The sequence below is a fragment of the Pyrgilauda ruficollis genome, unplaced genomic scaffold (assembly GCF_017590135.1).
Source record: "Pyrgilauda ruficollis isolate IOZ18807 unplaced genomic scaffold, ASM1759013v1 scaffold124, whole genome shotgun sequence".
Classification (NCBI taxonomy): domain Eukaryota; kingdom Metazoa; phylum Chordata; class Aves; order Passeriformes; family Passeridae; genus Pyrgilauda; species Pyrgilauda ruficollis.
The window spans coordinates 1,241,083-1,364,158 of NW_024510766.1; the positions used below are offsets into that span (position 1 = coordinate 1,241,083).

The 123,076-nt window shown below is 39.0% G+C and overlaps 5 protein-coding genes across 11 annotated transcripts; 3 read left to right on the plus strand and 2 right to left on the minus strand.

Annotated features, from left to right (window-relative positions):
* Positions 1-4,767: 4,767 nt before the first annotated feature.
* GPATCH1 (G-patch domain containing 1) lies at positions 4,768-20,330 on the minus strand. 2 transcript variants are annotated; one of them, XM_041490573.1, is made up of 20 exons: positions 19,432-20,330; positions 18,354-18,488; positions 18,068-18,153; positions 17,530-17,690; positions 17,065-17,162; positions 16,873-16,931; positions 16,299-16,544; positions 15,376-15,523; positions 14,562-14,641; positions 13,363-13,567; positions 12,521-12,808; positions 10,542-10,723; positions 10,059-10,186; positions 9,658-9,791; positions 9,166-9,335; positions 8,263-8,470; positions 7,444-7,554; positions 6,860-6,984; positions 6,204-6,349; positions 4,768-5,060 (listed from the first exon to the last, which is right to left on the minus strand). In XM_041490573.1, exons 1-20 carry the CDS (start codon positions 19,688-19,690, stop codon positions 5,039-5,041), a joined length of 2,991 nt encoding a protein of 996 aa, XP_041346507.1. In that variant the 5' UTR covers positions 19,691-20,330; the 3' UTR covers positions 4,768-5,038. The 2 variants fall into 2 exon arrangements, with proteins under 2 accessions (XP_041346507.1, XP_041346506.1); XM_041490572.1 differs by having other exon boundaries at positions 8,263-8,473; positions 19,432-20,327.
* Positions 20,331-26,329: 5,999 nt separating this feature from the next.
* Positions 26,330-57,238, plus strand: RHPN2 (rhophilin Rho GTPase binding protein 2). 2 transcript variants are annotated; one of them, XM_041490546.1, is made up of 15 exons: positions 26,331-26,870; positions 37,461-37,576; positions 40,711-40,839; positions 43,585-43,660; positions 44,385-44,462; positions 45,126-45,250; positions 46,179-46,345; positions 48,603-48,790; positions 50,173-50,329; positions 50,807-50,926; positions 51,016-51,210; positions 52,305-52,381; positions 53,130-53,276; positions 54,081-54,236; positions 55,517-57,238. In XM_041490546.1, the coding sequence occupies exons 1-15, from the start codon at positions 26,808-26,810 to the stop codon at positions 55,766-55,768; spliced, it is 2,046 nt and encodes a 681-aa protein (XP_041346480.1). In that variant the 5' UTR covers positions 26,331-26,807; the 3' UTR covers positions 55,769-57,238. The 2 variants fall into 2 exon arrangements, with proteins under 2 accessions (XP_041346481.1, XP_041346480.1); XM_041490547.1 differs by lacking the exon at positions 55,517-57,238 and having other exon boundaries at positions 26,330-26,870; positions 54,085-54,161.
* A 1,692-nt stretch (positions 57,239-58,930) lies between these two features.
* FAAP24 (FA core complex associated protein 24) lies at positions 58,931-62,006 on the minus strand. Its single transcript, XM_041490548.1, has 5 exons — positions 61,637-62,006; positions 61,173-61,324; positions 60,423-60,562; positions 59,973-60,125; positions 58,931-59,414 (listed from the first exon to the last, which is right to left on the minus strand). The coding sequence occupies exons 2-5, from the start codon at positions 61,282-61,284 to the stop codon at positions 59,172-59,174; spliced, it is 648 nt and encodes a 215-aa protein (XP_041346482.1). The 5' UTR covers positions 61,285-61,324; positions 61,637-62,006; the 3' UTR covers positions 58,931-59,171.
* Positions 62,007-62,135: 129 nt separating this feature from the next.
* On the plus strand, positions 62,136-96,464 carry CEP89 (centrosomal protein 89). 4 transcript variants are annotated; one of them, XM_041490542.1, is made up of 19 exons: positions 62,142-62,266; positions 64,012-64,118; positions 65,296-65,451; positions 67,344-67,545; positions 68,794-68,899; positions 70,847-70,875; positions 72,039-72,093; positions 72,738-72,956; positions 73,344-73,486; positions 73,843-73,893; positions 74,960-75,043; positions 75,908-76,005; positions 77,157-77,272; positions 77,902-78,082; positions 78,969-79,136; positions 79,829-79,970; positions 81,262-81,351; positions 88,313-88,482; positions 93,380-96,464. In XM_041490542.1, the coding sequence occupies exons 1-19, from the start codon at positions 62,228-62,230 to the stop codon at positions 93,603-93,605; spliced, it is 2,382 nt and encodes a 793-aa protein (XP_041346476.1). In that variant the 5' UTR covers positions 62,142-62,227; the 3' UTR covers positions 93,606-96,464. The 4 variants fall into 4 exon arrangements, with proteins under 4 accessions (XP_041346477.1, XP_041346476.1, XP_041346479.1 ...); XM_041490543.1 differs by lacking the exon at positions 64,012-64,118 and having other exon boundaries at positions 62,136-62,266; XM_041490544.1 differs by lacking the exon at positions 62,142-62,266 and having other exon boundaries at positions 64,046-64,118; positions 65,360-65,451.
* Positions 96,465-107,570: 11,106 nt separating this feature from the next.
* Positions 107,571-120,337, plus strand: SLC7A9 (solute carrier family 7 member 9). 2 transcript variants are annotated; one of them, XM_041490571.1, is made up of 13 exons: positions 107,571-107,677; positions 108,844-108,969; positions 110,151-110,298; positions 111,235-111,477; positions 112,020-112,145; positions 112,479-112,578; positions 113,953-113,997; positions 114,335-114,458; positions 116,199-116,302; positions 117,100-117,196; positions 118,454-118,603; positions 119,178-119,352; positions 120,262-120,337. In XM_041490571.1, the coding sequence occupies exons 2-13, from the start codon at positions 108,865-108,867 to the stop codon at positions 120,324-120,326; spliced, it is 1,482 nt and encodes a 493-aa protein (XP_041346505.1). In that variant the 5' UTR covers positions 107,571-107,677; positions 108,844-108,864; the 3' UTR covers positions 120,327-120,337. The 2 variants fall into 2 exon arrangements, with proteins under 2 accessions (XP_041346505.1, XP_041346504.1); XM_041490570.1 differs by lacking the exon at positions 107,571-107,677 and adding an exon at positions 108,606-108,626.
* Positions 120,338-123,076: the final 2,739 nt, after the last annotated feature.

Genomic DNA, 123,076 nt, shown 5'->3' on the forward strand with positions numbered 1-123,076 from the left:
CCCCTTTGGCTGAGGTACTTGACAAAGGTACATATTTGTCTTTTCCTTGTGTCAATTAGTGGAATTCCTTATGGAATTTATGGTTCTTCCCATTGTTTGTTTGTAAAGACAAATCTCTCTCATTCCATAACTCATCCAATTTTCAATCAGTGGAACCCTTCCCACTGTTTATCTCTCGGTATCTAGCTCTATTTACCAGCAGACCCATGGTTTGTTTGTAAAGACAAGTCCCTCATTCCTTTCACCTTCCACAGACACACCTTGGGCAGTGCAAAAGCCTTGCAGACTACACCCAACATGGACCACGTCATGAGTTTCTCAGACAGGTATAAGTTTGGTCTGTTTACATATCAGAGGTTAAGTGTCCAGTTATAGCTTCAGATAATGAAGTCACATTCCCCTGGTTTGCTTCCCCCCCACTTCACTTACATTTATACTTTTCAGGCCTGAGGCTGTGTTGACCTTGGTTCTGAGGATTGTTTAGTCTGACCAAAATGTGAATGGAGCTTACCAACACTTTATATGCAGCTCAGAGTTATACACTAATGCATTGCAGGATCTGAGAAAATACAAAAGCTAAAACTTAAGGCATCACCACTTAAATGTCATTTTGTTTTGATTCAGCAGCAATCCACAGACTGCTGAAGTGCTGACATGATGACCCACACTGAATTACTGGCTCATTTATCATAGAATCATTTTGGTTGGAAAAGACCTCTAAGGTGATGAAGTTCAACCAATAACCCACTGCTGCCAGGTCCACCACTAAACCTCATCCCTTAGTGCCACATTTATAATCCCTCCCTTTATACCCCTCTGGGGATGATGACACCACCACTGCCCTGGGTAGCCTGTGACAAACAAGTCTTTGTATGAAGAATTTTTTTCAAATATCCAAATTAAGCCTCCCACGGGGAAACCTGAGGCCATGGTACTTCCTTCTATCTACTTACCCTGTTAAACACAAATTATTAATTTATTTCAGGAAAAGGGCTGTCTTCCTGTTGTATCTGTGGGACACTCAAAACATAACCAGTCCTAACCCATAAATAAAGCTTTGAAGTAAAGCATCAAAAGAAGCGTGGCCAGCAGGTCAAAGAAGGTGATCCCTTCTACTCAGCTCTGGTGAGATCCCAGCTGGAGTACTCCTCCAGCTCTGGGCTCCTCAGCACAGGAAAGGCAGGAAGGTGTTGGATCGGGTTTCAAATATCCAAATTAAGCCTCCCACGGGGAAACCTGAGGCCATGGTACTTCCTTCTATCTACTTACCCTGTTAAACACAAATTATTAATTTAAGTGATTTCAGGAAAAGGGCTGTCTTCCTGTTGTATCTGTGGGACACTCAAAACATAACCAGTCCTAACCCATAAATAAAGCTTTGAAGTAAAGCATCAAAAGAAGCGTGGCCAGCAGGTCAAAGAAGGTGATCCCTTCTACTCAGCTCTGGTGAGATCCCAGCTGGAGTACTCCTCCAGCTCTGGGCTCCTCAGCACATGAAAGGCAGGAAGGTGTTGGATCGGGTCCAGAGGAGGCCACCAAGATGATGAGAGGGCTGGAGCAGCTCTGTTTTGTGGAAGGACTGAGATAATTGAGGTTGTTCAGCCTGGAGAAGCTTTGGGGTGACCTGACTGGGCCTTTCCAGTACCTGGAGGGAGCTGGCAAGAAAGATGGAGAGAGACTATTGACAAGGGCCTGAAGTGACAGGAAAATGGGAAATGGCTTCAAACTACAAGAGGGTAGGTTTAGATTGGTATTAGGAGGAGGTGCTCTGCTGTGAGGCTGGTGAGGTGGCCCAGAGAAGCTGTGGCTGCTCCATCCCTGGAAGTGTCCAGGGTCAGGCTGGACTGGGCTTGGAGCAGCCTGGAACAGTGGAAGGTGTCCCTGCCCATGGCAGGGATTGGAACTGGATGATCTTTAAGGCTCCTTCCAACCCAAACAATTCTGTTTCTATCAAGTTTTCTAGTAAAACAAATAAAGATACAAATCAGGATTTACAAATGGATTATGGTGCCCACCTGACTGTAAGCATTCACCATGAGGACTGCTGACATGCAGAGTAAGATTTCAGAGTATCACAGAGTCATCATACCTTCACCTAGATAAACCATCTTCCATTTCCATGATTAACCTAATTTCTACAATCAGATTTTTGTTTGTGTAAGTACAAAGAAATTTTACAATCAGTCAGAAAGTAGGCAACATAAACTCCACGATGTGTTCTTCCATTTGTCTTCAATATGGGAATAAAATCTTGTATGTCTGACTGTAACTGCCCTTTTTGACACCAAGTGTCAAATCTAGAGCTGCTCCCTCACAAGGGTTTTCACTGGAAGGAACTATCCTGCTAACTTGGCAGCCCTTGATAACAGGCAAAACTTGAAAGTAATTAATTTTTCATTTTTTCACTTATTTTCTCAGTGTGTGTCAATGTACTGACACAGAATGATTAGGAATGTCTCTAAGATCAAAGAAAAAAAAGATCAAAGCTACTGTGTGTTCTTATTCTATCGAGTCAAAAAAGTCTTGCAGTCAGAACTGCCCTTCCAGACGTACCCAGTTTTTGTCTGCTGTATGCACAATTAATCTTTGTTTTCCAAAAGATATGTGCACTGCCAGTTCACGGAGATACTGTTTGTTGTCAAGAAGAACTTCAAATGCTTTCTCAGTACAGCCAGTCATTTGGTATCTACTCTTGCAAAGGGAAAAAAAGAGAATGCCAGAGTGAAAATTGTCAGGGCTGGCCTAGTCCACCATGATCCAAATCCACCATACTCTCCTGAATTGTAATTGCTTCAGCTGTTCCTGCAGGGGAAAAAATTAGGCTTGTCTTAATATCACATAATCTTGCCTATACATTGCTGTCAGAAAGTTCCCAATACTCAGGGAAATATTTTTAGATAGATTCTGAAAAATAAGTGTTACTCAACAAGTGTTAAAGAAAACTTCCTTAACTAAAAATTAAGATAAAATTTCTTAAACAGTAGTTAGACACTTCAGACAAGTGGCACATTATAGCCTTTTCAGCAAAAAGAACATTCAAGGATCTATTATACTTTTAAAAAATTAATGGATTATCTTCTTATTTTCTGGGTTAGAGTGCTGGGTTGATTTCAGTTTTCTTACACGTAAGAGAGCTGAATAGCATTTTGCTGAAGACAGAAAAATAAAAGCTCCAGTTCTGAGTTCAGACAAAGCAGGAAAGTTATTAAACTGTACATGTGTGTACACTAACACACTGAGACACTTATTTGTAAATCTCCAATCTACAATATCTGCTTACAGTTGCCATGTGTTTATTTACTCATCATTAAAAGATGTGACTTTTTCCTTCTACGTTTCCTGGTTTCTCTGAGCTAGCCATCCACACAGCTCTTGGCTAACATAATGCTGCTAAGCTGAACCTTGTCTGGGCTTTTTGTGCTTTTGGGCTTCTTGGGCCTTTTCAGTATGCCTGAAAAAGCTTCTGGTTATGACAGAAACCTAGCACTGCACAGCAGGAAATCAACATTTTAGATACTTCATTAAATTATTTCATCTCAATTAATATGACATTAATGCACTACTACTCATTACCCATGCTAAGATTAAGTCATGGCTCCTTAAAGTACGCAGACCTCAATGCCTGCAATCTGCTTAGCACAGGGTCGCTTGCCCAGCACTCGGGGGTTCACACAACCCGAGTTTAGCCCACGAGGGGGAGTGTGAAAGCACCAACCACAGGAGAATGGATCCCGAGTTCCACTTGACAGCAAAGTTCACATCCTTGATACTGCCTTGGAGCAGATCTACTCAATCTGGTTGAGAAGAAAAAAACGCTGATGGATGGGGACTGTGTTTTTATTTTTCTGGATATTTGTTTTCAAACTCTTGTCTCAAAAAAAACAAATAAACAAACAAAAAAAAAAACACTAAAAACTCAGCACCTTTAAATCTCATGAAGTCTCTCAAGTCTTTCAAACACTTGTTTCCTTGATTCTGGCCCATCAAAACGCAGCACGTCGAGCTCTTAGGCCACGTATTCCAGCCAAGCCACATTTTGGCGAAGATATTTTGAGAAGTCTCTTCTTCACTCATTTGGGAGCTTGCTCATGACTGTCAGGCATGTGTTTGTGTGGACAGAACTAGCAAACACCAGCTGCCACAAGCATTAACCCCGCACAAGGTGCCACTCTCCATCCCTGGGCTGCAGCAGTCCCCTGAGTGCCCACGGGCAGGGCCCGGCCCCCCCAGCCTGCTGCCCTTCCCCAGCTCCTGCCAGGGCTCCAAGCTGCCCCAGAGCTGCTCCCCACCACCTCACTATTATTTCATGGCTCATATTTAAATTATTCTACAACATGACAACTGCAGACAAGAAGCAGCATGAACAGTTTTCTTTGTAACTACATAAAATGAGGCAGTTTATAATCATACATCATTTTTTAGCTCATCAGCTGTATAATTTATGTGAAATGAACTGTACAGGGCCAGCACTTGGGCTTGATGATCCTGACAGGTCCCTTCCAACTCAGCACATTCTGTGATTCTGTCAAAGGTTATTGGTTTAGAGCTGCTGTTGTAAATGTTAGACAATTTGGAGAGGTAAAAATAACAGCTGGATACTCAAAAACTGCAATGTGAAATTCTACATTAGATTCAATAAAAATAATTGCACCCAATAAAAATTTTACATTGCTTTAGTTTTAACTTCCTAAATTAACTCAGACTGAAATTTACTCTCCAGTTTTAGAGGTCCTAGGCATAACAAATTATCACTATACAAAACTTGTTTGTAATAATAAAATTTATTAAAATGCTTTGTTTTATTAAATAAAACAGTCTGCAGTATTTCAGATTATTATGCACAGAAAGGGATCTTTTCAATGTTCTACATGTTGAACTCATGAAACATCATAAACATACGCACATTTACTTTCAAAGAAATTCAATATGAATACTGTCTCTATAGTGCTTCACATTATACACCACTGATCTACCATCACAGAGGAGATCAAAAATTTGAGATCAAGTCACACAATACTGAAGAATGCAAGAGAGCTCTTCAATACTGAAGTTGTTTTAATCTGAAAGGGAGGAAAAAAAGGAAAAAGGTCACTCAACAGTCACATACCACATTAGGAACATTTCACTACCTGAGCAGTTTCTTAAACCTTATTTGCAGAGAGAGAGATCTGAGTTGTATCAGATAAAAACATTTTCTCAGTGATAACAGACATGCAAATGTGAAGATTCCAGAACAACTGCTTGTACAAAGAAATGTGTTTTGTGCAAAATGCATAAAAACATATTTCAGCTATTCAGAAACCCAAGTAGTAGCTTGTTTTTTGATATGAAAACACCAATTCATAACTGACACAGTTCCAAAGGAATGCAGGCAGAGTCCTTTCAAATGCCAGTTGATACCTGCCCATTCCACTCCACACCTTGACCCCAATCACTCTGCCCTGAGAGCAGATGGATTTGGTATCCACAACACCTTGAGACCTCTCCTTCAGCTAGCCAGAGACACTGGACAGAAGCCAATGCAGTGACTGTCCCACATGGGACATTTCTGAAGCTGACTGTCATCTGCACTAGAGACAGTCAGGCTTGTTCTACTTTACTTCAAGTGTGTGCAAAATACTGTGAAATGTGCTTTTCTGATTTTCACATTTATGTCAGCACTATCTTCAAGTGTCTAGTTTATAAAAATGTAATAGCACAGTCTGCATTTAGAAGACATGTCCACGGCTCAAGTGTTGTTCTGCTTGCTTCACTGTCCCTTGCTGAGGCATTGGTGCCACACAACAGATCTGTCTGAATGGAATCTTGGCAGACAATGTTTCTTCCAATGTTCCCAGGTCAAGAGAAGTAGATAAATGAAAATATGAATTTCCACTTGCACTAGTTCAGTTTTTAATTCCAATTCAAAATACCTTCCAAAAACATCAGTCATCTTGAATTATAATGTCCATTAGCTCTGCTAGGCCTGTGTGTTTAGTGGTCTTTACCTTAACAGGCTTCTATCCTAAAATTAATTACCCTCTAGATTAAAATGTCTAATATTTGTACTTTTTCCTCACCAAAGTGAGCAATATTTTATCACCATAAAGAAACTGGCCTATTCACATTTGCTGCAAATAGGTTCACTAGAATGACAATGCATAAATTGATGTTTTAGTTATTCACTGTAAAATTTGCAGTGTTTAGGTAACCTTTCTGCTTACCTTCTAAGAAGTTCTTTAGGTGACAAGCCTGTAGTATCCATATCACTAAGGCTGTCACTGCTATCTGTAGTGTCAGAGCTGCTGTCTTTTTCTGATTTTTTATTCTTGTGTTTTCCTTTGTTTTTCTGCTTCTTATGCTTCTTTTTCTGTAAAAAGAACAGAAATAATTCTTTATCTCCTTTGAAAGACTTGGATTTTTCTGAATGTCAACAAAAGAGAAAAGTTAATTTCAGTATGGACTCAAAGCTTAACTGAAACAGAACACCCATCAATGACTCTTTTCCAGTACTCAGACTAAGGTTAAAAAAAAATTATTAGCCAAAATTCATTTAATCCAAGCACTCAACTCTCCCTAAAGCAGATGTTTCATTACAATTATTTGAATACAGGGCATGAATGCAATTCCCAGAATGTGTCTGGCATCTTCCACACAGAACATGGAACTACCCACAGTATTGTCCCTGTAGTCACATATGTGCATATGGAAAAAGCATCGTAGCAGGATAATTTTTTGGTTTCAAAACATCAACAAAATTCTGTTGCTTAAATTCTAGTCTCAGTATATATTTTTTCTACAACCAAGCATGAATAATAAAACATTTTGAAAGGCAGATCGAAGAATCAATAAATCAAAAATCCGTATTTAAATTTATTACCTTTTCCTTTTTGCGTTTGCGTTCTTTCTTAGTCTTGTGCCTCTCTCTGATTTTCCTATGCTTTTCTTTCCTACTAGGCCCAGGAAAAGTTGCTGGCACCTCTGTTTGTTGTTGCCAAGTAGTGCCTAAAGTACAAAGCAAATGCATAAAGAATAAAAGAAAGCCCAACAAAAAGAGGGTCATTTGGTTATTACATTCTGCATTACATTTAACCTAATATGATGGTAAACAAACACAACTTTAAAAAGGAAATTATGTGTCTAAAACTCCTACCTGCAACATCCCTATTGTAGTTACATGCCTTTGCAATCTATTAAAAAATGAAATTGCAAGGCTGTCCTCAATTTTCACATCCACTTTTTATCATTACCTCTATAGTCAAAACAAACCTGGTACACAAGCAAAGAGGTTCCTGTTGGTGGATCACAGCACGGCAACAAAACATTTGGTGATGCCTGTTTACATAACACACATTTCAGAGATAGATGCCTATTCACAAATGTTTTTTTAAAAGAGAGATACCATGTATTTTATATACAATTTCAATGTGCAGGATTTATACTCTATATGCTTACAGAACCTACCAGAAGAAAAAGCTGGTGGCAACTTTGGTCCAAATTCCTCTGTTGCATCCAGTTGCTGCTTTGAAGTAGGCAATGAAGAAATGCCAGAATCAGTTGCAGAAGTCGCACTCTCTACGAAAAAAACCAAGACTGGCTATATTTAAAAGGAAAATAAGAAAATAGTTTTTCCAAGAAGTGTTGAAGACAGTTCAAGGAGGCTTTCTAAAAAGCTTTAAGAAAGCAAACTGATCAGCATCCTCTATCTCTATGAACTGCTTTGGCCAACTGGGTAGCTGACATTCTGAAACATGTCAACATACTGTAAGTTTTTTCTTTTAAATCAAAATTTACCTTTAAAACTATAAATTATTAATTAAATTGCTATTAGTGTATTTGTTTGCTTCCTTTTGTAACAGTACTATTTTTCCATTACTCAGAATGAATAAAAAACTCCATGAGATGTGCAAGGTTAATAAACACTACAAGTTAAATATTAATAGAACCAACTGTGACAGTAAGTGAACAAAGTATTTTCATTTTAAGTATGTTCTTACACTAGATGTTTTGCTCCCCCTCACTGTATAGCAGGCATATTCCATACAGCAGTTTGCTTGTAAACTCCACACAAAAGGTACATGGCAATGCTAGTAACACTGTAACATGCAAGGCCTTATTCAGTGCTGTATTGTTTGCATTTTCTACACAACCAGCTCTGCTGATCTCTGATGATCTGCACTGGTTAGCACTGTCCTAACAGTCCAAGAACATGTGATTCAAAAATGGAACTTTTACAAGGTATTTATTTTATGTTCATAAAAATGAACTTCCAGTAAGTACTACCTTGTAAATTAGAGGAAGAACTGTCTGCTACATCAACTTGCTTGGTGGTTTCTGACTGTCTTTCTGAAGTAGTTGGTTGCTGTTCTTCATCACTCTCTTCTTCAGAGGAAGATGATTTTTCATCTGAGGAGCTCACAAAGATGGCCTTAAATAAATCCATGGGTGGTCGTCTGCTTTCTTCCTCCTGATTCTTATCTTCATCAGCTACCTGCTAAACAGCATCACAACAAACTGCATTTAAGCACTACAGAAACCAGCAATCTCTCTCTGATAAGAAATAACTTCAGGCATGCTGACAGGTATTTACAAAACATTTGGATGGCACAATAGCTGTGAAATAAACAATCTTAGTCCCAAATAGTAAAGCTCTGAAATGCTGAGGAACTAAGCCAGTGTCCTATAAAGTGTAGTGCTGTTTGTGAAAATAGATCCCCAGGTATTATAAATTCTAATTCATTAATTCAAACTTTAATTATATAATACTAAATTTAAGCAAAAGGAAACATCATCTGTCTCCCCAAAATATGCACTCTCTTCTACGGAAAGGAGAAAGAAACACATTCTCTGCCTGTGAGCAGTGGTGGTAAAGCTACTGAATTTAGTTCCCAGACTACTGGGCTACATTTCTTCTTCTCTTAAGCCCTACTTCAAGTATAGTCAGAGGTAAGCTGCAAAGATCTTGCATCCCAGAGTTATAACCTCAAAGTTCTTCAAAATGCCATCTCATGCCTTTGCTCATCCTGAGTTGGGCAAACTGATCTGTATTCCTATATTAACAATTTATATTAACATATATAAACAATATTAACATATATAAACAACTCATGTATTAACCCATCTTATTTCTGGGTTGTCAAGGCTTACAACTATTCCCTTTAAGTTCAAACCCTGTTGTAAACTCACCACAGTGGGAGGAGTTTCAGTTGTCCCAGTTCCACATTCTTCTTTTGCTGGCACAGGTGGCTGCTGCTGAGCATCAGCTTTTGATCTAGCTAGACTAATGAATTCACTGATAGAATCCTTCTTCTCCTTCTCTTTATCTGACACATCCCACCTTGAAGATTTCTTTGGTTCTAAAACATGCAAAATATTCAAATCACCTGCATGCCAAATTGTTCTGCATTTCATGGCATTTTAAATTACTGTGCTTCTTCAGTTTGACATTTTTAAACCTTTCTAATGAATACTTGACCTATAAATGTCTTTTAGGTAGAAGAAATTAGCTTTGTATCATTAGCTTCAGTTTTTATGTCACTGAATTTTTATTTTCAATTCCTTTGTTTGGGTTTTTTTAATGAAAAAAAAATCATGTGGCTAGGTTCTCAAAGAAAAAGATGCCTTTTCTGTACTACTATCTTGTGTATAGCTAAATTAATAAAGTAACAACAAACTTACTGTTGAGACTGTTACTCTCTTGGATCTTTTCATTTGTTGCTTGAGTTACAGATGTGGTGGGCTCAGGCACAGTTAAGAAATTGAAAACAGAATACTTGTCTCGTTTCACTTTTGGCAAACCCACTACAGAAGAACTAGAGGGAAATAAAATTGTTTGCTGATTATTGTTTTCAACACAGAAAATTTCTCAAATTAGCTACAAAAACCTGAACTCCTACAGTAGTCCTTCAAATGCATGCTATTCTATCAGAGGTCAAAATATTTTGTGACACAAATAAAAACTTTGGGCAGTTCTGTATTACCTTATGACACAAGAAATCATCAACCCAGATTTTCCACAAGCAAATGAAAGACTCAGAAATTATAAAAAGTTTTAAAAATACAAGTGTCAATTATCTTACTCAGGATATGGATCACGAACATTAAATCTTTTACACAGCAACTTATCAGGATGCCATTCAAAGTTGTCTCTTGTGAGTTTGCCAAACATCTTCATCTTCACAGCTGTTTCCTTATCATCAATATCATTCTGAAACAGTCAAAACATTTATAGCTGATAAATAAATTTTTTTAAAGAGAGATATAATGTATTTTAGATACAGTTTCAATGTGCAGAATTTACACTCTTTAATTTACAGAATAAATTGCAGAATTTACACTCAACCTTACTGAACTGTTGTAAGATTTATGAACAGGATAAATCCATCAATATTTAAATGCTGTTTAAGGAATCACTGCTCTGTATGCACCAAGTGTTTTCAAAAGCTGCTAAACAAAAGGGCAACAAAATAGGGACATATCTTCCTAAGAGCTTAAAAGAAAAAGAAAGGGCTAAGGCAACAACTGCAGCTCCAATGCATTAAAAGACTGCAGGCAGCAAATACCTCTTGGTCTCGAGGAACTTCAACTTTGTCAACATCATCTTCATACTTGGCCCGGGTGAATCTGGATGACAGTGTGGAATTGGAGGATCTGTAGAAAAGTGCTGCACGGAAGAACTCCTCCTGCTCTCTGCCTCGCTCCCACTCTGTCATGTTCTGGTCAAAAAAGCGCTCCAATCTTTCTCCTGTAAGATGAGGAGAGAAACGCTTAGCACAGATGGCAGCTTACTTGGGGTCAACACTTTTCAAACAAAAAAATAAGGCAATAAGCAAGTGTTCTTGTAAGTATTTCATGAATATTTATCTTAAGGGTAGTATTAATCTCAACTGTGTTAATCCCATGGAGGTAGTTTTTCAAGACAGCAAGAATGACAGCATTTGCCAAATGCAAAATTGATATTTTAAGTAATTTTACTTGTAAAACTGATTCCTTACTCATTGCCCTTTAAGGAATGTTCAAAATACTTAATGGATTTAACGGGTGATTAAAACAAAAAGTATAACCCAAAGCTTTATCAAATAACTAAAACACAGAACAAAAGAATTTAAGCCTGGCTGTGCTATGGTAACTTGCTTTCAGGTCTATGAAGTGCCCACTGATAAATACAGAGTTTGCATACAGGTTTACTGCAACAGGTTGAGTTTGTCTCCCAAAAGGAAAAGGAAATAGCACCAGCCAAGCAAATACACTTAAACAGACCTTTAACCATTCCAGTTATTTATACATTTCTACATTTTCATCATAATGACTAGGGAGGCACTTACAGTCATAATACAGTCATAATTGGGAATACTCCACCCAGGGAAAACCCCAGTCCTGAGCAGAGGAACTATGGATTCAAAGCTCAAGTAGTCTGTCCCAAGGCAGTAACCAGAAGAGGATACTGACCAGAAAATATTTTATATAATGAAAAGGACTTAAAAAAAGACAAAAACCAAAAAAATCCCAAATCACAACTAAAACAACAAACCCAGGTTTTCTACCTGTCACCATATGCTTTCCTCTGTCAAATTTCCCTGGAGTCCATTTTCTTCTTCCCCAATAGCCCCTGTCTACTTCAAAATTTGGGAAAAACCAAACCCTTTTTTATTAAGTTCATTTCAAGGCAATTTAAAGGCAAGTTCAAGGCAATTTCAAGGCAAGTTCATCATCATCATGGGCTGATGATGAACTCCCTAGATCAATTTCAGCTTCTCATGCCTTACAGAAAAATCACAGAACTGGAGAACTCATCACAAGGCATCACAAGTACCTGGTTTAATCCAAGATACACCACATTTAATTAGTATCATTTAGTACCATTTAATAGGAAAAACCTAAACAAAATGGAAGGAGACTGAAACAGCAGGAAAAGAGATATGAAGGAGGTTGGATGTTCTTTGGTTTTGAGTACGAGCTCTGAAGGATGCTGTGTTTATACAGTCATAAATCTTTCTGAGCAGAACGTAAGTGACAGCAGAAGTTTGAGTATCTGAAGGACATACAATACAAGCTTTGACAAGTGTGGAATACTTCATTCACTTTAGGGTTCTTATCTTCCCCTGGTGCAGAGGGTATGGGGTTTCTTCTGATTCTGCTGTTACCCAATCACCTTTCTGCCTTTATATGATCCATCAGTCTATCTCCTCAAAGAGAAACAAACTAAATTAAAAGGCTTGTTCCACTGACCAAAGCTGAAGTGTACCGTGGCAAATGAAATAATGGAAATCCAGGAAATTAAGTAGAACTTAACTTCTGCTACATCACAGAAGTATCAAATGTAATGCCTAAAATCAAGACTTGCTGACAACTGAATGACTGAGCAGTTCTCTTGAAATCAACAGGACTAAGTATCAGTAAAGATTTCTGTTAACATTGGTCCTGAAAAGAAGTAAAAGGAGAAATGCTGTGGAATTCAGGAAGAGAACTCAAAGCCAATATAAAATGCATTGGGGAAAAAAAGGGGGGGGTTGGGGAAGGAAAAAATTAAGAAACATTTTACCTTTTTCTCCTTGTTTAAGACTTTTCACAAAATTTTCGTATCTTTTTTGTTTTTCTGGATTTTTTGCAAATGGTTTGAAGTCACTAGAACCAGCATTTGCTAACTGTCCCCCCAGCAGCATCTGCCATTTGTGAGCAGCATCTTCTGGGGAGGCCAACTGGAATCTGCTACTTGGTGACTGCTGAGACACTGGTTTTGCTTTCATTTGTTGCTCAGATGCTTGTTTCACTTGTTTGAGTCTTTCTCTGTCCTTCTCAGACAGATATTCCAAAACAGAAGGAGCTGGACCTAAAGCAGAAGAAAAGCAGTAAAAGACAAAGAGAAATGAAAAATCACTAGAACTATTTCTTCCACTTTAGTAGAAGGAAAATCCCTACCACATGTGTATAAATTCAGATAAAATGCTCTTAAGCAGAAATTAACAATAAAGTGGCATACATGGCAAATAAAAATTTGGCCACTACTACATCTTTTATGCTATTTACATACAACTTGATAAAGTTTACTATCATAGATACAAATGTGAGCCATAGTTACAAATTATCTTCTTAGTATATCTAAATGTATTTCAGTAAAACATTTCACAGAAAAAAATATCACAGCCTACTATATTCATAAAAGGCCACAATCCTCCCAAACAAAACACAATCCAACACACACTTTTTGTCTTTAAAACATTTAAGTAAATGAACATACAGACAGTTATATCAACAATTCATCTGCTGAGATGAAACTGAACAATGTAACTAGCTACAGTAACTAGACTGGATATATTTATGTTACAAAATAAGCACCCAAGGCCAGACCAAATTCTTACTGGACACGGTCACATATCTAAATACCTTTCAGCTCAGCCTCTCCCAGCTGTTCCCTCCTCTGAGCTGCATTCAAAGTGTGCCTGCTTTGGTGTGCTGGATCACTCTCCAGTTTCCCAGTTGACTCCTCCAATGCCTTCTGTAAGTGGCAGCTTTCATTCCCAGCTGCTAGCACAGGTCGAAAGTAATGGACTGGTCTGTAGTTTCGTGGCAGGCTAGGTGGGGGATAAATCTGGGGGCAAAAGGGGCGACACAACAAAAACCCACTGAGAGAGAGAGAGAACTTTGTATGCAACACTTACAAATGTGTTTCAGAGAAATTCAGCCCAACCTCAGAATTCCTCAATTTACATCTTAGCAGTAGAAACAGATAGTACAAGCTACCAATTCCTATAGACCAGTCAGTGGCATTCTAATACAAACTCTGGGAACAAATATATTGACAATATATTTCCAACTATGAAAAAATATAAAAACGTGCACATTAAGTGACAGAAAAATTAACAAGATTCTTAGGATGCACTGCTTTTATTTGAGAAAACACCTTTTAATATTGTTTACTATTTTTTTAAACAGAAGTCAAATGATTTAATCAATTCAACGACTGACTACTTCCATGCTTACTATATTTTAACATCTTTCCCCACATTCTTCACTCAAGCTGTTACTTAAAGGGTTATCTCTGTGCTCCCTATAGGATGGGATTTTATATACCACACAATTATTCTTCCTCAGAAGAAGGACCCTATCATAAAATTGTTTATCATTCTAATTCATGCAAATATTTATGGTATAAATTATGTAAACCTGAAGACAGGACTAAGAAATTGTCACCAAAATAGCAAAGTGGACAAAGCATGAGGCCTGCTTTTTACAGAAAAGTGAATGTTACACATGAAAGATCTAGAACCAAAATATGTAATTTTTTTTTTCAAGTTAAATTAAACCATTCCTCCAACTTTATGGAAAGTAGCAGTGAATAGTGTGGAAAGCATTTGTTCAAAGCCAGTACCCAGGCAAAATTTAAATACCTTCAGGAGTCTGATAAATTTTAGGTTTGCATTGAACAGCCCCCAGTGCTATCATTTTGTTCCTTCAGCAATTTTTACTGCTGACCAAAACATTTATTTCTAAGAACAGAAAAACACCGAGAAGCAGTAGAGTCTGCACAATTCACATGATGAATGATGTTATTCTTAATACAAAAAATATCACTATCTGCTTACCTTGACTGAAGCTGATGGTTTTGATGCCAAGGAAAAACCAGCCAGGACTTTGCCTATATATTTAAAATCTCTTTCAGGCCCTACAAAATGATTGCAGATATAATATTTAAAACATGCACATTAGGCAATTTTTTTCCTGAATGTTTTCCATATGTCACTGTCTACTGTGAGTCATAATTGTAGTTCATCTTCACCACCTTTCATTTAAAATTAAGGTTTCTGATTCTGGATTAGTATTATACAACTAAAAACTACTCCCAGAGTGACTGCTGAAGGTTGAACATGGCTTACAGTGAAGCAGCAGTATCCATACCGTGCACAGCTAACACCATCAGTGCCATTAATGTGTACAAGCAACAGGAACAGGTACTCCAGAAATTACAACAGTATTTCATGCCCTTACACAGCGCAGTAAAAATAAAGTGGCACCAAAAAACAATTTACAAAAATTATCTGAAAATACAGAAATTTATCTAAAAATAAGTTCTCTTTTTAAATGCTGGGCCATATTTTGCAACTGTGATTCACAATCACTTGTTTTCTTCAGTGAAACTGAGCACTGTATCTCACAAAGCAGCATATATTGTCCTTTTGAAAATATGCTTTGAGCGTTTAATCCACACTGGGATTGTTAGTGGAAGACTTTGGAAATTATTTCTGTAATTGAACACTTCAATATAGAAGTAAGACTAGTTGAATTTTCAGATATCAAGGCTGAAAATTATAATATATGGCAAATACAGACTACAGTTCTTTCTTTTTTTGTTTTTTTCCCATATTACACTCACTCTTTAAAGAGAATCACAGTTCTTACTTTTTTTGGATTTATACTGTTTCGGTGCTGTCCAGCCATACAAGCCATCCCCAGGCTCCTCATCCTTTAGAACTGTATCATATTTTGACAGTGTGTCAGTTGCATAAATATCATCATCTTCTTCCTCTAAAGCTCCTACACCAAAAGCCTAAAATGCATATTTTAAATGAGAACTCAGAAGTGGAAAAACTTGTAAGCCACACATCAGAACACATCTATGTGGATATCGATTCATCTATATAAAGTCTACAGTTCAAATATAGATACACTGGGAAAAATGTACAGCACACCACAGAAACTGAGGTGGAAAAAACCCCACACCTTAGTGAACACAAAAGCAAAAAAGCAAACACATTCCACTCCCTTGGCCGGGAGGGACAGCAAGTTTGGTGGGTACAAGACAAGGACAGCAGACTAGCTCCACCAAAATAACATGTGCAATCTGACTAAGAGCAGGTTAAGGTCTCAAAAGGAAATAAATATGTCAGTTAACAGAGAAATTAAACAAGTAGAATTCCCAGAAAATATAAACTGACAGTGCTTCTAGATAAGAACTACAAATACCCTGGAGCAACACAAAACCTCTCTAGCTGACAGATACAGCATTACTGAAAGTACAATAGACAAAAAACAAACTAAAAACATACTGAATATTAACTTCACCTAATCAAAGTAACACAGAATATTTTTCCCTCCAGCTACTCAGAGTCAGGTAATTTTATAGCTGTCTTTTACAGTTTCAGTAACTGAAGGCATTTGAGAGTTCTAAGGATTTTTCCACATCTTCAACATAAGTTTTTAAAAAATCCTATTCTCAAACCACACTTAACATTTCTTACAATGACTTAGGAGCTATTAACTTAAAACAAAATTTATATGGGTTTTACTACACTAATCATAAAATGCATTAAAAACGTCCTTACCTGACCTGTAATACCTAGTTTTCTCCCTTTACTGTGTCTCAGATCACCAAGTAAATTGCTTGTTTCTTCAGAGCCACCTGTGAAAAGATTCAGGTGTTCTCTTCCAGATGCACCAAACAAGGCTTGTGAGGGGTCCAAACCCTTATAGCCAAGTCCATGGACATTCTCTTTTGGAGTCAAGTCTACAGGCATTACATCCTTCGGTGCAAAGGTCACATTCTCTGGCTGGTATTCATCCTCTTCATCCTTGTAAAAAATAAAAGTTTATGAGAGCAAATAGGACTAGAAGTTCTGTACGTTGAGCTTTTGCAACATTAGTTAACATGAGCCTAGGCAAGTTTGCAGTTCCTGAATTGTCTACGAACTAAGCCTTCTTATGTAGCAAAAGAAGAAACTTAGATATTAAAACCTTCCTTCACATTAAGCATAGAAAGTATTTATAAACACTTTTTTAAATACTTGAAAATGCATTTCAAAATACTGTTCAAGGACATTAAAGAAGTTGCTTTGTTTTTTTAATCTGTTATGACATATTCTTACATAAGTCAACAGACCACTTTTCCCTGTTCAATACCTCAGAACCCTCAGACAGTCCAGGTGGTAATGCACAACCATAAATCTTCACAGTAGGATCTGTAAGAGACAGCATAACATCGTATTACATTAATAAAAATAAAAAGAGGGTTTAAAATCAACTTTCTAATCAGCCTATGAAAGTTAACTTTCTACTAACAAGAAAGTTAATTAGGAACTTCCCTGAACTTACCAGGTTTCTGTCTGCGTGGCTTTCTTTTGACTCGTGGTCCAATTCCTTGTCCTTCTTTCCAGCCCATTTTTCGTAACAGTTCAACCCCTACTGTTATTCTAAAAAGCAAAAAAAAAAGGAAACAAACCCCAAAATTACTTCAGACCACACCTTTATTATTTGTTGATAAATAATATACATATATAATATTTGAACTTCTAGTTTTATATCCTGCTTTAAAATCAAATCTCAAAGTGTTACTATTTGCATACACACTACCTGTCACTTTATAAATGTTTACTTGGTGCAAGTCTGCACATTCAAAACAAAAATCCAGGTGGAGGCCACTTAGGAAATCCACTTAGGAAGATCCACTGCAGGATCTTTCAGTCTCACAATTGCAGTGGTCAAACATTACTTTTCTATGCAATACTACAGTTCTAAGTGAAACGAATGGTTTGCAAACTTTCAGGTAAATTTACTTACTTAGATGGTCCAATTAAATCATCAAATGCAGTGGTTCCTGGAATGGGAGCAACTACTCCTGCAATCTGTCTAGCTTTCTCCTTTATTCTGTCTTTAGCTTTAGATGCAAAATCATCTGTAGTTGTAATATCTTTTGGTGCTATCCCAAATTCACTAAGATCCTAGAAATACACACAAAAATGAGAACATTTAGATTAAACATTCTTCAAATTCATACTGTAATAGTAATGAAAATGGCATATAACCTTCATATTTACTAATTTTCTCAAACCACTTATGCAGTTGCTTTTGCAGTAACTTTAGTGGAAGTATCTTAAACAGTTTCAAAAGTATTTGCATTTTCTGATAAAGTGAAAAGGTTGAGTTCTGGTTCTATTTTTTAATACTGACATCACTGAAGCTTCTTAAATGAACCCATGAAATAGTCTGTATAACCTAGTAAGATAACACTGTATACAAGAAGTAATTTCAGGGTTACTTCAATTTTAGCTGTCATGGCAACTATTTACACAAGTTTTCAATTCCTTTCTAAATTTACCTCTTCATCCATGAAGTCTTCTGGTCCAAGAACCGTTCTACCTGCTCTCTTCTGCCGCGATGATACAAAAGCTGATGGTGTCCATCCTTTAAAGCAGGTAAATATTTAAGTAAGGTACTTTAGTCAACATAGTATTCAAAAACAATTCAAACATTTCAATTTTACATCTTAAGGATACATCAAAAAAAATTTGTAAAATTACAGTCCAAAAATTCAAGGAGAAATAACTTCAGCAATACTATTTCAACTACTCACTGTATAAGGAATAGCAGGAACAAAAACATACCTTCCTTTGTACCAACAGTGTTAAAGTAGCCAGCAGAAAAGCCACCAGTAAATGCACCATGGAAACGCTGGTATCGTCCCTTGGCATCTTTAACAGTCTGCTCTTGAAGAGGAACTGGCTTTTTAATTCGTTCACCTACAATCAAATAAATCAGAAAGTAAGACACGACTTTACACGAAGGAATTATTTCCCACTTCCTCCACGAGCCATTTCTTCCTTTCAAGTAAGAACAGGATGAAACACTAGCCACCCTGACATGGAAATCACGTTTTATTTACTTCCACTCCATTGTAACTATTCATATATACCACTGATAAAGGAAAAGCATGAAGTGTTCACATCAAAATCCTTAATTCTGCTGACTTCTGAGAACATGACAGGATTTTTTCTTGTGAAAGTAAACTTTTAAAGTATGCAAGATCTCTGGCAGGATTTCTTCACATCAGTAGTTGCTTGAGAAATTACACATCAAAAGTTTATAAACTGAAACAAAACACAAAAGCCATAGACTTTAACACAAACATTTACCTCTTTTTAACAATATTTTTTTAATAAAATGGCCCAGTCTCAGGAGTCACAACTGCACATTTGTCCTGGCGCTGTCCCTCTCAACCACATAAGCATCAGACTGTCAGGTTAGCATAACTACGTACACTTGACTGCACTGGGTTTTTCTGGGGGGTGGGGAGGACAGAAGCAAAGACCAGCACGCAGCTCCACCCGGAGCAGCCGGCACAAGCCGCGGGGTAGCGCAGCCACAGCCGCAAGGCCCTGGGGTGCCGAGCGAGGCCTTTCATTCCCCGCTCCGCTCGCAGGCGGCTCGCCCTGTGCTGGGCCAGACCCTCCCGCAGGACAGCACGGCTGCCGGGAAAGGCCCCACGCAGCAGCAGGCAGGGGAGGCAGGTCTGCGCTGGGCCCGCACCCCACAGCGCCTCAGACCGCCAACCGGACCGGACCGCGCAGGCCCTTCGGGACAGCCCGGCCCCAGCGCCTCACGCTGGGCCGCTCTCCAGCGCTCGCACAAGGCATTGACAGAGGAAGGGAGGAGGAGCAGACGAACCGCCCGGGGGTCCCTTACCCTCCTGCAGGGGCTGCAGCGCGCTTCCATAGCTCACCAAGTCCTCCTCCTCGCTGTCGCTGCTCTCCGCCGCCGCCATCTTACACGACGGTGGCCGCGCGGGACACGGCGGCGTCACAAGGGGGAGGCGGAGCCCGCAGCGCCCGGCACCGGCACGGCTCGGTGGGGGAGTGACACCCTGCACGGCCGGGACCCCGCCGGGAGTGGAGCGACACCCTGCACGGCCGGGACCCCGCCGGCGGGGCTGGAGCGGCGGCATCGCCGAGCGCCCCAGAAGCCCTCAGCGCCTCTCGGCCTCACGGCGGCGCTGGGGTTGCCCGCCGGGCACAGCGCGGCCCTCTCGGTCCCCTCTGCGGCGGCGCACGGCGGGGGCCGCAGCCCGGCCGGGCGCACGGGGCCCTCCAGCGCAGCCCTGTTTGGCTGGAAAAGCCCCAGCGGTCCAGGAGCTCTGCGGGGCTGCCGTGTGTGGGTCCAGTTCATCGGTCCCAAACGCTGACTGGTGTCTTTACAAATTACCCAGCTACATAATGTCAAACTCCCGGTCGTCAGCAGCCGTGCGGTAACCCTCGAATCATCGAGTGCACCAGATCAGCCCCCTCAGACTCAGGGCTAGGAAAAGGGCAGCAACGACTCTGACCAACAGATTTCATCTAAACCAAGGTGTAAAGCGGACTCCACCTTGAATCAAAACCAACGGAGTTGCGGATTTCGTTGTACACTTAAGCAAATACATGGCAAAACTTGCCTAACCGCGTTGTCTTGTTCAAAAAGAATTTGCACAGAAATCGGGGCAGAAGTCTGGGCGTTCAAACCTCCCCTCCAAGAGCTTCATCCCTGAAGGCTTTCAGGAATCTGAACCTCCTTGGGAAGTCCTGCATCGAGAGAGAAACGTTTACTGAATGTATTTTGTACAAAGACCGGTATTCACCAGTAGGACCAAAGTGTTCAAAAGCAGTTCACCAGTAGGACCCAAGTGTTCAAAATTTAATTTGATTTCCACTGTTACCCCCTTCCCCCCACAAAAAAAAAAAAAAAAAAAAAACGCTTCGATTTGTCCTGAATATTGTATCAGTCCACACCAGTTTCTTTTAAATCCTTGAAAATAAAACATAATCTTCAGCGATTCCTTCCCTTAACAGGTACTTCTGTGTACTGTCCGTCCCAGTATTCCTCCTCATTTGTTTACATGGAACTGGTTTCTTTGGCAGTGAAACTGCCGGAGTTTCACGTGACTTCAGGTTTCCATGGGAAATATTTCCGCGGTTCCATGCAAATAGCGAGTTCTCCGTTTCATCCAGGTCTCTAATTCGCTTAGAAACAATACAGGAGAAGCCAAAGACACGATCTGCATTTTTTTCTCATCATTACTAAGCACTTAGCTAGAACATACAGTGGCAAACGAGTTGTTAGCATACTTGCCGTTTCTCTTTGTTTAGGAAAGAATTATTCCTGAATAGTCGATGCTGTGTGACTTTGACTTAACACGCCGGCTTAAATAAACCTTTTTCGCACCATGCTAACAGAAAATCTTTTGAGTGTTTTGTCTGATCAGTTCAAAGAGTTGAGGTAATCAAATACTGAAGCTTTTTTTCCGTTAAGGCTTTTCTCAGATTAGAATCACTTTTGCATCCCAGCGGTATTTCCTTTTCCATGGTAAACTCTCTCGTTTGCAATTATTAAACCAGGTGCTATTGTAGCTGTTATATAAGACAATAATGCCAATGTCTTTTTTTTTTTATTGCAATGAAACTAAAATATTTGTAGAACTGAATAGTTTACGTTCCAAATAAAGTTTTTTACAGAAATATGTCTGGTAAAAAAAAAAAAAAAACAAACAAAACAACAACAACAACAACAACAACAACAAAACCCTGCGTTTTTGAATGAAAGTTCACATATTTGCCAGTGGATGTAAGTCTGAAATTGAGCCCTGAAGCCATAGGTGGACTTCAGGCTTTTGCTTTCCAATATATAGTTTTCAACATCTGGTTCTGTATTGGTTCATAGAGAAGATCAGGCATAGAAGTGTCTTGTTATGTCTTTTGTTGTATTATTTAAAACTACCTCTTCAAATATATTTGTTAATTACTTTTAAGTCATGCAAGTCACGGGAACTTCAGACTAAACTTTGTATAGTCGATATGTAAAAGAAAAAAGCAAAAACACGATTCATTTAAAGGGTTTCAAAAATCACAATAAAGGGGAAAAAAAAAACCCAAAAAATCATAAACATAGGAAGTATAAAAATCCCACATTTTAACAAACAATAAGACAAATCTCTGCCTTAACTTGCGTTCCATGGGACTGTTCCCTGAATATTCATCCTGCTAACTCAGGGCTGCTGTATCAGTTGACAAAACAGTCACCTGAAGGTCAGCCCCTGAGGCATTGCCTTAGCTTCTCCAAAGCTCATTTTCTTTTTTTAAAAGACTGGAAAACAAAGAGATAATACCTATTGTTCTCAAATACCCAGATTTTATCTGTCGATCTCGGTTGAAGGCAAGGCATTAGCTGGGAAAAGTGGTGATGATTTTGCCCGTGTTTGGTCTTAGTTTCCACATAAACTGCAATGTCGGTTTCCAATGTGATTTCACAATAGAACAGGCAGAGCATATTAGTTATTTAATAGTAAATGGGATTTCAGTGAACATAATGCTGCAGTTATACGTGCAGTTAATACGTCTAAGGTGAAGAAGCAGCAGTGGAGCACTGCACATACAGCAAATCGTATCGTGCTTATACAAAGTCGTGACACTGAGTTTTTATACCATTTTCAGATTATTGTATTGTTCCTCAGTAAATTTCTTGGTAAGGAAATCTTCTACTCCATCTAGTAAATTTGTAACCGTCTCAAAATAGATTCACATCTCTGCTGCTACTGTGTCTCAGGCCCTATTTTTGCAATTTGCAATATTTTTTCTCCTCCTCACAAATACTATTTGGAGAGTGGAAAAAAAAAATCTACCTATGATCATGTTTCCTCACTCCTCACCTAGTACTTGCTTACAGTAGGCAGATATTTGCTCATTAAGAACTCCAATCTTCAGAAATAAAGGATGATACTAACTCAACTAAATCTCTGCAGTGAAATTTATTGACATAAAGCTACAGGCTGTCAAGATTACTGACAAAATCTCTCTGTCTTTCTGATCAGAATCTAAGTTTAATATTCAAAGCCAACAATAGGAACAGAAATGTGTAGCCATGAGTCAGGTTCAGAATTCAAAGACCTACCTTGAGAAGCAGCAGGAGTTGATGCGTACTTCTCCCTTCACACAGTATAATTCTAACATGCTTTTACTGGTAAGCCTGGGGGTCTCTCTGGGACAAAAGATGTCTTGTGACCCGCTGCCACCATATAGCCAAAAGGTCTGTAAAATCGGAGATAAGAAACATTGTCTCTCCAGAGAGCAGCCAGATTCCTATCTTGGGTATGGAATGATACATAACCGGTACCCCGGCAGGAAATTAATCTCCCAAACTGGGACTACTTCCTAGTGGCCAAAGAGAAGACTATTGATGGGGTTTGTTATATTCACATATTTTTTCTTATGATGGAGCAGGGGAAGAAGGAGAGGATTAACAGGAGGAGTGGAGTGATACAAACATGAGAAATATATACATATATATGTGTCTGCGGTAAGGGTGTTCAGATTCTGGTCCCAGTTCTCATCCCTCTCACCTTTCCTATCGTGGGACAAAACATGGCACAACTCAAGGTCTGCCATTACGTGCCTGTTTCCAGCATGGTAATTGTCTACATCACCCGGCTGCTTTATCTGTGAAAATGCACAAAGCCAGTTAGCACCTAGTTCTGCAAAGAGCGAGGAGGTGATGAGGTCCTCTGGAAAGAACTAAGAGAGATGATGCAGAGATAAGAATCAATTCTTTCAGATTCAACACTTCATGCAGAGCCGTTTTGCCAATTGACAGGGCAACTTAAAGGACACAGACAGCAATGGAGAGAATGGTCTCATTTTACTATGAATAGTAAGGCAACACAAAAGTAAAACTATACATTTAATAAGACAATAAGCTTACAACTCAACTTTAACAACAAATGAAAATAAGCAAGTAATGCACCTAATCATTACTATACAAGAAAGAGAACAGTAATTGAGAAAGCTAAGTCACCAAGTGACTAAATATCATCATCCAGAATCCACAATTGCAATTGCTGGTGAGCCCCATTTCGTGGAGAGGACCTGGAGAACTCTTCCTGTTAACTGGGAAAATCCTACATGGTGCATCCACCCATGGGTGAGGCTTCCGAATTCGCCCTGAAAGGGAGTCCAGTTTTTATCAGCCCAAATCAGCCAGTCAAAGAGATCTGTTTATATTTTTAGCACAGAAACACCTGGGTCTGATGGCACCCTGGGCCAGAGCCCAGGCCTCGGCTGGGTGGTTTTTCCCTAAAATATCATACAAACATACCTCTATTAGTGTCAGTTGGGAAAGTTTCTTAAAATTATACATTTCTTGCAAATAACTACACAAGATTATGGGAAAGTTTCTAAAGCAGCCCGTTTGATGGTGAACAGCTGGCATAAGTGTCTTGGTCATCTGTTTTTAGGTGAGTAATACTGATGGTGTTGGTCACACAGTGCCCAGGATTGCAAGTCAGCCCTGGCTTAGGCCTGCTGCTCAGGCCTCAGCACATACTGATGTTCTTCAGATGCAAATTCTTAAGCATTTGATGATTTCTTACAGATAGTGCATGTCCAGTGCATCAGATCACAGAATTCACTCTCTTCTAATATTAAAAATAAATGTCAAGCAAACATCTCTATCTATACAACCCATTTTCTGAATGTATTAGTCTGTATTTGTAGCATATTTTTCTCAGTCTTTACAATGCAGTAACCAAGCCTTCTGACTCAGGCAGTAATCATGAGGAAGTTTGTGGTATGAACCCAACTCTATTTAGGAATTCTAACAGCAACCAAAAAGCTACTGGAGACAAGATGGAGAGAAGAGCAGGGACATGGTTTTGAACATAAATCAGGTTTTGGAATGTTCTAAGCTGCAATTTACATTCCAGGGTCAGAGAACACTCCTACTCAGTCATTACACAGCTGAGCACTTCTGAGATCATACAATCAATATGTGCCTTTTGCAAAAACATGTTCACTATATGCACACAAAACCTACAGTGACTTAGTGAAGAAACACTTTATCAGTCCTAAGGCAGTCACGATGAAATACCTTTGTTGGAGTGAGGGGAAGGAAGGCACAGTCTGATCTGGCAGTTGTGAGGGTGCGGGGTGATGCACCCCAGACACCAACAACGGGGAGGGAGCCTGCTCTCTTGGACTCCTGCTTTTACTGTAGAAACTTACTAGATGTGCTCACTTTGCTTTATTCAAAGAATCCACCAGCAACGAAGAAAGGCTGCATTCTGTCACCAGCAAATGTTAGAAAGTGTCTTTGGTGTTGTATCGTGCAGAAATCTCTGCAAATTTGTGTTTTACACGTAACGATGATAGTAATCATTGTTGTTAACTGAATCTTTGGCCTGACTGCAGGCTCTCAGGACTTTATTTGGAGCTGCAGCCTTTCAGTGAGTTCAGTTCTCAATAAAGCCAGTGACAGCAGCAAAGGTTACATTAATGTTTTTTTAATTGGCAGATTGTATCAGCACAGCCTGAGCTGGCAAATTACTCACCTTAAACTAGCTTCTATGTATTACATTGGAGTTTTATACCGATTTGCAAGATTTGAATTTTAAAACCCTTTTTGTCAGATAAGTACCTTTTCTAATAGCATAAAATTTAAAACATTTTTACACACTCAGATCAGAAATTGAAGCAAGTTTCCTACATTCACCTATTCATATTTAATACATATTTTGATCCATTCATCCCTTATCTTTAGAATTATTGGGGAAAAATAGTGAGATGAGAGCGAGCAAAATCACAACAAGCAAAATTCAGCTGCTTTCAAGTCAGCAAATCTTTGGATCCCAATTTCTGAGTTGCTGACTCTAGTATTTTTCCTTAAAAACATGTGGTAGACACACAGTTTAACCAGCCTGCCTTGCAGAACCCTTTGGAGACCCCAGTATTTTCAAAGAACTGTTTCCACTAAGAATATAGTACTAAGGATATTTTTTCCTTTGATAAAAAAAAAAGTTCTCTCTTAAATATTTTTTTTTTCATTACACAACTACACCGAAATTTAGAGAAAGCTAAAAAAAAGAAAAAATAAGGCCGGGGGAGGTGGGGAGGAAGGTAGGTTTGGCAATACCAATAGAAGCATTGCATCTTTCAATGCTAAACGTGCAGGAAGCTCTGTAGGTAAGGCACGGCTAGGACTAGAAACCAGTATGGGCAAATTCCAACATTTGGAATTGGCAAGCTCTGTAGGTTAGGCACGGCTAGGAACAGGAACCAATACTGGCAATTTCCAATATTTGTGTCCAGTAACATTTGTGAAACCAGTTACACGAGGGAGTGTTTCAGACAGGTGGTCTCTGCAGCACGAACACTGCAGACCTCCGCAGTGTGGAGGGTGGTCCTACAGCAGTTTCCTGAGCAGAGCCAGCCCTGTCTTTCACTGAGGTACCGCTGCTCTTTTTAGGGCCCGGGCTCCGGCCCCTCTCCCAGCCATTACACAGACCAGGGTGCGGGCGGCCGGGCCCCCAGAGGGGCCAGGGACAGACCAGGGCTGCGAACCGTGGCTCGATACCCGCCCCAAAGCGGTCAGTGCCGAGTGCCCGCGTGGGCCCGGGCTCGCCACGGCGATCCCCCTCGCTGCGGGCGGCACCCCCGGGGCTGGGAGCGCCCCTCTCGGAGGAACGAGCCGCTCTGAGGGGCAGCCACCCGCGGGGAACCTCGCCCACCGAGGCGGTCTCCGCGGGCGGTGGCGGCCCCAGGGTGCCGGGAGTGGCCGCTCCGGGTGGCCACCCGCAGGGGCCGTGGCCAAGCTGGGCGGCGCGGGAGGCCGCGGGGAAGCGCCAGGAGGCGAGCAGTGCCTTCCAGGCGGCCAGGCAGACTCCGCACGCTCCAGCGGAGAGCGGCCGAGGGCGAGCGAGCTGAGCCGCCACCGCGCAGTGGCCACCGGGCTCCGCTCTCAGTCAGCCACAGCCACCGCCCGTCTCCGCACGAGGGGCGCCTCAGCCACCCCAGCGGGAACCTCTTCTAGGGGAAGAGGCCCGGGGGTCGCTGCAAGGACCAGGACAGGACCACTGGGCGGCGGAGGAGCAGCGCCGTGGGGCGGGGCAGCTCCTCCCCGCCACCACCGGAGGTGGGGCCGGGCGGTGCCGTGGGGCAGCGGTGGCATTTCCGCAGGGTCGTGGTTTCGCCGAGAGCAGCTCGTCTCGTAGCAGTGGCGGACAGACGGACGGTCGGACGGACGGCTGGTCGGCCCGCCCGAAGATGACAGACGCCTTGCTGCCCCGCCAGGCGGCGGAGCCGACCGGGGACGGCTACTTTCGGAAGGTGGGAGGCTCGGTGGGCAGCCCGGGGCGGGTGGGTTGCGTGCACAGTGGGCTGCGTGCCTGGGGCAGCGCCTCCCGAGGGCAGCTCGGGGCTGGCGGTCCCCTCTCCGTCGCTCACGGTCTGTTTTGTCCCGGCGGAGCGTTGTGGGCTCCGTCCTATGGCAGCCCCCGGGCGTGGGGAGCAGCCTGGGGGGCGGCGGGGCAGGGAGGCGGGATGGGGACCTGGCCCTGAGGGAGCGCGGCCGCTCGGACTGCCCGGCGCCGGGACCCCGGCGGCCCTCCCCTGCTGCTGAGCTGGGCGTCACCCTGAAGGCAGGAGCCCTCGTAACTTCCCAAAATCAGTCAAATTGCACTTGTCCGTCGTCTTTTTGCTGTCTTTATTTATTTCTTACCCCCCTGTTCTCTTCCCCGGCTGCTGCTCGCTGCGTCTCCCCGCGCGCTTTCTAGTAAATTGCCTTATATACCTGTAAGAAAGTTTACTGGAGTAAGGTAACGAAGTTAACAGATTCATTAGGAAGTTCCTAATGAACATCTGCCCTAATTACTTTTCAGACTGACTGGGCGGCTTATGCCATAACCTGCACCTGAGTTCTTTTTGCACAACAGTAATTAGAGTTAAGTATTGCCTGTAATGCAGCCCTGTGGGGTTCTGTGAACTTCACTGGAGGTAAAGGGCAGTCAGCAAGTGCCGTTTCCAGAGAGCTTTGATTCGGCTTTCCCTCGCTGTTTTTAAGTTCTCAGCACCTGTAACTCCCGTCCATGGGTTTCAAGTGGCGGTGTAGGTACATGGGGGTTTTTGTGTAGATTCCGGATCCAAGGCCATGAGCTGTCTAGTCTGTGGAGGGGGTAAAAAAAGCTGCATACATCAGGTTGTTGCTGCTCGCCTTTGCGCAAAAATAGCCCCATTGCGCACTTCAGCAACCACCTGGATTACGAGGTAGGGAGGCACATAGGCTTTGCTTTGTTGCCGTCTTTACAGGCTGTTAGATTTTTTTTGCCACAGTATTTATCAAATTCATAAGCCTGCAGGAACTTAAACAACATTGCCCTTTAGCAGAGGAACTGTTTCTAGGTGAAAAGAGCCAAGCTTTACCTGTGCCAGCCGTGCTGCAAGGAATCACTACCACCTTGTAAATAGCTAGAGAGACTGAAACAAAACTTGGACCAAATCTTGTCTGGCTTCCTCATTTGAGTAATCCTACTATAATATTTGGTCAGTAAATCACTTTTGCTTAGTAGTCTTTTGCAGGACTTTCAGTCTTTAGCAGTCTTTCCCAGTCATACAATGTGGCCAAGGTGTAATTACTGAGTTTTCATAGCTATGTTTTCTACACTGTAGGAAGCTCATAGGCTGCCTTCAGGCATGTTAGTAAAAAAGCTGACTTTTCATGAACTAAGTTACTGATAAGGACTAACTGAAGTTTAGTAGCCAAGTTGTGCCTCAGGTCATAAGAGTCGTAGATCTTTTACACTCAGACTTGCTAAAAGGCTTAGTTTATTTTAAATTAAGTTGTTGTATATTGCAGTTAGGGTCACTGAAACAGTATTAGATCAGTGTAAAGCCTATTGGACAGGAAATAAGTTTTTCTCATATATGAAAACACTGTAAGATCAATTTAATACCTAATCAGGAGCATCTTTCCTATTACTTTAAGACATAAGTAATGAAAAAGTGGGGATGTGATAAACTCTGAATGAGCCACATGCTGCAGTGAAACATTCTTACCTCTGTTCCTTCAGATCTTGGAATGGTTCAGCCAGCTCTTAAGTGTCTTTATAGAAGTTATGAACGGCAGCTTAAGCTAGATGCTCAAAGCCTTTAGTCCCTAAAAGTAAGAAGGAAAATAGTATACCTTGTTATATGTTAGTTGAATGGTCTCAAAAGTCAGAGCTTTAATTCTGATTTAGAAGTTCTAGGTGAAGGGGGAGGAAAAACAAAACACTAAAAAAAATGGACCAAAACAATCCCACTCCTGGAATCTTTAACAGGTACAAGCTGTGAACCCAAGGAGACACTTTAAATGAGGTATCTGTGTGTCCCTGTGAACGGTATACTTGGTGATTCCATGTGACTGAAATCAGAGCTTTTGATGTGTGTCCATGGGTCTTCCCCTCTGAGCTACCTTGGTATTGTTTTCTCCTTCCTTTCTAAATCAAACTGTTTGTTTTCCTGAAAATATTTGAGGGTTGGTTCACCACTTTTGTTGGTGCAGAATCACGTCAATTTCCAAGGACAGCCTTTGTGTTTTTAGGCCAAAAGATACTTAATTGATTTTATTTTTTTATTCTGTAAGCTATGTAGCAAGTGAAAACACCTGCTTTGCATCAGTCCTGCTCAAACGTGGCTTCCAAGCACGACTTACACAGTGAGGTTCTCCCATACTTTCCAAGAATATTGTGCACAGTGAAATTTTATAATTGAGAAAAATTGGGCTTTTGATGAATGGATTGCTGTGGGAAGCGTGCTCAAAGTCCCTCTTGCTCTTTTATACATTACGTTTTTTGAAGTTTTAAATACAGCATACCAGAAAGCAGCCCTCACTATCCCCAAGATGCAGTATGTAAAACAACTTAATTAATTAATTTTTGTTTAGTGCCTTTTTTTTTTTTTTTTTAATGCAGGGAGGGGGCCCTATAAAACTATGACTGGCCAGAAATGGGGACACAGATGCACAGTCGTGTATCCTGCTTTGACTTCTGTTGTCACACTAAAAAGTGACTCTGCCATGAGTCTGAGATGTGATGGGTGCCAGGAACTGAAGTCCACTTGCACCCTTTCTCAGATTTACCCTCCCCATTCCCTTCCAGTGATGTCAGAGCTGCTCCAGATAGACCTTTTCCCTTACCCTGTCTTTTTCCACTATCTCCTTTTTTCCTGTGGCAAAGATTTATCATTTATATGTGCAAAATCAAATTTTTCCTTAAACCTGTAAGATGCTTTGAGCTGGCTCAATGCTGGTGTATCTTTTGTTGGTGTTTTTTCTTTTTTTAATCACCTAATTTTAAGGAAATTACCTGTGCAGCCACACAGGGTACAAATAACTATCACTGTTGCTCCATTCACTTCCTCTTATATTGCCCTTCCAAAACAACCCTCTTGAACTGTTTGATGAGCTGCAACCAAACTTGTGAGAAGAATTTGACTTTTAAAAGCAAAACAGACAACAACAAAAAATATCCTTTGTGGTGTCCTGAAAAGGGTATGGTGAAAAGGAAGAAGCACCTTACTTTCCATCAAAAAGAAGATAGAGCTTCTGCCTGGAACTTTTTAATTTCTGGGATGATAATGTACTAGGAACTGGTTTTGCTACTGTTCTGTTTATCTTGGCTTAGTCCAGTGTACATTGCCAGGGCACACTGTACCTGTTCTCCTAGGTGGTGTGAGTGCTCTTGGACCATGAGCCTCATATCTTGACCTATTCTATATGGAGTTTCACATTCCTTCCCTGTTACTGACAGCAGTCTGTGAATCAGCAGTGCATATCCCACACATCCATCCAAATTCTGCCCCCAGTCTTCCTTGTCTATGAAAATAATGACAAAACTAATGATAAGAGCAAAGAACAATTTGTTTCAAAAGTAGAGCAAAGCATTTAGATGGGACGTATTTTTCAACAGAGCAATAGTAATTAAAGCTGGTCTGTTGTCATGTGCTGCTTTGCTTACATGAGATGCTTCTCCCAGCCATGGTTATTTTTTACACCTGCCACAGTTCTGTGGCTTGCTTGGCCTCTCAAATGTCTTCCTGGGTTTTTTTAGTTAGCTTTGAATTCTTATGAGAGAAACAGCTTTCTTTTTCAAGCTGTTCTCCTTTTTTTTTTTTTTTTTTTTTTTTTAAACAGTTTACCACTCCACTTAACTAGTAAGCTTTTGCAAAGTAAATATCCCTGAGACTCATCAACATACAGAAATCAGGATATTTATAATACAGTGCTCATCCAGTCATGGGATCCAGTGCTTGCGTGATGACCTGTTAGTAGGGCTATGCCTGCCTTATTTTTTGTTTGTTTGGGGGTGGTTTTTGTTTTTCTTGGGTCGGTTTTGTTTTTTTGTTTTTTTTTTTTTTTTGGTGGGTAGGAGCAGAGCAAGGAAGAGATACCTAGCAAGTTCTTTCTGCTCTGTTTTTCCCACCTTGACTTACTGCTTTGTAAAACCTTACACTGGCCATATTTTCAAAGTTGTCTCACCAGTCAGAAAGTTGCAATAAATGGTAAGAAACAGCCACAGTTAATTTTCCAAGGTTAACATTTCTACAGCTCTCTGCAGCTGTTGGCTGGCTCAACATGAAACATCCCAGTTTGGTTGTTCTGGATAGCAGTCCACTGTGCTACACAGAGGCAGAGCAGTAGGACAGCTAGCTTAATAAACCTTTAGATTCTGATCAGTTAAACAAAGGTGCATAATTTTTTCTCTTCCTAAAGCTTTGCTTTCATCTCTGAGGCTAGATACCTATCATATAGACCCAGGTGATTCAGAAAGAATGACTGTATTTTAGTCCCCTGTGTCAGGGAAGAAGGCTAAAAGCAGAAGTAAGCAGCTCTGTAAGTGAAGCACCAGACTGAAAATGATGATAGGTATGGTAACTAGCTCATGAATCAGCACTTCCCTAATTAACTCTGTGGCTTTCCCCTCTTTTTGAGCTTTTTTCTGCAGGGCTTCCCCCCACCTGTTGTTAATGTATCAGTTTACCAACCTGCCACACCTGTCCTTCCACTGGGGTTTAGCTCCTGGGGTTCTTTTCAAGTCATTAGTAGCCAGGCAACCATCAACATTAGCATTGACACAGGAATATTTATTTGGCTATTTGTTCTCTTTCCACTTGTCTGGCAGGACAGAAACAACATAGCAATGATTCATAACCCTTGTCATCCAAAGTCCACTCATTATATACAAATTCATAAAACCTAAACCAGAAAGTAGGCCTTCATGTGAAACTAAGAATCATCTGAAACTTGATTAGTCAAGAGACAGACATCTCTGACGAAATATGAATGTTAAATTTTTCTTAGTGAGTGCTGTGACAAGATGTAGGAAATACATATTTGGAGTCTAATACAGTAATTACTTCTTTAACTTTATACTAATCTTTGAGCTGGGCACTTAGAACTATAAAATACTTCATTCATGGCACAAGTAGATCAGGCTCTGGAAGACCAGATCTTCCCAACCTCTTTATTAAAGCAAAAAACAACAACAACAAAACACAGATAAAACTTCTTGTGCTTCTGAAAGATCTGCAGTATGTAGCTAAAATTTCAAAACTGAACTAGTGGTAATATGCAAAAAGAAACATTAATAATAGTACTGCAAGAAGGTAAGGAAATAACAATTTAGCAGGACTTGGGATCAGTTCTAGAAATACTGTGTGAAATATGCTGTTTGCTACGATTGCTGTTAGAACCAAGGAAGTTGTGTGCATGAGTTCCATCCATACTAGTTATTTAAACATGCATGTTTAAGTACCTGGAGGATATGGCCATTTGTGTACACTGCTGGGCTTGACAAGGCTGCCCTGGCTGGGAAGGACTGATTTCCTTTAAGCAAGGAGGCACACCCAGTTTCAACTCTGTGTCACCTTCAGACAGTGTGGCTCATCTTAAAAGTTCAAACCACTACTTCATAAAGCATATTTATGTTAATTTTGAATACTTACTGCCATTACTCATTGTTTGGCAAACAGTCATAATTTTTGCATTCATCATGACTGGACTTCTGATATGAACTATGTGGAAATGCTGCTTGGGAAAGGGATCTTCTACAGGGAGGAAGACAAAACTAAGCACTTGCTAGGACCTGTTTGCTAAATAACTTTTTACTACACAGAATTTGTGCTTTACACAAGGCGGTATCTTTCCCAGACACAATTTCTTGAGGGTTTTTTTTTCAGATACTGGTTATTTTCACTGTTGTCTATGCAGACTTCTACCTTTGTCAGATGAAGCTATTTTTGGATTTAGAGATGGGGTAGCTGAGAGGCATTTTAAAAACTTTTATTATATTTTTAGTTTCATGTGAAGGGTGAGATAATACAGGTGTTGTAATTCACACCATCACAATCAGAAGTTAACTATTTCTTAATTACAATACATTATAAGTGTTTCTTGGCTTATTAGTTTTTGCTACACCATGCTGTAAATGCTTTAAAGCAAATAATCGAAAATTACTTCCCATGGGTCTTACTATAATGCATTTTTCATAGTTCTGTTTCTCTAAAGTGTCCAGCCTTATTTGTAAGGTTATCTTTTGACACTTGTTTCTAGTTCCATTTCTCCCTCAACAAAGTCTGTCCTATTCCACGGCATTTCTGAGTCAGCATTCCTTATCTCAAAGTTTGCATACAGATGCACAGTATGTGAGCTTTCTGTCAGGCTTGGAGATTGTCTATAAATCCATTTCCCACACTATCCATCAGTTTTATGGCAGCTTGATTACATTTAAGAGTTTAAACCTGCAAATGAACACAAACTAGCTGAGTGTCTTCATCCCTTGTGCAGGAGATGTAAAGAGCCACATTTTCCAAAAAGTGAAATATTAATTCCTTGTAGGCTTTAGGTGAAGTTAATGGGAGCCATATGCTTGAACAGGTGGGCATGTCCTGAAAACAGGCTGCTCTATCCATAAGAATCCTCTTATCAAAACTGTCACACTTGCAGGCACACTGGAGGTTATGCAGATACCTTGGTCTGTCAGTGCCTTGTCCTGTCAGGGCCCAGGGCTGGTTTTCCTCCCTACAGACAATAGTGCCTGGGGACCTGAAATGGAGGGAGACATCTCTTACGCTTTTTCTCTTTGCAGAGAGTTTCAGATCACTGCAGTTTTGTACTCATTGTTCAGTGGGAGCTTGATCAAAAGTTCATTATAATGAAGAGATCACATCTACGAACTTCATGGGATTGGGAATCAGGCACTTGATCTTCCTGAAAAATTTCTCAAGTGAAGCTATAAAAAAGTATTTGAATGATGTCATCAAATCTGTTTGGCACACAGAAAGGACCAGGGAGTTCTGGAAGGAAGCTGCAACTTTACAGAAAGAATGAAGGGCAAGGCAAGGATACATTTTAGAAGGATGATTGAACTAAGTGGTCAAGAAAGAAGTTGGAAGGAAATATCTGTGCACAAATATGGAGATAACAGGCCTGAGATGAGAATTAAATAGCCAAAATGAATGCAAGAGCAAATAATTTGTGAGGTTCAAATGAAAAATGGCATGGATAGAATGGAAGGAGATAAAACTTTGAATAGCAGTAGCAGAAAAGGCTATACAACACAAAATAAAGGAAAAACAAAGTGGGAAAGAACAGCTTCATCCCAGAAAAAGAGACTAAGACCAGACAGCAACTTGTGGCTACAAGACCATGTTATGCACTAAAGTGTGCATTGCTTATGTCTTTGTGCATAATTGTGTGTAAAGGAGCATAAAGTATTTGGTAGTTAAAGGACTGCTTCTAATCTGAGGTGAATGAATGAGTTTGCTGCATGTGTGTATTCTCTCCAGTAAAAAGCTCATCTTCTATGTGTGTCAGGGTTTGACACTGGCCAAACACCCACGAAAGTCTCATTTGCTCATCTTCTTTTGCTCTCAGCTGGGCAGAGGAGAGGGAGGAAAAGAAAAGGAAATTAACTAAGGGTTCATGAGTTGAGATGAGGACTGGGAGAAGACACTCTAAGGGCACAACAGGTTAAAATTTAAAGGTATAAAGTAAATTTATTATTAACAGAATCCGAGCAGCATAATGAGAAGTAAAATAAGCCTTTAAAACACCTTTTTTCCCCACAGCACCTCCCTGCTTCCCACCGACAGTGCAGGGAGACAGGGCATGGTGGTTTTGCTCAGTTCATTACTCGAGATCTTTTTCTGTTCACTCAGGGAGAGTCTTTCTTCTGCTGTGCCATGGGGTCCCTCCCACGGGCAAACAGTCTTCCCAGACCTGTTGTGATGTGGGTCATTCATCCACAGGGTGCAGTTCTCTAAAGACAGGCTGCTCTAGTTTGGGAGCAAGGGCTCTCTATCTCTGGCAGCAGGGCCCTCTCTCTATTTTGGTCTCCCACTGGATCTCAGCTTTCTGTGGTGCCCACCCACTCTGGCGTGAGCACTTTTCCCACGGGCTGCCAGTGGATCTCTGCATCCCCTGTGCACTTCATGCATTGCAGGGGGACAGTTTGTATCACCATGGTCCTCACCACGGCTGGCAGAGGAATCTCGGCTCTGACACTTGAAACTCTCCCTCTCTTTCCCACCGACCTTGGTGCTGCCATGTTATTTTCCCTCACATGCCCTCACTTCCTCCTCTTCTCTGACTAGAAGAAAAACTGCTGCTCATAGGTGCCATTGCCAACAAGTTCCACCAACTCAAAGATTCCTGCAGGATCTCGGAGCACCAAGAGGTTGATTTTGTCCAGGTTCTGCGTCAAAGAATTGCTCTCTATGTTTCTTCTGCTGGCCAGGCGGCCCTGCTGGCCCTGCACGGGCAGTGGGGCATGCCGTGGCACTGGCATTGTTTAACCCTGTCCTCAAACAGGGAGAAGCCTCCACTGCCCTGCCCTCCCTCCCGCAGCACGGCTGGCCAGGGCCGGCCGGGCGGGCAGGGCTCGACTCAGGCCGCACCGAGGTGGCGGCAGCCACGGCACCTCACTACCCCGGGAAAAAGCTGTGAACTGTTTTGATTTTCTTCTTAAATGTGGCATCACAGAGGCATTGCCAGACTCTCTGTCTGAGCCAGCCGCGTGTCCGTCTCCAGAGCCATCAGAGATTGGCACTGTCAGACATGGTGGAAGCTTCCAGCAGCTTGTCACAGAAGCCATTTCTGCGGCCCTCCCCACTGCTAAAAAACTAGGCTGTGCCAACCCAACACAGTGTGTCCAGCTTGCTGTGAGAGCTTTCTCAATGAAGAGAGCTGTGGGCTCCTGCTGCGAGTGGTGTTTCAATGCAGAAACATGTCAATGCAGTAATTCAGTGTGGTGTGTTTTTTGAAGTTATGTGGCAAATGGTGCTTCTGAGGATGTTTGCACAAGCTTCCTGTCATTTTACCTATATATTACAAGCTTTTCAAACTAGATATGTAAAATTAATATTATTTGGATTAATTTAATTGAGCTAAATGAATATTATTGCCTTATCAGTTGTACTAGAGTAATCTGCTCTAGTTTGATCAGCTCATTTCTCTGTTGTCAAGTCAATTTGCTTTCACTTGACAACAAGTACATGATTTGAACTTCAAATACCTGATCAGAATTTCATGTTCTGTTTAAATACTCACTTTTGTTTTGCTGGTATGTCATTGCTTGACCACTCATAATTAGAGCTTGTTAATAAACTTTCAAATGCTCTTACAACAAAATCAAATTTTTCTAGTCAAAACTAAGAGGGAGAGGTCCAAAATAGTGCATGATTTAGTGGCTAGAGTAGTTGAAAGAAGACTTAGAGAGGTCTGAGCCTCCTTCTTGTGTAGCAGACAATACAGCAGGACTCTGATAAGCTTTGTAATCATACCCAGTGAGGCCACTCAAAAGGAAATTTTTCATTTAAGGGTAAGCCTTAAAACAGTGATTCTATTTGCTTCAGAATTATTAGATGAGTCTGCAGGGATGTGCTGGCAGACTCTTGAATACTGAGATTCAAAGGCATTTGATACTTTTTTAAAAGGGGTGGCAGGGGCAAAGAATAAATTGTGGAAGGGAAATTTTTAACATACTTTAAAAAGGTGTTAAAATTGTGTTTCCCTTACACAAAAAAAGGACAAACATGCAGTCCTATTCATCTGTAGCAGTTTTAGCTTATCAGTGCTCAGAATACAATGGCTCAGTCCTGCTCAAACACAGGTTTCAGCAGTTTGAGTCTTGTGTAAGGTATGCACATACAAGGGAGCATTCTTGTGAATTCTGGATTTCACACTTTACTCTTTAAGAGCCTAATTTGATAAGAGTCTGACAGTATAATCACTTCACCCTGTTAAGCTCTCTTTTGGTAAGTTTGAGATGTGAAGAGAGGAGCCTGGGGAAGGAGGAGGGGGAATTGTACTGAAGGTCTGAGCCACCAGAAGGCAAGATCAGAGATCCTAAAACTGAGAGCAAGCTTTTGAGCCCCAAAATTTGAGCACCACAGCCTGTTTTGGACAGAGTTGTATTTCAAGGATGCATATATCCCAGTATGGAACTCTGATCCACAAGGGTTAAGCAGAATCTTTGATGGGAGTTGCTGTCTTGCCAGATACTGTTTTCATAAAATCCTAGCGACTTAATAACATTCTGTCAAATTTGGTTGCATTTGCAAAATATCTTGAAAATATTTTTAGGGGAGACGAGATGGCTCACATGTGTACTTAAGATTTAAAACAGGTATTTTTTGTTTGAATTTTGATGTTAAAATGTACTGTGGTCATGGTCTCTTTTTGGTTTTCATTACCAACTTTGAGACAAGAAATACTGTTGATGTCAGATCATCACTGATGTCAAGGTAGCTAATTTGTATTCCTACAGAACCTATGCCTTTACCATTGAATTTAAATGAACCTTTAAAGTTCATTTAAATTCCATGTTAGTCCCTCTGAAGTTTCTTCCAACGCCAACAAAAAACTTGTTTTCTTAATTCTAGGGATGCAATCCTCTTGCCGAGACTGGACGAAGCAAACTGCAAAATCAAAGAGCTGTTCTAAACCAACAGATCTTAAGAGCAGTGAGAATGAGAGCTGGTGCTGAAAATCTTTTAAGGTATATGTCATGGTTTCTTAGTTTTCTTGCCCAAGCAAAAATTGTTTAATTTACTTTTAATTTTGTAGAAGTCTCTTAGCTATTGTATTTTCTCCTTTTTTTCCCCAGACATGCTGCATCTCTTACTGTAGAATGATTTGTGAATCTCCCTGATTTTTTTTCAAGTTATAGCTCTACAGAGTCATTATGTGCTTTCAAGTGCCCTTTCAGTACTATGTTGTAGTAAATGAGCCAAATGTTAGACTTTCTTAGGTTGCTGTCTTTGTTCTGCTTTATTGCTAGTGATAATAAGTGAACCTTGCTGAATATTGTAATGAGTCCCTTTTATTCCTCAAATCAAATAAAGGTATTGCCACTATACTGTTGGCTTTGTCCAAGATTCTTCAGCTCTGTACTGCATCATAGAAAGGACCATCCATTGCCTACTTTACTCTCTGTAATAATGATGCAGGAGTAGCAGGGTAGCACACATCTAATTTGAGCTGTGTTACCACCAGCTGCCACCAAATTCTCCTACAGTTTGAGGTAACTTCATCTGTTACATTTTGTTAGGGTATGTTTTCATATGGCTGTCCCCATAGGAATGGCCTTATGTTGACCCTGCCTTAAGGCTGTTACATCCTGTGATCAGCTCTGAGGCAAACAGTCTGTAGATTAGAAATCTACACAGAAGAACTGAAAATTATCCAAATTCTCATCTGCAGTAGTTTCCTGTAGTGTCTTTTTCTCTGCTAACTGGAGCAACAATGGGTCTTCAAAAAGTAAAACTAGTAAATATACTTAAAGAAGTGAAAATGCATGGATAAATTAGAATTTCTAAGCTTGTCATTAATCAGTGGGTTGCCTGTTGTCTGTTACCTGCTTTTATCTCCACTCTTGCAAGAGATCTGACAGGTTGGAAACTGAGGTAATTTTAGCCTCTGAAGTGTGCTATGTTTTCTGGTAATTGACTTAAGGAGTGAGACTTACAATTTTATTGCTTTTTGTATGGTTAGCAAAATTATTATACCTGCTTTTGAAGTGGAATACTTCATCCAGTTAATGTTTCTGCTTGTTGATTCAGGATGTTTTGGAAGGGCTAAAGAGATGAGTCATATCTAATATGAAAACTGGTAACCTTTAACCTAGATATCCTAAAGTGCAGTTTCTGATGCCAATATTAACTGCTGAAATACTGAAGTTGCTATTTACAGGAGTGGGAACTAAATCTACTTAAGAGTAGAAGAACAGATTCACTTTTAAGATTTTAGAAATCTAAAATGAATTTACATCTGTTGAACTATTAAAACTTGCTACTTCTTTCAAAGAAGCAATTTTAAAAATAACCTGACCATCAGACAGTTCACATGATTAGTTGTATCTACAGTCTCCTAAGGAAAAATGTAAACAAGCTTTATGTTTGCAGATTCTATTTGAATTTCATCAAGTTCTAAAAGAAACAAACCAATTGCTGTCCACAAGAAGCCTCCTGGAGTAGAATTTGAGAAAAAACTGGAAATGCAGGTTCCTTTACTTTTGGCTGAAAGTAAGCACTAGGCTTGAAGCACAAGATCCACATAGTGGAAAAACTTTTGTTCTTAGACTTTCTAAAAGTCACCCTCTCCTTTTTATTGTGTTCTGCTCTGGAAGTTGAGCTAAAATTAAATTCAGTGCAGAGTTATGTGAATGTCGACAATATCACATTGCCCCACTAGCTGTCTTTCACTGGTTGTTACTCAAAAGTATGTCTACAGTGTAAAAAACATGAAAAGCTAATCAGATTAAATTGACATGGATGTTCATAGCCATAGAGCTAATAGAGAAGTCAATTTGGATGGAGCTTTGGGGTTTCTGAGAAAGATGTTAGAATCCCTCCTGTGGAGGATGATAAGCTAGACCAAGTGTGGAGCCTTAACACATCACAATTAAAGTGCTTGTAGCATCAAAACTTGCCCATTTATCTGTGTGGTGCTGTCTTTATCAAGGAAGATCCACCCCACCATATGTTTGTCTCTAGCAACAGATGTTAACATTGCTTAATTTAAGCAATCCAAGGTATTCAATAAAGTACAGCATAGAAAAATCACAGATAACTCCTTTATAATATGAAAAATAAACTTAGAATTTTAGTTTTGGAATAATTAGTTTTTCATCAAGGTGCACCATAAAACTGGAGAACTGCTCCAAGTGGAGCCTAGATTTATGAGATGGTTGTTAATAAATATTTATGAAAGTGAATTAAAATAAAGGTAAATGCAAAATGCTGCAAATTTAAGTTTGTTATTGTCTTCTGATTCAGACTCTAACATAAGGGTACAGTTTCTTAAGCATGGATACCTTTTACCTTAACCTCATACCTGTGGATTTATAGATACAGGTGAATTAAGTATCTTGAAAAGAATAATATTCTAATGAAATTGTCAGTATGGAGACTCAGGTTAGAAATTGTGATACAAATACACAAATAAGTAATCACACAGAAATGCTCAGGGGGGGTTAAATGCTAGCATCCATTGTGCTTCCACTTCAAAGTGTTGCCATTTAAATACATAAGTGGCAAAGGAAACAAACAAACAAAATTATATTTACATCCAACAAAATCAAATTGTAGAGAAAATTGTCTTGTATTAAAAAGATCTGGTTGAAAGATATTTCTTTCTGTAATAACTTTTGGGGACAGTTATTTTCTTTTATTCTTAAGATCAGAAATCTTAACAGAGCTTTTTTCAATTTATAAGGTGGGGAAGTCTCTGCTGAAGAATGTCTCCTGACTCCTCCCACCTCCACCCACCTATCTTCTACATAGGAAAAGAAAAAGCACATAATCTGAAAACAGACAGTGATTCTGATTAAGATGTGCTTTAGTTTTGTTGATTAATGTATCTGAAAATAAGCTTCACCCTTAATCATACATGGAAAATCTGGCATATAGGAAATCTTCTGTGGCTGCATGCTATTATCTGGAAACTATCCCAGGCACTCTCTTGACAGAAAAACCTAATAAATTCTGAAACATGAGGTCTTGTATCATCTCTTAAGGAGATAAAAAGAAATCTTAAAAATGCTGGGAATGCTTGCATTGGAGGTCGAAGGGGGTCAACAAAGCTTGCAGAAAACCTTTTCCTGAGCAATAAAAAATTGATATGTCTCTGCAGAGCAACCACCAACAACAAAGTACGAGAGCAAGTACTACTGGAACTCAGTTTTGTAAACTCAGACCTGCAGATCTTAAAGGAAGAATTGGAAGGACTTAATATCTCAGTAGAAGTTTATCAAAATGCAGAGTAAGTATAAAGCTAAGTTATTCAATTATTAACAGATCTTCTGTTTACCCTTGAAAACAAAATTGTTTCTAGGTGAGTGTGAATGTTGGACACTAATCATGTGAAAGAGCAGAGAGCTTGATAGGAAGAGAACATACTTGATGGTAGATTTGTTGACTAAGGGTTAGTCTGCATATTTGTCCTTCTCTTGGGAAATGTGTGTGCCACTAATCCTTGGATGTGAAGTTCCTTTGAAGAGAGGAGAGAAATTGAAAGCTCTTGGGGCTATACTGCAAGCAGTTGGCACTTAGCAGAATTTCCAGTACTGGAATGGCTCAGTGGCTCTGCATTCTGGAGTGAGCAAACTTAGCCATATGGTAATATCTCTTCTCAAATGTGGTGCATTCAACAGTCCTCTCTTTAGCTGGAGAACAGAAACACAATGCTGATCTGATGTTTAGAGCAGACTAGGTAATCTTGAATGTGTGCCCTTCAGTGACAGAAAAACACAAATGCCTTGGCTAAAGCAGAGGAATTTTTAGTAGATGAAGTTGGATTTTTTCCAAGATATTTTTCTCCACATTGAAGAGCACACTAATTTTTAAATTGCAATGGATTTTCCTCAAAGATAAAACTTCAAAGTTAAGGAATATTAATTGCCTGCATACTGAAATGATTTCTGTATCAGTTATATGTCTTGTTCCTCCTAAAACTAAAATATTTACTATTTGATCAACAGCAGCTCAAGGTACAAATTGAAATGCTTCATGTGAGGGGGTGTAATTTTGGGTCTCTCTTAGCACTGTTCTCAATTAGGTGTTAAACTTCCAGGTGGATTAAAAGGAATTATTAATGTAAAAGGAAGAAGCACATTTCCAGGGAGGTAACTTCCAGCTGAAGGCTGACTTGATGCAAAATATCTATTTTGTAGTTTTCTCAAACAGCAACTTGTGGTAAACTTCTTACCCTCCACCCCCATGGCAAGCTCTGACAACTATTTGATGTGAAAATATTTTGGGGTTTTTTGGTTGGTCTTTTTTTTGAGATTTGGGTTTCTTGTTCAAGATTTTACAGGTCTTCATAGATGCATGTGAGCACAGAGAGCAGTTATGGCTGTGGAAATGAGAGCAGGGCTCAACAGGAACTGTTTCTTCTTCTAGCTAAAGAATATTAAAAATATGTAGATTCTCACTGAAGGATGAGCAGTAGATCAGGCCCCAAGGCGGGCAGAAGCCTTGAGGCTGGACAGCAATATCCTTGTTATTCTCTCCTGATTCTACTTTCCCAATCTATTTTGAATAGATTGTGTTGCCTTTCTTATTCTTAAGCTCTAAATGCTTTTTATGTTTCATCAGCTAAAATAATTAATTTCCCTCTAACTGCTCTCCAGCCTTTAACTGTAAGTAGCTATTAATAGTTGTTCTGACTATTGTGCATGCAGTTGTTAACATAAGGTCGCACCCATGGTTTACTGGATTAGCCTGTATTGTGTTAAAACAATGTAAGGGTTGGTCCTCCCAGTACTTGCACACATTTCAGCTTGATTGAGAAGGGTGATGCTATTTCTGCTCACTTCTGGAAATCCAGGATCACCTCCCTAACTCTCATGATGTTAGCTCCATGGGTGTGGCACCTTAGCTGTGGCAAAAAAAATTAAATTCACTTTCTTTGAATGACCAATGCTGATACCTCCAGGGAATGTGAATGGTACTAGAATGGATTAAATCACTAAGTTAGGATTTCTTTCCCACATGTCTCACTTCCTTTTGAGGAAAAAGACTTGATATAATCTGTAGTAAAAGTGTTGAGGTTTCTTTTAAAAGCCTCATCAGAAATCAGATCATTTGCACCACTTGAAATGGTCTTTTGGCTCTGTATCCTGGAAGTCCTTTTCAAGCTAGCAGAGCCACTTTCTGGTTTATGAAGGACTCTTGCTCTGCTTAGGAAACTGGATTCCTACTGCCACTCTCTAAAGATAGAATTTTCACCAGTAAGAAAGCTGGTTTTGCTGACAAGACCATAAATGAATGTGGGGTTTTGTAGTTGGTAATGGAATGCTCTAAATAATGATTAGACAACCAAAAAGTTGTTTTCAGGAAAAAAGAAAATATTAGATGAACTTTATAATTGCTTTTACTGATCTGTTAAATCTACACAACCAGCCATGTATCTGGAAGCAATTCTGACCTTTTTTAAAGTCAGCTCTCATCCTTATTGCCCTGTGATATTCTAGAGGTTGGCTTGTCTGGAGGTAAACACCTAGCATTGTCTAGAAGCTAAGTAGTTCTTGGACTTGCTACTCCTAGACCTTTCTGTGTGAAAGCTTTGGCCCTGCTTCTCCCCATGTTGCACACATAACAACTACATACAAAACCATTGGTAGCATGTAAAATACTGATTATATCTACTAATACTTAATATGGCTCTTACTGTGGCAGATCTCCTAGCAGCTGTGGAGCTACATGGCTGGAAGGCAGCAATTTAGAGTTTCCTCTAAATTTGAGGAATTAGTTTAAGAGTTTCCTTTCCTTTGCCTGAAAGAAAAATAGACTTAAATGAAAAAAAAAATAAAAAGGCAGGCAAGTAGCTTTCTTCACTCTCTTCTTGAGAAGTGCAGGCTATTAGGCAGATTTTCTTGTGCAGGAGGGAACTGTATACTTTTCTCTTTACCCCATCAATGTATGAACTTCCTGTCATCAAATTAAAAAAAGTAATTATAACAGAAGCAGAAAAAAAAATGTGATTATTGTTGCTTTTTTTCCATAGAGAGACTTTCAGTATTCCCTTGGTACCTCTTGGCCTAAAGGAAACCAAAGATGTAGACTTTACACTCCCCCTCAAGGTAAATTTTACATACACATTTCAGAATTAATAGTTAACAGTAACAGCTTCCATTTCAAATTTGTTTAAAGAAATAGACGTAATTTAGGTACAAATTATTTTTTTGTTTTGCCCTAAGATCAAGATCATGACATGTTAAAAATTAACTACCACTGATTTGGGTCATTGCTCCTACCTAATTAGGACAAGAAGTCCAAAAAATTTTATAAGAAGTTCCATTTTGAAGACAGAGTTAAACCAAAGAATAAAAATTCCTTCTATGATTTTTATTCTAATAAGATTATTGATTACTGATGTGTGAGAGGAAGTAGTAATGAAGGTTTTACTCAGCATAATGTAGTGATACACCAACTTACTCTAACCAGGACAGCTCAGTTGGGAAGCAGTGTTGCAGCATTAACTCTGCTTGTTTGTTGTCTAACGTACTTTGCTGGCTGCTTGAACCATCCTCTGTATTTTCTATACTTCTGTGTATTGTGCAATACAGATTTTTATCTCACAGTAAACCATCTTGTATCATTGTAGCATTTGTCTCTATTTTTACTTCTGTGGGTTCAATTCAATGGTCAGGTCATGGCACCACTTCATGTCATTACAGTTTTGTTATTTTAAATGGAATTGCCCTAGTGTAGCTCACAAGAAGTTGGCAGTTTCTTTCTGTTAACAAGTTTTTATAGTCAATATATATATATATATATATTTAATTTTTTTTTTTTCTCTTTTAGGACTTTATTCTGGAACATTATAGTCAAGACAGTTCAGAGTATGAAGATGAAATAGCAGATCTCATGGATCTGAGACAAGTAAGTTCAAGTATGGTATACTAGGGGGTCTTTTAATATACCCTTGTAAATAACACTTGTATGGAACCAAAATATGATATTTTTACTTAGAGCTTACTATACTCTTATTGACTTCATTTCTAAGACATGGTGCATGAATGTCCATTGTCCAAGAGCTTTACAATCTCAGTGAAAAAAGAGTGAAGAAACTGATGAAGTTCTGCAAAATGATTGAGCTATTGATGTAACTTTGTAAACTTTGTTAATCAAAGACTATTTTTTATTTTAAAGTATTTTAAATAGAGCAGGGAGAGTGTTAACATGGATTAACCTGGCAAAATATTGTAGTAGAAAGGTTGGTATTTCTGACTGTTGTTTGTTTCCTGTACTATGCTAGAAATATAAGCCTTCTCTAGCTTTCATGAAATACCTACAATCTTTATTTAATTAACTTTGAGACTTGCCAAACAGATTCTGTTTGCTTTTTTAAAGGTTGTGTGCTACTTGTGTGCAGCTGAAAAACTTTTGGCATGAATCCATATGGCTTTAAGCTTACTGTTCTCAGATTCCACACATTTCTATGATATGCAGAAGTCCAAAGGAAGCAGAGCTTTATCCTTGGGGTTTCAGTATTCACCCTGTAACTCAACAGAATGCAGTCAATTTTAATCTGTTGTTTTCAAGGCCTGCCGGACTCCTAGCCGAGATGAAGCTGGCATTGAGATGTTGATAAGCTATTTCCTGCAACTTGGTTATGTAGAAAACAGATTTTTCCCACCCACCAGGCACATTGGAGTTCTATTTACATGGTAAGTGTGTAGTTCATGTTTCTCTTTAGTCTTTTTTTCCCCCAGAACGTTGGTTAATCATTAACTGTTTTTTAATCTGAAGTATGTCAGTGTGTGTCTCCTCTTGAATCCCTGCAGTGTGTTGTCAAATTATTTTTTGTAAAGTTAAGAGTAAACCCGAATACAGTACACTCTTTACATGCTTAGAGTGAAACCATTGGCTAGATTATTATTTGGGCTACAGGTTAGTACAAGGGTGAAAGAGAGGAAATAATCTTCACTTTGGACAGCTGCAGATGTTTCTGAATTCTGAATCTAGGTGTACAAAATGAGGACAAGGAATGGGGTCAGACCTTAATTCCTCTCCTTCAATTTGTTAAGAAGACCACTTGGGCCAGAAGAGAGAAAGAAGCAATTTATTTTTTTATAAGGGAGTATTTACTATATCTGTGAGCAAAATTTGACTCTGAATTCAAAATTTTTATCTTTTGTAAAAAAGGTGACTTCCGTGTAGCCAAGAAGAACTGTTACATTTCTAGTGAGAACTGCAAATAGAAACTTTAAACACAAGCAGTAGAGGATCTGACCATGCCAGTTGATCTTTGGCAGCACCTAAGTAGGAGAGTGTAGCAGCACATTTGGATACTGCCCCAGTATGCTCTCCATCTCTGTGATGTTTTATGGGCACTTCTGACTTAAATGTAATGAGCTTATGGAGGCACTGCTGTAAAACCTGCTGAAAACTGTCTCAAATAAAGCTGTTCCCTGGATTGGTTAATTCTGTGGATTATCCTTGTAGAATATAATGGTGTTTCTGTTTCCCCTTCATTTTCACTGTAGCAGAACAGTTAATAATTCCAATACTCATTCAGAAAAACAGAATGAAAGTACTTGTTTTTTTAATGGACTCTGATAATCTTAACACTTCTTCTAATATTTGTTTCCCAAGGTATGATTCCTTCACAGGTGTCCCAGTGTGTCAGCAAAATCTGTTGCTTGAAAAAGCCAGTGTTTTATTCAACATTGGAGCTCTCTACACCCAGATTGGAACAAGATGCAATCGTCAGACCCAGGCTGGACTTGAAAATGCTGTTGATGCTTTTCAGAAAGCTGCAGGTACACATCTTAAATACTGGAGAGGTCTTCACACAAATGTCTCCAATCTCATTCTGATGTCATAGAGATTTCTGCATTTTCTACTGGCCTGATTACACAGAAAACAAGGAATAGGGACATTGAGGAAGCCTGGTGAAGAGCTCAGATGAAGCTTTAAAACCTGGAAGTGCAGTCTGAACATGCAGATAAGATAGTGAATGCTGTGGTTAATGATTATTGAACTGCAGTTCAAAGGTCAGAGTTACTGCAGTAGCATTAACTGCTTCATTCCTTGCTTCACCAGCACAGCTTGTACCTCAGTGCTGGCAGCTTGGTGTCAAATCTGTACAAGAGACAATAGACACTTTTGATGAAAACCCTTAAGCCTAGTTTTCCATATGAGGGTCTTAAAAATTAATCTTACTTTTTCCTCTGGTGAAAGTTGCAGTTCATTGGAAGTTGACTACCTGTTTTCCGTAGATTCCAAAGGCAAACAGGTTCAAAATAATAAATTTCTGTCCCAAGCAAGGAAAAATAGAAGTTCTAATAAAGGGAATCCTTTTCCTTGACCTAACATGTTATAAAGTCTTTTGTTTTCACTGGGGGCTTTTAAGTAGATTTTCTGATTTGCTTTGTAAGTATCGTTTGTGCTACATGTAGTATTTAAAGACTTGCTTTGTAATTAATATGCACTGTAAGATTTATTTCTGTACTAACATCTGTGACTATTGGTTTGCACTGTATGGGTAGCTTTATCAACTAAAAGCTGTGGAGCACAGAGTTGAATTTTCATAAATTCCCTCCTTTGAATGCATAGCTATCAAAAAAAAAAGTGAAGTATTTCTTCATGTATATTTAAAATAAATAAATAAATAAATTCTTTTTCAACCTTTGTATTTCATCTAAAAGAAATTTCAGTACTTGGGAAATTTCTCCATTTTACTGCTGCTCCTTCCATTTTGCAAATTAAAAAAAAATCACTGATTTCCGCTTCAGCATGTTTGCAGAACAGAATGAATGCAAAACTGGAAAGGTGTTATTTGCTACCACAGTTACCTTTGCAGGGGCCCAAAGCAACATGCTCGGGAGGCATTTCATTGTACCTGTGCATGGTGCAGTAACACTTCATTTTGTTGGCAGAGGCATGATACAGTCTGTTTCCCAGTGCTGAATGGAAGATGTTGCACAGAATTTGTCCTCAACATAAGCAGAAATATGTTGAGAACAAAAAATACCATGTTTTTTTCCTCCTATACTTTCAGTCCCTTTCAGTAGGGCACTCCATCTGTACTTGGGATATGCCTGGCAAATTTTGGATTAATTTTTTTAGTGCAAAAAGGTAGGGATGGCCATGTTTCACATTTTATGTTTAATGGCATATTAAAAATTCATATATGAGTGTAACATGGAAAATCAAAAAATCACAGACACTGTTCAGTGGGAAAATACAGCACAACATGGCCAGAACTAAGTGTGGTGGCAAGAAGTAAGATTACAGAAGCTGGAATATTAAAAGGCAGAGGCCTTACTGTTACACTTCTGCAGGCCTGTCAGCATTGGCGAGCTAGGAGAACTCACTAAACCAGTCCGATGACATGCCTGCTGAGGGTTATGCTTCCATCCATGAAACTGTTACTTAGTATTGCACTACAGGTAGTGTTTGCTTTAGATTTGATACATGATAGAAATTACTAGTGTTTTGGTGGAACCAAATGTCTACAGAACAATCTTATTTTTACCCTATTAAGTATATTTATATATCTATAAATAAAAATTCTAGTTGACAGGCATGGATCGGAGCTTTCATTGGGACACACAGTGCACTTAGCAGCATCTGAAAAGAAGATTAATATTTAATTTTCTATGTTTATGTCTTTTCCTTTTATCATCTCCTTATAGCTGTGCAGATTTTTCTCTTTTTTGTCGCCTGTATAAGCCATAGCCTGCCTCTCCCATGTATAAGTCACATTCAGTTCAGCAGTCTTATGGTCAATCACAAGAACTTCTACAAGCAAATCTGAAGGCAGTGCCCTCAAAACTTGCAGTTTCTGTTGCTCCTCAGAAATGTAATTTTGACAGCTGTGCTTGGGGATGGTTGATGGCAATGCAAGGCAAAACCTGTAGGTCAGTCTAACTTCTTATGCACCAAGAATTCCTTCAGATTGCTGTAGTGCAAGACGAGAAAATATCCTTTAAATCCTAATTATTGGGGCACATACTAGAATTAAGTTCACTTGTTTGTCTTCGTAATGCTGACAAAACCATTTTGTAATTGCAGGAGTTCTAAGCTACTTAAAGGAGACCTTTACTCACACACCAAGTTATGACATGAGCCCAGCTATGCTGAATGTACTGGTGAAAATGATGCTTGCACAAGCTCAAGAGTGTGTTTTTGAGCAGATTGGCCTTTCTGGAATACGCAACGAATTTTTCACACTAGTAAAAATGACACAGGAAGTTGCCAAGGTAAAATATGGGACTTTAAATCTAGTCTTCAAAAGAACTGTTGGCAGTGCTGTGTTATTATCTACAGCTTTTAGTAATATTAACTAATATAATATATATACTACTATTATTATATGCATACTATTATATATAATATTATATAATATTAATGTTTATTACATTTAAATGTTAACAACCATTACTGGAAACCAAAAATAATACAGGGTAGCTCACAAACTAGTTAAAAGCACAACCTTTCAGAAGAGTAAAACGTGAACAAAATTTAAATATTATTTTAGAGTTGTTACAATTTATTTAACTCATAGTTCATGGAGATGAACAGAAACAGGCTGAAGGTTTTTAACAAGCTATTTATGTTGGTCTTTTAAACATAGGGATTTCATCTACAGAGCTGTATATATAAAAGGTCACAGGGGTTTGTGTGGTTCCCTGTTAAGTACTGAACACAGCCTGTCCTTGTTTCCTAGCTGCTGAAGGGTATGCAAACCCACAAATCTTTTGTATTAATGCCAAAAAAATAGCTAAATTGTAACTGAGGGAGGGACCTTTACAAACAGAGTCAGACTGGTACCTGCAGAGCTGTCTTGGAACTTGCCAGAAATTGGTGAGATCGGCTTGCCCCAGAAGGTAGTGTTAATGCTTGGTTGAGGTATGTACCAAAAAATAAGTATGCCATGAAGATATTCCTGTGCTTTCTCAGTTGTTTCAGAGTAGCAGACACAAAAGTGGTTCCATACAAGAAAAACAGGCAAAGCCTTTCATACCAACCCTGTAAAGCCACTGTGACATATCTGTAGGATTGATCAGCTGCAGGGGAAAGATTTTTTGATTTCTGTCAGTTGGAGTAGTTTGATCCACTAAAGCAGCATTCACTGTTTGAAAAAAAAACAAAAAAACTATTTGAATGAATAAAACTGTTTTATTTATGTGTAAATGATAATATCCCAGTTTTAACTATACCACACAAACTTAAGGCTATTTATAACTCCAGAGTTTCAAAGTGTAGCAAAAACCTACTGTTTGATTATGCTTCACTCTTTTTTTCAACTGAATTAATGAGCTATATTTGTAAATTAAGAATTTGTAAATTAATTATATTTGTAAATTTATTATATGGTGTTTTTATTTAACTATGAAGCCATATAGTATGACTGACATAGTCCATCTGTTCTTGTACAAAATTGATTTATTGTGAGGGAAAAATCAGAGAAGACATTTCAAAATTTTCTCCAAACTTAATTCCAATCCATTTTAACCATATTTTCCCCTTCTTTGATGTGATTGTGTATGAAATTATCTTAAGCGTGAATATGACACCCCTTACTTGAGTTCCTAATACCTCATACTAAGTTCTAATACTTCAATTATTTGCTTTATTTTAGGTGGGAGAGGTTTACATGCTGGTTAACACTGCAATGAATCAGGAACCAGTGAAAGAGAATATTCCCTATTCCTGGTCTAAGCTGGCACAAATAAAGTCGGACCATTACAAAGCTCTGGCACATTACTTCACTGCCACCATTCTGTGTGACCATGAGTGTAAGAATCATACTTCTTTATATGTTCATATAAATAAAAATAATAAACACAGCCACAGTTATAGTTTGGTCTGTGAATAAATCTTGGAGCCAAGAACTTTGGTGCTTTAATATATGTTAAATTGTGGTCATTTTCCCCACTCACATATGAGGCCATGCTCTTTTTGTCTTTTGAGAAAAATGTGAAAATTCAGTAAACTAACTTACACAGAAACAAAAGTTATATATCCTTTATATACTACTACTAAATAGTTCAGATTTTATCAATATTTTTGGCATATAAGTATTACTTGCATATTGTAGATGATAAACGGAAAAACTTGAAATTCTTATTCATATATTTATATACACGTATATAAATATTTTACTGCATTGGGAGAGAATGTAATAATTCTCAATAATAATTCACAATAGTACACCTAAAGGATCAGGGGACCAAGAGAAGTGTATGGTTAATGTTTTTTACCCATTATTGCAGTGCAGCCTGGTGATGATGAAGATCAGCAGGAGAAAGCCTTGTCCCAGCTGTATGACTGTGTGCCTGAAGGGCTGATGGTTCTTGCTGTTTTAAAGGACAAAGTTCAGAGAAAACAATTAGGTAACTACCACTTTCACACAGCTCCAGTTTGAAAATTACCTGGTATTTATTGTCTGTGGATGACAAGCAGTGGTTTTTAATGTTTCCAGGGAAAGCGCATTTACGCAAAGCCATTGTTTACCACGAAGAAGCTCTCAGGGTCTGTGGGCTCTGCAAAAAACTTCGCAACATTGAGGTTCTCCAGGAGGTTCTGACAGCTGCACATAAACGTTCACTTCTCAAATATGCTCAGCAAGAGACAGAAGATGACTTCCTAAGTCTGCTTCAGGCTCCAGATATACTCCGTAAGTGTACACAGCCGGAAATAAAGGATATCCAACCATAGGCAAATATGGTTTCATATGGATTGGCCTTTAATTTGTATATAGATGTATTCCATACAGAACATAAATAATGTAGAATATATACTGTACATTTGTAGAGTTCCTGTTGTAGTTGAGATGGAGACAATAGAAAGCAACACTCCATTTTCAGAAGGCTTTAAACCTGTTTTTATTCCAGCATGCATGCTTTTTATACATTCTTACAAAGCTCATAAGTTTACACTTTACTCATTGGTCAGAAGAGACAAAGTGCTCATTGGAATAGACAGCTACAGGTTTCTCTTATTTATCCTTCTTTCTTTCTTGGTTTCTCTGTCAACAACCTTGGTAGGAAATTCTTCCAGGGGTAAACATGGATCCTCTTTTCAAATTTCTCTTTGGCTCACAGAGGTCACTGTAAAACCTATTCCACAAGTTCTGATTTCTTACATGTTTCCTCAGTCACAGATCAATATATTTTGGTCAGTATATTATTTTGTTAGAACTGTTTTACAGTATTTCTGTCTCTAGCAACACTGTTTTGTGGGATAGATAACAATGATGGTTAGTTAGAATCCAGCTTTTTTTTGGTGACTATCTTGTGAGCTAGAAAAAATGGGGAAACTTGAAAAGTTAAAATTATATGGGGGAAAACTACAGTAACTGTTTCTTGAGCCCAGCTCTTGTACTAGATTATGTTGTTAACTCCATTTGACTGCTATTTATTTTTCTACCTTAGTCCACCTCATACTACATTTTCCTCTTTGGATGCAGTAGGAAACTATTAGTGCTGGTTTTAAAAACTTCTCAAAGACAAAATAAAGATGGCAATAGCATAATTTTGTTCTGAGGGATTTTTTTTTTAAAGTTTTCCATATTGATACTGTGAGCTCTGAAGACATTTTTAAGGCAGTTCTGATATCTAACAAACTTCCACAAAGATTAATTTTTCCACAGCCCAGTAAGAATTTAGGACAAATTCCTATGTAGCTTGGAATGCAAGAAAAATAAATTTTGATAAATTTTGATTGTTTTAACTAATACTTAAAATTAATTTTGTTTTCTTTTTATTTCAGCTAAAACAGAACATAAAATAGAAACAATTGCTCCTCAGTTTTCCAAGGTGAAAGTTAAAGACTTCTTTCACAAGCTGGTATGTAACAATATACTGATGCTGACCAAATTCTGCCATTTTGATAGCAACAATAAATTCACTCTAACATGAGGGAAGGGACACAAATATTTTAGCCTGAAAAAATGATCCTGTAATAATTGAGGTTTTTTTCAGAAGTTTTTTTTTTGTAGAAATCCCTCCTAGCTTTAGAGGTATAAGTCAACTTGAGAGAAGCAAAGAATAGAAGTGCTATTTCTGTATGGCTTGCACAACATTCAGTCTTGAAAACCTTCATAAAAGTCCCATGAAGTCTCAAGAAATAATTGCACACAACTTAAGGGGAGGGAGAGATACCTAGTTTGTGGAGACAGGCATGCAGAACATGTGACTTGCATGTGACACAGCCAGTCTTTCAGGTGGCTCTGTATGTGTCAGTGAGCAAAAGGAACTGGAAATATGGTTAGGATCAGAATATGCAATGTTTCATGAATCAGTTTATCTCCTCTGACATGGAGTAATACAGGACCTTACAGCCTACGCGGCCAGAGGATTCTGCACAACTTAACAGAGATCCTGGAACAACTTGGCAGTTGCCTTTATCCCACTCTGTCTGAAGTACCAACTGAACAATCAAGAAATCCCTTTGCATTTCCGGGGAATTAGCTGGGAGTTAACCTGAGTAAAATCTACAATAGATGAGCTTAAAGCCTTATGACTTACAAAACCAGAAATGCTCACTTACAAGTGACAGTAAAGCACAGTATGCCTGCTGTTGTGTTCCCTGCAGGGCCCACTGACAGTGTTCTCAGCCAAGCAGAGATGGACAGCCCCACGGACCATTTGCCTTCACCATGAAGCAGGAGAGCTTGGATTCAGTCTGAAAGGAGGTTCACCAGTACAGGTTTACTGTCTTGATCCAGTTTGTTCTGCAGCTGTAAGTATATAGGAACAATTTCTCTGCAGACTCTAGCATCAAAATGTACCTTTAGCTACTTCATACTCGTGGATGGAGTATTTATTGAGTTCTATACATGAGGATAGTAAATTCATATAATCTGAATGCATTTTAAGTGCTATATATGCTGCAGATTCTTAAAGTACCCATATCCCCAACATCACATGAAACTAGAGTTGATTTCTTTCTCTGTTCATTGTTAAAAAGTCACAAATAATAAAAGCAAATGTTACTTCCTGTCTTATTCAGGAAGTTAGAAGGGATAAATACTGTAAAAGGTAGCAACAAAAATAAGGATCAGGAAGAGAATGCAAGGTGTAGTGTTTGCCTAAGGAAAGAAGGGCAAGAATATTTTATTGACTTTTAATGTTGCTCTTCCAGGGAAAATCCAAAGGGATAAAGCAGCACGCAGTGAAAAGCAGTTTACTTATAGAAAAGGCAGAAGTAACCACAGAAATAAAAATAAAAATAATGATGAAAAATAACTAAACACTGCAGAAAATGTCTGCTGGGGGACAATAGCATAGCAAAGCCCAGGGTTTATTTACTTAAGGAGAAAAGTGAAAATAACACAAAAACAGCCAACATTTGATTATAGCAGAATCACATCAATGGTAACTCCAGAGGTAGTTTGTGTACTTGAGAAAGTTGCACTTGTGTGGCTAGAGAATGGGTTTGTAGCATCTAAGAGTGAAATGCCTTTGGGACAGATACTCTGTGATGACAAAAACATTTTACATGTCTCTAATTCTGGATAATAACCTGTGCCAAATTTTTTGACAGTCAGCAGGCCTAAAAGAAGGTGACTACATTGTATCAGTTGGTGGCATGGATTGCAAGTGGCTTGGTGTCAGCGAAGTGCTGGAAAAATTGAAAAATGTGGGAAAGCAGCCCATGGAGATTGAAGTTATCAGTTGCCAGGATACAACAGCATCTTTGGTATGTAATGAGGCAAATTGCCAGATTTGATATGCTAGAGTTTTGTCCCTTGCCTGCCTTCAGTTCCTGATTAATGTTTACTTTCCTGTAGTCAGATATCCCACTCAGCCTGTGAATATATAAAGCCTTCAGATATGTTCAGTTTTAAACCATCTGTTTAAACCATTGTGACCTAGCAAACTAAAGCAGTCTGTCTGCATAAGAATGGTTGGGTGGGTGGTGGGCTTTTTGGTAGTGCAGCTACTTAGATTAATTGCATGAAAAATTTCAAGACCTAGTTTATCCCCCTAACTTGTCCCAGAGGATGAAGGCATGACCCTCTTCAGCAGTGGAAAAACCGCAATGAAACAATAATGGAATGAAATAGAACATCTAAGACCACATGTTTATTTTCTATGCACTGTTGTTCTAAATGATCTGTGACTTTTGTATTAGATCATGGATTATTTTATGTATTTTTCTATTTTGGTGAACTTTTAACTGTCTAGTCAGTTACAAAGCTACTATAGAAGCTTTAGACTAAGGGAAAGTCATCACAAGATTAAAAAATATTAAGCTCTAAATAACTTACTAGTTGTTTGAAAGAACCTGAAGTTCAGCTAAATCCACTGCTTCATGTTTTTAACATTCTCTGGCAAGCTTAGACACTCAAGTAATGTTGCCTGAGAAGTTATTAAGGTGCCCCTGCTGCTGTTAAGTTTTCTTGTTTTGTTAAAATTTGTTTTCCTTATTGAACATAAGGAATTGTGCATCTGCCATTCCAAGTTGCAGCTGGAAAGAAAAGGCTAGAATTGAATCAAATTGTTTCAGGGCAAAGCTAAGAGGAGACAGAGAAGGCTGTGCCTTTCAGGTATCCCAGGAGAATGTCACACAGGAGCTCCTGTAGTTGTGATCTGTATAGAACTGAATACAGTATAGAATACTGTCCAAAGACAGCAAAAGTACTCCCCTTCACATCTGTGCAGGAATTACACACTTGAGCTTTGTAGGGAGGTTAGTGTGTATATTAATAGTTATCCTAGAAGCCAGTAAATGTTTAACAACCCAGGAAAAGATTCACAAGTTCCTTTATGCTTTGAAGGGTATACCTTTGAGTCTACATGTGCAAAATGCCAGGGTCACAGCACTCTGAAGGGCCTTGTGCTCAGTGATGTCATTAGCACAGAAAGCTTGCTGCAGTCCACCCTGAACAACTGTTTGCACAGGAACCTTTTGTTATTGTCAAAATTTTGACCCATTTTGGATGACTGATTCTTACAATGGTTCTCTTTTTCCCACAGCATAGCAAGAGCGCAACTTACTCTATGGGAATGCAGAAGACATACTCCTTAATTTGTTTAGCCATGGACGAGGATAAAATGGATCAGACCAAGAAAGCCCCACTAAAATTCCCTTTTCTAAGCTGGGGAACTAAAAACAGACAGAAAGCTGCAAGTACACTCTGCCTTCCTTCAGCTGTGGCTGGAAGTTCTCAGAATAAGAAGAAGCTTTCTCCCTTCACACTTTTCAATACAGAAAGTTCATTGTACTGAATCTTTCAGAAGTATCTGTTAATGTGACTTTTGTTTAAAATGTAGATAAAAATATTGATCAATTTTCTCTTCACATACGTATGTATAAACTCAGACAAATACTGGTGACTTCATTTGCTGTGCATTGAGCCACTTATGGTCAGAAGCTGGCAGAAACTGCGAAACTGAAGTATTTGAAGGTCAGAATGAAGTTGTTTGGAAGGTATGCAATAACAAGATGTAGATTATAGAATTGCTTACATGAGGACTGGACTCCTTTGGGGTTTCAAAATACAGTTACGACTGATTTTTCATAAAAATAGTCATAACTATGCTAGATGGGAGTTATTTATTACAAACTTGATGCTGAATGCAAAATAATAGGGGACAAATTGAAGAATGATTTTGCTCTTAAAAGTTCAGAGTCAATAATAAATCACTTAACACTACGTTGGAGAATTATCTTAATAAACCACAGGTGAGAGGGAATAATAATATTCAGAGAAACAAGTCTTGTGCCAAGCAACAGTGTCACAGAGTTGTGTTTTTATGCAGAGGTGCTTCCTCAGTACTAGGTGTGGCCTACTGAACAGGTAATTTAGTTCTGGAATAGAATTACAAGGCTTAAAATTTAAAAGGTCTTTTGAACTCCAAAAGGCTTTTACTCTCTTCTTTTTCTGATTTAGGTGACATTTTAAATGCCTGTTGATTCAGTTGTTAAAAACAGGCTTTATTCCAAACTTTATTTGACCTATTTGCCCTAAGACTCGTATCTCGCTTGTGTTGATAAAATTGATAGCTGTGAAACAAATCTCAAAATGGACATATTATAATATATTGATTCAGGGGCACATAAATTGCAGTGATGCTTTAAAATATGATAAAATAAGTACTTGTGCTAAGTGGCAGGGTATTTATTTACTATCACATTAAGCAAAAGAATCTGCCCTTGGAAAAAATAATGAGCAAGCTGTATCTATAGTAAGGAGGGGGACAAGAAATAACTGGTGAGCATTTCTTTGAGATTCTTCTATTATTTCCTTAAATTAATTGAAAATTGCTAACACTGTAGTGTTAGTTAACTTTGCCATCTACAGAGTAGATAGATACTTAAAATTTACACAAAAATCTGCATCTTGGTGTAAACTTTAAAGTTGGCATTTATTTTTAATTTCTTATGTAGTAAGTGTAAATATCTTGATGACCCTTATTTAAGAATAAAAATCAGATGCTGCCATTTACTAGTAGCTTTTTAATTCTGCTTCAGCTTGCATGATAAAGCATAATTTACAGGTTTTTGCTATTTACTGGTGCCATACCTCTTGTGTGTTTCTCTAATGTTGCTTACAGAGATTAAGAAACTTTTAAGAAAAGATCCTGTATTGTGCAATATCAACTAAGAGTTTAAAACCAACTTCATTACAAAGAGTGTAAACATATTTCTAGTTTCCCTGTAAAGGTTACATAAAAAAATAAGTTGTAAATTTCTTATTACTTGCCTGTTCTTAGCAATTACTCTTTAGGTGTACTGGGAGTAGTGCTTCTTTTACACACACAAAGAGCAGCAGCCAGACCCTGATCTGCACAGCCCTGCCTCCCAGTATTCCATACAGATGAGATTTACTTTGCCTGTGTGCTGAAATTGCTATCCAAGTACCTAAAACTTTAGCAAAGTCCCAGCAACCACCCGTGCTGTTCTTCATTTCTCTGAAACCACTCTGATACTCTTCCTGGAAATACTTTCCCTCCTAGCTCCTGAATAATTGTCTTTCCCTTCCCGTCATCACACTCACTTGTCCTTGAGGAAAGCTTGGCATTTTCAATTTAAAACACACCCCTCAATTCAAGTCAAAATGTGGAGCTCTCAGGTGCCAGACAAACACTCTTGGTTTTCTGTCAGCTAACTGAAGAGTCATTCTACACTGAGTGGTAGCCAACAGCTAACTTAACTAGCAGTGAAAGGAGTGAGTGCCTTATGTTCTTGCTCGGGCCACAGGAATTCTTGTACCAAGTGTCTACCCACAAGGATGTATAAGGCTGCTGTAAAGCCCTAAAAAGGAAGGTTAGCAGTGGATTAGTAGTACAGCCTGTAACTCCACTAATACTAATTATTACTACTTCAGCTGAACTCTTATTTAATGCACTGGGCAGATGGCCATTTGCCATAGAGAAAAGGTGTTTGTCTTGCAACACAACAGCCACGTGCCTTTAGATGTGAAATCCAGTCTTCATAGCAAAGTGACAAAACCTTAGAAGAATAAACTGAGCAAATCCATGTATAAAGAAGCTTAAAGTACTCCCTAGTTGCCTAAAAAAAACTAGTATCTTTTCCTGTACTTTTGGAAATTCTGATGTTTATTATTCACTAAATGAAATAATTATGTCTAAGTTGTAGACAAATTTTCATCCCAAGTACAGAATCAGTGTAAATAGCAGGTCCACCTGCTGTCCATGCTAACCAGTGTAAGAGAGGGCTTTCAGAGGTGCCAAGGCTCCCACAACAGGGAGTGGAAAATCCTACTCTGCTGCCTTCCTGATGTGGCCCAAACTCCCAAGTGGTATGAGAGATGCTTTTCACACATCTCCTCAAGGAAAAAGGCAATTTTACCCTTAGAAAATAGGATAAAAATATAACTTAAAATGCAAGATGTCAGGAAAATCAATCTTCTTTAAAAATAGATTTTCAAAATATTAATACTGGAAGAATAGTATGAATTAGGAATTTTGTTCAAAGCTTCCCATATTATTTCTTTGTAGTGTATATAATAGTATGATTGATAGTATAATTAACATATTAGAAGTTATAATTTATCAAAATATTTTGCACCTTTTTAGTATGCCAACCTATATTCAGAAGGACAACATGAATTAAGCAATATTTTGGATATCAGACACATGGGAATGAATTTGTTAATGCCCCACGAAATGGAGGGGTGACCAGAGAAATAAGTTAGTGTGAAGTCAAACCTGTATTCCAGTAGGACTTTCCAAAGGAACTCCAAAAAGTTATAAACCAAAAGATGTTGCTATAAAGCAATATATGCAAACTTTTTGAACACATGTAACATATTTCCAGTTACTGAGAAGTTATTATGCATATATTCATATGGTGGTTTTTTTTCTTGAAGTCCAAAGTAAGCAAGCAGATTGCTCTTCCATTTTTTAACACAGATGCTGAAAAACACAGCTTTCTTGGTTTTTATTTGTTCTACATGGATGCAAAATACAGACTTCTTTCCAAGGCAATTTGCACAGCTTAATCTATATGAACAGAGCAGATGTAAAAAAGAAGCATCAGAGTCCAGTTGCTGCTAGCCATGATTACAGAAATCAGAAAAAAATTGTGGTTATTAAAACCAAACTTTTATAATTCAGAAGAAAAATCCCAAATGTTCGTCTTGCAAAATACCACTGCACGTGCACATCAGGAATGTAAAAAAGTATAAATTTGTTGTGCTACTGTTTGTCCCACTGCTCGCTCGAGCTCCGGGATGTCTGCGTTACAAAGGCGCTGGATGCTCCCGAAGCGCTGCAGTAAGAGCAGAGCTTTTGCTTTGCCGACGCCGGGGATGTGCTGCACGGCCTGCAGCACGGCGGGCTCGGCCAGCCGGGCACGCTGCCTGCCAAGGAAGGGGTTGGCACCGCGATCCCTGCTCTGCTCCCGCACCTGCAGCCAAAGAGAGCCGTCAGCGACACCGTGCGCCTCTGCCGCAAACGCTCGGCTGCGTCCCTGCGCCAGGAAGCTGAAGGTACAAGCTCCCTGCTTGGGTGTGCTCCCTCACGGGGTGCAGTTCGACAAAGCCTTACTAAGAAACAATTTCTCAATAGCAACAACAAATGAAAACAAGTATTTCTGTCATCTTTGTGATGCAGTCAGAGAAAGGGTAACAAGAACCAATTTTAAAAGTTTCCCTAGTCTTAGAGAAAGCAAAATCTCAAGCTGATTTTGACAGTGACATTTGCCTAACGCTAACTAGCGGCACCTCATACAAGATTACATTTTCATATCAGCCTTTTTCAGCCTTCAGCCTTTTTTCTTTGTTCCCAAATGAGCCTTCTTTCCACTGAACTACACTACTGTATCACTGTTGCAGAAGATTTATTCCTTACATTCAAATGATGTTGTGCTCCTTTAAGACCCTATGTATTCTCTCTGAAATGATCATTGGGGAGATCTACCTGCTTTGCTTTATATCTCATATTTTAATATAACACAGAAACTTACTAGTTGAATAATAAGCTGAGAAGCTTCTCCTTGATTTGCCACAGGAAGCAACACCATCCCAAGTTCAAGTACAACAAGTTTTTGTACTCCCAAGTAGTACTGATCACTGATTTGGGTTTTCTCTACGATTACAATTCCCCTAAGACTGCTGGCCTGTATTGAAAGGAAAAAGATATTAGAAAAAACCTTATTAATGACAAGTTAATGCAACGTAACAGAGACAAATTCCTTCAAGTATGAGCTGCCTAATAGCATATCAGAGGAAGAACATAAGTTGCAGCAACAGGACAGAGGTTTAATACAGCTGCAGAATTTTTCTGTTTCCAGGTGAAAATTATCCCAAAAGGTCATCTTCAATGGAATTTTTTAAAATAACACAAGAAGAATGTTTTCAGAAGCATGGAATAAACAAGTATCTCATGAAAACTTTTCACTTTATATAGCACTTACATTTCTAAACCTAACCAATCTTCGTTTGAATTCATCCCCTGCAACCAGATCTGCTTCAGAAATAAGTAAAATGCAAGTTCTGTTTGAAAGATGAAAGTCCACCAGTCCCAAGCCATCTTCAAAGATGAGTCTAACCTTCCCTTAGGATGAGATTGTTAGAAGAAAAAATACAGTGGTTAAAAATATACTAACAATTATTTCACAGCACAGCCTTCCTAAAGTGTCAATAATTCTAGTGATTTGATAATGAACTTTATAGAAAGCCTTTTTTCCTTTTAAGTAAATCTATTACAAGCAGTCCAAACTACTGTCTTTAATAATGCAAATTAATAGCAGCTCCAATCTACAAGATTTAAAAGTACTAGAGCTGCTCAGTAAACTCTGGACTTGAACAAAAATATCACATGTTTTTCTGGAGGGAGCATCATAATTTAGTTTGTTGTGCCAGCAACATAGTAGCAGAGTATAGATGTGAATTCAAGGGAGTTCAGTGGAGATGCAAATCTGCAAAGCCCCCCAAGAGCAGATTCTGCTGCTTCCCTGCAGTGCTCTGCAGCTGTGAAAACTGAGCTGACCACAGAGATACTGCACAAACAACTGGCATCTTTCAGCCTGCTAACATAGTCCATACCATAAATATGGGACCAGTCAGGCACAGAGTAAAGCACATTCCAGCTGTTCTCAGCGTTACTGGGCAAGAGAGGGGAATGCTTTGCCTGACTTGCTTTTCCTCTTCCAGTCTGTGCTTACCTTGTAGCCCTTGGGCTAGCTCTGACCCTCTCCACTTCTCATTTCCAATCACATGCCCGAAAGGGACGACTATAGAGCCTGCTGTCACAGGAGACTTCGCTTTTGTTGTCATCAGACCTCCTTTAAAATCCTCCTTCACTAGCAGTTACACCCTAGAAAGGAAAGTGGAAAAGTAGCGACACATTTTACAAACCTGTTCCAAGCTTTAAAATTTTAATAATAATTAATTTAATCAAATTTTAATCCTAAACTTAGGCTGCAATGTTCTGGAAGAGACACGATCTCCTTCCTCAAGCTTCCTTACAGCTAAGGTGAACATATCAAAATCGGCCAGCAATTGTTCACTTTAACACAGGCTGTTGTGTTAGCTTGCAAATTCCACTTTCAGCTCTACCAATCAGCCTAAAAAACGCCTGAATTAAAACACACAGATGATGAAAAAACCCACATCGCCTTTTCCATACCTTCATCCAGCTTGCTGGGAGGAAATCTTCCTGAATTACAAAGCCAACTCCATCTGCCCCTCCATCCCTCAGCTGGTGGAAGTCTCCAGACCAATTATTACACGGTGGGAGAGATTATGTTCAGGTTTGCCAGCTTTACGCGGTGCTCTGACTTTAACGAGCCTTGGAGCTAAGGCATGATCTAAAAGACAGGCACCACGGACAAGCCGGTACCACCGCAAACACGCACACCGAAACACATCCCACGGCGGAGCCCCCTCGGGAGCGGGGAGAGGCCGCAGGGGCGCGGCCCGGCCCGGAGGAGCCGCTCGCGGCAGCCAAGGGCTCGCCGGGCAGCGGGGCCGGGAAGCTGCAGCGGGAGCTCCGCAGGCCGCGGGCGGAGGAGGAGCGGAGGGCGGAGGAGCGGAGGGCGGGCCGCACCCGGAGCCGTTGCTACGGCCGAGCGAGGCTGAGTAAGGCCCGTGCTGACTGGAGGAGCGCGGGCCCGCAGCAAATCCGCCGTGGCTTTGTTTCCAGGCGGGTCGCGAAGGCGAAGCGTCCGACGCGGCGGGGAAGCGGCCGTGAGGCGGTGGCTGGAGCCGTCCCGTCCTGATGGCGTTCCTGTTCAGGAGAGGCCGGAGGGGCCCCTTCGTGAGTATCGCTGTGCCTAGCGCGGAGCTCCGTTACCGTGAGCGGGGACAGCGGGACGCGGGGTTCAGTGCGCGGCTGGGACGAGGGATGGTTTCTGCGGCTGATGCCGGTGATCGCTGAGCACTTTAAAGTGAGAATCGGGGAGAAAAATCAAGCCCAAGCCAAGACAAAAAATGGTGTCTGCGGGCTGGTGCGTTCCTTTCCTTCAGTCCCGGGCCTGCTCGGCTTTTCAGGAACGCCGAGCTTCCCTTCCCTCCCCTCTCCTCCCCTCCCCTCCGGCCCGGGCTGGCAGTGCAGCCGCTCGCTGCCGGGGCGATCCTCGCAGCACGTTCGGTGCTGAGAAGTGAACGGGTCCAGGTTCTGATGGGCGGCCCAAAGCACACAAGGGCTGTACGGCTGTCAGCAGCTGTGCGGTGTGCTCTTCCAACGCACTTGCACCAGCTGAATTTTTGTTTATTACTGCAGTGAGAGTATTGATCTTGCGTTGTTGTCATAGTTTTACCGTGGGATGACTTCACTTCAGCGGTGTTCCCTGGCAGTCTTAGCAGGGTCAGTCATAGTCGTGTCTACAGTCAGCAGCCGTAGCAAACGAAATGGTGCATGCCAGACACACATGCAGAATTAGGGAGCAGGGTGTTTGCATGACTGAGTAAAAATGCACCATTGAATCCTTTGATGTGACTTCATGTAAAACCAGAAATATTTCCCAGCTTGTATCTTAATTCTCCTGTTGGAGAAGTGAATTCAAGAATAATTTGGGGAAAAAAGATCTGTAGCAGAAATTGCAGGAGCTTAGCCTGTTTCACTCCATAGAAAAGTAATATCTGCCCAAAGGTGGTGGATTTATTATGGCATAGTATTTTCTGCTGCCTAGAGAGAGAGGATAAGAGGTAATGAGCACAAGCTCAAGCACAGACAATTCAAGTTAAACATAATAATAAAATACTGTGAGGTGGTTCAGCACTGGTCCAGGTTGGAGATACACAAGACATGACTGGACAGGACACCAAGCAACCCTCTCGTGGTTGACCCAGCTTTGAGCAGGAACTTGAGCTGGACAATCTCCAGAGCTCCCTTCCAACCAGTATACAGTTTCCTTCACAGTACTTTTGTAGGAACTCTGGTCCCAGTTTTCTGACATGGTATTTAATGTTATACCATCTTTAAAAAAAATTACTGTGCTTGCTGATGAAAAAAAAATTATTGTTTTTTTTTTTGTTTCTTTATAATTATGGTTGAACCTTTGACTGCAAGACTTAGTGGTAGGGTTTTGTTTTTTCCATCTCATACTGCTATGACTGAGGAATGACAAACTGTAGAAGAAAGGGACTAATATTGTTAGTCTGAAGCAGCATTCAGGTATTTTGAAAAAAGCTATTTTCTGGTCCAGTTTTTCTTGTATATATATATATAGGGAAAAGATGAGTAAGTTAAAATTCTGGTTTTGCAAATTGTGATATAGTAGATAGAAAATGTACATTCATGGGTCTCATGTAAATTACATTTCTAACCTTCAAGAGCAGGTGTTCATAAATGTTAAATGAACTTGCCAGCTTTACATGGTGTTCTGACTTTAAGGGGAATGAAATGCCATTTCAGGTCTTCCGTTTACATTAATTGCATGTAATTGTTCTTCCTTTTTATATTATTTTGCATTGTTACTTTCTGTGCACATTCAGTTCTGTGTTTTTTCTCATTGTAATCCTTAAAGTCATTGTCAACTAATTTTATTTTAAATCATTTAGAAACATATAGCTCATGGCCTGGTCCCTGCTGCTACCATAGCTCCTAAACCTGCAGTTCCCCGCACCCCTCCCCCTCGTAGTCCAAACCCTTCTCCAGAAAGGCCCAGGTATGTGTTGGTTTTCGGGGTTTTTTAAAATTATTTTTTCTTTTTTTTATATATATTTTTGTTGTTTCATCAGGTATTGTAGCATACTAGAAAAATCTGATTAGAAGAATTGCATGTCTTTACAATATTTACAAATCTTTTCATAAAAAGAATATATATTTAAGGGGGGAAGTTTCTCACTCTGAACTTTTTTCCCCACTCCTAAGCATGGTAAATATTCAAGACAGTAACTGTTATGTGACGTGTCTGAGTCAATTAGAGACAAATGGACTGTTTAAAGTTAGTGGAATTTTTAATTTGGCTGCTGCAGTAGAGTGTAGTACAGCAGCAGCACAAGTGCTGTGAGTCAGGAAATGTTAGCTCATTAGAAAAACAAAAATTAAACCTTGCTACCATACCAGGGACTTAAAAAACTAGCATGGAACAGCACACTGGATTGGAAAAATGCAAATTCTTTTTCTTTTAAGTTGTAGTTTCTTACAGTTTTTATTCTGTTTTTTTCTGCATTCTGGTTGTTTTCTGTGGCCTTTTTAGTGTCTGTAACATTTCTAGTTAATTTCTTCTTCCTTTTTGGCCTCAAGTTCTTGTCATTCATTTTACAGTTCTCAGCATTTCACTGCTTTAATCTTACTACTTATTTTTCCTTTTCATCATACCCTTCTCTGTACTCCACAGCATCACACAAATAGGCACTTCTGTTTGCTTGTACTGGTTTGCAGTGTGCCAACATTTATTAACAACTTCAGAATCATCAGTAAAAGGTTTAGAGTAGGGAATAATGGAGACAAAATAGCAGGACATGGAAGACCTTTTCAACACAACACCAGGTAGTATTGTTATGGCTAAAGTGAATGCTAAATACTGTAAATTATTGATGTGAATTATGGGAAAGTAACTTGGTATATTCCATGATTTTCATGCATGTGGTTTGGGAGAAACGGTAGATATTGTGCCTTACTCTTGGATAGCTGCATTACAGTAGCAAGCTGTTTTGTGCTTTTCTTTGGGAGGTTATAGTTTGTAACCAGTCCCACAGCATTCAGGGGTATTTGTGCTTGTTAACTGGGAACATTTTGATTTGATTAAATAGCGAAGACATTTTGCAAAGGGAAAGTTATAAAATGTGGAGCACAGAGAAAGCATTATTGCTTCATTGCTTTATTCTGTTTCCTTCCAGGTCTGCTCTAGCAGCAGCAATCCTTGCAACAACACTAACAGGGCGCACTGTTGCTATTCCTCAGCCTCGGCAGAGATCCCTTTCTGAAAGCGACTCCACCTACTTGGAACAAGAATGTTTTGAGCCATATGCAACAGTCACAGAGCTCAGAATAGGGTACTGTATGCCTTCTGGTTTGGTATCTTAAACTGTGGTGATGATACCTTGGAATCTCTCAATGATCAGTTTTACCAAAGACTCCTGCTGTTACAGCTACTTTCTTTTTTCCTACCCTATAATAAATTCAGTCTGAAGTGTCTAACAATCCTTATTCCATTTCTTGTAAAGTGGTGTCACACATACAATCTTCAGGGAGGCAGATTTTGATTGTACAACAGTCATAACTAAAATCACACACTATTTCTGTCAAATGATGATCAATTTTACAGAATGTGATGAGCTGAGGAATCACTTGAATTACATGTAAGGTATTTCCTTTGTGCTAAAATGTCCATTTCAAACTGTCTTTTTGGTAGAATTAGGAATCTACTATCTCTAACCTGTCATTTTAAGATAGAGAGGAAAAGGTAGTACCAGTGTTAATTGTCTATTTTAGAGTATACACATCGACACTGCCTTGGAGATGGTTTATTATCCCATACCATTTGGGGGTTTTTGTTCTGTTTGGTCTAGTTTGTGCCCAGGGTGGCTGCTGTCCCTGCTTCAGCCCCCACGCTCCCTGGCTCTGGGGGTGTCAAGAAGAATGGAGCTGAGCCGGGGTGTCTGGAGGGAGTTTGGGGCAGGGTGAGGGGCATGGGCTTGTTCCACTGAACACACTGACCAGGGATCCTGCTGTTTCTGTGGGTTTTGCCTACTTCTTTTTGTGGTTTTTGTAGTTTTTGTTTGTTTGTTTTGGTTGGTTGGATTTTTTTGGTTGTGTTTTGTTGGTGTTTTTTTGTTTTGGTTTGGTTTTTTGTTTTGTATTGTTTTGTTTCTTTGGGGGTTTTTTTTGTTTGGTTGGTTTTTTTTGGGTGTTTTTTATTACTGTTATTTTTGCTTTGGCACCGTGACTGAGCTTGCCAGCTTGGCCTCTTTTGCTGCTCCGCTCTCGGGAAGCCCAGAGCCAGTGCGTGCCCACCAGGACTGGGAACACCCTGCTTCCCGCTGGGACTGCCCCCAGCCTCCGCAGAGCCCAGGCCCAGGGACCAGCCAGCGCCGCTGGGCAGTCCCGGCGAGTCTCTGCTGCTGCTGCCCGGCCCCTCCGCGGTGCCCCGGCTGCTGCTCCGGGGTTTTTTCCTACTCCGGAGCTGTTTCGCCCCTCCCTTCCAGGAGGTAAAAAACTGCAGAGTTTCTGCTGCCTCTTGCTTGCTGTCCCGGGGGAGCCCACCGTGCTGCTCTGGCTTGCTGCTCTGAGGTTTCCTGCTAGAGCCCCTTTCGCTATCCAGAGGGGCACGGGACCGGCTGCCGCTGTGAGTTTGTAATGGAGGCGCCTTCTCCATCCCCTGTGCCGGCTGTGCCCGCCGCTGTCTGGGAGAGACGGCTGGACTGGCGCCACAGCGCCCCCTGCAGCCGCGGAGGAGTCGTGGCACCCGCGCTGCCGGCCGGGAGCCAGCAGCGCCCCTGCTGGCTGCAGCCAGAACTGCACGAGGGGAGGGCAGCCCAGGCTGGTGTGGGGTTTGGGGGTAAGGCTCCACAATTTCAATATTTAGCATTTGTTCTTTTTTTTTTTTCCCCCTCTGGTTCTGTGCCTTGCAGACACCCTTATTTTTTTGTTAATAAACAGGGGTTTTTCACTTTCACCCCCTGGTATCCGTTTCTCTCATTGGCGGAAGAAAAGGGGGTAATTGAAGCCCTTTCTCTTTAGAGGAAATGCTCATTCCAGGGTGTTTTCTCCAGAAATTTATCTCAAAAGCAAGACAACTACATTCCTTGTTTGCAGCTAACAGAAGCTTAGATATCTGTCTCTTTGGACTTGTGTATATTTTAAGACTGATGGTTCTACTTTGCTAGTGTGGGATTTTTTTGAAGAATTGGCAGTGCTGAAACAGGCATTAAATTGCTTTTTGCAGATCTAACTGGAAACTTGATGGTTGTGACGGATCTCCTCTACAGTCCCTGGAAATATCAGGCAATTATGGTGAAGATGAGGACATGGATACATATCTTTCAGATGCTGATAAAGAGGCAGAGTCCAGCTGTCAGAGTAATGACAAAAGGCAAGGAAGCTTTAGCAGCAATGCTGTTTATGCTGTTCCCTGCAAAACTAAAAAGGTAAGATTTTTAAATGCATTAGTTCTTTTACCATGTTTTAATGTATTAATGCATGTTAATATTTCAGATGCTTTGTATTCTCTTCTTATTCTTTAGACATGTATTCAATATTTATTTCACATGCTAATTTTTGTGTTTCATTTACTCTTACATGAGTTACGTAGGTTTGTTGGTTGTCACAGTCTCTCTCTGGTTATTAGGAGCACACTGGTATTTTATGTAATCATCATGCATAATTATCTTGTATATAATAATCATGAACAGTCTTGTAAAATGTCCAGTAATTTATATTGAGCATGGTACTTACATAGTAGAAGATTTGTTAAAAGCACTAGTAACTTCCTTGTTAAATGGTGAAAGCTTAGTTAATGGTTTGGTGTTGTGCTAATGAGCACAGACCTATATAGAAATGGGGAGATTCAGAATCAAACAAAATAAATTTACCTTTTCTTGAAGACCAGGTAATTTTTGTATGCTGTGATTTTGCATTGCTTAGCCAGCAATGAACTTAATACTCCTAAGGCACATTTAAAGTTAAATCAAAAATCATACAAAAATTTAACAGGAAGAAGTACCTGAGTAGGAAAAAGACAATAAAAGATCTCTTAAAAAATGCCTCTTCAAAAAAACCCAGCATCAGTAAAGTATGACCATCAGTCTGAGAATATACACCACAAATCCCAAAACATGAAAGAATCCATAAAACATCCCAAGGTGCAGTGACAGTAGCTGGTAAGAGGAGGGAAGGGGAAGAAAAAGAAAAAAGGGGCGGGGGTGAGTAGAATATGTGGAACACTGGTGTGTGATCAGTGGGGAAACCAGCAAAGATGATGTTAATTAATGGTTCATTGATCCCTCACAGCACTGATACAGTAGATAAATGGCTGATAATCAAGATCACATACGCCACAGCAAGCCAGGAAACACAGAATAATTTCATGGACTCTTGTAACCAAAGAAGGTGACAGAAAGTACTTGAACTAATCACTTCATACTTGTTAACCTCCTGTTGATCATTGTAAGGTTTAGATTTCATTTGCATGGAGCCCTAAACAACAGCAACAAAAGCTCCCCAAGAAAACAAGAGAAGAAACAAATCTTATAATTTAGTCTCTTAAAATATTAGTAAACAATTCTGAATGGGACTGGGACGTTAATACACTAAATGTGTCATACAGGTATCAAGGTACAAGAGCTAATTTAACAGTGATCTCATGATTTAGAGAGGTTTGTCCTATTTTTACATAGGAGGAGCTCCCACCATCTCCTATTCCTAATGCTGACAAGAAAGAGGTTTCTTCCCATGAAACTGAGTGTCAGGTGGTGGTGGATAAGTCAGGTGTGCAAACAGAAGGTAAGTAAACTTACTTTAAGTCAAAATGCCTTGCCTTTTAATTCCATTGGGGAAAAAATAATAAAATAAATGTAATACTATATTGTAATATTATACTCCTTTTTTAAAATGGCAGTTAAAGAAATGCTATTAAATACTTAGCAGCTTCTAATAGTTACAGAAAATTAAAAGCCTGCATAAGGAGGAAAGATTGGTTTATACTCACTGTGGAATGAACTGTCAGCCACTGTAAAATAAGGAGGTGGGGAGGAAGGTTTTGTGAACTCTTGCCTTGTAAAGTACAGTCATTCTCTACTATGCTTTTGTTGATATATGTGCCAGAAACAGTCAGGTTTGTAATCTGGAACTTTTTGGAGTTCTACTGTGTTCAAAGAAAAAAAAAAAAAGGAAAACATTTTTAATCAGTTATTTCACTTCTATGAAAAAATGTCTGAAAAACAGTAGTAAAAACCTCTTGGGATTTTTAATAATCAAATGGCATGATAGAGGTGTTGTTTATACCTTCTGCAAAAGTTGTATCATTGTTGGTGTCAGAGTGTTTCTTCAGAACAGAGAAATAAACATGGTCATCAGTCTCAGGCTATCAACCTAAGCACTGAATTGTTAAGCTTCACAAATAATTTTTTTTTCAATAAGTAATTTCATTAGATTAGGGATATTTGGGTTGTTACTGGATCTGTCCTTAGGCTATTTTCTTATAACAATAGAATATTGGAGAGAGAGAAATTATAACAATAGAGCAACACCAGTCTACTGGTATAGGAGTTTTCTTGCATAATTATCTTGTCTGTTATTTTCAAATCAGGAAAAGGGAAATAAGAATCAGTTTTGGAGCTGGAAAATGCAATTTTTACAGAGGATGGTTGTAGCAATGATGAATGAAAAATGCAGACTCCCCGTAGCAGCTGCAAAGGAAGATGGTTTATTGCAAAAAAGCAGGCCTTTTTATGCTGTATTCAGGGAGTAAACTCCTACCTGTTTCCATTCCCATGGAGCAGAACAAACATGCAGTGGCTGCCTGCCTCTGCTGTTCACATGTTCCTTTACCCCATCACCTTTTTGATGACACAGTGTCCACATGTACCCTGACCAGTCAGAATCCCAAACACAAGGTGGGCCCACACTGCTTACATGGCTTGTTTTCTGTTTACAGAACTTGTTTTTTAGGTTATGTGACTTGGTTTTTGCTATCCCCTTAGCTGAGGCTTTCCCAGAGTGCTTTCTGGTGAGCTGAAGTGACAGAAATGAACAGAAGTGAACAGAGGCCTGTCAGGCCCTTATTCTATAAGGTTTTTCATATCTCCCACAGATGGTAGCACTCTGTAGCTAGTGGATAGGAAAGAGAAAGCCCAACTGAGTCAATTTTGAAAAAATTGTGTCTTTCTAAATTTTATTCACATTGGATCCCAGCATTTTTCAGTATTATTTCAGTGGACTCTATTTATTTCTCTTTTATAGAGAACAATATTCAGAAAGAATGGCTGCTTTGATAAAACCATTTGGGAAGTGAAGGCATTAAACTGAAAAAATGTTTCTAATCCCTCTTCTACATAGTAACTGCTGTAGACCTTGAAAGCTGTCAGAATTACTCTTGTTTTGTTCAGAGATGCAGTAGGATTCGAGTCCAGTAAAATCAGTGACGATATTTCATTTGTTCTTCATTCAAATTCTAAACTTGTAACAGAAGCCAACAATACAGCTTCATTTCTTCTATACTTGCACCTATCCAGTGTGAGGTAAAGTGAGGTCTCACATCAGTGTCCTGATACACCATGAAAGAGTTAATGGAAATCTGTGATCTAATCTGTGGTTTGGCGAGGACTTTCTTACATTTATTTGCATGTATTAAATGTGTGCATACATATCCTTATGAACCCTTAGAGCTTATGCACTTAAAATAAGTTTTCTAAGTTCTAATTGACTGAAAGATCTGTTTTTCTTTAACAGAAAACCAAAATCTGGGCTTGAATTTAAAGGTAAGACTTTTATAAAGGTTGATTTTTGATGCATTTTGGAAAATAGGGTGTCATAAAAAGCTGATAGGTTTGCACTCACTTAAAACCAATTTATTGCCACTAGGGAATCTTTTTCTTTTGGAGTACAGGAGTGGCTAATCATTCCTTTTGAAAAAATGAAGCTGTATAGGTAAATAAGCCATACAAAAGTTGTTGTTGTATTTTTTTTTCTTATGTTGTCTGTTACTCATGTGAAAGAAACCGAGAATGAGAGACAACATGCAAGAGATAGCTCATACTGTTAATTTTCAAATTCTGAGCCTGACTTCACTGCATTTTTGTATAGTTTTCTATTTGAGCTGATCTGACTGCTTCCTTAAGCTTGAAAAGGAATACCCAAAAATTTAGTTTCTCAGATCAGCTTGCCAGAAGATTGTTTATGAAAATGGTTTCTTCTATTGTTATCACAACTTTTTTCTTAACCACGTTATCTTTTCCTTTGAAATTGTTCATGAGTTTTGTCTCCTTTAGTCACTGGTGTCACTCAGTATCATCAATGTGTTAAATTCCGTGACAGCATATCCTTATAAAACTTCACTGCTGTTTCATAAAAACATGGAGGAAGTATCTACATCACTTTCAGCTCAAGTAAATACATTAGCAGAAATGACACTGTAATGCTTTCCTGGTAAAAGAACCTTCTGAAAATGAAAAACAAAATACTTCTGGGGTTTTTTTCCAGCAAAGCAAGAACAAAGTTCTTCAGCTCTGAAAAACATTTTATATTTTAATTGATTTGCTGATACCCAGTTAGGGACTGTCATAATTGACTACTCTAAAGTCTTACTCTGTACAGACTAACAAGTGGGAAGAATGCCCTTCCTGTTTCTTCAAGAAGCTTTGTGTTTGTGACTTTTATGTCAGCTGGAAAAAAAAACTGTTTTGAGAACTGTATGTCCCTGACTACTGAAGATAATAATGAGTTTCAGATGTCCACAAGTGACTGATGGCAGTGATAATTGATAACATGATGTCTAGATTAGTAAATGCTAAGTTTTGTGTTATCAGCAGTGAATCCAACATTCAGTTTTGTTGATATAAAAGAAACTCCTTCAAAAATTTTATTTAAGTTCTTCAGCAGTGATGCTGTTAAAGCAGATTGTCTTTTTTTATTTCTCTGCTAGGAGGAAAAATTAGTAACTGAAAATCTGATACATGACAAACCTCCACCATCCCCAGGTACTTTGGATTATTCAATGACTTTGCTAGACATTTTCACTTTATTAATATGCATGTGTAAATGAAAATCAGTTTTACTGATGCAACAATATATCCAGAGTTTGGCAGATAATCTAAAAGTTTACTTTTGTAAGAATTGTTCAGTAACTTCTATTCAGTAACACTGAAGTTGTTCAGTGGGAAGGAATGTAAAGCTTTCATTGTATGGGTGATTAAAATTTGCAGGGATGAAGGATACTGACTTGTCCATGCAGGGCACAAACACTTTGCTCATTGCAGTGGGCATTTCAGATTTACCTCTCCAGTCACTGATGTTTGGGGGAGAAAGATCTGCTGACACTATCTTTTCCATTAAAAGATGATTTTAGAAGTTTGTAGTGTCTGAGAGAAAAGATGGGAACTTGCAGCCACTCCACAGCTCTCTTTCCAAATCCACTTTTAAAATTATTTCTTTATCAAGAAATAATTATTATTATTATTATTTTATTAATTATTTAAGGTCTTACCTTTTGGGAGCTGTGAGCTTAGATCTTACAAAATATCACTCATATATAATGTTAATATTAGAAAAAATGGTTTGTAATTTGCTGAAATCCTGTTCCAGTCTGGATAGTATTTAAATACCTTGTTCTGTGGCATTACAGATGTGTCTGTTCGGGCAAGGCAAGTATGGGAAAACATAAGCAAAGAAAAGTTCAGAGAGCTAAAACAAGAAAACTGGTCTCTGAACAAGGCATACCAAGCTCTGGCCCAGCAATTGGAGGGAACAAAACAGCACATGGAAGAACAGCAGTTAAAGCTGAAGAAACTAGAAGAAGAAAACAAAAGACTTAAAGAAGCTGTAGAGAACTCACATAGAGAAGGTGAGAGAAATGTACAAGCTATTCTGCAGTTATCTTGTTTCAATTTTTCTAATTTCTTACAACATTTTCCTTTAGCAGTAGGTTTCAAGTGATTGATTTAGGCAAGTATGCATGCAGAAGTAGTTTCCAAACAGTATTTTCTACATTTGTAGAAATTTTGTCAAGGAGTAAGTACATTATAAGAAAAAACAAATTTGCTTGTTGTTTGAAATATAGTGGATTTTTTTGCTAGTAGTTTTTAATGGGATTTTCCATACCAGTATTTTGAGAGAAGTTATTGGTTATTATTCTAGCTTATTTAATTTTTCTTTCATTACAGTTAACAAATTGTTGTGAACATTTCTTGAATTTTAATGGAACTTTCTTGTTGGATATTTGTTTTAACAGGGGAGGCAACAGAATTGCTTTCTCTCAGACAGCAAGCTCAAGAGCTGGTAGATGAAAATGATGCTTTGAAAACAATGGTCCATCGTTTAAATGTAGAATTAAGTCGCTATCAAACTAAATTCAGGTCATTGTCCCAAGAAGAGGTGAGAATCTTGGTTATCAAGGCACTTTCTACTGAAATGTCCCATTGTCTGTTTTTTAATCTTTTGAGTTTTTATGACTGTTTTCTCCAGATTTGCCATAAAGTCTATAAATTGCACAGGCTTTTACTGAAATTTAAAATAATTCAAAATAAGCCTCTATCATTAAGTCTAATATTAAGAATTCAGTATTATTATGTATCAGTAACATACTGAAATTCAGTTTTATTGGGTGTGTGTTACATATGCAACACATGTAATAAGCTTGTTTGGGGTGATAACTGTGACTGCAGGGGACAGTTGCTGGTGCTTCAAAAAGCAGGAAATAATGTCAATATCTTTTAAAATATTTATTCTAGAATGCAAAGCTGAAAAGCTTACCCATGGAAGGACCACGACCACCATGGCTGGTAAGTCAAATAACATTTGCACTTAACTGTTCATTCCTCTCTAAATAAAGAAGTAGAATTTCTTTACTGAAATCAAAGTATTCAGCTATTACTCTGCTGAACTATCACATACTAATCGAATATTATAAACATTTCTTTTGTGGTAGAAAAATATGTGTGGCAGAACTTTGTAATGAATGTGTGCAGTTCCAGTTGAATGTACAATAAGCTACAAACTGCACATAGTCACCAACTTTGAACTATTGAAAAGTATTGTTACACTGAGAATCATAAATGCCATCTTCACTTAGAATTGTCTAGCATTTAGTCTGCTTCAAGGTCTTCCAAGGTCTGTTGCTTAATTGGTAATCTTAATTGGTAATCTTTTGCTGTTACTTTTTTTGTCATAATACTAAATGAAAACAGAATATTTCTGATTGTAGGAGTGGTCATGGATCCAGTAGTAGCCTATAAATTTCTGACAAGGAGAAGACAAATAGTCCATGAAAGGGAATGCATTTGTAATATGTAAAAACATTTCTTCTTGAAATACTAAACAGATCTTATATTTTCCTTCCTCACTGTTACTGAGAACTATACAGAATGGGAAAGTTCTCCTGCTCTGTCTCTGTAGCCAAAATAGCCAATAATCACATATGAATGTATTTAGTATTAAAGATGCAGATTTGAGAGTGTAAAAATTTCCTTCCCACTTCCTAATGAATCTGGGATAATTTTTTTAGCAGTAGTGTTCACTATAGTGTTTGAATCTTGTTTTGTATTTATTTGCATCCATATTCTCTGTGTTGCATATAGTGATAAGTTAAAGCTGCTTTTAGAAGAAAGCTGCAAGTGAAGCATGCAGTCTTTTCCTTTCCAAAGCTTGCTCCTAACGCAGTGCTGTGAAGTGTTTCTGCATATGGTGGTCTGTGTCCTTGTATAAGTTCTGCACTTTAATCTGCAAGTCATACATGAAACCCCTTTAACAGCTTTTGAAACCAATGATCTATAGCTGAAGTAAAAACTACAGATTAAATTATGGCTTGTAATTAATATTCATGTATTTATTTTTTAATTTTCTTTTAAGCTGGATATGAAGTATTTGTCACCTCTTCTGTTGGCATATGAAGATAGAATTAGAGAAAAGGAAGATTTTATTCTTGAACATGAGGCAAGTTGCCATTTAGAAAAAATGCAGCAATAAATTACTGAATTTTTTAAAGGGATTTGCCAATAATGTTCTCTGCCTAAAGTTTAGAGCAACTTTGTTTCACTTTTCCATGCATAATTATTGTGCTGTCTTATCCTACTTGACTTGCTTGTTTTTGTCAGCCTGTTCACATTAAGGGGCATGCACTACACTGAGATATGTAAGATGTGCTCTAAAAATGGAACAAACCATAAAGTAGTCAGTGGTATAAAGAATTTTTGTCATTCATGATGGGAACTCAGTGCTCTTGCAGCTGCTTGAGGGTTTTGTGGTAGAAGAATACTTCTAGGTATTAAAAGATTGGGTACTCTTTTTGCTTTTTAGAAGTATTTTTTATCACTGAATCTTTGAAAAATAGCTATTTGCTTCAGAGTACAACTTCCCTAGGTTTTGAAAGTAAGTGTATTTCCTTCAAAAAATTCAGCCATAAAATAAGCAGAAAACACCAAGGGTTTTTTATATTACTGTAAATTCACGGTGTTGTCTTACCATATTCAAATCCATGTTACTTCTACTGAAAATGGATAGTATCATCCACTAATTTCCAGAATTCAGCTTTTTAAACCTATCTTCTAAGGGTCTACAGCTTGCAAAAATGGGGCACATATCAGTATTATTTTTAATCAAGTATTACAAGATTAGTGAAACAATTTAGAAATCAAATATGCACACCTGAATTAGAGATGAGTGAGTAGTGAGATAATATTCTATTACAACAAGAACTAGAAGGCAGCTAAGCATGTGTACTTATAAAATTTTTTCTGGATATAAAAATTAAAGCAAAATAATTGTACAGAATTTTATATGAAATACTTTATCTTCCAGGAAGACATGAAGAATTTTAAAGCACAAGTTGAAGAGTTGGTGAAGGAGAATGAAGATTTGCATGGGCAATTAAATAACTTCATTACCCCTACAGAATGGCAAGTTATATTACTAGGAATTAATTTCAAAGTTAAAAATTATTTTGCTTATTTTATGCAAACTTTAAAAATTACAGATTTTAAGGAAAATTTTTTTTGTCTTCAAACACTGTTTTTCTGAAGAATTAATAGCATCACAACTGTCATGTTGGAACAATGCTGATCTTCAATGCCTGGAGTAATTTTGGAGTAAAGATTAAGTATGAATGTGGAGTTTTGCACTGGAAGCCCATGTAACTCTGTCCTAGATATTGCAGGTTACATGCCTTTACAGTGTGCCAATGACATCAGTTTTCCACTAATGCAAAATAGCATTGGAATGTGGCATTAGAAGAATTTGGTGTTTTTGTGAAGTGAAACATTGCAAATGAAGTTAAGTGAGACAGTGCATAATGAAGTTAAGTAGTTGTTGGAGGTTAGCATTTTATTTTTTCCTTTTTAAAATTTTTTTTCTCCCATTTGTTGCCTAAGAGATGGCAATGATGATGCTTGGGAGACAGGAGATGTGCTGGGAGGAGGAGGAGGAGGAGTGCAGCTGACTCTGGTCTCTTAGCTGCGGGGCTTTCCCTCGGGAAGTGCAGACACCTGGAGATTTTGGCTGGGGTTCAGGGGCTGGGCTCAGCTCCTCACTCTCAGATCTGAGTGCACAGGGCTGGTTGTGGTGCCAGACCTGCTCCCAGAGGATTCGCTGCCACCGCGGAGCTTTCATCCTGCTCTGATTGCACACACTGTGGGTGAGCTTCTGCTCACAAGGAGGCTGGAACAGGTTTGGGAACAGCATCCACTATGAGTGAACATAAAAATTCTTCCTGCACCCATGGCACAGGTAGGAGTTGCATGCAAGGGCTCAGATGACACCATGTCTACATGAGGAGGACTGGAAGAGAGAGCATGCAGCATAATCTTAAGTCTTTCTGCAGATTCACCCAGTGGCATAGACTTACTTTCAATGAGGCAGAAATACAGGTGTTTGTATCTGTATAGATTTGGTTACCTCAGGTCCTGATATTGCTTTCAATAAGGATTTTTAATCTATTTTTAAAGAGGTTCAAATATGATTCTGTAGATTTACACTGTTGGCAATCAGTTTTGTTTGTTCTTTAGACATAACATCTGAGTTATATTGTTTTAAAAGCCAGTTATCATTGCAGGCAGCTGCTGCAAACTCAGGCCAAGCTGGTCTTGGAAGAAAATGGAGTGTTGATGGAGCAACTCAAAATTCAACAAGCTAAAGCAAAAGACAGTCACAGGCAGCATGTTCAAGAAGGTAAAAGGGCTTGAGTTGCTAGTCATCTGAACTACACTAAAGATGGTACTGTAGGTTTTGATTTTTGTAGGGTTTTTGTTTGTTTTCTGTTGTCCTTCTTTTGTTTCTGCAAGCTTGGCAGTGTTTTGGTTTTGGTTGGCTGGGGATGTTTTTGCAACTTCATATATGTCTAAGAAGCATCCTTGAAGTAGGTAAAGTTATAGGAGATCAAGCTCTGCTTATCAAATGATGCTTTTAAAAAAAAGTTATTATCACCTGTTGACACTATAAAAAATACTCCATTTTGACTTCTTCTGAAAAAGTGAGAACTGTTAACCAGCAATACAGTTATTTGCATAATTGAAGAGCACTTCAAACTGAATCAGAATTTTTCAGAGTAAAATGACATTTCAGCGAGCTTATAGCCTTGAAAAGAAGTACTCTTGAAGTTTCTGCACTATTCCAAAACAAGTTGCTTGAGACAGCAAAAAGTCAAGTCCAAACTGTTAAAACACAAACTGACAAATGCTCTGTTGCATAACGTTGTAAACAACTAGGAATTAATGTAGTAATGGTTTTGTTGAAGTTTCACTCAGTGGTTGAATTAGTTCTGCTATAAACAGTTGACTCTTTTTTCCTCTTTCCAAAAGCTTCAAAGTTGACCAAACAAATAGTAGCCTTAGAAGATAAGAAAAAGAGTCAAGAGGAAGAAATAACAGAGTACCAGAAGCAGCTAGCAGCTCTGTGTTCTACATGTGAGGAGCTGAAAGCCAAAGTGGATAGCAGAATAACAGCAGAGGAACACTTGGCTGTGGTGAATGACTTAAAAAGGTATGAGTTTACATATGGTGCACAGAGAAAAATTGGTGCAAAGCATGCACATGACCAGAGCTGCACACGTAGCACTCTGTAGGCAGGAGGCCAGTGGAAACTTATGCTGGTAATCCAGGAAGGTAAGTACCAAAGCACAAAGAAAGAGAAAGAAGTATTTTAAAAATACTGTCTTAGTTTTTAGAGACATTTAAAATTACAAAATCCCAGTTCTAGAAACATGGCTGGAATTTTTTTTACCACAGAGTACCTACTGCTAATTATAACATCTGGAATAGTAGAAGAGGAGGCATTAAACATACCATTTTTGTCAAATCTATTTGCTTCTATCAGTACTATATGTAAAATGTTCTCATTCTTGTGTTCCCATCTTTGGAACATGTCTAAGGAATCCAGGAATTCTGAGCTAGAAGTTCTAAGTTTCTTCATTTGATACAATATGGAAATTACATGAAACATCACAACTCAGAAGTGCTGCTGTGCAGCATAACCTGCAGAGTAATGTTTCTGTGAAGACATTCCATACATTTGTATGCTTTCAAGCCTTTGGATAGTGCAGGTTACTGTTTCATGGGACAGTGCCATCCTGAGAAATCCTCAGACCTTGTATTTTGCTGTTGATAGTAATTTATTTGAGAAAAAAAGAAACATGAAGGGATTACATCTGGACTACATTTTTTTTATAATTTAAATAAAGTGCAGTCAGAAGGAATTACTTGAATAATTTGATATGAGATTTTAATACCTCTGTGATGTCATCAGTGAACACTGAGCTTTCTCAATGTATCTTATTTCATAACTTCAACATGGGTATCTTCCTGTAACTTAGCATTTTAGTGATGTAGATCTGTACATGATGCCTCTTCTACACTGCTGGTTTTTGCAGCTGTTTACAGCAGGAGCAGGAGAAAAAACGCTCTGAGGTGGAAGCTGTAATGGGAAAAATAGCATCACTGCAAACTGAAAACAAGAAACTGCTCCTAGAGAAAAATAACTTCATGGCTGACAAGAAGATCCTGGAAACTGAGATGCAGATGACTCAAAAGACAAACAGGTCTTATCACAGTCTCATTTTCTTGTATATAAATACTTTTATTTCTAAAAACAACAGAAATATCTGTAAAAATATTGTCTGACTTCCCATAATGTGTATTTTCTACCTACTGCAAAGAAAAAGCCATGTTACCTAAACACGTTTGTCATGTCTACAGGCCTGGTTGTCAAGTTTTGCTAACCTTTGTATGTTTTCATGCTCACTTTTCTGTGTCTAAGTGCAAATTAAGAATAATCTTTAATAGTTAGTAGTTAGCTGTAGCAATTAATCATTAGGTGTACTTACCTGAAAACAAGATGAGTAGACATACCCTATTTGCAGTTAGATAAGGATAAGACTTACACTATTTGCAGATCTTCTCACGCACCTGGTTGCTTAGAAAGGAGTTCACAATATTTTAAAAAGACAGGATTATTGTTCTGTATCTTAAGAAACAGGAGCTTGTAGCCATTGCACAAACTGTTATTTTGAATCATTGTTACTATTTTTATTCAGATAACGTATTGTAAAGAAAAAGCAGCCCCAAAAATTGGAACATGATACTAAGGGCACTGCAAATATTCTGAGCCAGTGCATTTTTAACAGTATGTACAAATGTTTGAGACTTGTACCTGTTGATTTGCATGAGTGATACAAGTTCTTTAAGGTCATTACTAATTCCCAATCCAAAGATTTTCTCTTTTCTTTTATAGACGATTAAAGAAGAAAATAGGTCTTTTGCAACTGCAGCTGGAGGAAGCAATGGAAAAAGAAGTTGCAGCCCATCACTATCTAGCAAACCTTATTGGGCTGGTGGAGAAGATAGCTAAGGAACGTGATCATCTTGTATTTTTGGTAACTACCTTTAAATAATTAATGTGATTTAATTCATATTTCACACAGTTATCATGCTACTGGCACAAGTATTATTAATCTGAATTATCAAAGAATGAAGCTGTAATTCCAGTATAAGGATTTAGCTCTATTTAAGTGGGCTTTAGCAAATAGGATAGGAGCAGTGAAAGATTTCTTTTCTAGAGGAGCAATTAAAAGCAGCTACCCTTATTTCTCGAGGTAATATAATTAAGCCTTAATTCACACGAGCATTAGGGTCTGAAATGGCACTTGCCAAGTCTAAAAGATTTTTTTAACCTAGTTTTAGAAGCTGATGTTGAGCTACATGTATTTAAAAATAGCACACTATCATAAGATTTTAATATTTATTTTGAGTCTTAAGGGTGGACTGTTATCCTTGAAGTGATTTGTATGGAGTGTCTGCTGTGGATGCATATGCATATTAATGCTCCTTATTGGTTAGCAGTCATTTTGACAGGCTCATTGAGACTTTGGAACAACTTCTTTTTAGTGGAAGTGCCTGGCATGGAAGTTTCTGGGCTTTTTGTAAGCCCATTTTGTTTCTTTTACAGGATACTGGGCACAATTTCAAGTTTTCATATTCACACTCTTGTCTTCAAATTGAAACTGAAATAATTTCACAAAACTTTATTAAAAATAAAGCTTCTTTTACTTGTTGTCCAGGTAGTAGACAAAGGTTGTCATCAGCATTGGATAAAAACATACAGCAGTTAATTCCTAATTCTAGAAGGGGAGCTATGGTGACACAGCTCAAATCCTTGTCCACTACACACTGGACTTCAGGATTGAAACTGGGAACAATAAATGTATCCTAGAAACTGGGGGCTGATTCTTAGATCTCAATCTCTGGGATGTCTGTTTTCAAATATTAATCATGCCATATTATAAATATCCTTGCCTGCACCCCTGCCAAATTCAAGGGCTTGTTTGAGAGCAGATTGCTAGATGTGACCTAAAGGATGAGTCTTATGCTTAAAAATGACATCCCTACATATGCATACTTAGATCTGTAGGAAAAAAACCACAGAATTAGTTGGGTTTACAGTATGTTTCATTTCAGAATAACACTGCTTCATAGTCTTCACAGTCAGTTGACAAATTATTAATGAGTCATTATGAGAATAATTTCCAGGATTCTTTATCCATGTTGGTTCTTCAGACAGAAGAGTTCAAAATGGAATTGCTGTGTCTGTCTCAATGTATGCATTTTGTCTGCCCTGACAAACAAACAGAGTGGTTACATGTAGCTTTGTTTACTGCATGGTTGCAGGCCAGATGTTTGGAAAATGAGAATCATGGTGTTCTCAAGAAAATTATAGAAGGCAGCCTGCGCTTAGGAAGATTGGAAGAAAAAGTTAAGGTAAGCAGTGCTTCTAAGCTAAATATCTGTTGTGAAATGTTTGGGGTTTTTAAATGAGAAAAGTAGTTAATCTCTGCCAGTGTTTTTATGAAAGACTTATGTATGGATTATCTTTAAAAGTTTTGAAAAAATAAAATAGATCATCATTATAATTTTCACTAGTGTCTTCTTCCATTGTATTTGTGCATTGCATATCTGCCAGATATTGTGTTTACATCGTTACTTGGAGAATTATGACAAGTTGTAATAATGTATTATTTGTATTTAATTTTTTGCCCTATATTGTAACCCACGTGTTCTGTCTTCTACTTCTTTGAGGCTGTACCACTCCTTTAACTTGAAGTCCATTACAATTAGATTTGGAAGAATGAAAGTGTTATCTTAGGTGTACAGTTATCATCAAGTACTTTCTTGTGACCATAGGATAGAAGGTTGAGAAACTCAGATGTTCAAACATCCAGCCTAGTTAGTGAATACATTATGAGTTATCTTTACAACTCTCTAAACAAAAAGCACAGTATGTAATTGTAGTATAACAGTGAAATAAATTTGAAACATTTATGTTTCAGCATCTTTGGTGCTATCATGATTATTTTTACTGTAATCTTAAAAAAAAAGAGAGGAGAAAGATACCTGGTATATTGGTTTCCATATCTAGAAAGTAATGTATAGATTACATTATTACAAAAGCTGTTTTGTATTAAGTCAAGTTTATTCCATTTATCCTAAAGCAGAGAGTCTCTATATTATACTTTGCCAGTCAAGACCTCCACTGCTATTCCTGCATCAAATGACACAAATGTGCATCACCACTGTGGTAATGGAGACCATCTCCTTCTGCACTTTCATTGTAAGGATCAACACAGTATAGAAATCAGCAACAAAGAAAATAAATGAAATTGTAAGTGTAAAGAGAGGGCAGTAAGCTGAAAAATACCTTGAATTTGTAAGGAACCCTTCATAAAATACCTGAATGCATGAAACACTACTGTAAAAGACTTACCTAATTATAGTAAGACAGCCATAAAATATTTTTAGCTTTTTTCGCCATCATTTGTGTCTAGCTCCCCTACTAAGAAAGTGGCTTGTATTCTTGTTAAATGTGAATCTTCTGCAATGTAATAGATCTGTGACTACTGTAAGGGATAGAGAAGAGGTTGGCATAAAATGAAGAATATTTACATGTAGTGAATTTTAAGTGCAAAACCAATACTGGCAAAAGGATAAGCAAGGACAACCTCCATACTTCATTGGATGCAGGGGGAAATAGATTAACTTAAGATGAAGAAAAGGCAGAGTATTTAACACCATCTTTTTCTCAGTTTTCAGCAGTAAGACAGATTGCTCTCAGGACAGCTGGCCTCCTGAGCTGGTAGATGGGAAAAGGGAGCCCCCTGCAGAATAGCCACCCTGTAATCTAGGAGGAAGCAGTCAGAGCTGTGCTAAACCATTTAGGTGCTTACAGGTCTGTGGGACCAGAGGGGATCCATCCCAGTGATGAGGGAGCTGGCACATGAGCTCCCCAAGCTGCTCTCCATCATTTACCATCAGTCCTGGCTCACCAGGGAGCTCCCAGATGACTGGAAGTGCCAATGTGAAGCCCATCCCCAAGAAGGGCTGGAAGGAGGCTCTGGGAAACTCCAGGCCTGTCAGCCTGACCTCAGTGCCTGGCAAGAATATGGAACAGATCATCCTGAGTGCCATCACACAGAACCTGCAGGATGGCCAGGGGATCAGAGCCAGCCAGCGTGGGCTTAGGAGGGGCAGGACCTGCCTGACCAACCTGATTTCCTTCTATGACCATGTGACCCTCCTGGTGGATGCAGGAAAGGCTGTGGATGTTGTTTATTTGGACTTCAGCAAAGCATTTGACACTGTCTCCCACAGCACACTCCTGGAAAAGCTGCAGACCAGGGCTGGGACAGGAGCACTCTGTCCTGGGTTCAGGACTGGCTGCATGGCCGGCCCAGAGAGTGGTGATGAACAGAGCTGCATCCAGCTGGGGCCAGGCTCCAGGGGTGTCCCTGGGGGGTCTGTGCTGGGGCTCTGATCAGTCCTGTTTAATATCTTCCATGATGATCTGGATGAGGAGATTGAGTCCACCATGAGCAAACTTGCAGATGACACCAAGCTGAGAGCCTTTGTTGGTCTGCTGGAGGGTAGGAGGGCTCTGCAGAGGGACCTGGACAGACTGGATAGATGGGCCAGGTCCAACAATGTGAGATTTAACAAGTCCAAATGACAAGTCCTGCACTTTGGCCACGAAACTCCCTACAGGCTGGGGACAGAGTGGCTGCACAGTGCCCAGGCAGAAAGGGACCTGGGGGCTCTGGTCAGCTGTGACTGAACCTGAGCCAGCAGCGTGCCCAGGGGGCCAAGACCAAATGGCACCTGGCCTGGAGCAGGGACAGCGTGGCCAGCAGGAGCAGGGAAGTCATTGGCTCTGGTGAGGGCACACCTCCAGTGCTGTGTCCAGTTCTGGCCCCTCAGTTTGGGAAGGACATTGGGATGCTTGAGCAATCCAGAGGAGGCAACGAGGCTGGAGAGGGGCTGGGAACACAAACCCTGTGAGGAACCACTGAGGGAGCTGGGGGTGCTCAGCCTGGAGAAAAGGAGACTCAGAGGTGACCTTATCACTTTCTACAACTCCCTGAAAGATGGTTGTAGATGGGGGGGTCAGTCTTCTCTCCCCAAGCATTTAGTGACAGGACAAACCTTAAGCTGTGCCAGGGGAGGATTAGGCTGGACATTAGGAAATATTCTTCACAGAAAGGATGATTGGGCATTGCAACTGCCCAGGGAGGTGGTGGAGAGGTGTCCTTGGAGCTGTTTAAGAAGGCTGGACGTGGCACTCAGTGCCATGGTTTAGTTGATGAGGAGGTGTTAGGTCATAGGTTGGACTTCATGATCACAAAGGTCTTTTCCAGCCTAATTTATTCTGTGATTCTGTGAACTGAGAGAAGCTCTCAGTGCCATGGTCAGCATGATAGCTTGAGGTAGTACTTTGACTGGAGTCAGCATGATAACCTGAGGTACTTTGGCTGGGGTTCCCTGGGAGCTCTCTTTGTAATTCCATAATTATAATTACCAAGTAGTTTGATGATTCATGGCAAGAATTTGAGGAAGCCAATTTTTCTGGTATTAAAACTGTTTCTTTACAGTCAGAATTCTGCACTGTTTTCTCTTTTAATATGAGCTTGGATATAATGTTTGTCTCATCAGGGAGTCCTTCAACTTCATGCAAAAGGGACAGCTAACACAGAAAAATCTGTCTTTTTTATGAAGTATTTTAGTCAAACATCTAGTACAAATTTTGTGAAAACAATCCAGGGTTGTGGACTTATAACTGTGAATAATAAATCTCTGATAACAGAATTTGCACTCCATCATTAGACACCTTTTCCTTTCCTTTACTGCAAGTGTAATCAATCTTTAAATTATGCACACACTGTTGAAAAAAAGAATTTAGATTACAAGTTCATTAATTCTGAATCTATTTGATAATAATTTTGTTAGTCATGAGGTTTTAGTAAAAGCAGAAACAACCTTTGTATTGAAAACATCTACCATCTAGCATCTCCTACTGTAACTGCCCTATATATTTTCATGCAAGTTTACTAATTTGGCCTTAATTTTTTTCCTGCCATATTGCTCCCTATTGCATTTAGAGTACAAAATAGTCATTGATGAAGAGAAAGCAATAAAGATTTGTTCCTAGCACTTCCTGATGACTGAGGAGCTGTATTTTTCAGAACTGCATGTGCTCATTGCAGAACTTGCTGATTTCTATAACCCGTTGCTCATGCCAGCACATTTGAAGGAGACAATGTTCCTCTCACCAGTGTTCCTTTGCCATGTTCCTATCAACATTAGTCTGGACTTAGGGGAAGGTGCTTTGTGTCTGAAATCAGGATACCATGGGTTGATTTAAGTCTTGCTGCATACATGGCTTTTCTGTTCAGAGTATTCATTCTGCTTTGTTAGACTAGATTTTTCCAGTATGTGACCCTTGAAAATTCATGGAGCATTACTGGTTTTTTAAATGCAGCCACTTAAGAAACTGCTTCTATTGTTTTGTCAGTCCTAAAAATGGACTATTTTTTCCCCCAAATCTTTTAATTATCAGGGCAGGAATTCACCCCTCTTTTTGTCCCAAGTTACCAATCAGGAAATACAAGGGCCCAGGTAGTACAGCATATAATATTGCAACACCTCTTTTCCCTTCATTCCCTTCATTCATTCCCTTCCAATTCATTCCCTTCATTCATATGTTCAAAATCTTTCACACTTTGTGATGTTAGCTGATGTATACAAAGAATCTCTAAATTATTCTGGTGTATGTCACTATTTTGTATACTATGTAGCTTATTTCCCAGAGTTAACCATGTTTGCATAGAAAACAGAAAGTATAACCAAAATTGAAAGGAAATGCATTCATCTTACTGGTAAGGAAACACTGGATTCTGTTTCACACTCTTAAATTGATCTGTCTGCAGAGGAGAGAGAAATGTGCCCTGATTTTTGCTGGCTTTTGTCTAAAACTGTTTCAGTTTTCTCACACTTCTCCACTCAGCTGTGAGCTCAGAAGATGACTTGCACACACTGCTACTCACACAAAAGTGCTGCCAAAAGTCAGGGAAGAGATTAGTAGCCCCAGGAAGGTTAGTTATGTGTCTCAGGCATTCTGAGCCTGCTGAATAGAACCTATCTTTCCATGATTGCAGCAAAATAATTTATTTCCAAGATCTCTGTGACAAACCCAGCAGCCAAGGGCCTCCTAGCCAGAATGGCAGCACAGTGTATACCCTGACCCAAAAATACCATGTATGCATATTTCCTCTACATCAGCTGCAGTCTGCTTTACTGTCTCTTTACCACTTGGGAGTAAATTATGTCCTCTCCAGTACCAGCACCTGCATCCATGATCATTCCTCATCCTGCTTACTGTGTGCAGGGGGTGCTATGACTAGCTCTAGAGGAGAATATTATGACTTCCAGCTATGTGTTAACATCCTCTTCCTGAAAACTGTCATCTCCACCAGTCTGTTTGCTGCTACCTGCTTCACTTCAGAGAGCAGTAATAGGTTATCTTGAACAATTCAAAGGTGTGAAACATCTCTAAGTGCCAGCAGCTGCATGTGTCAGTGTGCCCAGAACCATCCCAGCCTGCCCAGGCTGCATTTTACAGCCTTATTTATAATCCATCCATAGAGGCAAGATCAGGACAATGTGTCACTCGTACCTAGTTTCAGACTATAGTCACATGGCCATAAGGAAAAGGTGCCCTTTTCCCTCTGATTTTGCAACCATTCTGCACACAGGACTCAGCTTCAGTTGGCAAAGGTAGAGCAGGAGTGCAGAGCCAGCAGAGGCAGCTGTGGCTATGGAGGAGCAGAGTGCAGCTTAAAACACAAAGCTCAGCTCAAAGCACAGAGCAGCCTGTAGCTGGATGTCAGTGAGCACGTGAAGGAAAGCAGGGTTTCACCAGTGCTACAATTCACCAGCCTTCCTTCCCCCTGATAAAGTCGAGAGAGGAAGTTTGCTCTTGTTCTTTGAAGTTATTGTGGACATCTAATCTACAGAGGGCATTTCAAGTCTCACACCTGGCTGGACCTGACAAGTGCTGGGGTTTTACTGGCAGAGGGGAAGGTTCAGCTGTTTCCCTGTATTCTGCACTTCCTCTAGGCTGGCTCTGAGCAGCCTTCTGTTCAGAAGGAACTTCTTTACTTTTAGCCTTCCATAACATTACTCTGCATTTTGAAGGCTTCTCTGTGAATCTAAAAAATTGAGTGATGTTACTGGTTAACTTGCAAGCTTCTTATTCTTCTATTAGAACTGTTAGGGAAAAGTTAGGATAAAAATCCTATGTAAGTCAGCCTTAAATATTGAGTTACTAATATTCTGTAATCTATTGTTGTCCTATTACCTCTAGAAAATGAAACTTTACAGTGACACACTTTGCAAGAGCTAAAAAGGAAACAGTTTGTGGAAAGGATTATATAGCCTTATATACAGCATGTCTAAAAATGCCTTTAATTCCTCCAAAAGACAAACTCAAATCTTTCTCCCCTGATTCAGATGAAGATAAAACCTTAGTGATTAGCACCTCAGATAAAACTTTATATTAGCAAGACATAAATAGCAGTATTTTCAAAGCTTCACTAACTTAGTTTACAGTTTTATTAAAGGAGGTGTTTCCGTCTCAAAACTCTGTTCTATAACCTGTAGGAAACATCACAGTATGCAGAGAAAAAACAGTTTTAGCATTCTATTTGTAATCATGAGAAAATAAGTTAATATTGGATTTTGGTATTGTCAAGAGCAGCAGCATCTGAAAATGTGTAACAATACACAAATCAGTTTGCAGTTTCTTGTGTGCATATGCAATTTAATGGGGATATTATTTCAGAAAGCCAAGTTACTAATTTTTTTTTTTTTGAGATGACACCAGTCATTAGTTACCGTTTAATTATTATAGCCATTAATCAAAAAATCACTTGTGCTTCACTGAGCAAGAGGACTGTTACATGAAGCAGCAAGCAAAGGTATTCTTTTCTTCCTCTTAGTATTAACAGAAACACTTTTTCATGGTATGTACTGGTAAGTGTGACTGTTTGGCAAGTGGTAAGCAACCTGTGCTGTAAAGTGTAGCTTTGTATCTTGGAAAACAAACCTTTTTTTGCAGGTAACTGTGTTTTCTGTAAAACAAACTTACAGTATGGTATTCATTATACACAGTAGTTTTATATGCAGAACAAAATGAAGTGTAATACCTTCAAATTAACAAATAGGCTAAAAAAAAAATCCCATAGTGCAACCTACCTGGCATAATTAAGCAAGGCAGCATTGATGTAAAGATTCAACTGAAAATCAATATCTTTAACTCTTTCTTTTGTTGGTAATGACTTGTCCTTATTTCTCCTACAATCCCACTTTTTTCTATTAACTTTAACCCTTACAGGCATATAAAAAGAAAGCAGCTGGGAAGCTTGGAGATATCAATCTCAAGATGACTGAGCAGGAGAAGGAATTTGAAAGGAAGACTGCTCAGTATGAGCAAGAAAAGCAGCACCTGCAGCGTCTGCTGCAAGACAAGCAGGAAACCCTCAATGAGGTGCTGCAGCAGAGCAGGTGAGTGGGGCACAGGCAGGAGCCACCCAGGCAGCTCAGGCAGGTGAGGGGACAGGGGAAAGCACCTGCACACAGCCAGCAGCAGAGTCTCCTGTGGTATGTTCCAAAAATGAGAATGCCGAAACCCTGCTCATGATTGCCAGCTCTCAGAAAGGTCTTTGGAAGGAGGAATTTATTCTGTATGGCTGCTGCTGTTCTTAAAACTTCTTAAGAAGGATATGAATCTGTGTGAGTCTTTGATAATTTGAAAGGATTCTATAAATTAAGATATATGTTGATTTATTTTAGTAGCACCTTCTGCTAAAGGATGAACACTTTCCCATTCATACCCCTCAACAGTTTTCAGAATAGTAGGAAATGAAGGGAATCTAATGAGTACACCAAAGATCTGTTTTCTTTTGAATCTTACTGATCTATTGACAAGTGACTTAGATTTGCTATGTGCACAATAAAGAGAAGAAAATGTAACAGATTTATAGAAGATTATGACTGCAGTGTTGAGACATCCTTTAAATACAGAGTCCTTTAAAGGTATTTTTTCCCTCTGATAGTGGAAAGCTTCACAGCACATTTACATTATGAGCATAAAAGAAAAACAGTTTCAGTTTACAACTGAGGAAAAGTAATAACCAGTAATTTCTCAAGTCATCACTGCCATTGGGAAATAAAAGATTTAAATAGATTTTAACAGACAATAGAAAAACAGGGCTTGGTATCATCTACCTTACATCAGTACAGTCCCTCTCAGTTACTTATACAGTGCAATTAAACAGGTGTAAACAGCAGAGTTGTACAATTAACATTCCATTAATCTCTGAAATTTGCATTAAAAACCAGATTGAAGTGATCCACATTTCTCTGGAACTAGTTATTTATGATCTTAAACTAATTAAATTACTTTCATATCTCTGAGCTCATGTAAATTTTTTTTTTACTGTAGAGAACAACAATTAAATAAAGAGGGGTTTTTTTCAGTGTGGGACAGAGCATAATTTGAAATCCCATAATATGGATAATTCAAAATTTACCCTTCTAGCCCCAAAGTAGGCAAATTAGATGATGTAACACAGATGTGTAAAATAGTGACACTTTTCATATAGTATACTAAATCACTTTTACCTTTTCAGTCCAAATTAATTCATTTTTTCTTCAGTAAACACACACAATTAATACTTGCATCTGCCTTTTAAGAAACAAGATCTGCACCTGGAACTACACCATTGTAGTCCATTTAACTGTATGATGATGAAGAAAGGTGGTTTATGGATACATGCCCAAAATGAACCTCATCAAGATATGTCTTTCATTTCTGTAGTCTCAAACATTATTGAATGGTGTCATGAGTGACTGGTTTCTTCATATTCCATTATTTTTCTCAAGTACTGCAATATAAACTAGTTTCCCAAGGTAATCCAAATATGTATCTACTCTTTTATGCCTATCAGTCAGAAATTAAACATGTCTTTTGGTCTGCTTTCTGTATTTATGATTTTACAAGGTTTATTATTTTCTATCTCCCTTCACACAGTCACAGGAGTAAGGAAGGGAAAATGATGTGTAGTTCAGATGTTGCTCATCATCTCTAGCTTGGCAACTAAAGTCCCTTAGTGCTCGGAGAGTACCAAACATTTCAATTTATTGTGACTAGCTGTATTCACAGAGTAGATTTTTAGTCCAGAGTACTGTGTAGCTGATAATGTTTCTGTGCAAAATGCCTACACAGACATTAGGATAAGTGCATACAATCAATATTTATTCTCTAATTTCTAATTTATTCTCCAATTTCACTGTTAGGTGATGAAAATCAGAGTAGCTTGCCGCATTTTAAGCAGAAAAGTCAACATACTTTAAAATCTAGCTGAAGGTATGATGAATCACTGTAAGCAGGTGAAGACAGAAAACTATTTCATATAATTTATTTTGCTCTTGCATTTAGTTTAATAATATGGAGATAGGAAATTGGGGCAACTCTGACTTAGCTACCACCATGAAATTCTTTATCATAAAAGCATACTGTACCTGTTGTTGCTGCTAAGTTTTCTTGTAAAGCAAAGTGAAATCCCACTTCAGAAGTGGAAACAGCGCCGTGCTTTCCGTGAGAGCTGCACAGGGATGAGCAGGGCCTGAAGGGGAGCTCAGCAGCCGGGGTGGTGGCAGGTCACTGCCCAGCCCTGTGTGCCCAGAGGCAGAGAGCTGCAGCCACAGCTTGCTCACAAGTTGTGCATGTGTAGACAAAGAGATGGATTCGTGTGCTGCTTCTCTCCTGTTTTTAACAAGTGTACTCCAAACTAGCATGGGCTTTCATCAAACATAACAGAGATGCCTTTGAAATTTTCTCCCCTTCTGCATTCTTATGCTCACAAGTAGTGCATGTGCAGACAAAGAGATGGATTCATGTGCTGCTTCTCTCCTTCTGTTTTTAACAAGTGTACTCCAAACTAGCATGGGCTTTCATCAAACATAACAGAGATGCCTTTGAAATTTTCTCCCCTTCTGCATTCTTTCAGCTCATAAGAAAAATCAGGAGTTCATTACTTACCCATTGCATCCAAGGGATGAGGATTTTTCTACTTGGTTTTCAAAAAGAAACACATATAGATACAGTTGTACTTCTGATAAATAAAAGCTCTTAAAGATAGGCAGATTTCCCTTCCTGGAAGCTGCTCCTTAGAGCCTTATCAGTAATTACAGCCTTTGCTAGACAATATTGCAAATTCCCAGCAACCTTTAATGAGAAAGCAATAACATTTTGTTTTTCAGGCAGCTGATAATGACATCTTTATTAGTCACTGAGTAACCTTAAGAGATATCAATATCACAACCTTTCATTAAATAAGAGGTTTGAATTATAAACAAAGTTCATGATCTGACCCTAGGGTAAAAAACCAGGTTCCTAAATATTTCCAGTCTTACTTGACCTTTATGAGTTTTCTAGGTCAGAGTTTATTTCATAAGACTCCTGCAGAGAAACAGTACCTCAAGGTAGTCACAGCTGCTGTGCTTTGGATGCAGAATGTAAGTTTGAAAGTGCATTAAACCTGTCCTTGGAAGAGGGTCAACAGCAGAAAAGCTTTGCAGTTGTGCACGGGCAAGGGGGAGGAGCTGTCTTATCTGTGAGGTGACATACGAAATTATAACCACAATAAAAACCTCTGTGATAAGGAATATGTAAATAAACTGTCACAGGATAGATGAAAATGAATTATAGAGCCAGCCCAAATAAGATTCTGAGATTTAAGGCTGAATGAATTTAGTTCAATGAGGGCATGTCTTTTTTAAAGAAGAATCTTTCAGAACCTACTTCTGGTAAATTTTTCATCCTCAAACATCAGTGGGGCACTGGCATTTTGCTTATTCTCAACAAATTATAAAATCCTACATTTTGGCTAGGTTAAGGGTTGAATTAAATTTTTATTTTTACTTATTTCATTAATAATAGCCTACATTAATAAGAAATTAGCTTAATACCTTTTGTCTAAAGGCATCTGGAAGCAGCACATGTATCTAAACTGAGCATGTATCTAGTTTTAAATGCCAAGTGGCAAAGACTTGTGTTTCAAAAGGCAAACCAGCTGTAGAGACGAGGAAATTTTGGTGTTGAGAGAGATGTACAGAGCATCAGCAGCTGTAGTAACCAAGCTGCTCTGTAATCCAAATTCCTTAAGGGAAGGGGGGTTGTGACTAGCAAGAAGACATCCTCTCCCCAACCACTTCTGCTGAGTGCATTTTTAAATTTCAATCAGATCAAAATTTTCAAACAAAATACCCTTGTCTAACTACACTTGGGATGCTGCTGCTTCTTCTCAGATGCTGACCTGCAAAACAGCTGAACTATGAAGCAGCACCACACTGCAAGTTGTGTAGTTGTGGCACTGTAGCTGTGCCACACTGCAGAGCCTTACCTGGGGCTGCAGCATGCTGTGTGTGCAGCAGGGCCAGCTGCACTGCCCTTTCCTGGCTGCAGGGTGCTCTGACTGCTCATCCCAAAGCCAGCTCAGTTAGCTCTCTCTGGCTCTGCATCTCTCAGCTCCGTTTAAAAATCAGTCCTCCAAGAAGAGATCAGATTCACAGAATTCACAGAGTCACCGGGTTGGAAGAGACCTTTGAGATCATCAAGTCCAACCCAGCCCCAACACCTCAGCTAAACCCTGGCACCCAGTGCCACATCCAGGCTTTGTTAAACACACCCAGGGATGGTGACTGCACCACCTCCCCGGGCAGCCATTCCAGAACTTTATCACCCTTTCTGTAAAAAACTTTTTCCTGATATCCAACCTATATTTCCCTTGATGCAGCTTGAGACTTGTCCTCTGGTTCTGTATTAACCTATGTGTGCTCATTTTCCATGCATCAGCTATGCTTTCCATGTCAATTGATCTTCATTTCCTTATTATTTTGTATTTTGACATACACTAGGAGTCCAAGGAAATCCAAGCTCTTGGGCTTTGTCTGCCTTCTAAGTTGATACCACTTTTGTTTGGCTCCCACAAAGATGCATTAGCTGAGCACAGAGTCTGACTCTGATCAGACCCCTGGGGCTCAGAGGGGTGAGCACAGTGCTCTGGGCAGAGAGAAGGGGCACTGCAATGTGGGGAGCAGAGCTGTGCCCACCAGGGAGCCCAAGTCAGTGCAGAGGGCTAGTCACAGCATTTGGGTCTCACATGCACTGCTCTGTGTGCAGACTTCATTCAACTTGTTACATAATGGGTAGTTTGGTCATACCCTATTTAGCATTATTTAATGAGCTTTTTCAAAAGCAGAAAAGGAATGAATTTCAATCAGGCAATTTCAAGCACCTAAATACAGGCCATTTCTAATTTGTTTATCCACATGCTGTACTTCTGTACTGCTAAAACATTGTTAAAGTTAGGATTTCTCTTCATTTTTTTTTTCCTAGGAAAACAGAAGGGGAACTTGAAATCATGTGGGAATCCACAGCCAAAGAAAACAGGAGAATGAGAGAACTCTTACAGAAATCCCTGAGGAAGAGCAACGCATGGAGTGCTGTCACAGTCCATGAACCACACTCTCAGAAGGACCTAGTTTATGGACATGATTTTAGCTATTGTGATGTGAAAACTTCATCCCCTACTGAAAATGAAATCCAGCAAGAATGTCAGTGATAAGAATCTGCATCTCAACCAAGAAAGAAAACTTGGTGCCTGAATTTGACTTTTCAGCAACACAAGGTGTTGCTTGCTGTCTTCAATATTAGTGTATTTTTAAGGTTATGAAAATGACAACAGCATATTCTCTACTTGTACTGTAAATAATGTAAATCTAGCCTAAAATATTACTTTGAAGAAAAGGCTATTCATTCTTAAGACAAAATGTGGTGCAACTTCAAGTAAACATATAAAGTAAGTAGTTAACAGGATAAGCAGCTGCTAAAGCTTGGTGTTCAGCACAGACAAGCTACATGCCACAAAAGAAGGGAGCAGCAAGACAGTGCTTGTTAAAATTAAAAGGACAAGTTTCAGTAAATTCTCCCTAAAAAGCCTGATGGAGTATGATCCAAGCTGAAAAGAAAGTGTAGCTTGTACTTTTTCTCATGAGGAAGCAACTTGACTTCCTAAGATGCAAAGATGTCCTTATACTAGATGGTGTGCCAAAAATCTTGTTGTCTCAAGGACAGAGAAACATTTGACTGTGGAGCAGACAAGACCAAAACATCCTCATGTTGTGCCTGAATGCACAACTGTCCAGTGTGTAGATTTACAGGATCCCTGCAGGTGTTGGGAAGCTCCTGCCATGGGTTTGCCAAGGGGACGAGCTGCCAGCACAGATGCAGCTCTCCTCCAGATTGTTTTGTTCATCCTGCTTCAGACTCAGTGGCTTCAAAAGCCACCCAGAGTATTCTCTGAAGCAGTGCTTATTGTATATGCCTCTAGATTATTGACCTGTATTTGTTTTAGCTTCCAGATTTGTTGATTTTTCACAATATTGCACATCAACTTTGTAGTAGTATGTATTACTGTGATATGACTTTATTTTGGATTTACATATAACCTGCTGGATCAGCTTTTTGGTTTTGCTTCATTTTCGTAACAAAGCACAAATGGTACCAGGAAACTGTAACAATACAAAAAACATGTAACTATCATAGTTGTGTAGTATTAGAAATAATGACGAATTTCGTTGGCTTTGATCAAAGTTAACAAAAAGAGCAGAAAACCAAGTTAAAATACTAAAAGAAATGCATAGTGTTTGTGTCTAGAAAGGTTCCTGCAGGGTTGTCCTTCAGGGTAAGACCATGACTTAGCAGAATGGCTTTATTCAGGAGAGGATGGGGACAGCACTTCCTATCACACCATGGTGGTCAGGGACAGGCAGATGTAAAACTTTCAAAGCCAGGCTCTGCAGTCCAGTGCAAAGCTGAAAAGTCTGCAGACTTTCAGAGCACTGGCAGAACCTCAGTGCACTCAGATACTGCCCTGATTATAGGAAACCACCAGAGCAGCTAAGTCATATATATGCAGGCAAGATGTTAGGATGTACTTTAATTACTTCCCTGTAATAGGAATAACACGAGTGCAACAGCCTTACCAGTTCATCAGGATAAACTTCAGCCTGCCAGAGTCTTTAAGACACTGATTAAGAGAACTACTAATAGCACACTATCTTTTGGTCTCTGCCCAGAGACTTAACAAGAACTACACCTTTGAATCCTTTCACTCTCCTGGCTTTTTCAACTTGATTATTTTCGGACTCCATGCCTCAACATAACAACCAGAAAATCCTTTTAAGCAGAGTCTTAAATAACTTCATTAATATGTGAAATTGTCATGGGGATGGTCTACCACTAAGCCAGTCCTGTCCCCTATGTCCCTTGAATTTGAAAAAAAACCTAATTTGAAATGTCAGGTGTGAAATACCTCTTCAGGTAAGTTAGACAGGCATACACACTCCTCTGGTTTCCACAGAAGCTCCAATCTGCAGGTGTGCAGACTCTGGAAGAGCAGGGAACATGGCCATACCCACAGCTTTTCACCTTTTGAAAGGCAGCTTTGGAAAATTAAGCCTTTCATGTCATATTTTTTAATTTAAGCATCTCTTAATATGCAAATACAATCTCAGAACTGATTTAATATTTACAGTGTTACCTTCAACTGGTTTTAATTGCCCTTTTGAGTATGTTTTAAGAGTTTGTAAAAATAAGCAGCTTTCACAAGGTAAAGCTATTGTATTGGTAATTCCTTAGAAACAGAAGCAAGATTTTCAAAACTCTCAGTGTCCTAACTGTTCTTCCACTGAAGTGACCTGGGAATGTCCTAGAACTGTACTTTTGCCACACCTGCTGCCCATTTTCACAGCTCTTGTTTTAGAGTAGCTTTTAATATGTGGTTCAAAGGGCAGCACCTTGACACTCTTAAGGCTTTGTTCAGAAATGCTACACTTTGTCATTTGCATATCATTAAAATGACTTTTAAATGAACTAATATTGTTAAACTTTAAATGGACTAACATTTAATCAAATCCCTGGGTGATTCTTCATACTCAGTTTCCACAGGAAGAAAACTGAGAAAAAGTTATGTCCCATGGATGAAAAAGTCCTGTGACTCAGGAACACTTTTTTGGCATAACAAAGATCCTGTTTTAGGCCATTTTAAATACATATGAATGTATTTTAAATACACGTGAACCCATTTGACATACTTGGAGAGTAAAATACTGGAATTGTTTCAGATCAGCAAAAGTAAATTTGAAACAATTTGCCCATTTGCAAATGTGCCAAGTGTTGTACAAGTAGAATTGATGATTAGACAGGTGCTTCCCTCCAGTTCCTTCCAAGTTGATTCTCTCTTTTATTATCAGCTGAAATAATTGGTTTTCCTGTAAATCTCTTTCAGATGAAACATAAATCTTACGCTCTGTATGTTTTTCATCTTGCATTAAGTTTTGTAACTGGTTTTAGTATATTTCTGTGTACAGACAGTACACAATATAATGCTTATTGCTGACTATTGATTTTAGGACTAGAAAAAAATCAAAATACTAGCATTACATAAATAAATATTATTTTGAAAAAAAGAAAATACTTTTTTATTAAAACATGCAACATTTAAGCATAAAGGAAAAACAAAAACCAACAGAAAAGTCCTGCTAAAACAAAGTTGATAATTTTAGGAGCTAAATTGCCTAGCAGACAATACCACTGCCTCATCAAACCAAAATTCAGTGTCTCACTGTCTAGAAGGAGGAACTCAAAGGGTGTTGGTGCAGGGCCAGGAACTGAGCTCAGTGATCCTTGTGGGTTCCTTCCAGCTCAGGATATTCTGTGATTCTGTAAGTCACCTTTCACTTTGTGGAGGAAAGATAACCAGATCCAAGCAGTTAATTAGGGTTCAGCTGCAGCTGTATCTAATACTGTGTGAGATAATACATTTAGATTTCTTTATAAGAATTTGGTAAAGTACACTATATTGTTTGCTCTTTCACATTATTTGCTCCCATTATTTCTTTCTCAGCTGAAGGCAGGTGGGTGGAACTGTCACCTCAGTACAATCAGCTGAACAGCCTTTTGCAGGAGATGGCAGAAGGGTTTTACTGAGTACAGCTGGCATTGGATCAGTGCAAGTGTAACACGGTGAGTGCTTTTTAATCTGAGTATAACCACAACATCTCTTGCAATCAAAAAAATGATTAGCAAAGGTGCTAAGATCACAGGAGATCAGATACTATCTTAATATTACAGCCCTTGACTGATTTCACATGCATCTTTCTGCTCGCATTTTTATAGCATTTTTTATAGCTCTCATTTTTTCCTGCCCTCATTTTTTTCAGTCTAGATGATGTTCATATCTTCTAAGTGTGTCCTGTTGTAAACAACTCAGCGTTCTGGAAGCTGAGGGTTTTAGTCCTAAGACCATTTAATGATTATGACACTGTCATAAATCTTATTACCATCCCGTGGCACATACAGGACAAGCATGGGATCAGGCCCTGCCAGCATGGATTTAAGGAAGACAGGTCCTGCTTGACAAACCTGATCTCCTTTTATGACTAGAGAGCCACCTGTTAGGTGAGGGAAAGGTTGTGGATGTGATACCCACTACCAAGACTTCAGCAAGGCTTTTGATACTGTCCCTCAGAACATTCTGCTGGAGAAGCTGGCAGCTCATGGCTTGGACATCTTCCCTTGGATAAAAACTGGATGGAGGCTGGGCCAAGGTGGTGAATGGAGTTAAATCCAGTGGGCAGCTGGTAATCAGTGAGGCTCTCTAAGGCTCACTGTTGGGGCCAGTCCTGTTTAATATCATCATGGGTGGAGTGGAAACTGCAGAAAAAGTTTATTAGAGAAGCTCCCAGTAGGTGCAGAAAGGACCCTGGGCTTTCTAAACTCCCCAGAGAGGGACCTGGGGACAACTGGATCCAATCTTAGTCCCAAACTGTCATTAACTCAAGTTGTATGTATCTATATACACATATACATACAAACTTAAGTCTAAGGAATCACAGAGGTGTGATTGAACATCTGTACAACATTGTCCTGCAGAATTAAGGATGGCAAATTAGATATATTTATATAAAATAATTATTTCTTTTGATAAATTATTAGACAAAGGATCTAATATCAGAATTAATTACTGCATAGTATAGAAGCTAAAACTACTAGTATAGGATAGGACAGGACAGGATAGGATAGGCTAGGATAGTGCACTTTATCAAAGCAGTCACAGTAAAGCAAAAAAAAAAAAAAAAGCTTTGTATCAAAGCTAGCAAAAAACCAAATTATTAAGTAGAGATTGATGTAACTCACCCAGGCTTGGGGCAAATCCTGTTCACTCAGTCTTGAGGAGTAATTTTGAGGGGTGTCTCCATCCAAAGGAGGAATCTCTGTACATGCTCAAATAAGGGGTATGTTAGAAGAACCTGCCATTTGGAAGTGGGACTGAACTTTTATAGTGTAAAGGGATTGATTGCCAGTCATACGTGTCCAGGTAGCCTAGCAGCTTGTCTGCTAATTAATATCCAGACAGGATATTCATTTGGGACTGATGTGTAATGCTGGTTTTTAGGTTAATTCAACAGCAAAAGCAGCACATGAGCCCCTTTCAACCCACCAGTGATAGCTTTGTAAATAGGCATTGTCTGAGTTGCTTGACCACATTCCAGGGCAGAGCATCCTGCTCCAAGCATCCTTTATTTTGGTGAGAGGATCCAGCACACCCTCAGTCAGCCGGAAGGCAGCACCAAGCAGGGTGGGCAGAAAGGCTCTGCAGAGGGACCTGGACAGGCTGCAGAGATGGGCTGAGGCTCAGGTGCAGTGCCAGCTGCTGTGTTTGTGTCACCAACCCGTGCAGTGCCACAGGCTGGGGGAAGAGTGGCCGGAATGCTGATCCACAGCGGCTGAGCCTGAGCCCAGCAGTGCCCAGGTGGCCAGTGGCACCTGGCTTGTATCAAAAGTAGTGCAGCTGGACCAGGGCAATGCTTGTCCCTCTGTGCTGGGCACTGGTGAGGCCACAGCTCTGGGCCCTTCGCTGCAAGAGAGACTTTTTGGTGTGGAGCCTGAGCAGAGCAGGGCAGCAGAACTGGGGAAGGGTCTAGAGAGAAAGTGCTGTGAGGAGCAGCTGAGGGAGCTGGGAAGGGGCATGCCGCTGCCAGAGTCCAGGTTTTATACTCTTCTTCTTGCCTGTGGTGCAGTCCCTTTGTCCTTCCTTGGAGTTCTTCATATTAATGCTGTCTATTCTTTGTCCTGCCTGGCCAAAACCTTGTCTGGGAACTGATGTGTATCTGCTCCCTGGTTCCCAGAATCCCACATTCAGATGTGTGTCCTTGATGGTCCTGTCTGTCTGAGATGAACATCTTCATGGCTCATCATACCAGCAAGAACACCCATCTCCTGTGCAGGCTAGGTTCACTTTGTGTGTTAATGACACACCTCCTCCTCAGCTGCCAGCTGTGGTTTCGCCACCCTGTGAAAGGTTTTATACTCTTCTTCTTGCCTGTGGTGCAGTCCCTTTGTCCTTCCTTGGAGTTCTTCATATTAATGCTGTCTATTCTTTGTCCTGCCTGGCCAAAACCTTGTCTGGGAACTGATGTGTATCTGCTCCCTGGTTCCCAGAATCCCACATTCAGATGTGTGTCCTTGATGGTCCTGTCTGTCTGAGATGAACATCTTCATGGCTCATCATACCAGCAAGAACACCCATCTCCTGTGCAGGCTAGGTTCACTTTGTGTGTTAATGACACACCTCCTCCTCAGCTGCCAGCTGTGGTTTCGCCACCCTGTGAAGCAATCCCCCTTCTCCCTTGCTGGTGTGATTTCAAAGTTTCATATTTTATTCTTATATCCATATTCTATCAGCACGAATTACCATCATACCCATAACAGTTGACAACACAGTGTTTGGTCAAAGATTGGATTTTGGAGGCTTTTAACAACTTTAGTGATTCTGGGATTCTGTACTCTGTTCATATGGATCACAGCCTACGTGATCCATACTCCTCTGAAAATGAAAGCTTTATAGATGCAGTCCGAAGAAGAGCTGAATTCCTACTGCTTCAGAAAATGTTTGTGGTTTCAATTCATGTTTAAGATTAAAGCAGGGTCAGGGTGACAGCAATCCCTAAGAGCAGAGTTCTGTTGTTTATGCACTGTGCAGCTACGCTGAAGCCATCAAATAGCATTGCCCAGTAGTAGCCACTGACCACTTTAGTTTTCTCCACTCCTTGCTGCTGCATACAAAGCTGACATACTGCTGAAGGACAAGCAAGCTCCTAATCTGCTAACATTGACTGTAGTGGCACCTTTGGAGGGAACCCCTGGGAGTTACAGATTTCAAACGAGTGTTTTGTGTTGCTTTAAAAGAAAGGTCTCTGCCAAGGAAGGTGGGAACCTTCCTGGAATGGGGAATATGTCCCCCTTCTCTCCAAATTATTATAACTTTGGAAATACGGGGTTTTAGGCAAAGATGGGAAACAGAATAACAGTTCTTTATGTATATACATATATATATATACATACATAAATATATGTGTGTGTGTAAATATATAGACAAATACATATATCTACATAAACACACCCACCCCCATGCCCCCCAACATACAGATATATATATAAATAGATAGATAAATATAGACACACACACACATATATATACAAACACATGTACATACAAAGAGGGTCAATCAAAAGCCAGCACCTTTTTTTCTCTCGGTGTCACCCTCAATCCACCCCCAGCCAGGACTATTTCAATGGAATGTCACACCCAGCTATATCTTTTGTTTCCTAGCTGCCCCATTTGTCTCAGGCCTGCTTCCAGGTAGCAGATGGGAGAAAAATTTTACTGAAAAAAACAGACCCAGAATATGTGGGAAAAGTAAGGAAGAAGAAAAAAACCCAACTTGTAATAATTCGTCGTTTTTCTGTTAACATCAATAATGGAAATAAATTACTTTTAGTAACTGTGAAAAGCAAATCTCACGTTTTAGAATTTTAAGTTTAATAAGGGATAAAACAAGGGACAAATATCCAGCTCTGGGGAGCTTTTGGCGAAGGGTCAATTTAAACATCGTTCTCTATATACTGCTGCATTGCTGGGGGTACATGCATATTCATGATTTATACATTATTCAAACATTGCTTTGAGTTTTTGCTGTTCCAGAAACTCTCTTGTTTGGTTTTAACCTTTGACTTGTCTGCAGGACATTCTGTAAATTGGGTCAATATATTTTGTTTCTTCCTCTAGTTCTGTCCTGTTGTTTCACACTCCCTGATATCGAGGAGTGGATGAATCCTTCCTGGACGCTGGTGCTTTGATTTCTGTCACTGTTATCATGTGGGAAGTCCAAAACAAGGTGTAAGAAACAAAATAATTGGTTTACCCCATTCTCTGAGTTAGTTACATAGAAGTATTTTAGTCTCTATTTTAATATTTTGCTAAAGCCTATGATACATTACATCTATCACACTACTATTCATATAAACTATACAGTGCATACATAAACTGGCAGATTATACTGTACAAAAGCCATTAAAAGTAAGTATAAATTGTACCATATCAAAATACCTAATTCATGAACGTGAAAGCCAATATTATGTTGTCATCTCTAACAGCAATCTTTGAACCACACTCAGTAATGAGATTAAGTTCACAGAAGAGAACAACAGAAGCACAATGTGATCGGTACAACCACCTTGAGAAACTCGAAATGCTGAGACTGGCAGAGGCTGCAGAGCTCCTGTCACGTTCCTGAAGCACTTGTAACCTAAACTCCAGTGTACTCTGTGGACACGATATGGATATTGTAAACCTTTAAAGCTTGTTCCTCCTGCAGCAATCAGCCAAAGGTCTGCTGTCTTCTCTCCAGCTGGCATGATCTGCTTAGAGATCACTTCACACATTCCAGGGCACATACTGGAACCCTGCCTGATGTTCACAAACCTGAATTCAAAGTTTGGGATGTTTTCTATACACGATAACTGAAGAGCCACAAAATCTTTTTGTGGTTCTAACAGTTGTGTCTTATGAAGGTGGCACACTTGTTCTCATTTCTTTCCCATGCTTGGCACAATTTCCAGCACACTACAGAAAAGCCAGGATGACTAAAAAATGCCTTTATAGGAGGATTTACTGGGCCACTGCTGCCAGCTGATGTTTTGTTAAAGGTGTGCAACTTCTTAAGAATTTTAAAATAGCTTTTCCTTGTTTCATAGATACTATGCTTAATTTAGATGACACAACACTAAGAAATTATTTGACTGTTTTAGTCTAGTACAATAACTCTACCCATGCCAATTTATCCTTTTTCTGTTACCCACCTGGCAACAGAAACTTGCTATTTGCCCTTGACCACAGCTGACAGAGCATCCTGACTCTGTTATATTGCTCCTGCCTTCCAGTTACAGAATCCAGATCTTCCAGCTGGTAAATTGAAACCATTAAGTAGTTTCAGCTTCCTTTCACAACAAAACATAAAAACATTCTTCCATTCCTACCAAGAAAAGGAGAAAATTCAGGATTTGTAGAACTGGAGTCGCATTCAAGTTTCATTGATGAATTTACAGAGCATATTCTGTCCATAATAATTGAACATAATTTTGCCATATTTTGGAAAAAAATAATGTGATTATATATTCAAAAAGCAAACATTGCTATCACCTTTTAGAAACCAAAACCACAGGAGAAATCAGAGTGAAAGGAATGAGAGACTTGTCTTTACAAACAAACTGTGGATCTGCTGGTAAACAGAGCCAGATACTGAGAGATAAAGGGAACAATGGGAAGGATTCCACTGACCGATGAATGGAATGAGAGAGATTTGTCTTCACAAACTGTAGGTCTGCTGATAAAAAACCTGGATACTGAGAGATGAAAGAAACAACGGGAAGAACCATAAATTCCATAAGGAATTCCACTGACTGACACAAGGAAAAGACAAAGGTGGGGGATGATACATTAGAAGGGAGTCCTAGGTATCAGGTGTTCGGGGAAGTCTGTATCTCCCAAGCACCTCAGCCAACGGGGAAAGAGGAAAATGTGGCCAGGAAATTAGGATAAAAGGAGGCTGCATCCTAAAATTTGAGAGACCCCAGGGCAATGCCCCATGGCCTCTCCTTTTATTTGAATAAAGTAAAAAGTACTCCTCTGTCTCCTTTTTCGACATAAACCTTTGGTGTTTGTGGAGTAATTTCCTTGCCAGGAGTAATTCCCAGCGGTTCCAATGCATTTGGCAGCTACAGCTAAAATAGCGGCGTTACTTTTAACTCCGCTCTGCCAGTCAGGACAGAGCACTTCACACTCTGTGTTTCGGTTGTGCAAGCAGCAGGGAGAGTCTGACACTCGCATTGAGGTAAGTCTGTACCCGTGTTATGTGAACTGACAGAGCTTTGATGTGTACTTACCTTATCTCTATTTCCACTTTCTAGAAAAATTCCCCTGACCATTATAAGTCATTTAAACCCAGGTGTTTTCTTTTCTCCTAGCTCTATTCCCAAGCCAGAAAGATGCTGTTTTTCAGGCCGGGACATTGTCTTTTACCAGCTCAGAAGAGAGAACCTCCTAAGATTTTTTCACCATGAAAAATTCATTCCACTATCCTGGCACATTGCATCAGGAGTTCTGAGAGCTTTTCCCTTGGGACTACAAGTCTTTCCTTGGGCAGGCATGGTTCTTCCATTTAGGAGAGTTCTAAGCACTGATCCTTCTCTGCAAATCTAGTGCAAATAAGTATGGTAAAAACTCCATGGTGTCAATCAGCTTGGATCTAGAAAAGCAGAAGCACTTTGAAGGCTTCTTTAAGTTTAAAAATGTGGTTTCCCAGGGAGTAAGCTCTCCAGACTTTTTTAGTCCTGAGCTATTTTCTTCTGTACTAAATTTATTTAAAAATACCTACATAACCACATATTCAGATATGAAATATAGGAAGAAATATATTTTAGCTATTAGAATTGTTTTATACCTGAAATATTTGGTTTCAGTAAATACAAAATTAAAATGAGACTTCAAAAGTAGCACAGAACATCATAACCTCAGTGGAGTGCTTCAGTACTCAGTGCTTCTTTCCTCAGCTAGAGATGGGCACAGGACAGATCGGTCTTCCAAAACCCATGTTACCTTGGTGGAAGGCCAGAGGAATGCAACCCGAGTTTTGGACTCAAAAGAGAGATCAAAGTCAGGCTTTGTTTTTAAATAAACAATCATGAGAAATTGGATGTTTATCAGAAAAATCATTGATCGTGATCAGAGTCTGAAGCACTGTTAAAACCTTAAAAACTAGTGTGGCATACTACAGCTGATTTTCTCCAGAGCCCATCAAAATTCCTTTAGAACATCCTTAGGAAGAGACTTCTTGATTTTTTGGTGAACTTGTGGATAGAATGACACACCCAGCATTTACAAGTTTATTGACAGTCTCTAAACAGCTCTGCTTAAAAAAATACCTGATACAAAATAAATATCTCGTTGGACTAAAGGCTCTGCACTATTTGGGCAGTTCTAGTACAAAACCTTTAGCAGGCCTGAATATATTTTCAAAAGCCTTATCTGTCACAGAAGAAAAACCAATTCCACTGGAACCAAGAACTAAGTAGGGAAAAAATACAGGTATTTAAACCCCAAATATTCTGTTAAGAGCTGTAATCTATTAAGTAGTTCTGTTAAGAACTACAGTCACCTAATATTTCCTACTGACCCCCACAAGATGCAAAGATCTTGCAAACCACTAGCATAACCCAGCATCACCACAGCTCTTAAATCATAATTTCTTTATATTCCACTTGCGGCATACCTGCAGTTACTTAGGGAAAAAAAAAAAAAAAAAGTTATTTAAAGGATGAGTGAGATCAAATCTTCGAACACATCTATTCATGGTCAGAGTCAAAGGAGACCAAATGCAGGGAAACACACTGGTCCTCTCATTAAAATTCAATAACCTGGAAGCAGGAAGGTTAGAATGGAAAGTATTCACCCTGGGATACTGCTAAGCTACAATTAAAAACTGCAAGTTAGGATGATCCTTATCATTTGCTTTGGTATTGATCAAAGCAGAACATGCATCACTGCAAGCAATAAATACCAACCCTAACAAACATTAACCTTAATTTTAGTAAGCAATGATAATAAAAGGTGTATTTATATACTGTCCCCTTGCTATTTCCTGAATTAAAGTTGAAAATTACTTTTTACGATTTAATTGGTAAATAGCATTTTGAAAAGGTTCAAACTACAGTGCTTAAATAGGACCAGCCCTCAAAGTGTTTGCCTCAAAATGCCTTGGAATTTGAACTCATTCATGCCTTCATCTATTTGTGTACCTATTTGAGAGAGAAGGATTCTTTTCCCAGGGCTGTAAAATGTAATTTCTCTTGTCTATGAAGAAAATAATATCAGAATCCTTGAAATCAATGCTTATTTTTTCCTTCAGTGGCTGAGGAAAAGGAGGATTGCTGGTAAAATTAAAAATCTTTTAATGGGTTTACAGCATCCCAAGAAAAGCAACGCTTAAAACAAAACTAGACAATAAATGAAGACACTTTTCAATTTTTATAAAGAAACACAGGCTAGTTAAGGTGAAATCACTGCAGACACCTATTGAGCAGGTGGGATCTCTCTAGACAGACCTTCCAGGCTGACTAAAGAAACCAGCTGCTCAGGAAAAACTCAAACTACATCTTTTCAATGCTGCTTGTACGGGAGCTGAAGAAACAGAATGGAAAACAGATCTGAAGGAGAAAGAAAAGACAACTGACACATGCATCTACACAAATTCATCAAAGATTACACCCAATCCAAGAAAAATTCCTCAGCAAAACTTTATCTAACAGAACATTAAAGATTACATATCCCATTGTCTTTTCATCAAAATTACGTGGGTTTTTTGGGGTTTTGTGTTGGTCTGTGAGTTCCAGGGTAGAGATGATGTGGAAGATGTGCCTGCTTCATTTCAAGGGACAATGTTAGCCCCAAATATGACCTCCCCTTCTTTTTTGTCTTTTCACATTAGCTCTTTCAATAGTCTCTGTGGCATTTCAGGAACAACACAGGTATGATAAGATTATAAACCTTAATTTCAAAATTATCAGAATAAGGAACACAGAGGTACATTACATAATATCTGATCCCAAATGAAATTGGGAAATGTGAAATTGTGAAATTGAAGGATATGAAAGCATTGGTTAATTTTGTCATACATCACAATTACCATGAAAAATAATTTAAAAGTCCTTGTAAAACTTTAATTAAAAGAAAGAAATTGTTCATACCTGTCTTTTCATATGTAGCATGACTATAATTTTAACATGTTTTATTCTCTTTATCTGTAGGCAAAGAAAAAGACCCCAAAGTTTTGTCTGGCCATTCTTACTCTGGTAATTTTTCAATAAGAAGTTATTTAAGATGGAAGAGCTTCTCTAGCATCTTAACCCTATTTCTGTGATAATTAAACAAGAAAAACAAAGAGAGGAAAAAGCCAGTGACTAAAAAAGTAGAGTTTTGATTTTGTTTTCTGTACCAACATTACTTTGCAACCTCAGCCTTGGAGAAAAACATTCCCAGTGCAGTCTGGCTCAAGCACCAGAAAGCATGGCAAATATAAACTAACAAGTGTTCCACATGTTCTGAAGAGTCTATTTTTAGTCACAGATTTACATCATCGTTGCAGAGGGAATTCCTGTTGATCAATCCTGCATGCTTAATAAGTTTGTTAAAACGGGAGGAGAACAATTGTCAAAAGGTGCTGATACTCAGGCCCAACAATTTGGTCTTCATTTCCAGCCCTGCACTGCATGTTTATGAGCCATTATCTCAGCGAGGCAACAGATGTTAAATGTTAACATCAGCAGCCAGTTCCTGAACACCTTTTAGCTTTTACCAGTGGGTATTTACTGACAAACCCCTTTAGAGGGGGATGGTCAGGACCTACTGATTGGAGCGTCATAAAGCAAAGGAGCTGTCCAACTGCGCTGCTAAAAACAATTATTTATGGGATTAACATGATTAAGGGTCTTTTTGCAAGTGTTTTAGGGACGACTAGCTCAAATGAAAGCAGTTACCTTATTACAGAATTCAGGATAATAATATTTTTTTCACCCTGGATATACAACTGCATGGCATTTTTCACTGAAGCAAGATCTTGAAATTTTTACATAAACGGAAAATATTTGTAGCTGCAAGTAAAGGGAACACCAGCTGCCCACTCAGCTGCCTCAAGTTAATGAAAAACAAAGGAAATATTTTTGCTTTTGCTTCTCTACCTTCTCAAGATACAAACATCAACTATCTTTAATAGGCTTTAAATAACATCTGGGCACATGGTTTTAATGCACCCATAATGTGACAATTCCTTCAAAGTTATCTTCCCAAAGCATTTCTGAATTAGCAACTTCTTGCTATAAAGATTATCAAAACAGACTCTCCAAATTATGGTTCACTCTCACTAAGTGATACACTACTTAGGCCTTGACAAACATTCTCACAAACGGAACAAAGCTGAAAAAAACATTTTCTTGTTTTTAAAGATAAACTAATTGGACTATCAGTTCACCTGTGGTTCCTAACTCAAAACTTCTTGGCAGAGAATGGGTTTAATGATTACCTTTTATAACCTCTGTACTTAGGCTGCTGCTCCTCCACATTCTGGTTTCAGACATGGACATGCCTTGCTTGTAACTGGCTGGGAAATCTAACAGGAGAAATACACTTGGCAAGGATTCTTGGGCCTGATTAACACCAAACAAGTTTAAATAAATAAGGTAAGTGAAAGCAAGAATTGCTAAAGGTAATGATTGAAGCAGTCTAAATAGATGACTTTAAAAGAGAGATGTTGGGCACAAAGCTACAATGAAGTTCGGCCACCCAAGCCCTGCATTCTTCATGTGTGCAGTTTTCCTTCATAGGTTTAATCTTAAAAGCTAGATTCATTATGATTATTTTAAAAAATCTATAATTCAGAAGATAAACTTGATGTCTTTATAGGCTAAATGTTTCTGAAGATCAACAATAGTGACATAAGTAGGTGTTATGTCAATTTAAAATGCTGCAGTTTTTGTAGCCAGTTACTACTTAATTTACAAAAAAACCCCAACTTATGTTTCCTAAACATGATGCCTTCCAGAGTTACCATCTGTATAAAAGCATAAGGATCTTCAGCACTCCAATTCAAGTAATTATAGTTGTAGAGTCTTAGGAGGGAAGAGACTTTTGACTGAATCTGCTTTAGGGACTCAGGACCTAACTCGATCAATTTCCTTCACCGTTGCAGATTGTATTTTAGATCAGTACTGGGGGAAACAAGCAAAATCCTCACCAAAAAAATCCTTAAGTCTAAATTTAAATTTGAAAACAAACTCTTTACATTCCAGTTCTAAAAAGGACAAAACATTGAGTGAAGGACATTCACCCTGAATCAACACAGAGAAGCCTGGTGACTCTTTCTGAGGCAAAGAGCTGCTAAATAGATAATTCCAGGAGCCCACACTCTGTTTAGCAGATGCTTCCATCTCCAAGGAACTGAGGCAAGGCCTGATTTAGTGAAGAATGGAAAGAAGGTCCCCTAGATAAGAAGAAAACCAGCTTTTGGGAGGAAGATAAAATCTGTCTGGACCTTTGGAGTAGTTCAAAGGAAGGACTATAAAAGCTTGATCGTTCCAGTGAGGACATCCTGCAAACTGAATGTGAGAAGGCACAGACATTCCCTGCCAGGTGGGTGCAAGGAAAATCCCCAGCAAGAAAGAGGAGGAGGAGGTGAAGCTGCCATCACTTCTCCTCTCTGAGCAGGTAGCTCCATGCAAGTCCTTCTCCTGTGAGTGAGTGTGTGCATGTGTTTGTTTTCTGGCAATATTTACCTGCACTGTTTTGTACCCGCATAATCAAGCAACATTAATTTGTTAAGAGTAAGATTTTGTCGTTATTTCCTTAGAAATTTCAACAAGGAAAACAAATGGGTGAAGAAAGCTTGAAGAGAAGAAAAGGAGAGGACAAAGGAAGGGAGGACAGACAATCCATTCAGAGTAATGAGCCCCAAACGATGAACCTACAAAAGCAGGTTTTGCTTTTTCTTTTCCCCTTTGCTCCGTGTGTCAGGGGCTGCCAGAGGGAGGCAGAAGGGGATATTTGTGCTTATGCATCAGCATGCAAAATCACCACTGTGTCCCAATCAGCAGAAATATCCCAATATCTCAACAATGTGGTCGGCTTGCATGTTCAGAAACTGCTACTTACTGAAGTTAAATAGCTCTGATGTGAACAGACTAAACCCCCAAGAATATGTCGTGGAAGTTATCAGATAGAAAAATAATTCAAAGACTTACTCTAAGTTGATCAGCTGAGGCATTTCATAAACTTTTTTTTTCCACAGGTACTTTTCAGAAGTAATAGTGGGTTGTCCAGCTCATTGTTTCTGAAAGTATTCTGAAACTCATTTGTTAGTGATTAGAGCTAGGAAATAGGCACTGGTACTGGAAGTGAAAATCTGTCTCCTCCAGAAAATTACAGATGCTTTCGAAAACAGTTGTGTCACTTCCTCTCAGGAGGGAGTGGCATTTCTCTTAATTTAAGTAGCCTCTAGAAAGATTATCTATGTGGTTTTAGTTTGGTGTAAAGACTGGAAAAATACGGATGTTATTAGAGTAGCCATAGCTATCTGAAAATACTGAGTAGCCCACTACAGACTTGGGAGAGCATGATTTTATCACCTAGCAGTATCAACACCATTCTTAGGTACAAATATTTAAAGCAAGGAGAGGAAAACAGCTGCTCAACAAAAAAAAAAAAAAAAAAAAAAAAAAAAAAAAAAAAAAAAAAAAAAAAACCAAAAAAAACAACCTGGACTCCATCCATGAAAGACAATTTCTGAATCTTAGAAAACTCAGAATTCATCAAGTGCTTGTAAAAGAATGCCATGGCTTAATCAGAGAGGAAAGGGCAAATTCACCCACTCAAGGTTATATTTGAGACTCACATAATTCAGTTTAATAAAGGAAATAGGCAGGCAAAACACAAACAAATGTACTTTTGAAAACAGCAGGAGCACACCACGGGGTACATAGAGATCTTGGAAAGAAGAGTGAAACTTTGCAAAATGGTTTAACATTTATTTATAGAACTTTTATATTGAAAGCCAATAAAAATAAGTCAGTAATGACAATTATTGTAGTTCTATGATATTGAGAAGTAATTGGTGATTTACTAGAAATTGCTTACAAAAATATCTCATTTTACTTCAAGGTGGGCCTCATTAGTGGAATCTGTATGATTGTTGGTACAATTATTGGCTCAGGTATCTTCGTTTCTCCAAAATCAGTTCTTGCCAATGTTGAAGCTGTGGGTCCTTGTTTAACCATCTGGGCAGCCTGTGGAGTTCTGGCAACATTAGGTAAAAAACTCAACAAAGAATCTGAATCTTTGCCTTAAATCTCAATATCTGCTGTTTCTGTGCACTACTCTCATTTCACAAATTAGCTTATAGAACCTAGACCAAAATCAGCTAAATCCTGCTCTATATATGTATATATGCAGTACTCAACCATAAATTAAAAATGGGGTGTTTATAGAAGACAAATTAAGTTTTAAAATTGTAAATCACACTCTGTTTTGAAAGGAAGGTTTAGTTTTTCCTGCTTCATCCATTGATTGTAATAAAGAGAATAGTCTTCTACTTAAATAGCTGGCAATATGTGAAATTTACTGGTAGTGAGCTAGGTACTTTCTGCTCTCTTGCTACTTCTGTAATTCTAATTCTGCTATCTGAAAATTTAGTAGTAAGCACCTCAAAATATTTCAAGAAGTAAAACAAAGAAATTTTTGAGCATTGTGTCAAGTGGGGCAGCATACAAGAAAAACCAACATGCCACACACAGCAACAGAACAGGACATATCACTGCACTTTAATGTTGAGCTCAGCAGACATTTTATTTCAAAATTGTGCAGGAAGTCTGTTTTTTCAAGCTTCCAATAGGTATGTCAGCCAGTGCAGTTCTCACTTAAGTGCTTCTTATAGTGTTCATTTCTTAAACAGAAATCAAATGAAATCAAAATGTTTGTTTCTACTGTTTTGGTGAAATCTAAAATATCAATGGTAGTAGTTTTTAGACTGCATCTGAATAATTTCAGGGTATTTCTTTCAATTGCTCACAAGTAATTAAAATTTTATTTTGCATATACAGTAAAATATACAGGAACATGAAGAGAGTAATGGGGCACTGTAAGGATCAATTTCCTTCACTTTTCTACCTATTAAGAAGTGATCATCTCTTCAAGCAGTCCCAGGTTCAAAAGTGCATGAACTAAACCTGCTTTTCTTGTTATTCAGGTGCACTTTGTTTTGCTGAGCTTGGTACAATGATCACAAAGTCTGGGGGAGAATATCCTTACCTCATGGAGGCATTTGGCCCGATTCCAGCCTTTTTGTTTTCTTGGACAAGCTTACTGGTTACAAAACCCAGCTCCTTTGCAATCATCTGTCTCAGCTTTGCAGAATATGCATCAGCTCCTTTTTATCCAGGTTGTGATCCACCCCAAGCTGTCATCAAGTGTCTGGCAGCAGCTGCCATTGGTAAGAGCCACACTTTTAGACAGAGCAGATCCAAAATTGCATAGTGACCTCTGTCTGGCCCCATCACTTCCAGTACCCTGAAACTTCCTTATGTTCATCTTCACAAAGACACCAGAAATCTTTAAGATACAGTTATTATTCCCACAATAACTAATTAAACAGCATTAAAAGGATGGGTTTAAAAATGTATTTTTTTTCCCAGTCCAAGGTTTTTTTATTCCTCCTTAAGACAGATACATCTGTACAATGAATGCTTATCTCTAGCAGAAAAGGAAGAAAAAATAACTGTGGAAATACTATTTCTTTATTTATCAGAATCTGTGCATCTTCAATATGTTTTTTATTAAAGGTACTATAAAAGTCTAATTCATAAATCTGTTTTTCCTCACTATTTCAAAAGTTATCCAAACACAGTAAGTAAAAACTGTATATAATATAGACAAAAAGTGTGAAGGAAAAGCAGTAGAGTAAATAAGGGGAGGGGCAACTTTTCTTTAAATTCTGACAAACAGTGCATAAAATTATAATTTGATTTCTTTTAGTGGTAATTACAGTTGTGAATTCATTGAGTGTGAAGCTGGGAAGTTACCTGCAGAATTTTCTCACAGCTGCTAAAATGATCATTGTCACAATCATTATTGTAAGCGGAATTGTTCTCCTGGCGCAAGGTAATAAAATATGTTATTTGAAAAAATTATTTTAGCTTTTGTTATGATCATTAAAAATTCTCCACTGACAGAAGTGATGCAGAAATAAGGCACAGCCCTGAATCTGCTCATTCAGGGTTTTAGTTCTGCATCTCTTGGAAATTACGGCATTTTCTTTCAGAGAAGGGGATGGGTGCAAAATGCAACACTACAGATCAATTAATACAAAAGGGTATTAATTAATTTTATACGTGAAAAGTTTCAAAACATGGGACATGTGGGAATGTTTTTTCATCTGGTGGGATTATAAGAATTAATTTCAACATTGATCAGTAATCTTCCTCTTATTTGCAGGAAAAACAGATAACTTCAAAGATTCTTTCAAGGGCAGTAAAATTTCTGTTAGCTCTATCAGTTTGGCATTTTATAATGGACTCTGGGCATATGATGGATGGTAAGAAATCTTTATTAACCTTCACAGTTACAGTTTAACAGCCTTTAACTGGTTTACTCTCTCCATGTAAAACTCTCTGAAGAAGTTAACAACTGACTTGTTATTAAGAAAGTCTTGATGAATTCTGGAAAAAGAACACTAGTTTGGGTAAAAACCCCCAGAACTCCACCCTCTTTTAGTTGCTATTTATTAGGGAAAGAAAATATATTAGATCCCAAAAGGACTACTACTACTGCTCTGGTGCTGAAGGTACTTTGATACTGCAGAAATGAGGAGAATATAACACATTTAATTCCATTGTGTTAGACAAAATAGCTTCCCCTGCAGGTCACCTCATCAAACTCCATTTCTTGTGAAATATGGTGTTTGATTAGTCCAGGAGAACATAAAAAGGAACATTGTGTCAGAAATTATAAGGTTCAACTTGCAGATTCTTTTTCTTAGGGAATGTCAGTTGGCATAGAGTCCTGTTGGCACAAATCCATTGTTATTCTTAAATGTGCAAACTGCAAAAGTCTGTACATAGGTCAGTACTTTGGAAGCAAATAAGAATATAATCTTGATCTACCACGCAGCAATTCCCATTTAAAAGCTTTTGAAACTGAACTTATTTTAAATAGGTTCTTTTTTTAGGTTCTGTTTCAAGCTTGAGTGTCTCAACTCAGGCATGTAAGTCTGTTAATTCAGGCATTCATATGGACTTTTTAAGAGGGCAAAGAAGCTGATTCCTAAATAATTATTTGTGTATGTAACTACCAGGCACTAACATCTGAAAATTTGCCTTTGAACTGTAAATACTGACTCTTCAGATTTTCAGAGTGGATGAATATAAAAACCTTGTTTCATTTGGTCTACACACTCTAGCAAAAATGGTTATTTGGAAATTATAATTCAGATGGGTAAAATTCTTAAAAAGGTTTTCATGCCTGTCTTCTAAAGGCAGTGTGACTTACAGAGCCACTCTGAAACAGCAGCAGACTTGCTTTTCTCTTTGCCCTCAGCACACTCTTGCTTCTTTTTTTAAAAGACTCAGATACTGCAAAGCTTGAAGTTGAAAGGCAATTTTGTAAATCTAAGATGTCTGCCAGATTTTTGTTAGATTATTCTGGGATATTTTATCCAATATTTAGAGTCTTAGAGATGCTAGAGATAATCCAGGAAGAGATGGTGAATCAAGAGGCTGACTTTTGGATAAGAAGCTCACATTGGTTTTGTCCTGCAGTTTTCCCACTTAAAATATTGATTTTTCATTTTTTTTCCATTTTAAAACTGAAAAGATGAAAAACAATAACACAAGAAATAACCTCACCTCATAGTATAGTGGTATTTAAACCCCTGACTGCTGAAATACTCTATGAATGTTTTTCCTTCCAGGAATCAACTCAATTACATCACAGAAGAACTTAAAAATCCTTACAGGTAAAACTGTGTAGGAAAGCAGTGTTTTTACTGGCAAGAAATCAAGTACTATATATTTTCCTATAAGCAAGCATATGTTTTGGTTTGTTTTTTAAAAGCACTAATCTATTATTCAAGGTTTGAGCACTAACAGACAAAGCTAATTAGCTAATTATTATTACAGGCTTTGTATCTCTGCATAATTTGTACTTTTCCTTTTTTTTTACAATCCTGATTTCCATAGCTCTAAAGTGAAAAAAAAAAAAAAAAAAAGGAAAAGTAAGAATCCACAGTTTACTATGACAACTGTAACAGAGATCCAGCAATGCTGATGGGGTCTTACTTTTCCATTCTTTAGAAATCTACCACTCTCTATAATTATTGGAATCCCCTTGGTCACAGTTTGTTACATTCTGATAAACGTTTCCTATTTCACTGTGATGACTTCAACAGAGCTCCTGCAGTCCCAGGCAGTTGCTGTGGTAAGCTACTTAATTCTGTAATAGAACATCTGCATTGAAGTCATTAAATTCCATTCATTTTTTGTAAGACACAATTCATTTTAGTCTAAGCTGTCAGTGCCACCTTTTCCCCCACTATGTACTATCATTCCTTAAGCTAAAATTTCAGTTATGCCTAATTGAAAGAGTAGTTCTGTCATCTCCAAATGGGAATAAAAGAGGGAAGCAAAAGTAAAGCAGTGTTCTGCAAATGTTCTGTAAACATGGCACATCAGAGAGGGACTGCTTTCCATAGGCATCAAAAAGATGGAAAGAGAAATAACATCTGACAGTTCCTCTGCCATTTTCAGTGTTCCCAGTATTTCTGAGAAAGAAGCACATGCCATATGACAGTACAACAAAGTTTGTTGCTATGGAGATAACAGCAAATAGTCCATCATTCACTTCCACCTATTCTTTTTGGGCTTTTTTCCTTAACAAATTTGAAACATAGGATTTTTACATTTTTGCAAGACATACTCTTACAGGTAAAAGTAGAAGTTTCTGAAGCCATAAAAAATACATCTGCCCCTTGAGTTCCACTCAGTAAATTTTCTGTGTCTCTGAAACAACTGTTGAGGTCCTGCAACAATTTTCCTAATGCTAGTTTTTGGGGAAAACAAACAGTACGTGACAAGCATTTAAATACATACATATATATATATATATATATAAAATAGTCTAGCCCAGTGAAGAAGTACAGTACTATTGAAACGCTTTAAAAATGAAATAAAAACTAAATAAACATTTATTTTAAAAATTTAAAATAAAAGGTTTTAAAATTTAGCTCTTCTGTGCATTTCAGCAGCTTGTCTGCACCAAAAGGTAGAGCAAAGAATGTCTGAAGTTAAATCTTGTATAAGAACTAGTCCTCTTCAGTACACCTTTAAACTTACAATCTGAACAACACACAGCAACTAGCACTGAACTGATCAGACTGAATGAAGAAAACCTCAGCCCTGGCTCTGAGCAGAGGCAGCACAACAGAAGGAGTGCCTGTGCAGAGGGGTCTGTACAGCTGTAAGCAGCCTTGGAGTGCCCTGCTTCTGGACCAGGAAACATCACTGATGTCAGACTGGTGCAAAACCAAAGTTCTTTACGCTTGACTTACTAAAAAAAGACCAAAACCAACCCAACTGAAAACTAAACCTACCTGTCAAAACCATTTAAATTCAAATTCGTTTGCTGTTGGTCAATGTACCTACCTGGGATCTACAACAAGAACCCACAAACCACACCACAGGTGAAAGCTCAAATGTAGTGAAAGACCAGAGGCAGCTTGTCCTTGTTTGCCCCCAGGCTCAGGCTGTCAGTGCTGATGTTACTCCTTCTAGAGAGGCTGAAAGCAGCCTCTTTCTGTGTGGACAGTGCTCTGCAGCAATGCCATCTTCCTTCCCTCTGTCTTTGCAGACACATCCCAAAGCAGGTGTCTTTAAGGGAATTTGATTTCTGGGTAGTTTTTACAGCTGCCTTCCACTGTCTCCTACAGATGTTGCATTTTAAACACCATGGCAATAATACTCCATTTTATAGTGGTCAATGAATGAATCCAGGTCTTTATTTGGCAAAGTATTCTTTAAAAACTACACAAAATACACAACACGGATTTGTTGGTAACACAGCTCAGATACCCATTTAACTACAAAGAGGCTCAAACATTACTGAATATACTATATGGTAGTTAATATGACAAAAGTGATTGATTTTAATCCCATTTCCCAGACATTTGGAGATAGAGTCCTTTATCCAGCCTCTTGGATAGTTCCTCTCTTTGTGGTATTTTCAACACTTGGATCTGCCAATGGCACCTGTTTCACTTCAGGCAGGTAAGTCCCCTTATTCCAAATATCTTCACATGAAAGGTTTTGAAGGGCGTAAAAATTTATATGCATGTATCTACAGACATAAGGACATTGTTTTGATCCACATTGCACAAAATGTAATTTGAAATTGCCTGTAAATCCAGCTACATTGTTTAATTTTCAAAAATAAACAGTGGCTATTCAGGTTTGAAAAATTACAAAACACGGTCTCTTCTTAATTCAATGAAGGTATACTACTATAGCACAAAAGGTTTTTTTCATCTCTCATAAATTTTAAAGCTGAGAATTAAACAGTTAAAAGTTACCAGTAAAAACATGACTACACCAGCAAAGGTATCTGAGAAGCTATTCCTTTCTATCAGTTGTTCAGCACTTCCTTTTACTATTTCAATTATTTTAAGATTTCAAAAGCATCTGAATACAATGTGACTTTAAAGACCTTTTTTTGACAAAAGGTTGTCAATATAGCTTTTTGCTACGAAACACATGAAAAAGGAAATATTTAATTAAAAGGGACACAGTCGGTAACATTTCCCAAAATAATTTTCAATTATATGTGCAAAATAATGATTCTGAAATTAGTTTCAAGTGCACTATTTTAATACTGGTTCAGAGTGTATTTTAGCTCACTGCTTTAATACTGGTTATTTCATTTCCCTTATTTTGAACTGCTACAATCTTTAAATCCCAATGCATATCAAAGAAAATACTGATGAAATTAGCTGGATATCTATTATTAGTAACACTGTTTAAAGTCTAGGTGCCACACTAACTGCATTGCCTTGTTTTTGTTTTGTCAGACTTGTTTATGTTGCAGGTCGTGAAGGGCACGTGCTGAAGGTACTGTCTTACATCAGTGTTAAGTACTTAACACCAGCACCTGCTATCATATTTTATGTAAGTATATATTTAAATACAGAAAAAATATTACTGCCTATCACCAAAAATTCTCCAGTAATACATACTTTCACAGCTTCTTACAAGCAGTTTTCACACTTATCATTAACTATCTAGACAAGAAAATTGCTAAATACATTTTGGAAAAAAGACTACATAAAACCCCCTGCTTCTCTAATTTGAACATACTCATTGCAAAACTGGACTTTAAAAATCAAAATGGTTAAGAATCAATGGTGTGAGAACAAAAACTTAAATGAATGGTTAATATTAGGAAATGCTTTCATAGGATGCTTGCCAGCAAGCTATCATTACCCTGTTTCCTCCATGTAGGAATATTTCCTCCATGTAGAAAATTTACATCTCACTAAAAAAAGTTCAGTCAGTAAATACACTTAAGAATAAATCTAGAACATCTTGTTATTTTTATTTTACCCATTTATCTTCAAGTCAAAAAAAGATATATTCAATCCTGTCAGGAAAATTAATCCACAAACACCAGAGGTTTATGGCCAAAAAGGAGACAGAGGAGTCCCATAACTTTATTTGAATAAAGGGAGAGGCCATGGGGCATTCCCCGTGGGGTCTCTCAAATTATTAGAGGACACAGCCTCCTTTTTATCCTAATTTCCTGGCCACATTTCCCTCTCTTTTCCCATTGGCTGAGGTACTTGGGAGGTCCAGACCTCCTGCATCACCTAATACAGACCTCATTTCTGAAGTGTGACCCCTGCTTTTTCTTTCTCCTTATGTCTCTGTTCTTTTTCTCTAAATCCAGACATGTAGCACAGTCTTGAGTGAGTAACAGCCTGTGTCAATTAGTGGAATTCCTATGGAATTTATGGTTCTGCCCATTGCTTCTTTCATGTCTCCATATCTGGCCTTAGCTATCCTCAAGCCCACAGTTTGTTTGTAAAGACATCTCCTCCTCATTCCTTTCAATCCCAGTAACATTAAAAACCTAAAAATATATTGTGTATCTTCAAGATAGTCAGTCAACAATAAAACAGATTAATGTATAAAAATTATAAGCATTTTGACTTAAAATGGAATTAAGATTGCACACAAAAATAACCACATGTTGGCAGGAGTCAATTGCAATATTTAAAAGTGCTGCAATACACTTACACCCAAATATTTAATCAAAAGCATTCACACTTCATACTCTGGGACACTACACATGCAGTTGTATTGAAAGAAAGTAAAATTCAGCCTTCTTCTATAATAGACCACACTAATTTTTGTTTTCATTTTTAGGGGACCATTGCTATTATTTATATTATTCCTGGTGACATTGATACACTCATAAATTACTTTAGTTTTGCAGTCTGGATATTTTATGGTTTAACTGTACTTGCACTAATTGTTATGAGGTTTACAAGGAAGGAAGTCAAGAGACCTATCAAGGTAAGTTCTGTATGGCTTTTCCTCCATTCCATAGATGCTGTAGCATGAATTCACACTCAGTATCTGGATATTTAAACAGCCCCCTTGGGCAGTACCTTGTTTTTTACTCCCCTTACCTGAAATCCAACCATTTAACAACAGATCTGCACTAGGACTCATAAGCTCAAAGCTCATAAGGACTGGGAAAAGATTACAGAAAGTTGATTTTCACTTGCACAGACCACAGGTCACAAGCCAAAATTTCAGGGATGGGTAATTGCAGCCAGCAGACTGCCATTGAGAGAATATACAAAATAAGACCCCAGGTCATTGCATGCAAGTCACTTCCCACATTTATTAAAATGCAAACTTGCACACTGCAATTTGAAATATTCACTAAGAGATCATAGTGGATAATTTGGCAGAAGAGTTATCCCTGTCCGTATTTCTGCTACTCCTTCAGTTGCCCCATCTGCTTCCAGAAAATTTTAAAGTAGAAAAATGCATAAGGCAATAAAAACATTTGTTCATACAGGCCACTTCTGTAAAAACAGCTAAAGAATGAAGAAGTGATTTTCTTCTTTGTATCTTGCAGGTACCCATCATCATTCCTGTCATAGTGACATTGGTCTCAGTTTTACTGGTATTGGCACCAATTATCAGTGCACCTGAACTGGCCTATTTGTACTGTACCTTATTTATACTTAGTGGACTCATAGCTTATGCACTTTTTGTTCATTTAAAATTCAGCTGGGCACAAAAAATATCAAGTAAGTATACCTCAGGCAGCCAGCTCTAAACCCAATATTTGCTAAACTTGAGATTAATTGGTATAATAAAGTTCACTACCTGGTCAATCCCTTGTAAAGCATGTGAGCAGAATGTGGAGGGAAGCAATTTCCCTAGCATGCAGTGGGCTTTACTGAAGACTGTATTTCACTCCTTCCTGCTGAAAAGAAGTAATGTCTGACTTGAGGAAAAATTAATTCACAAAAAAACAACATATCACTGTAGTAGCACAAAGGAACAGAGCTAATTAATCTGTAAAGTTAGATTTTTACTTATCTGTATTTCAAAACATTGCTTTAGCCATTAACTGAAGATTAGCAGACATAAATTCTTATGCCACCAAACACTGGGCTTTTACCTCTGATGATTAATTTTACTATCCTTGCTAAAGAAAATGTTAACAGCATTAAGATAAAAAGATAATCCCAAGGCTGAGTACAGTGAAAGCTGCAAGAACCCAGCGTGACCATTTATGAACTGATTGTATAGTCCCTAGAGAAACTCTGATATTATCTCAGGTAAAACAGGATACACAGGTATTTCTAAGAGGCTAATTGGAATTAGCTGAATACAACAGCATTAGCAGTTCTACAGACATTAAAAAATCCATAATCTATCTCTATTGTCCCCAGGATGATTAATTATAATGTAATAATTATAATTAATTATAATTTTAATTATGTAATTGGAAGTATTGTGCTCTAATGTGTTTGGAAATGTAGAATGCTGTAGTTTGGATCTTAAGACTGCTTATTCCCCACCCTTTATTTTTCATTTTGAAATAGGAATTCAGATAAAAAAAACAACTACACAGAAGGATAGTTTTATCACTTAAGAATTTGAATTGAAATTTCTCTTATAAAGCCTCTAACAATAAATCTTTTCCTCAGAGCCCATCACTATGCACCTCCAGATGCTTATGGAAGTTGTTCCAGAAGAGGAAGTTACTAAATGAAGTATTTTATACCCACCAGGTTGTTTTTAAGTGCTGTACTGGTTGAAGTACATTCAATTTAGTTTGGCACATATATATACTTGCTAAATTGTAATGTTTGTACTGGTGTATTAGTTTTGCAACACTTCAGTACTTCAAAGCATCAAATGTATCTAATAAAAGATTTCTAAGCCAGACTACAGTGTCCAGCAAAGTTGGTTTCATTGTTTGTTATAAATTATGGTGTCTTGTTTTCTGAATTAAAATTTTTAGCAAATATGTGTTTTAATGTCTTTACAAACAATTCCATGAGTGTCAACGTCTTTGAAATGGGTGTCAACGTCTTTATTAGGGCTGATGCTGAAGATCTTGTTACCTTCCCTTTCCTTCTTTGCTGAGACAACTCCTTTAGTGCCAGGACGATTTCTTTCCCAGGGGTTGGCTTTCAGTGGACACCTTGGATCTTCACTCCCTTTTTTTGTGACACTTGTTACTCATTTTGACTTTTCCACCCTGCAACATGAGGGTGTTAGAACCTTATGAGATCTGAATTGCATGACAGCAGGACTTGTTCATCACATCATCTCCTCTCCCTGGTCAATGTCTTTGAAATGGGTGTCAAGGTCTTTGAAATGGGTCAATGTCTCTACCAGCTTCAAGCCACAGGTTTGTTACAGAATCAGTTTGACTCCTTGAACCGACAGGGGTCTGCTCAAGGCTGAGATTCGGAACTTTGGGGGAAAATGCCAGGTTCAAGGGGGATATGGGGTAGGCGGTTTGGGAAGGCTGCACCTTCCTGGTACCTCAGCCAAGGGGAAAGGAAGAGAGAAGCGTGTGGCCAGGAATTTGGGATAAAATGAGGCTGTGCCCTCCAAAACCTCCACAGAGAAACCCCCGTGGGTGTGTGCTCCAGTGGACTCTCCCATTATTTGAATAAAGTTGCAGGACTCCTCTGTCTCCTTTATGGACACTGGTTTTTCATAGCGTGATTTTCCATACAAAATTACTCAGAAAACCTTTTCAGTTATGAAGATGGCAAAACTTAGCAGCAGCAGTGTCAAGATGCTTCTGATGACACTATGGAAAGAATAATGCAGCTCTTACAGCATCACAGAAAGGACAAAAATCACATTAACACCAGACTAGCTCTATCCTCAGGTTCTCAGACCACATATTAGCTATAAAAACATCAGTCTTTGGAGTTGGATATTGCATTCTATAACATCAGTCTCACAGAGAGACATTCTGGGTCTGCAGCCTTAAAAAAAGGTCCTAGAACAAAAAGGAAGGCAGTGCTGAGCATCACTTTTCTTATGAAGCTTTAATCGGTGCAACACACATTGGTGTTATGTTTTTTGGTTTCAGCTACATACACCTTTACATTTTCACTCTCTCACTGAGCCCAGATCCATAATTTAATCTGGAAACAAAAGGGGAGTAAACGGCTTCTGATTTTCACATTCACTTCGAAGGACATCAACACCTATGAGGCTATGAGCTCCTTTCACTCTATGTACTATCACATTCTCTAAATCATGCAGAGCTCCTGAACCTAAACTAACTGTACCAAGCATAAATATTGGTCAAAAAAGGTGCCTGCTCAGCAAATGGTTGCTGTCTCCACGTTTAACTGGCATCATGTGAAAAGCAGCACACCCCATGGAGTGATGCACTTTACCATCTGCTGCATGTATCATCACATTCTTTCATCCTTGCCAAGCCCAGCTTCAAAAGTTGCTCTGTCCAGCAATTGCTCCCTGTCCAAAGGTTCTAGAACAAAACGTGAAGTGCTGGCCTTCACTTTCCCTTTGGAGTTTATGAAGTGCAGGACACAGGTCTGTGTGCTCTCTGCACCCTCACGCACTTTCAGCCCTTCCCAATCCAGGCTGGAGCAGGTCTGTTCCAGCCAGGTCTTCTAAAGGCAGCCCAGGGATGACACTGAGGAGCTGCAGCAGCTGCAACTGCTTGCATTGAGGAATTACAGAGGACAGGGAGAGGCAACACAAGCAGTAGATGTACAACAAAATCTACCTCTGCTCAAGGACGCTGTGCAGCACCTATAGAGGGCACTGCTCCCCCTGGAACTCCTCAGGTGGTCCATAGGAAATTTATGGAGGAGCTTTTGCTGTAGCACCTTGAGAAAGCAGCATTTAAACAAGACAGAGAGGAGAAGAGCCTCAGGAGTCAGATGAGCTGGGAAGGCTCAGCTCCAAGAGCTCTCACTCTGAGTCTCCTCCTTTTCTAAAAGCAGTAAGAAATGCTTTTTAAAGGCAAGTTGTGCATCAGAGAGAGAATTGCCAGGAGACATCCCAGTTCACTTTCATGTAATGCACTAATTAATGCATTGATCCATGGGTATGGGAGAAGATTTTCCCCATGGTTCCTGCACTGGTCAGTGGCATGGGTGCAGGATGAGATCAGGGTGATTCTGGCAGTGTTTGTTATATCTGAAAACTGTTTATTGATAAGGAAAGGTCATGGTCCCGACCAGAGAGGGAACAGAAAAGAGAGCAGAGAAAGAATGAGAAATGGAGAGAGTAACCCAGAAGAGGGACAGAGCGTTTCCGCTGGAATGGAGCAGCTGTGCTGCCAACCGCACCGAGCGTGTGTGCCCGCCGCGGCGGGCCGGGCTCGATCCGCCGGCAGAAGGGCCGGCTGTCCCGCGGGGTGCGGCCGGGCCGGGCTGTCTGTCCCCTGAGCCATCCCCCATCAAACACTCTGATTCATTCCCTCCCTCTTCTCCCGTCCCTGCAGGGCTCCATTGCACCTGG

What these genes read in the sequence shown, in the direction of transcription:
- RHPN2 (XM_041490546.1), top strand. Translation starts at nt 26,808, where the DNA reads ATGACAGACGCCTTGCTGCCCCGCCAGGCGGCGGAGCCGACCGGGGAC. An exon ending in GGTGCTGAAAATCTTTTAAG is followed by an intron (nt 37,577 to 40,710) that starts GTATATGTCATG and finishes ATGTCTCTGCAG; the next exon opens with AGCAACCACCAACAACAAAG. An exon ending in ATTGGAGTTCTATTTACATG is followed by an intron (nt 45,251 to 46,178) that starts GTAAGTGTGTAG and finishes TTGTTTCCCAAG; the next exon opens with GTATGATTCCTTCACAGGTG.
- CEP89 (XM_041490542.1), top strand. Translation starts at nt 62,228, where the DNA reads ATGGCGTTCCTGTTCAGGAGAGGCCGGAGGGGCCCCTTC. An exon ending in TTCCCTGCAAAACTAAAAAG is followed by an intron (nt 67,546 to 68,793) that starts GTAAGATTTTTA and finishes ATTTTTACATAG; the next exon opens with GAGGAGCTCCCACCATCTCC. An exon ending in CAAACCTCCACCATCCCCAG is followed by an intron (nt 72,094 to 72,737) that starts GTACTTTGGATT and finishes GTGGCATTACAG; the next exon opens with ATGTGTCTGTTCGGGCAAGG.
- GPATCH1 (XM_041490572.1), bottom strand. Translation starts at nt 19,690, where the DNA reads ATGCCGCCGCTCCAGCCCCGCCGGCGGGGTCCCGGCCGTGCAGGGTGT. An exon ending in AAGACTTCATGGATGAAGAG is followed by an intron (nt 17,691 to 18,067) that starts GTAAATTTAGAA and finishes GTGTATTTCTAG; the next exon opens with GATCTTAGTGAATTTGGGAT. An exon ending in GCCACCAGCTTTTTCTTCTG is followed by an intron (nt 6,985 to 7,443) that starts GTAGGTTCTGTA and finishes TTTGTACTTTAG; the next exon opens with GCACTACTTGGCAACAACAA.
- FAAP24 (XM_041490548.1), bottom strand. Translation starts at nt 61,284, where the DNA reads ATGACAACAAAAGCGAAGTCTCCTGTGACAGCAGGCTCTATAGTCGTC. An exon ending in GCTAGCCCAAGGGCTACAAG is followed by an intron (nt 60,563 to 61,172) that starts GTAAGCACAGAC and finishes TCTCATCCTAAG; the next exon opens with GGAAGGTTAGACTCATCTTT. An exon ending in CTCAGCTTATTATTCAACTA is followed by an intron (nt 59,415 to 59,972) that starts GTAAGTTTCTGT and finishes CTTTGGCTGCAG; the next exon opens with GTGCGGGAGCAGAGCAGGGA.
- SLC7A9 (XM_041490571.1), top strand. Translation starts at nt 108,865, where the DNA reads ATGGGTGAAGAAAGCTTGAAGAGAAGAAAAGGAGAGGACAAAGGAAGG. An exon ending in CGATGAACCTACAAAAGCAG is followed by an intron (nt 108,970 to 110,150) that starts GTTTTGCTTTTT and finishes TTTTACTTCAAG; the next exon opens with GTGGGCCTCATTAGTGGAAT. An exon ending in GAACTTAAAAATCCTTACAG is followed by an intron (nt 113,998 to 114,334) that starts GTAAAACTGTGT and finishes TCCATTCTTTAG; the next exon opens with AAATCTACCACTCTCTATAA.